This window comes from Equus quagga, chromosome 14, assembly GCF_021613505.1.
Source record: "Equus quagga isolate Etosha38 chromosome 14, UCLA_HA_Equagga_1.0, whole genome shotgun sequence".
Classification (NCBI taxonomy): domain Eukaryota; kingdom Metazoa; phylum Chordata; class Mammalia; order Perissodactyla; family Equidae; genus Equus; species Equus quagga.
In genome coordinates this window covers 24,036,345-24,148,710 of record NC_060280.1, presented here as the reverse complement: position 1 = coordinate 24,148,710, position 112,366 = coordinate 24,036,345, and the positions used below count along the sequence as shown (strand labels likewise).

Here is a 112,366-nt window from a genome sequence, read left to right as displayed (position 1 = left end):
TCTAGAGGAAACAATGAGTAACTCTCAAGGAGCAAATACTGAGAGTCCTAAAGTTAAGCTGGCTCTCTTTAAGGAGAAATTGGTTGCTTGTGTATACTCCCTGGACTTGAAATGAACTTAGAAATTCAATGAAGGATTTCCCAGACCCTTTGCAAATCCTTTAGGGTTTGCTGGAGCATTTGATTTAATTGTTAGGACATGTGCACCAGGGTATTCAGATTTATATCAGCTTGTGCATTTGTTGGTGTGTACAAACAAAGCAAAGGAAAGGATAAAAGAGGCAGATTGGAAAAATACCGTGGAGGATTTTCATGAATTTGAGCCTGATGACCACAAGAATTGTAGAGATATGGCTCAGGACTTACATAGAGCCATTCTTGTGATTTTTCCCTGGAGAATACACTGGACTAAAGTCCATCAGTGTAGCAGAGACTGGAAAAATCTATCTTTGATAATTTTGAAAGGCTTGAGAAAACCTTCACACAATACTCTGAGATGGCTTCTAAAAGTTTTCAGGATCATCAAAACGATCCAACTTTAAATTCAATCTGCTTAGAAGAATTAGATGAAGAATTGACAAAGTTAATTAAAAGACATGAATTGGATTCTTGGATTGAACTTTTCTACACAATAGTGCTCTTGTCACTATTGCAGATAAGCTGTCTAAAACCTTACAAAAGAAATAAAACGTCACTAAGGTTATGAGTTTACAAATACAACAGCTTAATGATCCAATGAAAACCATCCTTTAAAAAAATAACCAGAAATAGAATGACTGCACTTGTTGCTGTTGCAAAAAGCCTGGTCATTGCAAATGAGACTGCTGTAAGCTCAAACGGGATTTGGAGTGCAGCAGCAATAAACAGAAATAGGAGTGCTCCCAGGGTTATGAGAGGCATTTCCCCTCTTCCTCACAAATAACTTAGAGGAAATTGAAATAACTATCAGAGAGGAAACTTAAAAGGCCCTTGTAGATACCAGGGCTGAATGATCTGTTCTTAACTCTATTCTTATTCATTGCCCTCTCCCTTGGAGTAAATAGACAATTCAAATGGTAAAAATTTCAGATTTACCAATTCAAGTTTTTAAATTGGACCCAATAAGTTTTCAACTAGGAACCATCACAGGAAAACATGTATTTCTCCTGGTAAAATGTGTTCTAATTCATTTGATAGGAGGAGATCTTGTAGAAGCACAGAATGCCCATATTTCCTTTTCATGAAAGGGCCAAATGCTTCTAGACTTAGAAAATCAGGATGCTGACCAGAATGTAGTTACTAGGTAGTTGATGCTTGTAAAATCAATGACTCAAATAGAAGAGGAAACTGATGACCTATTATTACAAGTACCTGGAGAATTACAGTCATCATCTTCTTCAAGATATTGAAAAAAGTACATCAGCCCCTACTATTAAGATGACTGTTGTCAACTCTAAGCCTCTACCTGATATTTGGCAATATCAACTTAAACTAGAGGCATTAAATGGAATAAGGTCTATCATTCAGGAATTTCTTGAAAAAAGGTTTATAATTCCTTATACTAGTCCTTGTAATACGTCTATCTCACCTGTAAAAATGCTGAATGGTAAAGGCTATAGATTTGTTCAAGAGCTGAGAGCTATAAATAATGTTGTGATTCCCAGATATCCTGTGGTTCCAAATCCACACCCTTGGTTCTCAGCCATTCCCACGGACAGCTGCTATTTCTCAGTAGTTGAATTATGAAGTCCCTTCTTTATTATTCCTGTGGAAAAGAATAGTCAATATTTTTGTGCCTTCACGTGGGAAGAATGACAATATACCCACACAGTTATACCACAGGGCTATATTGAAAGCCCTACTTGCTTTTCCAAGCTACTCAAGGCTGATAGAGCTAATGTAGATTTGTGTAACAACTCTACTTTAATTTAATATGTGGATGATTTGCTTTCGTGTTCAAAGACTAAGCTGGACTCTCAGAATGATGTGATTTATTTGTTACAACAATTCGCATCTAAGGGGCATTAAGAGTCCAAGGATAAACTTCAATTTTGTCTGCCTATTGTAAATTATCTAGGACGCAATATCTAAGTTGGACTATTGATTGATTATGAAAGGATTAAAGAAATCTTTGCTTTTTCTCTCCCTAAGACAAAAAAACAAATAATAAAAATAAGGGGATTCCTAGGACTAACCAGATATCGCAGGAACTGGGTACCTAAATTTTCACTTATTTCCCAACCTTTGTATACATTACAAAATCTCACCACCCTGATTTAATTGAATGGACATCAGAAGGAGAGAAAACAGTAACTACTTTAAAGTCTATTTTCACTCAGGTACCTGCCTTAGGACACCTTAATTACTGCTTGCTGTTTTTCCTCTTCATGCACGAAGATAAAGGAAATGCTTTAGATACATTAACTCGAAAACACTGAGATCAACACTGACCTATAAGGTGTTATAGGCAGCAATTAGATTCATAGCAAAAGAGCTTCCACCTTGTCTGAGAGCCATTTCAACAGCAGCCCTTTTATGCAAGGCCACTGAAGAAATAGTGATGGGGTCTCCATTAACCATCTATGCTGCTCACTCAGTGGAGTCTCTCCTAAATTCTCATCACATTCAACATTCCTCTGTAAGCTGACTCGCCCCCTATGAAGTTCTGTTGCTCTGTTCCTAAAATGACCTTAGCCCGATGAAATAATCTTAACACTGCAACTTTACTTCCAGGACCACAGGAGGAAGATATCCATGGCTGCATTTTATTAATTATTACCTTCTAGCTCCTAGGAATGACTTGCAAGAATCTCTCATTGATAATGCTGATCTAATTTGCCTTATAGGTGGGTCTGATTTAAAGGATGAGTAAGGACATTACCGGGCTAGATATGTAGTAATGTCCTCATTGGACATAACTGAGAGTTCTTATTTACCAGAGATAAAATCAGCACAGCAAGCCAAATTAATGGCTTTAGCTTGAACTTGTCACTTGGCTAGAGACCAGCTAGCAATATCTATACTGACAGTGGTTACACTTTTGGAGTAACACTTGACTTTAGAATGCTGTGGAAGTAATGAGGATTTTTAACCTCTTCAGGCCAATTTATAAATGATGGGAAACAGGTTGCAGAATTATTAAATGCTATACAGTTAACAAGGCTATTAGGAATTATTAAAATACTAGGGAATTCCAAATATGATGCTTTGGAAGCTAAAGGAAACTGACTTGCTGATGCACTTGCTAAGCAAAAAGCCTTGAAGACTTGTCCCGTCCAGTCTCAAGAATGCCAGCTACTTCGTATTAACTTTGCTAAGCTAGTAAAAGATTTCCTTCTACAGGCTCAAGAAATCACCACAGAAGAAGAGAAACAAATGTGGCAACTAACAGGGGGAATTTTTGACACCGTCTCACAGATGTGGTTCAGGCCAGAGGAAAAGCCCATAGTGCCTATTGTAGGACAGTTGCCACTGCTCCAGCACATACATCAGTTAACCCATTGGGCACCTGAAAAGATGACTGTGGGGAAAACAATACTTCTGGAAACTTTCTCCCACAGTGACTCATCAAGCCGATACTCATTGTATTATATGCCCAAAATGTAATCCAGGGAAACCACTTCCTGGGTCACAAGGCCACTTCTCCTTCCTAATGGACCCTTTGAGGTATGACAATTAGATTTTGTTCAAATGCCACCATCTCAAGGATCTAACTGTATCTTGGTAATGGTCTGTATGTTCTCACATTGTGTTGAGGCCTGTCCTTGGAGAAGAGCAGCGGCTTTAGCAGTAGGTTAATTAGTACTGGAAATGATAATTCCCTTTTGGGGAATTCCTACCAAGTTACACAGTGACTGAGGAGCTCATTTAATTGGACAAACAATTAAATCTATTTGTGGAATTTGGCCAACAACACAGCATTTCCACTGCACTTACCATCCCCAATCATTGGTGGAAAGAACTAACAGCACAACCAAAACTCAAATAGCAAAACTTTCAGAAGCATTTAATCTCTCACAGCCAAAAGCTCTTCCATTAGTGCTCCTCCACCTTAGTTCTACACTCTTTGGTAAACATTGGCTGCCTACTTTTAAAATGATAACTGGACGGCCTATGCAATTAGATGAAGAAATGTGTGAACCAATTTTCCTTAAAAGAGATATGTTACATTATTGTCAAGATCTCATTGAGACACTTAAAGGAAATGAAAGGTTGATAACTGATTCCTTTCACAGCAAGCTCCCTGATGAAGACCTTAAAGATTATGGACTATAATCTGGAGATTTTGTTTATTGAATAAACACCACACAGAAGACTCTTTGCAGCCCCATAGGAAAGGACCATATCAGATGCTTTTAACCAACCCATGTGCTGCAAAATAAACATGCATAGAACCAGTGAACCCCAGGCCGCAGAAGCGAAATGTGCAAACTTAATGGCTGCTCCAGCGGGCCAGCCCCCATCCCTTTCTTCTTACATCTTTTGAGTTATTATTGTCACAAATTATTCCTTTTTGTATTATGAGTTTGTGACTAAATTGAAGTTTAAATTTATTTTTGATGTTTTCCTTCTCTTTATCTTTTATGTTACAGTTGTGTTTCCTAACCTATTCTGATAGAGAGGTGCAATTTTCTGATTCTGTCTGTTATTTATGTCCTTGCTCAAGGTTTTGTAAACCTTTGCTTTTTAGTTTCAAATGTGAGGGCTCCTTTCAACATTTTTTGTAAGGCAGGCCTAATGGCAATAAACTCTCTCAACTTTTGTTTATCTGGGAAAGCTTTTATTTCTCCATTATATCTGAAGGACAGTTTTCCTGGATAGAGTGTTCCTGGCTAAAATATTTTGTCTTTCAGTATTTTGAATGTTTCATTCCATTCTCTCCTAGCCTGTGAGAAATCCACTGAAATGCTGATAAGGGGTATTTTGTAGGTTATTTTCTTCTGCCCTGCTGCCCTTAATATTTCTTCTTTGTCATTGGACTTACCAGTTTTACTGTTACATGCCTTGGAGAAGGGATTTTTTCATTGATGCAATTAGGAGTTCTGTTGGCTTCACATCCTTGTAAGTCCAGTTCTTTCCTGAGGTTTGGCAAGTTCTCAGCTATCATTTCTTTGAACAAGCTCTCTCCTCCTTTTGTCCTCTCTTCTCACTCTGGAATATCTATAATACTCATATTTCTTTTATTAGTTGAATTTTATATTCCTCAAAGGATTTTCTTCATTTTTTAAAATATGTTATTTCTCTCTCCTCCTCCACCTGGAGCATTTCTGTATTTATGTCCTCTAATTCACTAATTCTATCCTCCATATGTTCGGATCTATTTTTTTTTATGGTTTCTGGATTGTTTTATTATTATTATTATTATTATTATTATTATTTGAGGAAGATTAGCCCTGAACTAACTGCTGCCAATCCTCCTCTTTTTGCTCAGGAAGACTGGCCCTGAGTTAACATATATGCCCAGTTTTCTCTACTTTATATGTGGGATGCCTACCACAGCATGGCATGCCAAGCAGTGCCATGTCTTCACCCAGGATCCAAATGAGTGAACCCCGGGCCATGAAAGCGGAATGTGCTCACTTAACCGCTGTGCCACTGGGCTGGCCTCTAGATTATTTTTATCTCATTACTTGTGTTCTTCATATACAAAGTTTCTGTTTGGTGCTTTTCTTTTTGAGCTTCAATCTCTTCTGTGAATTATTCCTTCTGCTCATTAACTTTATTTGTGAGCTCATTGAATTGCCTTTCTGAGATTTTTGGAACTCATTGATTTTCTTTAAAACAACTATTTTGAATTCTCTGGTGTTTAGATTGTAAATTTCTGTGAGTTCAGCATTAATTTCTGGACTTGTCATTTCCCTTCTGCTCTGAAGTGCTACTGTAGTTCTTCAAGGTGTTTGATGAATTGATCTTTGCTGGCACATTCGTGGTGGTATCAGTTTACAGAGTCCAGCTGTCACTGCAGGGAGGGGTGGGAGCCTTGTTTTCTGATCGCACCCCATCTGCTGGACTTTGTGCCAGTAAGGCTGCTCTGCACTTGCATGGGCTGGCTGCAGACACTTGGTGGTCATGCACACAAACACAGGCAGGGCCTCTTTGCACAGCCAGTGGGCAAGTCTTGTGCAGGCGATACAGCTGTGCTCAGCAAGGGAAGGGCATTTTCTTTCTCACAAGCTGGCTCTGCACTCATGGGTGGGTCAGAGAAGCTGCTACACTTTGTGGGTGGGGCTCCTTTGTGGGGGCTGAGCTGCTGCTGTGCAGTAGGGAATATTCCCATGGGTGGAGCCACAGTGTAATAGTGAGCATTCCCGTGGGCTGAGGTACAACTCTAAGAGTGTTTGCATGCAGGCCAGGCTGCCCCTGCCTCCTCCTAGAGTTGTGCCAGCTTCTGTGTGAGGACCTGTGACCTGGACCACTGCCAGCAGCGAGGAGGAGGAATCCACTCACCTAGTTTCATGGCTTCCTGGGGATCCAGTCCACTCATCTAAAGACTCATGGCTGTGTCGATCTCTCAAGTGACCTGTAGTGCTGTGTCGGGAATCCTCTATTGGAAAAGGAATGTCATTTTAGTTGTGACTTAGCAGGGAGAGACAGAGGGAACAAATCACTCTGCCATGATTGAGACATCACTCCAGCTTGATTATTTTTTGCCATTGTTTTAAGTGATAAGTTTGTAGCAAGTATAGAATAACCTGCTTAATTAATTAAAGACATATTAGAGAATTTTATCTAATTGTAAAATAAATATTTTAGCATTGTAAAATATTTTTCTTATCATCTTCCTGGCTGTCTCATCTCATTTTATAATAATAGCCTATTTCATTTAATATATTAATTAAATTTGATTTAATATTATTTTGTATTTTTGCAGTAATTATTTCATTGGAAATCTTTTCTCCATTTGTCTAGCTTCAAAAAATTATTATTTATGGCAATACAGGAAGAGTCAAGAGTACTTTGTGGGATTTCTCCACAATTATTTAGGCCAAACATTTGTTTCTCTTGGTCTGCCTCATTCTTTCCCACGAGCTGACACACTATGACACTGCTCAGGAACGAAGAAATGCCATCTCACTTCTCACAGTGAGAAGGGACAAGAATTGTTTCTGTAGCATTTGCTTATGCAGAGCTTGTTGGGATCCCCATATGTAGCCCTCTAGAAATAGAAACAGATCATTAATCTTGAGTAAGTAAAATAAGGTGATTTATTGGGTTTTAGGGTCAATGTATATTTAATGTCATTGTAAACAGCCAGATTTCTTTCAAAGTGGCTGTCCGAATTTTTATTCTCAGAGTTCAGAAAGGAGAAGAGGATAGTATGGAGTCTGGTGGTTAAGGCAGAGAAATACAGTAGATGTGACATTTGGTATAATCTATTTTTGATCTGTAAATCTTGTTGACAACTGAAGGGGAGTGGAGTCATCATGTGTGTGAATGTGTTTGTGTGACATGCATAGGGTGGGGAAGGGGAATTTATTGTGAGGAACAAAGGAGATGAGTTGCCTTATCCAGGGATCTCTTTGTTCTCCTATGCTTCTTCCTTTCTCATGCCTCCCACAAATCTCATATCCATCCTTTTACAGGCATAACTCAGAGATATTCAGGTTCAATTCCAGACCACCACAGTAAAGCAAATATCACAACAAAACTTACATGATGCAGGGTTGTCACAAATCTTCAAGCTGTAAAATAACAAACTGTGTTATTTTTTGTGAAGCACAATAAAGTGAGGTGTGCCTATAGTCTTTATTCACTTTGAATTGCTCATCTGTCCTCAGACCCTGGGCCCCAGAGAACTAATCAGTTCCCTCCACATTCTGTGAGATGTTTGTATGAGGTCCAAGTGCTTCTGGAATGTGAAGAAAGAGATTTGTTTGGTAGTAGGGGATATAAATGCTGGCTGATATGTATCCATTCTCTTTAGCACCCAAGAACTCTTTCTTCTAAAACTCAAGCCCCAGTACACAGTATCTATTTATGAGTAGGTTGAAATAGGGCAGCTTTGGCCTATAAAGCCTTGGATCAAGCTATAATTTGAAAATTGCAGGTACAAAGAGAACCTGATGTTTTTGAGCTTGTCTTAGAAGAGATTATAAAAAAATTCATCTGGAAAACGTAGTTGAGAATCAGATGCACAAGAGAGTATGGGAGGGCAGGGAGAGTGCCACTGATGTTCTGGGAACCTCTTCTGAGACATTAGATTTAAGGTGGAGAGAAACCAGGGAAGAAATCAGAAGTTGTCAGGGTACAAGAAAATGTGGGCCAAAAGGAAACCTGAAGAAACCATGTTCCTTCTCCCACTAACCAAAGTCTATCCCAGAGCTAACCACATTTCTATGTTCCACATTATGTTCAGTGGGATTAGGAAATAATAAATCCTCCTTAGGGTTCTGTGTTTCCCTCCAGTCCCTATATATCCTATTGGAGAGGAGTCTAGTGAAAGATCTCCCACTTCAGGCCCACAATCTCTTACTCTTTACAGTCTAAAAAGCACAAAGAATGCAGGAAGCATCTTGTTTAGAGTGTGTTGATATAGATAGATGAAACAATAGGCATTGTGGTAAGTATCTGAATCAATCTTAGGAACAAAACAGAGAAGATATGAAAATGTGTTGGTAAAAATTTGTCAAGGGAGTTCATATAAATGCTAAAACTGATACCAGAATTCCATTATGTATTGCAGCAATTATGTTGACTGCAACAACAATAATAGAACATAACTGTGATTATCATCAGTGTGTTCAACGAAATTAAAATATCTATAGCTATATAACTGCATGTCTTTCTATTTCAATATCACTCCCTATATACAATACTTTATTGTGGACCTGAGACACGTAGGAACAACATAGAAATGCTACCTTTCTTTCTTCAGACAACTTACTGTTGTTAGGCTCAGGTATGGATGAGGAGGGTTACTCTATGACAGTATTATGTGATAACAAAGATGTTAAAGGAAAAGAAAGTGATTTGTACAAAATGTGAAGGATTACATTGCACTGGAGAAGCATATGTTTATTTGTTGTTACAACAAATTTTATTCATATTTAAAAAACTGAAGCTGTCAATATGGCTCAGCAATGATGTCTACGTTATTTTCGGTTCCTATCTCATAGATATAAGTGAGTCAAGAGGAGATTATGAGCCAAAATTAGCTTACTCTTCTGTGGGTTACAAACAGTACAAAAATTTCTGTGCTTTAATTGGAAAAACATCGACCTCTCAGTGTCCCACATGCCTCATATCAGTTAATGTGTGAAGATTGACATGCTTTGCTGTCCTGTCTGTCAGGGACCCATGTTATTGCACTTACACCATCTTGTAGCTGCAACATCTGGAACATGCAGTCAGCATGAGAATATAATACGTAATAGGACATGAAAGTATGTGTAGGAAATATGTAATGTTTCAGTTCTGCATTTGATTGGTGATTAAAAAGTGTTTCCCAAAGGAAGCAGGGGGAAGTGGATAAATTTTGGAGGTGTGAGTGTTACTCAGTGAAAGATTGTAGTGGAACAGCACTGTCCATTCACCTCCATGTTCTCACTTGCTTCCTAGTTGTTGGGTAACATGGCGCTCATACAGTTTTACTATGATTAGTCTCTAGAAGCCTTCTTTTCCTGGCCTGCCTGAAAAAGGAGCAGAAATTGGTAATTAATTAATGGACTTCTAAGGTTCGTTGACGTGTGGAAATACTTTCTCAATAAGCTTACATTGAAGACTCTTTTTTAAATTTTACTTTCACTATTCACAATGACAGTCACAAATAATCACTGTTCTAGCTAAAATGTACAACGCTTTATATCTGGCTATCTTCCTCATTACACTCTGTGTTACAAGAGGTCAGGTGCCAAGCCTTTCTGGATCATTATTTTATCCCTAGTGACTTTCTTAGGATTTGAATATAGGATAAGCTTTATTAATAATTGAAGGATTGAACTGAAATTCTGAGTATTCAGGCAAGCTGTGGAATGTATCATTGTAATTCACACTTTCTTATTCAAATATTCTTGCTGGGGTAAATTGAAAGAGGAATAAGAATGTAGTGACTGGGTGCCTAGCTGGTACAGGCCCTGGAATATACTGAAGCATGACCCTCCTCTGGTGTTTTGACTAGAGGCCTTGTATTGTTATTTTCTGCTCTGTTTCCTTTTTGTCACTTCAAATTTTAAGAATTTAACTTTGATTTCTCACCCAGTTACTGTAGGGGAACTTTTCTGTGGAGAGCAGGCCTCTGGTTTGGTGAGTGAATCTTGACCATGCATGCACCAGTTCTCTACCTAGTCAAGACTCCTTCACTTCACCTGAAGTTGTGTAGGATACTTTGTGAGGGCAAAAGGAGGCAGGCTTTGGGAGGAACAGATTGAATGTGTTGAGTGAGTTTAACTGTGATTCCGAAGCTGCTCTGAATTAACAAAAAGAGGCAGCTGATAGATTTTCTGCTAAAGTTTCAGAAGAGGAGAGCAGTGAGTCAGGGGGAGGAGTGACCTTTACAAAATGAGTTATAAGAAGGCAAAGAGACTTGTTTGTTTCTTGGAGGAACCATTATTTCTCCAGGCTGTTACCTTCACATTCTTCCTGTTCTGTAGTTTTGACTTTCCACTCTGCCAAGGTGAGCCAGAATAGTCTTTTATTTCAGAGGTAGAGAACACCTTCCTCCTTTCCTCCAGAGAAGGCTGTGAGATGGAGCCCTGTTTTCCTTCTTCATAAAAGCCCAAGCTCCTGGTGAGAGCCAGCAGAGGCGAGAAACCTTATGTGTACTCATGTTGGAGGGAAAGGGATCTTAGGGACTCTGGCAGGGATATGACTCTCTTGAAGCTCACCTTCTTCCTCTAATCCTTGTAACATCTAGGAAACTGTCCACAACCTTTCTGATAAATTACCAGCCCTTTGGCTGGCATGATGAGAGAGGCTGGATGATCAGATGCTGCCCATATCTGTAGATCCTCTGTGGTTTTTTGTGTCTCTCGAGCTCCAGGCACAGGGACTTTGTTCTCTGCTGAGTGCCAGGGATAACTCTTACTTCAGTAACGCCCCATGACTCTCTGGTGAGAGGTCTTGCTTTAGAACTTCTTCTTCTTCATCTTAGAGACACTTTTACATTTCTTATTACCTCAAGAACTTACTCAACTTTCCCTTGCACAGAGCTGAGACAAGGAGTTGTTCATTTCTCAGAAAGAATTCCATTTTAATCTCACCTCTAAACAATCTGTTCATTGACCTCTACGTTACGTTTATTTTGATGTGCACTTTATTTTCCTCTCACTTTCAGAGGTCATGAGTCTGTGCCTTATACCTGGACAAGGTCTATAGATGGCATACATTAATTGTCTGCTCAGTGGTTACTACAGGGTTCAATAAACATAGAGAAATGAATTTTTTTAATTTTTAATATTTTTGATTAAATTTAGAAAAATAAAGCATTCAGCTATGGTGAAAAAAATTGTTTTAACATCTACTGAACGTAAAATAAATATTAAATATCTAAAAAATATTATATTCTGGGTCAGGAGAGAGAAATAAACAAAGAATAAAATAATAATGTAGTATGCAAAAAGATGAAACTCACTATGGTACAAATGTACAACAAAGAAACAACAGCAAAAATAAACAAAAAGGGCTGCAATGGGGCAAAGGATCTATGTCCTCTGGGAAAATGCTTTGGATTTTAAATATATCTCAGGTTAAGTCTCAGTGTGGGAAAGCAACTTTGAGCAGAGTTTTCAAGGAAATCACTGGTTTAAGATGGATTTTTGTCCAGCATAAGGAACATAAAAGCAGTCAGTGTGGGTTGAGGAAAAGAAGGGGATGGGCTGATTGGGATGAGGCAATAGCTGTGGATGTGAAATTTGCATCTAAGGAGACCACAATAAAGACCAACTTACACTGAATGATGTTCATTAGAGCAGAGGAATGACAAGATTGATGTATACTTTTAAAAATCATTCTGGTTGTTGGTGTGAACAGTGATAAGAGCAGACTCTTTGAGAATAATGACAATATCAGGAAGACCAGTGGGAAACTTTTCCTGGAATCTGAGTAAAAGACTGTCATTTAAAGTGAGAGCTATATTATTTTCTGAGGAATTGACCATGAGAAAAAGGGATGAGACTAGGGTTAGCTTTGTGAAGATGGCCTCTGTTACCAAATGACTTCTTTGAAACTGATTGACCTGGGAGCTAGAGAGCTTGGAGAGAGGTTCCTTAACATGGGGCAGATTAAATGCTGGACTCTAATGGGTGATTGAAGAGGGAGTGCTGAACATAGAGGAATGGGGAGGAGTTGAAGTGTTTCTGAGTTTCCTCAGGTCTCTGCATTTCTACATGCCCATTGCATTGGATATGAATATAGTAACTTGCAAATTTTACCTCTATTTGTCTTTGTTAAAAAATGTGCAATTGTGGAAAGAACTCTAAAGGAGGATCTTTGGGATGGAATTGTTACCAAACAAGCTTCGTTTTTGACGAAGATGGTTCATTTTGACCATCTTCGTTTTGACTGAGATGATGAGATTGAAGCACAGACAGGGTTTTAATCACAAGACAGCAAGCACAGAAGTGGGAGAACGAGTCTCAAATGCACCTCCTTGAAAATGGGGACTCAAGAATATTTATTGGGTGGGGACAAGGTGGTCTGTAGTGTAGAGATAGATGATTGGAGGTGAGGTAATTGATGATCTGCTGAAGCATGGTCAAAATTCTTGCCTCTTCATTCTTGTGCATGTTCACAAAATGATGGTGTTAGTGGGGCTGGCCACGTGGCTGAGTGGTTGAGTTCGCGTGCTCCGCTGCAGGCGGCCCAGTGTTTCGTTGGTTCGAATCCTGGGCGCGGACATGGCACTGCTCATCAAACCACGCTGAGGCAGCGTCCCACATGCCACAACTAGAAGAACCCACAACGAAGAATATACAACTATGTACCGGGGGCTTTGGGGAGAAAAAGGAAAAAATAAAATCTTTAAAAAAAAAAAGAAATGATGGTGTTAGTATGATCTGACAGTGGAATTTTTAGCCTCTTGATGTCAAAGGTCACTTACTGGGCATCTGCATAGGCCCAGTTTACGTGTTGGTGGTCTCAACTGGCCTGACCTGGACAAGAGGGTCCTAATTCCTGAAAAACAGCTCAAACACTCATCACCAGGATGACCTAGGCACCAGGGAGATGTTGTCTATAGGAACCTAGTTGGAGTCAGATAGCATATTGCCTAAGCAGCACAGTTAACAAGGGGTGGTGAAAAACTAAAAGTTATAATCGGTAATTGCAAAAACGAAAAAAATCTTTAGTTACTAACTACCTAACAATCGGCTAACTGTTTACTGTTTTCAGTATGTTCACCCCAACTCTACATATTATAATAGACAGTTTTCTGTATATAGAATGATCTGTGTCACTTGATTCTATTTAAACATTTGAAGAAAGGGAGTACTCTTATTTGTCAAGGATTTTTATATGAGGAATAATTAGGTCAAAATGATTTCTAAATTGTAACCATTGTATACTTGTTAGTGATAAAATTACTTCCATATTATGTTCCTTGCAGTTTCTGCAGGTGCCTCTGGGGAATAAGTTTGAGCACAGGAGAAGGCTCTGTGTGGGACAGGTATGTTAGGAGACAAATACTTCTCAGACATTGAGAACTGCTAATTGATGGAAAGAAAAAATGAGAAGTGATGAGAAAGATCTAATCATCTATGGAGAGACGAAAAGATTATAGCTTTACATATTCATCAAACATTGTGTTCAAGTATGTGATGCACTGTTCTAGCTACTGAGATAGATAGTGAATAAAACCATGCCTGATCCATGTATGGATGACTTTTTAGGAGGAAGATGTAGATGTTTAAAGAAAGACATTAGATATTCCGTAGTAAAAATAAGATAAATATGGAAAATGTACACCAAGCGAGAGTATCGGCATTTATGCTACAGATGAGTTAGAGCAAGTCTTTCTGATAAGAGGACATGTAGAAGGAGACTGAATGAAATTTGAAGTGAGTCATGCTGACATCAGGGGAGAATCCTTTCATGCAGAGTGACAAGTAAGTGCAAACTCTCTGAGGCAACAGTAGGTTTTGTGCCTTTAACATTGAGGATGCATTTTGACATAGGGAAAGAAAGGCAGGATAGAGGCGCCTCAATAGCCCTATGCCAGGTGAAACAATTCAGACTCAAAAGACCATGTGTTGTGATTCTTTTTAGTGAATTTATGGGAAAAGCTAAATTTATATAAACACAAAAGAGATTACTGGTTGCCTGAAACTCAGCTTCAGAATGGGAGGGACTGCTAATGGCAATAGGTTTATTTCCAAGTGATAGAAATGCTGGAAAATGGAATTGTGATGATAGTTATACAGTTCCATAAATTGAATAGAAATTATTGTATTGTACCCTTGAAATAAATACATTTTATGTAAATATAGCTCAATAAAACTGTTTTTGAAAAGCGAGTCATGCAAATATAAGGGGTAGGATCACTCCATGTAGAGAGAAGAGCAAGTGCAAAGGCCCAGGGGCCTCAGTGGGTTTAATGTATCTAACGTGGAACATGTGTTTTTAGGATGAGGAAGAAAAGGTAAACAAATGATGTGTTGTACAAGGTTCTTGATAGGAACGGCCTAGGTTCGTCCTTCCCTCTAGTAGGAGAAGAAAAACTAAAATCATTCTTCTGATGAGGATAAATTTGCCAAGCAACATAACCTAAGACTAAAGTGTTTTATCCTGTTCTAAATCTCTGCACAACCAATATCCTTTCTACTCCTGCCTTTCTTATCCTTCCCCCTTCAACATTTTCATCCCTACAGGAGATTATGAACAGGAAAAGCCTCAGGAGTCAAGACAGGAAGAAGCAAAGGGAGCATTGCAAAGGATTTGTAAGCATGGCTAAATCTACAGAAGGAGGTGACCTGTTCCATCAGCCTGGAACTCCTGACAGAACTTCTGAGCCTGGACTGTGGCCGCAGCTTCTGCCAAACCTGCATCATTGTAAAGAACAAGGAGTCATTGATGCTCCCAGGAGGGAAGTGCAGCTGTCCTGTGTGTCAAAGCAGATACCAGCCTGGGAATCTCTGGCTTATCTGCACCTGGCCACCATAGTGGAGAGAGTCAGGGAGGGCAACACGAGCCCACACAAGTGGCAGAAGAGAGATCTCTGTGAGCACCATGGAGAAAAACTCCATAAGTTCTGCAAGGGTGATGAGAAGGCCCTTTTCAGGCTTTGTGTACTGTCTCTGGAGCAACATAGTCACCAAATATTATTCACGGAGGCGGTGGTCATGGAATCCAGGTAGGCCCCAAAGTGGAGGAAGATAGGGCACAATGGTATCTAAATTGAAAATTTTTTAATCCTACTTTATTACCCTTACCATCATAGAACTCAGTCCTGAAATCTTTCATACCCTTTGCTCAGCTTCTGCGGCTTGAAGGACATTCCTGTGCTTTCACCCATTTGCTTCAAGAACAAGCCTAGACTACGAAGTCTCAGCAAAGAGAATTTAGGTGAGTGGAGTGCTGGTTCCCAAGATAAGATCTGATTTACACTCTGAGCAGAAGGGATTTTGGAAACATGGTTGGATGTGAGAAAAGTGTCAATGAGAGGAAAGGATTTTCCTTGCTTCAGGATCTTCTAGGAAAAGAGAGATGCAGGCTAGTCTTGATGAAGGTTCATACTTGCATCTCCCAGGGTTAAAGAATACATTCACCCCCTCAGATTTTTGCCTACATCCTAGATTCTAACTGCCAGTCTCATTTTTGTGAACTTCAGCCTCTTCTGAGATGAACCTGACTTCTTCTCCATTTATCCAGGTGTTGAGAAAGCTCACAGCTTAACTCTGATGATTTCCTTTTCACTGGAGAAGCTCCAGGGAGCTCTGAAGAAGCTGAAGAGGAGCAGCAGGAAGCTGAGGAGTTGGAAGCTGACAGAGAAGAGAGAGTTACGTGGAAGGCAGGAAGAGATTTTTCCTGAGGGAGTTCTGAGATAGGAAACTGGGCGGCACCTTGGTCCAATCACAAGGAAGCTCCTTTCTCTTTGTTGCCTCAGAATTAATGAGTCTGGAAGACATTTGCTTAGTCCTCATTTCATTCCTCCGTTGTTGGGGTTTGGGGCTAGACAGTAGTCATATCAAAAGTGAATCTACGTATTTGGAGACAAACGCATAGAGGGAAGTGTAACCGAAAGTTCGGTCTCTGAACCCAATGCCAATCTGAATAACGAGAACAGAGTCTTGAGTGGAAGAGGAAAGGTTTTTACTATGCCAGGCACAGGGAGCAAAGCAAGGGTTCATGCCTCAAAAATTGCTAGCTCCCCATGAGGAATGGGTAGGGATTTTTATTTGGGGTTTTGGGTAGGGGAGGGGGGAACATGTAGCTTTTGCAGCTCGGTGCTCTCCCACCAGCCTGCGTTTGGCCTTGAGAGGCTGCTTGCAGCAAGGCATGGGGGATGGTGAGATAGGAGGATGGCAGGTGGGCGTCCTTCGCTGTTGTCTCGTCTTCTTGTTTGAGGCGGGTTCGAGCGCCTGGAGTCGAGGAATTGAGGTCTGGGAAGCCTCCACTCCTTGATACTCTTGAGACAGCGGCTTTCCTGGCAAACTCAAGGACACAGGATTAGCTAAACTTTAGTGTGCCTCCAACTCCAGGCCACCTGGGCTTTTAATAATTTGTAACTCCCATTTAGTTGTAAAGTTCAAAGAGTCCAAGTTTAAAGAAACAGGTATTTACATATGAGTGGAGCTAGAGAAGCAGGAAAGCGGGTGGTGGGTTTTAGTTTTAACCCCATATACGCTGGGTTCAATGTGGGGAACTGATATCAGGGCTGATGTTAAGAACCTGTAACAGAAGCAATATAAAAATAACTCCTGACTCCTATGTCCCATTTCCATCATCAACTTTGAGGCTGGGATACTCCCAGAACACATTGAGAAGGGCCCAGCTTTCCCTGTTTAGGAAGTGTGGGTGCAGCGCTTAAATACATGGTGCAGCGTGATTATCCAGGACAGTTGTCTGCAATCCAAGCCCCCTCCAGATGTCACACTGTGTCTCACATTGGGCCTTGACAAAATGGACTTGAATATATTGCTTCAGGAGGAGTTCAAGGGAAAACAGCAGGAAAAATGGCTTTCCCAGAAATTGCTCACTGCCTTTCACCTCCTGGCTCTCTGAGAATCTCTTGTGAAAAACAGTTCTTATCTTGGCTCCTGGGCCCATACAAAGTAGGCTCTGAGCCATACTGATGGCCTCTTTATTTTTTCTTCCCCAAAGAATCATATGTAGGCTGAGAGACTGAGGATTCTGAAAGGGTTTAATGAAATGAGAGGCATCCTGGACAGTTTGGAACAAATGGAGCTGCAAAAGCTGGAGGAAGTTGAGGTGGATGTGATGCAGACTTGGTAGCAGTTAAAGACCAGCTGGGCCAGCAGAGTCAGTACATGAGAGAGTGCATCTCAGATCTGGAGCATCAGACGTAGGGATTATCAATAGATACAGTGCAGGTAAGACTTGGGATGGAGCTAATACATAGGAGATTCAGGGGAAAACACTAACTTTTCCTCCTTTCTGTGTTCCTGTGCTTTCTACTTTAAACTACTGTGGTAAAACATATAACATAAAATTTGTCATTTTAACCATTTTAAAGTGTATGTTTCATGGGCATTAATTAAATTTACAGCATTGTGCAAAGATCACTCCTACTTATATCTAAAATTTTTTCATCAACCCAAACAGAAACTTTATAATCATTATTCAATAACTCCCTATTCCCCATTGCCTCTATCCAAGTTCCTAATAACCACTAATCTACTTTCTGCCTATATGAATTTGCCTATTCTAGGTACTTCTATAAGTGGAATCACACAATACTGGTCCTTTTATGCCTGACCTTCTTCATTTAGCATAATATTTTTAAGGTTCACCCATGTTGTAGCATGTATCAGAACTTCATTTCTTTTTAAGGCTGAATAATATTCCATTGTGTGTATGCACCATATTTTGTTTATCCATCTCTTGATGAACACAAGTTGTTTCCTCTTTTTGGCTATTATGCATAATGATACAATGAACATTGGCATAAAAGTATCTGTTTGAATCACTGCTTTCAATTCCTTTGGGTATATACTTCAAAGTGGAATTGCTGAATCATAATGGTAACTGTTTATCTTTTTGAGGAACCACCAGACTGTTTTCCATAGTGTTTACATAATCCTATACTCATACCAGCTATGTACAAAGGTTCCAGTTTCTGCATATTGTCACCAATTTTTATTATTTCTTGTGACTTTGGTTGTCATCCTAAAGAGTGTGAAGCATTATCTCATTGTGCTTTTGATTTACTTATTTATTTGATTTGATTTGATATTTGATTTACTTATCCCTGTGACCAATAAGGATGAGTATTGTTCATGTGTTTATTGGCCATTTGTATATCTTTTTGGAGAAATATCTACTCAAACCCTTTCCTCATTTTTTGAATTAGGTTATTTGTTTTTAGTTGTTGAGTTGTACTAGTTGTTTGTACATTCTCTATCTTAATGCCTTATCAAATACAAATATTTTCTCCCTTTTTGTGTAGTGTATTTTCAGTCTCTTCAGAGTGCCCGTTGATGAACAAAATTTTTTCAGTTGGTGAGGTCCAATTTATCTGTTTTTCTTTTATTGCCTGTACTTTTTGTGTCAATCTGAGAAATTATTACCAGACCCAATATCATGAAGAGTTTTCTCCATGTTTTCTTCTCACAATTTTATAGTTTAAGATCTTAAGTTTATATCTTTAATTGATTTTAAGTTGTAAATTATATATGATGCAAGTCATCCATTTTTAATGTTATTTTAACCATTGTAATATAATTAGCCATTTTTAAAAAATAATTTGGTAAAATGAGTAAAGAGGTGACAATCAGCTAAGTGATGGACTGCATGGGACATTTGCCTGTCCCACCTTAATTCAAATACCTTTTTTTTGTAACAACCTCTTGAATTACCCTTTGTGGAGCCATCTCTACCCTCAGTCCATGCACTTGGTTAAGGTTGATAAAATCAGAATCATCCAGGATGTACGTGTCTCTCAATTCTAGGTAAATCAGCATAACTAATTCCTATATATTTACCACTGATGCAGTAATTATTTCAATTATTTAATCATTGACCCAATTCAGGTCAATGATTTCTATGCCTTAGAATTTTACTGTCATGAATAAAAAGAGAAATTCTCTTTTCTGTGAGGTGATATATCAGAGATTTTCATTTCAACCAAAACATTCACATTGATGCCATATAGAGTCTGAAAAGAAAGTCAACATCGCAGATAGAAAACAGAATTTTGAAAACAAAGGACAGATTCAGATGATAAAATTTTTGTAAAAAAATGCAGCTATGATTAAAGTTCTACCTGCTTCCTGAATTTCTTCTTCTTTCTTTTAAATTTAAATCAGTTTTAGTCATATACAATAACAACAGAAAAAGCCTAATATAGAGAGGAAACTTTTTTTGAGGATATAGAGTCCACTGGTGACTAAGTCTTTGCTATTAAAGAGGTTAGGCTGGAGAGGGGGAAACCAAATATATTGGCACATTTCTGTCCAAAACAGTAAAGGAAATGATGATTATGATGGGGAAAAGAAAATGGCTAAAAGAAGTTAAGAATATGGACTGGGCTGCTTAATACAATTTGGAATTCAGGGTTTGTTACAATAGTTTCTAAGACAATGACCGAGAGGGTATAAGTAACATTCTGGACAATTGCATGCAAATAGGTGGGAAATAGCGTGTTACATTTTAAACTTTCTCAGGTACTGGTTCCTATGGCTTATTTCATACTTAAAATTGATGATATCACCTATAGGTAGTATAAAGGAGGTGTATAGAATGAGTAGAGGGGAACCAGAGAAACATTTACCTGAAGTGCTATTTCCTTTACTTGAAGCAGAAGAACACACACTTCTTGAGGACTGTTATGAATTATTCATCTTTGATTCCCCAGAGCCTAGAACAATGTCTGATAAATAGTCGATTTCACCTTTATTTCTCTCTAGAATAAATAAAAGCATAATGAATTAAGGAAGTCTCTCATGAATATATTTAAAACAATGTAGGCCTCTTCTCTTCCTTTTAAATATATCCCCTCTCCACATACTTGAAGCATCTTTCTAACATCCTCCCATGAGTCCTCAAGGATTGTTGGTCTGGGCCTTATGTCTACATTTTCACCCCCATATTCTGACCATCTATATATTCACACCATATCAAAGAGTTCTAGGGGTGTGAGGAGGAAGGTGGGTATAATTTTGTAAGGTAGGAGGGCCTATCACTCCTTCGAGGGATGCCACAAAAAATAGGACATGAGTACTTAAATTAGAATTTCAGATAAATGACGTACCATTTTTTAGTAGAAGGGTATCTTAAATATTGCAGGGTTCATGCTTAGACTGAAAAAAATGCTATTTATCCAAAATTAAAATTTTACTAGCCATTTTTTTTGTAAATCTAGCAATTCTATACTTGATACGTTTTCTCTCTTCTCCCCAGGATGTTATTAACGTCATAAGAGACCAGGTATGGTCCATTTTTGTGAAGACAGAATTGTAGGCATGAGTGTTATGAGATCAATCAGAGTTTTTAAAAAAATCACAGAGCTTGGAAATTTGACCATTACGTTGTTTCAAATTGCTGAGCAGAGACGAGAGCTGTCAGTAATAGGGAATTTGGGTGGTGGGAGGTCACAATCACAGAATTAGGGCCAAGAGAAGCATAAGAAATGAGATGCTGCTGTATCAGAACTCCATAACTTCACTCATCTTAGCCAAACTTCAGTCTCTGCCTCAGCTCTTGTTTCCATATTTCTTAGATACATGTCTTATCACAGGGAGCAGCCTGTCTTCTTTCTCTCCCAGGCCCCCAAATTATTCACAAGGACAGCTCCTTTATATTCACTTTTCTTCCTGAGAATAGAAAAAATAAGGTGGTTTTCTTTGGATTTCCAAAAATTAGTCTCAAGTCTTTGAGATTTTTGACTTTTGTCCTGGTGCCAATAATTAATCTCTTCTTGCTCACACACTTTAGCATCTTGTAGGGAAAATGGTTTTCTTATGTCAAAAGTTGACTACCCACCTGGCAGCATCAGAGTCTTCCCAAACACATGAAATTCAGACCACTATTAATTTGGTCATCACAACTTCCTCTTTTCCAAATGTTTGTAAAGTGTCCCCTGAGAATGTGCCCTTAAATGTTAATCTCTGGGCGTCTGCACTGGGATAATAGGCTCAGGAGACCCTTCAGACTTTCAACACGGGAGTCCCATACATGACAACCTTAACCCCCCAGTTTCCAGGTTCTGGAGCCTCTCTACTGACCATCTTCCTGGGACCTCACATCTCTGGCCTCACCCTAGCAGAGCCACTGAGATGGCAGTGACTTTGACATGTATCAAATACTTTAGTTAGAAACATCAGATACCTTTTAAAGCCACCATTATTTCATCTAATATTCTATCATTTTTAAAAGTAGAGTATGGGGATAACTTTTCCATTTTAGAAGGAAAAGCATGGAGTTTCTTTGAGGTGAAGAGCTTCCCAAGATCACACAGAAGGTAAATGGAAAGACAGATAAGAGGATATTTCTTCTTGTTGCAGTGCCAGGGCTCTCCCTCTTCCCTCTTCAAGCTCCTCAGTGAAGAGGATTTAAGTGAATGAATGAAGTGATAGGTGAGGGAGAGAGTGGTCTAGGAGAGATGGAGGTTCAGAAATCTGAAATGATCAATTTTTGTCCCCTCTAGGAGTGAGACCTGAACCTTGAAAGAGACAAAAATGGTTTCCAAGAAACTGAAGCATGGATTCCCTGTTCCAGAACTGAGTGGGACACTGCAAGAGTTTCAAGTTGATATGAGCCAGGGGAAGGATGTGGGTGTGGGATTCTTGTAGTGTCAGAGAAAAATGGGGAGGGGTGGATGTTGTTTCTAGATGAGGGTAAAGAAAAGAAGTCGGCCCGACAAGAAGAGAGCCATCTTATGCTAAAGATGTGATCAGATGTAGAGGAGAACATCCAGGTGTTTGCCTTGTCCTCTCATCACCTGTTGATAGCCTCATGGGACTCCCTTCCCTGTACCCCCTCTAGAGAGAGGATAGGTATCAGTGTTTACTCTTTTGCTTCTGACAAAATCATTGCAACTTTTGTATTTTCAGAGCTGACAGAGGTCCAATGCTATTGGGGTAAGAATAAATTGAGGTCTTCAAATCTCCATGTTCTGATCCTTTTTCAGAAGTTGTGGTTACCAATAGGTCCCATGATATTAGCTTCATGTATTCTTCCCCGAACATACATAATACAACACTTCTTAAGTGTCCTACTCATCTCCGACCCATCAACACCAGTTCCTCCTACTCAGCTCCCAGAATTCCTCTTCATAACGTCAAAAGACACACCCGTTCTCTATCCCTCACCTGATCCTGTCATTTTTCCTAGAGTCAGTGTAACAGTAAATCCGGTCAACGCTATTGGAAGTATTGTCGTGTCTGTGGATCAGACAAGAGAGACTTGTGCACTCTTTTACGTTAAGGAATATATATCCATGTGATTTTTCTGCTTTTGATGTCTTGAGTTTCCAATGTTTCTCATCAGGGAAATATCACTGGGAAGTAGATGTTTCTGGGAAGACTGCCTGGAACCTGAGGTTATATAGTATAGCAAGAAACCTAAATAGAAATAAGATCTCTGTGTCTGTTTTTGACCCAAATGTAAATCATCCAAATGTTTAATCCAGATACAGACCTCAATGTGGCTACTGAGTTATAGGGTTATAGAGTTAAGCTGAGTAAAATGCCTTTGCAGACTCTTCCACTTCAGACCCCAAGGTCTTGACTCTTTCCATAGCTGTTCTTCCCCATTGTGTTGGGGTTTTCCTAGACTATGAAGCAGAAATTGTTTCCTTTCTTTTCTTGAGGAAGATTAACTCTGAGCTAACATCCACCACCAATCCTCCTCTTTGATGAGGAAGATTGGTCCTGAACCAACATCTGTTTCTGTCTTCTTCTACTTTATATGTGGGACGCATGCCACGGCATGACCTGACAAGCAGTGTACAGGTCTACACCCCAGATCCGAACCAGTGAACCTTGTGCCACAGAAGCAGAGCACGCCAATTCAATTGCTATGCCACCAGGCCAGGCCCATAGACATTGTCTCATTTTTCAATGTCACGAACCATGGGTAACGTATCTACTAGTCCTCTAAATGTCACTTTTCTCAGATCTTATCCATATTGCAATCCTTGGAAGTTTCCAGCTCCTGTAACTTGGTTCCTACAGAGCTGCTGAACCTTCTTCTTCCCTCACCTGCTTCTTGTAGTGCCCCTTACCCTGGGTTTCATCTCTACACCTGAACTCAGCTCCACCATTTCCACCATCTCTTCCTTGTTGTCTATCTTCTTTACTTTAGAACATTTACACATCCTTGTGATAAAAGGGTATCTGTTTTGAGATAGGAGAGATGCTTATTTATCATTTATCCTCTTCTGTAGTCTCAAAGAAAGACATCTAATCCCTTAAGAGAGTGCAGTATTGATATAACATGTTTGCCCCCCCCAATTTCTCCATATTTCCTTTTATCATTGATCTGAAGAGACGTGGCAAAGCCTGTCTGCCTCCATCCTTGTTATCTACAACAGTCCATAATCACCCTCCACCCACTACCACCAACTAAGAAGTCTTTGAGTCTCTGTCCATATGTTGCCCAGGATACATGGAATTCATCAGGGTGTCAAGAAAAGGAAAATATAAGCAATACATGTACCCGGAGTGAAGCTTTTATGTACAGAGTATTTGAGTTCAAATCCTGTCTCTTGTTTTACAAGATGTGTAATAATGAATAAATTCAGGGTTCCTTTTTCCTAAAATACAAATTGGGATTTATAATTATATCTAACACTTAGATCCTTGTGCAAAACGGTCACTCAGTGTAAAGCAGCTATTTAAGTGACCTGCACAATATAATACTTTCTCTGATGATTACTGAAAAGTACAAGCTCTGTCAATATCCTCTGCCTCAGATTTGTGCCCTTCAGAGGAACAATAGTTGATTCTACTGAAGTCTCATTTCTCAAGTTTCTAGACTCCACTGTCAAGACCACTCCAGTTCCAGTCTTCTTCTGTAGAACTTTTTACACCAAGGCGGGGATGGTTTTTAAGACATTTTATTGGAAATGGGTCTGAAAACTGCCAGAGCAGGGGTTTCCCAAAATCTGTCCTGCAGACAGAGCCATATCTAGGGACAGCTGCTTTTTGTAAGGGACAGGCTTCTGGTGTTCAGGCTGTTTCTTTATGGTAAAACACTTGAGTATTAACCATGTATAAAATCTTATGAACTTTTATTTTCTTTTTTTAATAAGTTTCTAAATAGGATGATGGGTAGACTTATCCAGGATAGCAAAGCTACAAATTTTCTTACAGAATAAGCATTACAAACTAGGGAAGCCTGCTGCCTAGCACCCACATCAAGATATGGAACAGCGATAGCTTAACCTAGTGGAATGAAAAAAAAAGTACTTGGTCTGGGAATGGTATACACATATGCACTCATGCACACACACATACACAGGTATATATATTTTTATGTATGTAAATATATATACATAGCATATCATTATCACAGTTAGCCTCAAAAATGTCACATGAAGAAGGAATTCCTATCAGGAAGTTGAAAGAATATATAAATTTATGAGATATTCCCCAAGGTACCATGGTTAAAGAGTGGAGGAGGCAGAATAAGAACTAGATCTGGGTTTCTCAAGTACAGGTGCCCTTGCTGTGGTGTACGCCCCAAAGAAAAGTAGGAGCCAGATTCCCTATGATGTGGGAGGGAGAATGCAGGGGATGCTGATCTGCAGAAGTTGCCTGGAGCTTTATGGGAAAATCTCAGATGCCAGGAAATAGAATGTTTGTGGTAGCCTCCTCATTTCTGGCACATAAGCACTGATCCAGATTGGTGTTGATTAATTTTTTTCTGTGATTTGAAATAATTAATGTTAAGAAGAATTATTAAACCTCTTTAAATATTAGCACATTTGCTTAGCATTGAAACAGACTAACTTGACTAAAGCATCAGAGATCATTTCTTAATTTCATATTTTTTCATAATAAATATTTCTTTTTTTAAATCTTCAAATATCTCTATTTAAACTTACAGATAATTATCTGAGTACAGAATTCTAATTTTTTTCTCTAAACATTCTTTTTCACTTTGCTATTTAATAGTCTGCTATCAATCAAACTTTTTTTAACTGTGGTAAGGACATTTCACACGAGATCCTACCACATAAATTTTTATCAGTTTGCTGTTCAATAGATTTAAAGTTTCAGTTAGCAAGATAAATAAGTCTTAGAGATCTACTCTACAACATTCTGCCTATACGGTTGTCCATAGCTTCAGGCCAGGGATAATTTCTAAAAATACATCATTAGGTGCTTTTGTCATTGTGTGAACATACAGTGCACTTACACAAACCTAGATAGTAACCTACTACACACCTAGGCTCTATGGTACTAATCTTATGGGACCACCGTCATATGTTTGGTTAATCATTGACTGAAACGTTGTTATGTGGTACATGACTTTAGTTAGCAACACTGTTTTATGCACATAAAAAACATCTCTTCATTAGAAAAGAAGGTTTTATCTTTTTCGAAGTTACTTACCCTGTTTTCTTATTTTAATTACGGGAGCAGCCTCTTTAATCTAAATGAATATACTAGGTACAATTTGATTTGACATTCGTTTCTACTTCCACAGGAATTCTCTCTCAATGGATAACCTTTTCTCTTTTTTCCCAGATCAATCTCCATTCTCAGGTTGCTGGTTTCCATTATGACTTTACAGTGATAGAGGAAGGGCCAGGACTTCGGTCATGGGCTCCCTCAGCAATGCTGTAGGTCAGTGCTTCCTTTTCTCATCAGCCTCACTCTTTCCAGTGAGCTGAAAGGCTACAGCAGTTCTCAGGAATGAAGTAAAGCCTGTTCTCCTCCTTCAGTGAGACAGCAGGGCAGATACTGCAGCACTGAGGGTTCCTGCAGCACTTGGTGGTGTCCTAGTGTCATTTGGCATTTTCTTTTCCAACTCTTCTCAACCTACTTGTGGGCTCAGAGAAATAATGGGCTACCTGGCCAGTAAGTGTCTGCTCTGTAGTGAAGGAGGTAATTTATTCCCCTCTCATGACAGCTCATTGTAAGCAAACAAGAGCAGGTAGGTGTGTGTAAAATTCTATTGCCTAGGTAAGCCTAGTGTCCAAAGGTCAAATTACCTTGAAGAGCTTCCAGGACTAAAACGGAGATAGGAATAAGAAAGCATTCATGGACTCAGTTGGCCCGGGCACAAACCTTATCATTTCCCAAGGGCACTTTATGGAGGCCGCTCATTGGTCCATAGTTTCTCTTCTTCTCCTCAATCTGCTAAGAATTCAACTTTCATTTTCACTTGGCTCCTTGGGCTCTCTTCCTGAAGATCAGGACCCTGGTTTGCCAAGTGAATCCCGACCGTGTCTGCCGGCGGCCTGCCTTCACTCATCTCCAAGGAATCACAACTTCTCCATTGGTGTCTGAAGGTTTGTTGAGTAGTTCGTAGAGGGCAGAGTTTGGGAGAGTTCAGAGGAAAGATCTGAATTTGCTTGGGTGAATTTAATTTGTGTTCAGGGAGCTGTTCCGAAGCAGGAGAAAGGTTCAGCTCACAGGATTCCTGCAGAAAGTGCTGACTGAAGTACAGTTGGGATAATGTGGTCTTAAAAGAAGGGAAATTTGGGGCCAGCCCAGTTGGTTAGTGATTAAGTCACCCTCTCCACTTTGGCAGGGTGCAGGCCTGCATGGCTCCTCGAGCCACACTGTGGGGGCATCGCACATAAAGTAGAGGGATATTGGCACAGATGTTAGCTTAGGGCTAATCTACCTCACAAAAAGTAAAAATAAAAAAGGAAGAAAGGAAAAGTGAAAAACTTTCTTTGTTTCATGGAGAGACTGTTATATCTCCAAGCTGAATTTATATGTCTCCTCCCCATTCTATAGTTTTGAATTGTCCCTTGCGAAGGAGAACCAGACTCCTGGCTTTACCAGAGTTAGAAAGTCCCTTCCCCCAACAACAGGAGCACAGGCAGAGGGATATTTGAATCCTAGTAGTTTAATGGCTATCAGTATAACAATCTAGTGTTTCTGTATGACTCTGTAGATAAATTCTCCTCACCTAGGCCTTTCTGTGCGTAGGAACCATGACAGAATGACACCTGGCATGGATTCACTTGTCCAGAAACAGGAAATTGGTGCAGTTCCTTAAAAAATCACTAACCTTGCTCATTCTTCTCCATGAGCCACACCTGTCACAAAGAAACAAATCTCAGATTAGAGAGAGATCAGGAGTGAGAGGAAAATGAAGGTAGAATGTCCAGAAGTGGTATCTTTTCCAACTTTAATAAACAAAATGAGTTACTTGATTAATGTTAATGATATAAGAAGATGTCAGAAGAAGTAGTATGACAACAAGATCCTGAGACCCATGAGGGAAGGAAGTTAGAGTGTGGAAGTCTCTGTGTTCACTTTCACCTCCTAAAGAAGGTACGGCTACACCCATCTTACTCAGGCATATGGAGGACACCAGTCAAATTTGTTTTCTCCCTCTGAATTCCCCTCATGTGACCCAACGTTAGTTTATCAAAGTTGGCTTTGGAGATTGTCACCTCTGCTGCACAATCTTGTCCCCCTCTCAGCCATAAGTCAGCTCCAGGCACCTGTCATCTGATCTGGTACAGTATGCCTCTGTCATGTGAGTTCTCCCGGGGATTTATGATTGATTTGTTACTTTTCTGCTCCAATATTTCATTCGCTGGGATTATAAGGAGTTTATGTTAAACAGTGTTAGATGACTACCTGGCAAATTTGTCTTTGCATTTCATTTAGGAAAAGTGACTCCTTCCGTTTAACACCAGTAATTTGTGATTTCATCATGGTTACAGAAAGTTTTTAGTTTCAATGACAAAACAAGGAAATTCTGTCCATATCCTTGTTGTTTGGAGTTTTACATATTTAATGCAATTTTTCACTTGTTCTTAGCTGGCTTCTGTGGAACATTTTGAGTTTGTATTCTAATAAGCTCAGATGTCAGAAGATCCATGTGTAAGGTGCAATCGCCTGACACCTATGTCAGCCAACCGACCTGTGAATTCTATCAGGCAGACACCACTCATGTTCCCATTTCTATCTCCCTGATTGCTGTGGAGCCCTTGGGACACTGCTTAGGCAGAGGTGGGGTCATCTTCCAAAGGAGAGGACTCCAGCTCCTCTGCACATTGCCCTTCTGTGTCCATCGTAGCAGCTTCTTTGTCATTAGCTCCTTGTAGCCCAATAGGAAAAGTATTTTCTAATCCCACAGAAGAAAGCATGCTCTGCTCCTTCCTGCACTATAGGCTCTTGATGCATTGGTTAGATCTTCAGTGGGAAGAGAAATAATTTAGACCTGACCCCCATGTTTGCAACACAGCTTGAGTCATAAACAGATGTAGGCATTATCACGTAATATCTACCCCTGGTATAATGACTATCTCTGATCTTGCTATTCATCAGATTCTGATCTGAGCCATAGTCCCTGCAGCCAGGGTCTAACTGCATATGACCTTTGGATTATTTTTAGTATCTGTACTATTAGCTGGATTACATTTCTGGTTCACCTTCAACCTCATTCTTTATCAGGTTTCCTTCATTTATGATGTATGTGGCACAGGTAGACACTTTCAGAAGGTCTAAATTTATCTCTATGCAACCTTCATAGCTTTTCCTTCCTTTGTGCGGAGCAAAGCGAAAATTTACTGGTTGCCTCATGCTGGAGATCTTTCTTTTACCATCAAACTTTGGAAACTATCAAGACATTAATATCTACTGAGATCTTCTGTTTAATTGTTTATTGCCTCATAGCTCCTTTTGCCTGGAGCTCCTGACAGAACTCTTAATCCTAGCCAGTGGCCACAGGGCCATATTGAGTGCAGGGCAGAGAATAAGCATAATGGTGCTACATTCTGTGATCCTGCCTCTGACTGAGCACCAGCAGCAGTTTTCAATCTGGATAACCATTTAGATCTATGTGACCTAATAAGACATAAGCTTCCAAGTTCACACAGCTTACCTGGGGGATACAGGATAGGAGTCACAGCATGCCTACATTGCTTCCTCAGGTGGGTCTCAGTGATGGATATTAGAGTGGTACAGGAAATGCTTTATCCCTCTCATCTCAGCTTTATGAAAAGCCAAACTAGGTGAACACATGTAAAGCTAGGTTAGATAAGCCTAGGACTACAAAGGACTGATTACCTTGTGAAAGCCCGTGAGCATAGTTTCCATGCACCTAAAACAGACATATTTGATTATAACAGTCACATTCCATTTGTGAAAAAATGAGGTCTATGCTTACCACTGGCTTTTAAGGTCTATACAAAGTCTCCCCAGTACAAATCATTTTTTAGATCAGGCCACTTTTACGATCAAGGCAGCTGAACTTCCACTTTATTGTAACCCAGTAGATTTCCTAGTAAGAAATAAATAAAAAAACTTACTAGGAGAAAAGTAAGCCAATATCATCTTTATAAGAAGAAAGAACTCAGGCCTGATGGAAACCCTTTGTTCCCACATATCCAATTAAGTCGCAGTCCTATCCTTCTACCTTATCTTGTCTCTCACTCATTTGGTACTCTTCATTCCCTTCATCACCTTGTCCCTCAATGTGCATGCATCCTAACTGATCTCCTCAATTCCACTTTGGATCAATCTAACATTTCATACCCTAAGTGCAGAGCTAAATATGCTAACATAATTCATCATCAATGGTAATTTGTAGAATCATCTTGACAAAAATTTTGAGCCTTCTTTCTGAAGAATCAAATTCATTTCACCTGTATTTTTATTGTTCCGCATACAACATGTGTGACCCTTTGAGGATATCCATACCATCTCCCTGTCTACCATCCACATCCACACACACAATTAGGCTCCTATCAATGTCCTTGGCATATTTCCAGGTCAAGTTGAAATCTCACCATTTGTAAACACAAAGCTCCTCAGAAACAACCAGCTAGTGTGGATTTCTTCACTTCCACAGGCCCGATTCCTCGGGATATTAATTCAGTCCATGAAGTTTCCTCTGTTCGAGTTTGAAAAACTCGGTGAGGTAGGAGATGACAGACCTCTGAAGTAGGACCCCAAAGATTAGGTTCATTCCAACTCCGTGAATTGAAGATAAATAACCTTTGTGAGTCACTCATTATCTCTATTTACACATCTGATAAAGGGTTTGATCTTATCATGTACACACATACATTGTCATATGATGATACGAAAAATCACAAATGTATAGCAAGTGATGGCAATGGTTACATTATAAATAAGTTAGAGCAAGTTTTTCAGATATGAGAACAGGTCTAGAGAGAGTTCACTTAAGGATAAGTGAGAGTCATACTGATATCAGGGGCAGCATTCCATGCTTAGAGCAGAGAGCAAGTGTGAAACCCCAGAGGCATAAGTGGTTTGGGGCTCTTACCGTTGAGGATGTGCTTTTGGCCTGGGAAAGAACAAGCAGGATAGATGGTGTGTCACACAAGGATCTTGGTAGAAAAGTCTTCAGATCATCCTTTCATTCAGTGAAATTAAAGGAAAATACCAATCATTGCACGGATAAGGATGCAATTTCTCCTATGGTTTGAATAGGAGTAAAGTGTTTGAAATTACTGTAAAAAGTCCTTTTTACCAGGTCAACAAGCTTCTTTGTTTCTCTACCTTTTCTTTTTGTCCTTCAATATTTTGGCCTTGGCTTGTCCTTGGTTTCTACACAGCTGGTATCATTTTATTCTTAACTTTGTATTTTTGTCCCTTTCCACATTCCCAATCATGCAGAGATCTGTGAGTAGAGGAGCCTCAGAAGTCAGTCAAATAGGACAGGGGAGCAGCTGCGATGGCTTCAGGAATCCTGGTGAACATAAAGGAGGAGGTGACCTGCCCCATCTGCCTGGAGCTCCTAACAGAACCCCTGAGCCTAGACTGTGGCCACAGCTTCTGCCAAGCCTGCATCACTGCAAAGAACAAAGAGTCCAAGATCGACCAAGGAGGAGAGGGCAGCTGCCCCGTGTGCAGAATCACTTACCAACCTGTTAACATGCGGCCTAATCGGCATGTGGCCAACATAGTGGAGAGGCTCAAGGAGGTCAAATTGAGCCCAGAAGAGGAGCAGAAGAGAGATCTCTGTGTGCACCGTGAAGAGAAACTCCGGCTCTTCTGTAAGGAGGATGGGAAGGTCATTTGCTGGCTTTGTGAGCGGTCTCAGGAGCACCGTGGTCACCATGTGCTCCTCAGGGAGGAGGTTGACCAGGAATATCAGGTAAGAGACCAGGATGGAGAAAAGAGAGGGCAGAGAATGATACTTCATGGAAAATATCCACTTTGCAGTCTACTTTAATGACCTTGTCACTATAGCCCTGAGGCCTGTGATTTCTTTTCTTCCTATGTTCACCTTCCGAGGCCTGAAAGCCATTTCTGTGCATTCCTTCCAATTACAAAAGGATAACCCTACAATACAGACTCTTAACCAGAAGTAGATATTTTTGTACCTTGTGCTAGTAGGTTGAGATTTGGTGCCCAAGAAGAGCTCTTATCATCTCTTTGAACAGGAGGGTTAACTGAGCAACTGGGTGTATAAGGATATATGTTCTTTCCTTCCCTTGGGATCACGTTTCTTCTTCTAGGACAAAGAGAATCAGTATTCTCTTGGGAAGGGAATGCTGACTTCCACCACCTAAGTCTTAAAGAACACATTCACCACCTCAGGTTTTCTTCCAAGTCATAGATTCTAATCGCTATTCTCACAGTTCCTGTAAACTCTAGTTTCTCTGGAGAATAGCCTGATTTCATCCTCATTTATCCTATAATTTTATGTTGAGAAGCCCAGTGCTTGACTCTGGTTTGATTCCTCTCTTACAGAACAAGCTCCAGGCAACTCTGCAGGGGCTGAGGGCGAGGCAGTGGGAAGCTGAGGAGTTGGAAGCTGACATCAGAGAAAAGAGAACTGCCTGGAAGGTAGGAGGAAACACTTCCTGAGTGAGTTAGACTGAAATCTGGGCAGGACCTTCGGTGTTACTCAGAAGATGCTCCCTTCCTCTTTGTTCCTGACAGATGATATGTCCAAAATTCATTTGATTAGTCCTCTTCCTTATCCTTTCTGTGACAGGGTTGGGGGTTGAAAAGTGAACATGTTCCAAATGGACATGGATACCAGGAGGGAGGTATTTACTTAGATGCACTCTCCGATGAGGATGGCTAGTGAATTCTGTTTCTTTCCTCATGGTTTTGAGCCTTTGACTCTTCTGGGGGATGACTTTTGGCAATGGCTCTTGGTTCTGTCCTCAGTGTTCAATTTTGGGCAGAGGCTAAGGGTAGGAGTCAGAACTAATGCAAGGAGGCTTGACTGTCCTGGAAAGCTGTGTGAAAACTCAGCCACACCCAGGTATCCACTTTGGCTCAGAGTTGACCTCAATAACACAGATTTTTGAGCATTATTTTGGAATATGCTGAAGAGAAAATATTAGGAAAAGTTGGCTTCTTCAAGCATTGCTCCCCTGCTTCTAAGTCACTTCCTTGTGAAAATTTCTCGAAGAAAATATTTCTCTTTTAGGCTCCCAGTCTCTGCCTGAGAACCTGAGTATATTTCTCTCTTTCTCATTCCTGAAGAATCAAATACAAAATGAGAGACAGAGTGTCCAGGCCGAGTTTAACCAAATGAGAGGCATCCTGGACTCTGAGGAGCAGAAGGAGCTGCACAAGCTGGCGAGTGAGGAGGGAACTATTCTACAGAACCTGGCTGAGTCTGAGAAGGAGCTGGTGGAGCAGAGGCAGTTGATGACAACTCTCATCTCAGATGTGGAGCATCGGTTGCAGGGGTCAACACTGGAGATGCTGCAGGTAAACTTGGGAAGAAACCTTGGTGTCTGAGATCTGAGAAGACTGAAGCTTTGTTTGCTTCTCCTCTGTGTTGCTGTGTTCTTTCTGGTGGTGACATAAAGTTTCCTTGGGTCCTTCAGTACCCCATCCATGCATGTATTTAAGAAGTTATAGGAGTAATTGAAAGCTTGAATAACAAGGGAAAACATCAATTTTATTAATGTATCAGGTGCAGTGCGAAAATTTGACATTTGAAAGAAGATCATTTTTCTACAGTGATATTCCATAGGCCACTGTTATATGTGGTGTATGTGAGGCATTTATTAGGTACCTCTTTATGATCCAGCTTAGTCACAGATGAACAAATGCACTTTGAATTCCAAGAATTTTGTTGTTGTTATTTTTCCCCCATAGAATGAAGGTGAGTTTTTCCCACACTTTCTTTATTTTTTGAAAAAGATTTGTGAAGAATAGATCTTATTTATCTTTAAATATTCAATAGAATTCACAAGGTAAGCTATCTCCCTCTGGGCTTGTCTTGTTGGAAAGCTGTAAAATATGTTCTTTCTTTATATTAAGTTTATTTAGACTTTTTACAGTTCTTGAGTCAGGTTTTGGTAAGGCATGTCTCTGTAAGACTTTGTCCATTCTGTCTAAGTTGTCTGGTTTGTATTCATATAGTTAATCATAATAGTCCTTTATAAACTTTTTTATTTCAACAGCACTCACCGTAATATTCCCTCTTTTATTCCTGATTTTGGTGATTTGCTTTTTCACTTTTTTTCGTGGTGAGTTTAGTAAAGTTCGGTCAATTTTGTTGATTTTTTTCAATAACATACTTTATTATTTCATTGATTTATTATCTGTTTTTTCACCTTTCCATATCATTTACTTCTGCTCTCATCTTTTAATCTCTTCGTTGTGTCCTCATGTGTATATATGAAGGTGTGCATGTGTTTGTGTGCTGGGTTTCGTTTACTGCTCTTTTTCGAGTTTTTTTTTTTTTAAAGTGGATCCTAGGTAACTGATTTGAGACTGTGTTTTTTGATATAGTGTTTAATTATAAATGCATTGCTTTAGTTGTATTTTATACATTTTGATTGTTTAGTTTTTATTTTCACTCAGTTCAACTTATTTTAAAATTTCCTTTGTTGTTTTTTCTGTTAACCCTTGGGATACTAGAAAGTATTTTGTCTAGAAAATTTTAGTGATTTCTTAATTTTTCTTCTGCTGTGGATTTCAAATTTAATTCCTCTGAAATCAGAGAACATATATTTTATTAATTCAATCTTTTAAATATATTGAACTTTTTTGTTCTTGTTGTTCATGAAGAAAATTTGCCCTGAGGTATCATCTGTGCCAATTTTCCTCTATTTGTCATATGTACAATGCCACCACAGCATGGCTTGATGAGCAGTGTGTAGATTTGCTCCTGGAATATGTACTCATAAACCCCAGGGCTGCTAAAGCAGAGCACATGAACTTAACCACTATGCCACTGGGCTGGCCCATATAGAGCTTTTTTATGAACTAAAATATTTTACATAGAATTTTTTCTGTGCAAATTTGATAGAATGTATATTCTGCATTCATTGGATGAGATGGTTTGAAAGACGTCAATTCCGGCAAGTTGGTTGATAGTATAGTCCATGTCTTCTAATTCTTCATGGTTTTTATACAAGCAATTCTCTCAGTTATGGAAGAGCAGTATTGATATCTCCACCTATTATTATTTAGTTGTCTGTTTTTCTTTTCAATTCTACTCTTTGTATTTTGAAGCTCTGTTGTTAGGTGTATGTATATTTGTTATTGTTATGTCTTCTTGACGCACTGATCTTTTATCATTATGAAATTCCCTTTCCATTGTCTCATAATATTTATTTTCTTAAAGTCTGTGTCATCTAATTTAATATACACATGAGCAATTTTATGATTACTACTTTATGGTATATATTTTTCTATATTTTTACCTTTTCCCTTATTCCTGCCTTTGAATCCAAAATATGTCTCTTGCAGATAGTAATAATTGAATCTTGCTTTTTATCCAATCCAGCAACATCTGCCTTTTAATTGGGGTATTCAGACAAAGATATTTAATGCAATTATTGATATTGTTGTATTTAAACTCTCCAGTTTGCTATTTGCTTTCTATATGTCTCCAGATTTTATTCTTCTCTTTCTTCTTAACTAGTTTCCTTCGTGTTACGAAAATGTTCTTAGTACAAAATCTAGCTTTTTCTTTTCTAATTGTACATTTTGATGTTTTCCTCGTGTTTGCTTTAGTGCTTAGAATATGCATCCTATCCTATCACGATCTACTTCAGAGTAAAACAAACTTAGTTGCAGTAAAATATAGAAATTTGCCTCCCACACAGCTTCATTGACTTCCAGCAACAATGCAGTGATGCTGTTAATATGGGTACTTGATCCAGCGCAGAAAATGCCATGCAGATCTCAGAGTTTTTTGTAATAACTGAGAAGAGAAGGTCTCTTTTCTTCTGATGTTTATATCAGAGATGCATATATCCTTCATGAACTGAAAATAAAGTCAATATAGAGAGAATAAATAGAGTTTGGAGAAAGACATAGACCAGATCTTGATGGTGAGGTTTGAGCATCAAAATTAACCTTGACCTAAGCTATAACTGCCCCCCAAAATCCATTTCTCTAGTTCATCTAGTTTTATTTGGTTTTTGTCATATTAAAACCAAAAAAACCCTGAAACGGAGAGCAAACCCATTTTCATGTCATGTGTAGACCCAGCCCTTGGCCTAGTTTTTGATGACATAGAGGAAGTAAGTCTGAGGTAAAAGAGACCAAATATATTGGTACATATCTGTTCAAACAAATAAAGCAATATCTGTGTGGCTGGCCCTATAGCCTAGTAGTTAAGTTTGGTGCACTCTGCATCAGCAGCCCAAGTTTGTGGGTTTGGATACTGGGCGTGGACTTACACCACTCATGAGCATCATGTCACAGCAACCTACTTACAAAATAGAGGAATATTGGCACAGATATTAGCTCCGGGCTAATCATCCTCAGCAAAAAACAAACAAACAAACAAAATAAAACAAACAGACAGACAAAAATATCTGTCATAATAAACAAGATCAGATGGCTACAGCTGCTAAGGATATGGATTAAACCAGCTTGGGAGAGGCTGATGTGTAGGGTAAAGATTGTAGTTTTTAAGACAGTGACCGAGTGGATATTGGTAACATCGTGGACAATGAGGTATAAGAGAGGAGACAATTTGGCTGAGGAATAGAAAGTTACCTATTGGATATCCTAACTCACTGGTTCCTGTGGCTTTTTTACTACTGAATGTATTAACTTGCATTTCAGAGGCAAAATTGAGTAAAAATAAACAGTTGGAATCATCTGCAAATGTGTGTGTTGAAGTGAAGGGAGTAGATGAGGTCACTTTTAGATAGTGTATAAAATGAGAAAAGAGAGATCTGAGAAATGCCTGTCTTAATACATTTATTTTCTTCCTCCCTCAGCAAAAACCATGCAAACCTCTTGAGGAATATTAAGATTATTTATCATAATATTTACCATCTTTGGACCTCCAAAGCCCTGCATAATGCTTAGCAATTAGTAATATATCACTTTAAATTTCCATTGAATAAATGAAAATCCTATGAATTATTCAAGTAATCTCATGAGGAGCCTTATGCATTTAGGAAGAAAATTTTGGATCTCTTGTTTTCCTCCTAAATGTGTCTTAGCTCCAGAATCTGGAAACCTCGTGCTGCACTTCCATCAGGGTAAATCTGTTTCTACCTTTCAGGAAATCTGACAACCTCTCAAGAGCCTTCAGGAATGATTGCTCTGGGTTTTTCTTTACTTTTTGGCTCTCACATTGGGACCATCTCTACTCCCATCACATCAGGGATTGGTGGGGAAGTGATGAAGCTTTGTAAGTGGGGAGGGTATATCACTTCTTGATTCATATTTCCTCTTTTCTCTCTAGGATGTGAATGGCATCATGAAAAGGTATGTGAGAGAAACCAGACATGGTCCTTTCCTTCTGTGTAGAGAGATTTAAAGCCATTAGAATTATCTGGTGGTCAATTAGGATTAAATATTGCTCAGGGTAAGAAAATTTCGGTGGAGTTTTATTGTAAATTTTTCTTCATAAATCATGGCTTGAGTGTTCTCTAACTACTGAGAATGGAACAGATTCTGTGGAATTTAGGTGGTGGGAAGTGCAGAGTTTGGGTCAATAGCAGTGTTATGGACAAGGTATTGCAGTATCAAACCCCTGAAACTTCATAAATTTTTTCACCTTGCATCCCTATATCTAACTCAGGTTCCCTTATTTCATAGGCACTTGACATCTCCTGAGAAGGTCCTATCTTCTTTATCTTCCAAGCATCTAGAATAGGAGACACTTCTTTTATATTTAAATTTCTGTCCTGGCAATTGAATAAACCAGGTCTTTCTATATGGTTTTGTTTAGATTTCCAAAAACAGACTTGAATCTCAAAGAATCTTTTGGCCCAGGTGCGAACAATTGATCTGTCTTTGTCATATACTTTGGAAGCCAGAATGGAAAGACAACAACCTTGTGTGTAATTTGCACACCTATGTGACAGCATCGAGCTCTTTCCAAACACATGAAATTCAGCTGACTATCAGTTTGGTGTTCATAATGTTGAGTGTCCAAGTGTTTGTAATTGTTCCCTGAGAACATGAAATCTCAGATGCTATGCCGAGGGCCTCCCTACTGGGGAGCAGACCGTGAAGATCTTGGTCTCTAGACAGTATTCCCACACTTGATATGTTTCAAACACCCAGTAACCAGGTTCTGCAACGTCATTTTCTGGTCACGTCCTTGAGAAGCCACATCTGTGCAGTTGTCTTTCCATACATTAATCTTTTTTAAATAACAATATCTTGTTTTACCTGTTAAATCTATTCTTTCATATAATTTCACATCATTTCTAGGAAGTAGGGAGGGAGAGGCTAATGATATTATTTTGAAAGTAAGAATCTGTTCCTGAGAGGTCAAGATCTTCCCAAGGTCACACAGAAGGTAAATGAGAAGGTGGACATGAGCACAGTTCTTCTGGCTCCCAGGTCGGCACTCTACTATCTCCTTTCTCAGAGCTTTCAGGGAAGAAGGTTCAAATGAATCAGTGGGTGAAAAGATAGAAAGTTAATGGTTTTGGAGGGACAAAATGTCAGAGTTGTGTGGGTCAATTTTTGTCATCCCTAGGAGTGAGACCTTGACTCTGAGGCAGCCAAATCCTCTTCCTATGAAACAAAGGAGAGTGTTCCGAGCTCCTGATCTGAGTGGGATGCTGCGGCTGTTTAAAGGTGAGGAATGCTAGAGCAAGTGGGTGGCTGTTGGAATCTTGTGATAGCAGGGATAAATGGGGAAGACGGTACAATTTCTAGGTGTGGATAAAATAGACAAACAAGGATGGATATCACATGCTGATTATACGGTCAAATTTAATGGAGAGTGGACAAGTGTCTGGTTCATCCTCTCATTCACCAGTTCACTATCTTGACATAGTCTCCAACCCTTCCTTAATCTGGAGAGGAAATAGATTTCAGTGCAGACTCCTTACCTTATATTTAATATTATGGATTTTTGTCATTTCAGAGTTCACAGACAAGCAACGCTACTGGGGTAAGTAGAATTCACAGTATCATCACGCTACCCTGTTCTCTTCATCTTTCAGAGCTGTGCATTTTCTAGTAGATCTCATGTTTAAGACCCATGTTTCCCCTCTAACACAGACATACACATTATGTTTCTGCAGTGTTATTTATCTCCCCAAGGAGAGAATAAAGTTCTTCCCAATTCCCACTCAAGTTATTTTCAACATCCCTCTCACAGCGTCATACATTTATGATGTGTGATAAAGCTACATCATATCTCTCAGTCAACTCTGTAATTTTTCTACAGTTCACATGAGACTGGATCCTGTCAACTCTAGGTTGTCAAATGTTTCCTTTTCTGAGGATCGGAGACAACTGAGACCAAACACAAATGTATATCAGCATGGAGATTATTATGATTATGGTGTTCTGGGTTCCCCAGATATCAGATCAGGGAAACATTACTGGGAGGTAGATGTGTCAGGGAAATCTGCCTGGATGCTGGGGGTATATAGTAGAATACTGCCTGAATTCAACTTGAGGGTTTCATTTAGACCAGGTGAAAATTATCAAAATGTTTACTCTAGATATCAACCTAAACATGGTTACTGGGTTATAGGGTTACGGAATCACTCTGAATATAATGCTTTTGAGAACTCTGCCTCCTCAGATCCCTTGATCTTAACCCTTTCCCTGACTGTTCCTCCCCTTCGTGTTGGAATTTTCCTAGACTATGAGGCTGGCACTGTCTCATTTTTCAATGTCACAAACCACGGGTTTCTCATCTATAAATTCTCTTCGTGTCACTTTTCTCAGGGAATTTTTCCATATTTCAATCCTATGACATGTCCTGCCCCCATGACACTGTGCTTGCCAAGCTCTTGAAGCTCCTTACACACTTACTCACTTTGTAGTGCCTCTTACCCTGGGTGCATTTAACACACAGCTAATTTGCAACATTCTCATCATCTTTTCCTCGTTGCCTCCATTTTTTCCATTTGAACATCCCTCATTCACCCATAGGATGTACAGTTTGCCTTTTGTCATATTTTTCCCAATATCACATTGGCATTAGGAGATAGTTTTAATTTATCATTGCCCTACTCTCAAGGCAAAAAGACTGAAGCCTCATAAAGAAAAATAAGTATTGAGGTAACACCTCTGCCAAATTTTTTCTGCCTCATTTCCTCTACCATTGACTGAGAAGATGAAGGAAGGCTTTTCAGTAATTTTTCTGTATTATGGAAGACCTTGTATAGAAGTTATCCACGAAAGAATGAGTCCTTAGTGGTATGTATGTTTACCCACAGTGCCCTTTATTCATGAAGGACATAAAGAGAAAATATCATAAATAATATGTACTAAGAGTGGAAGTTTTATGTCCAGAGTGTCTGTGTTCAAGTCTGTCTCTCCACATACTAGCAGTGTAACCTTGAATGATATACTTAAGTGCTGTGCTTATTTTCTTAGAATAATCTTTGTATAAGAACTGCACCATACTTAGGTCATTGTGAGCAGATAAATGTCATTAAGTATAAAGCACCTAAGTGTCTCAACTTAATAATTCATACTCGCTATACTAATTGCTGAAAAACGTGAGCTCTGTCAGTGTCTTATGAAACAGGTTTGTGTTTACAGGGACAGCAGGATTCTTTTCACTGAAGTTTCATTTTTCAGGTCCCAGATACCGCTGTATTGCTGTCAAGACTTCTCCAACTCTGCCTGTGATACATAAGTGCAGTGTGTTCATGTGTGTGTGTTTGTGTGTATCACAATTAGAATTTTATTATAATTCTGGTACTACTACATAATTGCCATTACCAAATGAACTAAAATTTATAGGATTTGGTTTTTTAATTATAAAAAATATGAAATTTACTGAATGTAGTATTGTGAAAATTAAAAAACAATGTTTTCAGTAATTTCCATCATTTCTAGCACATAAGCAGTAATCTGATGTGGTGTCTATTATTTTTTGCCTCCTTCTCACTGTGACTGAAATGAAAGATTTTAAGAATTCATATTAGTTTACTTTAAACATTATTATCCTTGCCTTTTTAAAAGAAATACAATAACTTAAAGGATTACAATTTTTTAAATTTTAGCTTATTGTAAATAAATGTTTCTGTTTAGCCTCCCAGTCTTTCTTTCTTTTTTTTTTTTTTTTCTGAAGTACTTCTATGTCACCGAATTGAATTTCAATTTGGGCTCTCTTTACCCAACTTGAAAAAGTTATTAGTCACAATGATACAGTAAGAGTCAGAAGTATAATTGTGGAATTTCTTAAGAGTGGTGTAGGTGTTTTGTGGGCTATGGTCAGCCTTACTTTTGCGGTGAAATGAAAGTTCTCAGACATGAAGAAGAAAGCCTGTTCTCCACCTTCTGTGAGATAGGAGAGGAATTATTTCTTCAGTGGATGTTCATTCAGCAAGTGGTTGGGACCCCCATGTCTTCTGGTATTTTTTATTCAAAACTCTTCCCTCAACCAAGTTCACAGTTAAAAAAAATAATAAGTGCACTGATTGGTCAAGTGGTATCTGCTCTCAGCCCTGCTTGTCCCCAGGAATTCCCAACTTCCTCATCTTTGGATGACCTTTTGAAATGAAGAATTCCAAGGTGAATACGTCCAGTATATGTTTGTGTGTGTGTGTTTGTCTGTATGTACACATCCATATCTCCATGCTCATCAACGGAATATTGAGGAAATTGATCTTCTAAATTTTCCCTCTGACCTCGGCAATCCTGTCACCCCATTGTTACAATGACTGAGGCTGTCACTAACTAGCTAAAATCTGTGCTCTTGAATTATGGAGAAATGAATCTACAGGGACATTCACATCTTCTCATTTAGTGGAATGTCCAGTCCTCCAGTTCAGGATGAAGTACCTAATTACAAGGAAATAAAGACCTGAATTTTCATATACAACCAAACAGATCTGCATACTGAGTGACTCTGCTTTTTAACAGAGGCTCATGGTCCTAAAATGAAGCCCTTTGGTAAAGAGAATATAGAAATTTTAAGTTGCTCCCAGTTACACTCTGTCTTCTCAGCAAACAACCAGAGAAGTTATCCTGGACTCAAAAATGTGGGTGGATACCAGGTGTGGACTTGCAATGTGCAGATCCATTCTAGGGCTATTCTCTCCCCATCACCTCTGAACCACTGAGCATCACTCCTTCTGGTAATTCTGGGGCCTCAGGGCTGTGCTGGGCCATCAATGAAGCAGATGTCCATCCACAGTGAAAAGTTTGAGTGTACTGAGGAGAATCTCAGGGAATAAGGAAGATCCAACCTGCAGGATCATCCATAGACAATATGCATGCAGTAGCGTTAAGTAGCACGCAACTGTGACCAGTAGCCTCATCTGGGGACTTCACATCTTCAATGGAATAAACATGTAACCTGCACTCATTAACATGGGATTCCAGTGGCCTTATATATATATTTTTTTTATAATTACAAGTCAGCAATTTTTTTTTTTTTTTTAAGATTTTATTATTTCCTTTTTCTCCCCAAAGCCCCCCGGTACATAGTTGTATATTCTTCGTTGTGGGTTCTTCTAGTTGTGGCATGTGGGACGCTGCCTCAGTGTGGTCTGATGAGCAGTGCCATGTCCGCGCCCAGGATTCGAACCAACGAAACACTGGGCTGCCTGCAGCGGAGCGTGCGAACTTAACCACTCGGCCACGGGGCCAGCCCCAGTGGCCTTATATTTTGCTCGATGATGATGCTATGCAATCTCTTCATCCTGTGCTGCTCTCTGCACGGTGTCCAAATCTGGTTTGTTCTCACTCTCATCACCTACAATATGTACTCCCCTCTGCTGTGCTTTGTTCCCTCCCAGCTCAGGTAACTCTCATTTATTCCCAGGGGTGGGAAGTGAGGCAATTGTTTTTCTGCTCAGAAGCACTTTGAAACTAACCTGTACAAGTACATTCCTAGATACTGTAATAGTCATGGTTCTCCAGAGAAACAGAATCAATATTATGTACGTGTAGACACATCATTCAATAGATAGATCTTAAGGAATTAATTTATACATTTATGGTGGGTGAGAATCCAAAATCTGTAGGGAAGTATGGTAGGCTGGTGACCGAGGAAGGGTAGATATTGCAGCCCAAGTCATAAGGCAATCTAGAGACAGAATTCCTTTTTGAGGAGGTGGGGATTCTTGTGTCTTTTTTCTTTTAAGACCTCAATTGATTGGATGAGTCCCCCTTACCTTATGGTGGGCAATCTGCTTTATTCTATCTACTGGCTTAAATATGAATAGCATCTAGAAAATACCTTTACAGCAGCATATAGACTAGTGTTTGGCCAAATCTAGGTACTGTGGACTAGCCAATTTGACACATAAATTTATGTTCGCAGACACTAAGTGTTTTCAGTTAATACTGAGAATATCGGAGACTTGACAACATGAATATTATTATTTTCATGTTATGGGGTAAAAACTTCCTCCTAGTAGAGGAATAAATGGAAAGTATATTGCTCCTAAACTTTCTATTATGCCAAGTGGTCCTCTTTAACAAAATCATCAGTTTTATGGTATTTATATTTAATGTTGGTCATGAGTTAATTTTTGAGGTTTAATATATTGTAGGAGAGCTAAAATAAACTAATGTGTCAAAAGTGGCATCTGTGCCTTCAGAGGTGCTCTCAAAGGCCACAGGCGTTCCTGTTCATTAAGTAACTCATGCCACTTTGCCCCAACAAGATATCTTATGGGTGATGCTGTAGCTATGGGGCCTGAAATCTGAAAATGTCAAGGCTGTGTTGTGTTTGTTGCAGTTGAAGTGTTGTGTATTTGCCGTTTCCTCCCTGCGCTGAGCCTCCTGCTTCCCTTCTGAGTCATTAACTCTCAATTACCACTAGCTGGTGTCACAGGTGGAGGCAACTGCAGCAGCACGTGGTCTTCTGTGAAACCCAGCCAAGGGTTTCCGGTTTGTGGAGCTATCCAGCCCCTTCCTGTCTCTGAATTGCTGTCTCCTTTCAAACAGAGGAAATTTACTCTTTGAAATAATTGAAGTGCAAATAAAAATAGTAAAAAAAAATTACAGTAGAAAGAGAACATGATCATTTTACACACAAAATGGCAAAAGGCATCTATACCAACTAATGAAATTGTGAAGGAAAATTGATCAATTACTGACAACTAGACAATTTAATAATTGTTATACAATTCTAGCTAGTGATCTTTAGAATCTATGTTAAATGAATAATTTGAGTGACAAAAAAATGACTCCCTCTAAGGAGAAGTAGAAAACTCCACAGATCCAAAATAATGAGAAGATGGATATGCAAAAATATGAAATTATAAGTCTTCAATGTTCCTTTGACAGCCCAGCCTCTGGGTCATATCTGTAATCAGGGACAGCAGAGGACATCACTGCCTTCCCTCCTTCAGGAGAGAGAAGGAAATGAGGAGATTTGATGACCTTAAAGCCAAAGGGATCTGGGAAATCTGCCACATTTGCTTCTTGTACGTGGAAGTACTTAATGGTGTTTGTGAGTCTCCAGAGAAATTTCTAGTTCCCTCTTTGCCTATATAAAAGGGTCTTGATGATAAAACTCCTGCCCAGTTCTGCAATCTCTCCTCTCTTTACTCACCCCCCTTGAGCCCCATTCCCGGCCCTCCAGAAACACCAACAGATCCCTGAACACAGCAAACTCCCTCATGCTGCTCCTGGGCCATGTCTGCCACCTAGAAGCAGAGCTTAACGGAGGATGTACCATCAAAGGAACATTGGTACTCTAGAAAAGACTTTCTAAAATTGGCAACATTTTAAAAAAACTTGAGATAATTGTAGATTCACAAACAGATGTAAGCAATAATAAAAAGAAGGCTTGAACAATTTCCCGCATTTTTCAGGTCCTTGATACCCCTGCTAAGATTACTCCAGTTCTGCTTTTGATACACATAAACACACATATATCTCACAGCCGTATTTTTGTTTGTAATGTTTTTAACAGCTTTAAGATAACAGAGGAGGACTAGCAACAGAAGTTAGCTCAGGGCTAATCTTCCTCAAAAAAAATAAATAAATAGAAAATAAATAAATAAAAAGAGAGGTTTATAAAAGCAAAGATCTCTGGTTGTTTCTTGTAGGAATCATTATTTCTCCATGCTGTTACTCTCATGTTCTTCCTATTTTGTAGTTTTGGCGTTCTACCCTGCCAAGCTAAACCAGAATAGCCTTTTATTTCAGATGCAGAAAACTGCTTCCTCCTTTCCTTCAGAGAAGCCTGAGACAGGAAACACGACTCTACCTCTTCATAATCACCCAAGCTACCAGTGAGAGCAAGGAGAGATGAGACCTCTTATCTGGACTCATGATGGAGGGAAGAGATCTTAGGGGCTCTGCCAGGATAAGACCTTCTTGAAGATAATCTTTTCTACTACTAGTCCTGGTAAGTTCTAGGAAAGTGTTCACAATTTTCCTGATAAATTACCAGCCCTTTGGTCAGCCTGATGAGACAGTCTGGATGATCAGATGCTTTCCATCTCCGCAACTCTTCTCTGGTCACTTGTCTCTCTGGAGTTCCAGGCATAGGGAATTTGTTCTCCAATGAGGGCCACAGTTTACTCTTACTTCAGTAGTGTCCCATGACTTTCTGGTGAGAGGTCTTGCTTTAGAACTTGTTCTTCATAATCTCAGAAAGACCTGGACAAGATGGTATATGTTAATTGTCTACTCAGTGACTAGTACAGGGCCCAGTAAAGAGGAGGCAATGAATTCAAATAAATTTTAATATGTTTGGTTAAATTCACAAGAGGAAAACCATACAGCTGTGGAAAAATTTATCTTAACATTTACTGAACTTACATTAAATAATAAATACCTACAAAAGATTTCAGGGCTCAGGAGAGAAAGTAAACAAAGAGTAAAAGAGTAATGTAATATGCAAAAAGATGAAACTCACTATGGCACAAAAACACAACAAAGAGACAATAATAATAATAATGAACCAAATGGGTGATAATGGAGCAAAACATCTATGCACCCTAGGAAAGGGCTTTACAATTTTAAACAGATTTCAGGATAGGTCTCAGTGTGGGAAGGTGAGTTAGAGAATATTCTTCAACAAAATGTTGTGTAAAAGGGTATTTTTATCCAGACTGATTAAGGAACATAAAGGCAGCCAGTGTGGGGTGAGGAGGAGTAGGAGGTGGGGTGAGAAGAATGAGGCCATAGCAGGGATGTGTAATGTGCACCTCAGTAGGCCATGATAAAGATGGACTCACACTGAATAGCACGCCTTTGAGCAGAGATGTGACAAGATTGATGTATACGTTTAAAAATCATTCTGGCTGTTGCTGTGAACAGTGATGAGACATTACTGTATGACCCCAATGGTAGTATTGGGGATATCAGTGTGGAAACTGTTCCTAGAATATGCTTAAAAGACTTCATTGCATGAGACCTAATTTGAAGAGAATGCTATAGGATTTTGTGATGAACTAATTGTGAGAAAAAGGGACTAGACTGAGGTTAGCTATATGAAGATGGCCTCTGTTACCAAATGATTTCTTTGGAACTAATTTCCCTGGGAGCTAGAGTGCTTAGGGACACTGTCACTACTGTGGGGCAGATTAAAGCCTGTACGTTAAGGGATGGTTGAAGAGGGCTCTCTCAGCACAGAGGAATGGGGGATGAGTTGCAATGTTTCTGACTTTCCTCAGGTCTTGGATGCCAGGAACAGGTCCATCTTCCCATTGACAGTTCTTGACAGAGTAACAGGAGAAGTTACAAGGATGTTGGATAAACACCTAACAGGAGTTTTTATCTGCATTGTGAAGACCCTTTCATTTTTGTTGTCCTAACTAAACAGATAGAGAAAGCCTTTGTCTTCACAAAGGATGGAGTGAGATAAGGAACCTCAGGACCTGGTTGGTCCTTACCTTACTATAAAAATTCCTACATTGTACTATTTCCAAAGGGGAACATACATTTTGTCTCTGTGTCTGTCTGTGTGTCTTATATGAGAAGAATTTCAATCGTGTAATGTTTCTTCAATGATAGAATAAAAGTTAATGAATAAAGGAAAAGCAAGGACTCGTGTTATTTTCAGGGGAACCATAAAAATGTACCACAAATGGGTGGCTTAAATAAAATTTATTTTCTCGTGATTCTGGAGGATAGAAATACGAGATGAAAGGTGTTGGCCTAGTTGGTTCCTTCTGAGAGATGAGTGGGTAGGATCTGTTCCATGTCTCTCTGCTAGCTCATGGTGGTTTAGTAGAAATCTTTGGTATTTCTCAATTTGTAGATGCAACACCCTGATCTCCGCTTGTGTCTTCACATGGATTCACATGTGTGCATGTCTATCTGTGTCCAAATTTGCCGTCTTTATAAAGATACACTCATGTTGAATTTAGGCCCACCCTAAGGACTTCATTTTAACTTAATCATCTTCAAAGACATGATTTTAAAATAAAGTTAGATAATCACACTCGGGATTAGGACATCAACAATTTTTTGCAGAGCACAATTCAACCTGGAGTAGCATTCTGTGTGTTTGAAATGCGATAGACTTTATCTCTCTACTTTACGATATCCCTTATTTATTGAGATTTCTCTCCCATGACTGATGGATGCCTCATTTGAATTTATGTTCCTCAGATCTCTGTCTTGTGTGTGATCCTATGAGTATACTAACCTTCTTTTCCCTCAAGAAACATACACATTTAGGTGCCTATCAACATTCTTGTCTTGTGTCCAGGCCAAGAAAAAAATCTCAAATCTCTGAATACAAGACTCTCACAACCACTCAGTGAGTCTGGATCTCTGCACTTCTACATCCCCGTAGCACTGGGTCTCAATCGAGTACTTGCTAACTTTACCTTTGTTTGTCTTTGTGAAAATCTGTGCAGTAGTGGAGAGAAATCTAAAGGAGGATCCGGAGGATGGTACATTCATCCCAACTCTATTGTAATAAAATGATCTCTATAAGTAGAATAATCTGTAAGCCATTCTACTTACTTACAATCAATCAATTCAAATAGAATCAATCTAGTCATTGATTCTATTTACACATCTGAAGAACGGGAGTACTCTTATTTGTCAAGGATGTTTGTGTGAGGAATATATGGATGAAACTGATTTTTAAATTATAACTGTGATAAAACTATTACTGATAAACTACCTGCCTATTATTGTCCTTGCAATTTTTGTGGTTGTCTTTGGGGAATGAGTTTGAGGAGGAGAAGGCTCTGTGTGTGCAGGTAAACATTTCTTGGCCTTTTGAAAATGGCTAATTGATGAAAGAAAAAAATCAGAAGCTAAGGAGAAAGGTATAATTATCTATGGAGAGATGAGAAGGTTCTAGCTTTGCACAGTCGTCAAACATTGTGTTCCTGCGTATGATGCGTTGTTCCAGGTCCTGAGGATATATATTGAACAAAACCATTCCTGATCCGTGCACGGATTACATTTTAGGAAGAAGAGGCAGACATTTAATGAAAGATATTATATATTCTGTAGTAAAACAAAAGAGAGAGACAAATGGCAAATATACAGCAAGCAATAGTATAAGCAGTTTTGCTATAGGTGAGTTAACGTAGGTCTTTCTGATAAGAAGACTTGTAAGAAGAGACTGAAAGAGATGTGAGAGTGAGTTATGCTGACAACTGGGGAGAATCCTTCCATGCAGAGCAACAAGCAAGTGCAAATGCTCTGAGAGAGCAGTCAGTATTGTTCTTTGAACATTGAGGATGTGTTTTCGTGATGGGAAAGAAAGGAAGGATAAATGCACATTAATAGGAGTATGCCAACTGAAGGTATAAAGACTCAAAAGACCATGTATTATGGTTCCTTTTTATGAACTGATAGGAAAATGCCAATATGGAAGATTAGTGGTTACCTGAAGCTCAGGTTCAGAATGGGAGTGACTCCTAACAAAATTAGGTTTGTTTTCAAGTGATGGAAATGTTCTAAAATGGCATTGTGATGATAGTTACACAGCTTCATAAATTGACTAGAAATTTTTGTATTGTATTCTTGAAACTAATGTATTTGATGTAAATATAACTCAATAAAACTGTTTTTAAAAGTGAGTCATATCAGGGGTTGGATCGTTCCATTTAGAGAGAAGAACAAGTGCGAAGGCCCAGGGGTCACAGTGAGTTTAGTGTATCTAACATGGAACATATGGTTTGGGGTGGGGAAGAAAAGGCAGACATAGGAGTGTTGTACAAGGTTCTTCAGAGAAAGGCCTCAATTTGTCCTTCTCTCCAGTAGGAGAAGAGAATCTAGCAATCACTGCCCTGGTTGGGTGATATTTGTCATACAACATAAACTGAGAGAAAAGTGTTTGATATGATGATAAAAAGCCCTTTTCATTGTCACTGACCTACTCCTCCTGTCTCTCTCTTCTCCTTTCTTTACTGAATAGTAATGTTTTGTCCTGTTCTAAATCTCTTCTCGATCAATGTCCTTCTATTCCTCTCTTTCTCATCCTGACCTCTTCAACATTCTCAGCCCTGCAGGGGACTGTGACCAAGAAGACCCTCAGGAGTCAGAACAGGAAGAAGTTAGGGGAGCATTGCAATGGATTTCTCAGCACAGGTAATTCTACAGAAGGAGGTGAGCTGCCCATCTGCCTGGAGCTCCTGACAGAACCCCTGAGCCTGGGCTGTGGCCACAGCTTCTGCCAAGCCTGTATCACTGCAAAGAAGGAGTCAGTGATCTGCCCAGGAGAGGTATGCAGTTGTCCTGTGTGCCAGAGCAGAAACCAGCCTTGGAACCTCTGACCTAATCTGCACCTGGCCACCACAGTGGAGAGAATCAGGGAGGTGAGCATGAACCCACACAAGTGGCAGAATAGAGCTCTCTGTGAGCATGATGGAGAAAAACTCCATTTGTTCTGTAAGGACCATGAGAATGCCATTTGTGTGCTTTGTGTGATGCCTCTGGAGCACAACAGTCAGAAAGTTTTCTGCATGGAGGAGGTGGTCATGGAAATCCAAGTAGGCCCCAGGGTGGGAAAAATGGTATATAAAGTGATATGTTCATTTTTTTTGGTCCTAATTTATTACCCTTGTCATCATAGGACTGAGCCCTGCCAACATTCCATACCCTTTGCTCAACTCTATGGCTTGAAGGACATTTCTTTGCTTTCATTCATTTGCTTCATGAATAAGCCTAGACTACAAACTCTTAGCAAAGAGAATTTGGATGAGTGGAGAATTGCTTCCCAATGTAAGTTCTGATTTTCCCTCTGGGCAGAAATAGTTTTTGGATCATGGTTGTTTAGATGTGAGAAAACTGTCAATGAGCAGAAGGGACTTTCATGGCTTCAAGATCAGTTCTTCTAGGGAAAGAGAGATGCAGGCTATACTTGATGAAGGTATGGTAACTTGTATCTCCTAGGGTTAAGGAAGACATTCACCTCCTCAGATTTTTCTCTACATCCTAGATTCTACCTGCCAGTTTTATTTCTGTGAACTTCAGACTCTTCTGAGATGAGCCTGATTTCCTCCCTGTTCATCAGGTGGTGAGAAAGCTCATAACTTGACTCTGATGATTCCTTTCTCATAGAAGAAGCTGTGAAGAAGCTGAGGAAGGAGCAGCAGGAAGCTGAGAAGTTGGCAGCTCGCATTATAGAAAAGATAGCTACCTGGAAAGCAGGAAGAGCTTTTTCCTGAAGGGAGTCTTGAGACAGGAAACTGGGCAGCGCCTTTGTCCAATCACAAAGAGGCCTCTTTTCCCTTGTTACCTGAGAATTAATGAGTTTAGAAGACATTTGATTAGTCCTCATTTCATTCCTTATTTGTTGGAGGTTGAGGGCTAAAGAATACTCATATCACAAGTGAATTGAAATATTTGAAGACCTAGATGATAGCAAGGTAAAAATGACTCCTGAATCCCGTGTCCCAATTCCGTCGTCAACTTTGAGCCTTGAATACTTCCAGAACACATATTGAGAAAGACCAAGTGTTCCCTTTTTAGGAAGTCTGGGTGGAGAGATTTAATACACAGGGTAGTGTGATCATCCAGGACATGTGTCTGCAACCCAAGCCTCCTGCAGGTATCACTTTGTGACTCAGGATTCGCCGTGATGAAGTAGACTTGAATATATCGCTTTGGGAGGAGCTCAAAGGAAAACAGCTGGAAAAAATGCTTTGCCAGGAAGTGCTCATGTATTTCACACCCTATTTTCTTTGAGAACCCACTGAGGGAAATACTTCTTGTCTTGACTCCCAGGCCCATACAAAGCAGGCCCTCAGCCAGACAGACTGAAGGCCTCTTTCTCTTTTCCTCTCCAAAGAATCATATGTAGACTGAGAGACAGAGGATTCTGAAAGGTTTTATTGAAATGAGAGGCATCCTGGACAGTTTGGAACTGAGGTAGCTGCAAACAGCTGGAGGAAGATGGGGAGAGGGTGCTGGATAACTTGGTAGCAATTAAAGACCAGCTTGTTTAACAGAGTCTGTACATTAACGAGCTCATCTCAGAGCTGGAGTGTCAGATGTGGTGATCATCAACACACACACTGCTGGTGAGACTTGGGATGGAGCTCCTACCTACAAGATTTGGAGGAAAAGAGAGACAAAGTTTTCTTCCGTTTGAGCTCCTGCACTTTCTTGCTCCTGGTGGCATTCAAAGGTTCCTTTAGGCCTTCAGTTCCTCTTCTCTGTCATTCATTTCAAGGATCATAGGGATAATTCAATGTAAAAATGTAAGAAAACTTTCCATTATTATTCATGTATAAAAGGCAGTGCAAAAATTTGGAGCAAAGATTCTTCGTTTCCATTAGCTAGAATTTGTAATGCCTTTCCTCACTAAGCCTAGCTAAAAGCAAACAACAGGAATCTTTGTTTATGTTTGATTTTTGCTGTTGTTGTTGAGGAGTGACAAATGTAAGGCTAGACTGTGTAATACCTGAGTGAGGGATGTGCATGCAGGAACATGTGTGTTTCTGTGTTTATGTGTGTATATGTATATTTGTGTGTTTGTGATGGCTGGGTTGGGATGTGGGGGCAAATCTGTAGTCTTGATGGACGAATTGTACCTAGCATGAATGTTAAAGTGTTTTTTCTGTGGCATTGTTAGTTTAACTATGACCTTAAGCTATGAAATGTGTTGGGAAATTCAGGAACGTTCAAACTTTCTCTACTTAATTCTCATGATTATCCTTTGCTAGGTGAACAAGAATTTCTTTATTTACTTTTGTCCGAATAATGGGATAATCAAGGTCATCTGCTGGATCTTTAGCTTTGCCTTAATATATATATTCCTAGAGTTATAATTAACATGTTATGAAATCCACCCATGTTGAGTGCACAGTGGAAGGAATTTTAGTAAATATATTGAGTTGCTAAACCATGAACAAATTCAATTCAACATTTGTTGAAAAGAATCTCCCTTCCTCCACTGAATTATTTTAGCAACTTTGTCAAAAGTCAATTTGCTCTGCATGTAAGGTTTTTTTTTTCTGGATTGTGAATCTGTTACTTGGATCTATATGTCTATTCTGGCACTAATACTCTAAGCTTTCGATTACTGTGGTTTCATAGAATATTTTGAAATTGGGCAGGTTAAATGTTGAAAGTTTTTGAAAAAAAATTAAAACATTTCTCTCCTACTATTTCAGAGCAGTTCAATTCTAACTGGGTTATTCTCTATGGGGAGAATTTTAGCCATCCTTGAACCTGGGAACATATGGAGAATGCTAGCAGGTAGAGGCCAGAGATACTGCTAATTTTCCTACAATGCAAGGGCAGAACACATGACAAAGAATTATCTGGGCCAGAATGCCAGTAGTGCCAAAGTTGAGAAACTTTGACCTGGGTCCTTTGAATTTCCCATGAAAATTTTGATGTAACTTGTTAAGTTTTATTAAAATGACTGCTGGAATTTTGATAGGTATTGGATGGAATTTAAAGGGAAATTTGAGAATTATTGTCATCATAACAATGTAAGATCTCCCCTTTTATTTAGATTTTCTTTAAACGCCATCAGCAAGATTTTGTAGTTCCAGCCCAAAAGTCTTTTACTTATTTTCTTCAATTTTTGAGTAGATTCTTTTTGACTCAATTATTTAAAAAGTCTCAATTTCTTATTGTATTTTTCATTATTAGTAATCAAAAATACTATAAATTTTTATATTGATCTTTTATCTCACAACATTCCTACACTCTTTTGCTAGTTTTAGTAGTTTCTGTGTGTGTATGTGTGTGTGTGTGTCTATTCATTGAGATTTTCTACATACTGGATCATGTCACCTGTAAATAAGTCCATTTTCACTTACTTTCCAAACTGGACAATTTAATTTCTTTAATTGCTCCCATTTCTTCTTTTCTTTTTTAGTTTTTTTCTTATCTGATCTACTAAATTCTTCCTATTTTCTGCTCTTCATCTTTCTCTATTTCATGTTTATGAGTGTGACATGTTTCCCATTCAAAACTGAATAGCCAGAAGTAATACTCAGTTGTCCAGTGATAACCAAGTAAAACCTGGGAATGACACTAACTCAGAAGATATATAAGCCCAGAAATAGCACAGAAATTTGACAATTTGAGTTCAGCAGACCACTTATTCCTGGAGCCAGATCGATTACTGGATGTTTCATTTATGCTTTGGTACAATCTACTTCCATCTCTCTCTGATAAAACCTGTTTAATTTTGTATTTGATCATTTGAAATAAACACAATGCTGAGTAATTTGTAAATGATTCCCTGTATTTGTTGACCTGCAAATGGATGATGGAAGTGAGGCAGCTCTCACACAATCACTTATTGTATAGTGGGACTGTTGATTTTGCATGTGGCTATTTAGTTTAGCCTTTAGTAATGACCCATAGGACTAAGAAATTCCAGTTAAAGTTGATAATAGAGGCTCATTCTTATTGCAACATAATCCAGCTTTTCAATTCCAAGCTAAAGTTAGTGCCAGAAAAGTCAAGAGGATGAAAGCACAGCATGAGTTATGACTGGGACTAATGAAGAGCCAGAGACTGAGACAGCAGTCATACAAAGGTCTAATGGTAAACTTCTTACCTGATATAGGGCACAAGAATATCAATAATAATGTGTATTTGTTGGAATGCAAATTAGGGGAAAGGGGCAATAACCTGTTTTGAATTAACTGTAGGATAATGTTCACATGCTAACAAATAAGCTAAACAGTTGGATACAAATCTGTAGGACTGGAAGGGATCTCTAGCTTTTGTAAATAGCTCATATATTTGGCCATAAACAAAGCCAAATCATGCAACATTTTAAGGAAGTAGTTGGGAAACAGAAATCACAATCATGGGAAATGAAGCCTGTGATTTTTCCATTCCTGAAGCAATTACAGACTTTAACATGCAACCTGCAAGTCGGCATCTATTGGAAAGCTGTAGTCACATAATTGACATTCTCTATGATTTTCCTATGAGGGTGGGGGGCTGTGTACCCTTATTGACAAGAATAGATCTGGGGCAGCCATGTGGGCCAATCAAGAAACATTTTTCGTTTTGGCTCTTCTTCTTCAAATTGATATAATGTGTGATGGGCTTGTGGACTTTACCGTCCACGATCTTGAAAACTAGAAGTTCAGATGACAGTTTCTCTCTTGTCTGGACTATTTTTTGAGAATATTTGGAACGGATCATTTTATCATGTATATATTGGTTTCTAGACCATGAGGAGCTACCTTTATACTGATAAGGATGAAAATGAGAGAAATGCTGGTGCTGAAAGTAGATTTGAATAGTAGATGAGAGTTTAGATCTTCTACCCTAAAAAAGTGTTCTTGTTCAGTTCTTTTAGGAACTTTATTCATGTATATTATACTTAATTCATTTAAAATGTTTAATCCAATGATGTTTGGTATTTTCCATTATTAAAATATTAAAACAATTGTGATAAAACATGTAACATAAAATTTAGTACTTTATCCTTTTTAAAGTGTATACTTTGACATCAATTATATTTACAGTGTTGTACACATATCTCCACTGTTTATTTCTATTTTTTTCATCAGCCCAAGTGGAAACTCTAACCGTTAGGCAATAACTCCCCTTTTCCCATTCTGCCTGACCCCACTTTCTGATAGCTGCTAATCTAGTTTCTGCCTATATGAATTTCCTCCTCTCGGTACTTCTGTAAGCAGAATGACACAATATTGGTCCTTTTGTGTCTGGCTGATTTCATTTAGCATAATGTTTTTAAGCTTCATCCATGTTGTAGCATGTATCAGAGTTTCATTCCTTTTTTGTGCCTAAATAATATTCCATTGTGTGTATACACTCCATTTTATCTATTCATCTGTTGATGGACATGGGTTGTTTCCACTTTTTGGCTATTGTGAGTAACACTGCAATGAACATTGGCATAAAAGTATCTGTTTGGGTTCCTGCTTTCAATTACCTTGAGTATATACCTGTGAGTGAAACTGCTGGATCATAATTTTAACTGTTCAGATTTTGCGGAACCCTCAAATTATTTTCTATATGACTACATCATTTTACACTCATACCAACAGTATACAAAGGTTCCAGGTTCTGCATATATTTGCCCATACTTATTAATTTCTGTGATATTTTTTGCCAGTTTAAAGAGTGTGAAGTGGTATCTCTTTGTGTTTTTGATTTGCATCTCCATTATGACCCATAACGTTGAGCATATTTTCATGAGTTTATTGGACATTTGTATATCTTTTTGGAGAAATATCTATTCAAATCCTTCCCCATTTCTTGAATTGGATGTTTTTGTTGTTGTTGTTGAGTTGTAGGAATGCTTTGTATATTCTGTATATTAATACCTTACCAGATATATGATTTGAAAATATGTTCTCCCTTTCTATGCATTATCTTTCTCACTTCACGGTGTCCTTTGATGCACAACAGTTTCTACATTTGGTGAGGTACAATTTGTTTTTCTTTTACTGCATGTGCTTTTTGTGTCATAGCCAGAAATTATTACCAAATTCAATATCATTAAGAGATTTCTCTATGTTCTCTTCTAACACCTTTAGATTTTAGCTTTACCTCTTTACTGGATTTTAAATATTAATTTATGTGTGATGTAAGTCATCCATTAGTAATATTATTGTAACCATTGTAATATTGTTAGCACCTTTTTGGAAATAATTTGCTAAAAAATAGTAAAGAGGTGGCAATCAGCTAAGGGGTGGACTGCATGGGACGTTTGTGTTTGTGTCCAATGTCAATTCAAATGCCTTTTTTTAATATAACAATCTCTTGAATTACACTTGGTAGAACCATCTCTACCCTCAGTCCATGTACTTGGTTCGGGTTGATAAAATCAGTAGCATCCAGGATGTGTATGTCTCTCAATTCTATGTAAATCAGCATATTTGATTCCTATATGTTTACCAATGATGCAGTAATTATTTTACTTGTTTAATCGTTGACCCAGTTCAGGTCAGTGATATGTGCATCTTAGAATTTTACTATCATGACTATAAAGAGAACTTCTCTTTTCTACGAGGTAGTATATAGAGATCGTCATTGAAACTAAGACATTCAAGTTGATGCTATATAGAGTTTGCAAAAAAAGACAACAGAGCAGGTAGAAAATAAAATTTTGAGAAGGAAGAGTAGATTCTGATGACAAGATTTTTGCTTAAACACATAGCTATGACTAAAGTTCTTCCTGCCCCCTGAATTTCTTCTTCTTTCTTTTAAATTTGTCATTTTTAGTTTAGTTTTTGACATACATAACCTCAAAAGAGCCTTGTGTAGAAAGTAAAATTTTTTCTGAAGATATAAAGCCAACTAGTAGCCAAGTCTTTGGTATAAAAGGGTTAGGCTGGAGAGGGGAAACCAACTATATTGGCATATTTCTGTTCAAAAAAATTAACCAAATAATGGTTATGATGGGGAAAAGAAGATGACTAAAATACGTTGTGGCTATAGACTGGACTGCTTACTACAATATAGGGATTCCGGATAAGATACTATAATTTCTAAGATGGTGACTGAGGGGGTAATAGTAACATTCCAGACAATTGCATGTGAATAGTTTGGAAATATGATGTTACATTTTAGATTTTCTTAGGTGGTGGTCCATGTGGCTTATTTCATACTTAAAAATTGATGAGATCACCTATAGGTAGTATGTAAGAGATATAAAGAGTGAGGAGAGGGAGGCAAAGGGAAGATTTATTTGAAGTGCTTGTTTCCTTGTATCTGCAGCAAAACAATGTATACCTCTTGAGGACTATATGAATTATTCATCTTTCATTCCCCTTAACCTGGAATGATGTCTGGCAAATAGTAGATTTCACCTGTATTTGTCTCTAGAATAAATAAATACATAATGAGTTAAGGAGGTCTTCTCCTTCATGTATTTAATATGTTAGTAGGCCTCTTCTCTTCCTTTTAAACATATCCCATCTCCAGATATTTGAAGCATCTTTCTAACACCCTCAACACGAGTCCTCAAGGGTGGTTGGTCTGAATCTTATCTCTACATTTTGTATCTCATATCCTGACCAGGTAGGGTCCATTTTTGTGTGAAGACAGAATTGTAGCCATGAGTGTTATGAGATCAATCAGAATTTTTTCAAACAAACCACAGGGCAGGGAAATTTGAGTATTACATTGTTTCTAATTGTTGATCACAGACCAAAGTTGTCAATGGAAGGAAACTTGGGTGGTGGGAGGTCACAGAATTGAGGCCAATAAAAGCATTAGAAATGAGGGGTTACTCTATCAGAAGCCCCACGAATTCACTCATTTTAGCCAAATTTCTGTCTCTGCCTCACCTCTTGTTTCCTATTTCTTAGGTACATGTATTATCACATCGAAGAACCTTTCCTTTTATATGTTAGGCCCCCAAATTTTTCACAAAAACAGCTCCTTTATACTTACTTTTCTTCCTGAAGATGGAAAAAATGAGATTTTTGAAGTTGACTTTCTTCAGATCTCTAAAAATTAGACTCAAGTCTCTGGTAATAGTGGCTTTGTTCCTGGTGCCAATAGTTAATCTCTTCATGCTTACACACTTTAGCATCTTGTAGGGAAAATGTTTTCTTATGGAAAAAGTTAACTATTCACCTGGCAGTATCAAGGTCTTCCCAAACTCATGAAATTCAGACCACTATTAATTTGGTCATCATGTCTTCTTCTTTTCCAAATATGTGTAACATTTCCCCATGGAATGTGACCTGAAATGCTAATCTCTGGGCATCTGGACTGGGATAACAGGCTTTGGAGACCCTTCAGACTTTCAACACAGGAGCCCCACAGATGAAAACCTAAATTCCTCAGGAACCAGGTTCTGGAGCCTCCCTACTACCATCTGCCTGGGACCTGGTTGAATCACTGAGATGGCAGTGACTTCTCCATGCATCAAATACTTATTTTAGAGGCATGAAATACCTTTGAAAGGTAGAATTATTTCCTCTGATTTTATATTATTTTTAAGAGGTAGACAGTATGGCGTAAATTTTTCCAGTTTATAAGGAAAGACGTCAGTTTCTTTGAGGTGAAGACCTTGCCAAGGTCATACAGAGGGTAAATGGAAAGGTAGACATGATCTTATTTCTTCTGGTTGCAGCATCAGTACTCTCACCTCAACGCTCCTCCAGGTCTTCAGTGAAGAGGATTTAAGTGCATCAGTGAAGTGACAGAGGAGGGAGACAGTGGTCTGTGAGAAACACAAGGTCAGAAGAGTGGTATGATCAATTTTTGTCTTCCTTGGGAGTGAGACCTGAACTTGAAAAAGACAAAAATAGTGTCCAAAAAACTGAAGCTTGCATTCTGTATTCAAGATCTGAGATGGATGCTGAAAGTGTTTAAAGGTGAGGAGAGCCAGAGGAAAGTTGTGGGCATAGGATTCTTGTAGTATCAGGGCAAAATGGGTGAGTGGATGTTGTTTCTAGATGAGGGTAAAAGAGAAGAGGTAGACCCGACAAGAAGAGAGAGATCCTGTGCTACAGATGTGATCAGATCTAAGGGGAAATGGCCAGGTTTCTTGTTTGTGCTCTCAATCACCAGTTCATAGCCCTCCCCTGTTCCCACTCTAGAGAGAGGATTGGTTTCAGGGTTTACTCCTTTGCTTCTAACAACATCATTGCAACTTTTGTCATTTCAGAGCTGAGAGAAGTCCAGTGCTACTAGAGTAAGAAGAAATTAGAGTCTTTGCATCTCCATGTTCTGATTCCTTGTCTGAAGTTGCCATTACTAATAGGTCCCGTGATCTTAGCTTCAGGTGTTCTCTGTTGGCCGTTCCTCCCCATCATGTTGAGGTTTTGCTAGACTATGAAACAGGCCCTGTCTCATTTTTCAATGTCACAAACCATGTTTTACTCATCTACAAGTCTTCTAAATGTTATTTTTCTCAGACTGCTTATCCATATTTCAAACATTGGAAATGGGCAGCTCCCATGACTCTGTGGCTGCTAAGTTCCTGAACCTTCTGCTTCTCTCATCCACTTCTTGTATTGCTCCTTGTTCTGGCTTTCATCTGTATACCTTTGTTCAAATGCACCAGTCACACCGTCTCTTCCTTGTTGTCTCCCTTCTTTACTTTAGAACATTTACTCATACTTGGGATAGACAGTGTGCCTGATTGGAGTTAGGAGAGGTGTTTATTTGCCATTTACCCTTTTTGTATTGTCGAGAAAGATGTCTAATCCCTGCTAATGATGGAATAGTATTGATATAACATGCCCCCCCAATTTCTCCATATTTCCCTTTATCGCTGATCTGAAGAGACATGGAAAAGTCTGTCTGCCACCATGCACATTATCTAGGACAGTCCATAATCAATGTCCCCCACATCAACAAATAAAAAGTCTTTGATTGTCCATTTGTTGCACAAGATACACTGGGTTCAGCAGAGAGTCAAAGAAAGGAACACATAAGCAGTATATGTACCCAGAGTAAAGATTTTATGTGCAGAGTGTTTCAATTCAGACCCTGTCTCTTCTTTTACAAGATGTGTAATGATGAATAAATTCAGGGTTTCTTTTTCATAAAATCAAATTGGGATTTAAAACTATGCCTAACTCTTAGATCCACATGTAAAACTAAGTGTCAGCGAAAAGCAGCTATTTAAGTGTCTTGCACAATATAATAAATATTTTGTCTCATGATTACTGAAAAGTAAAAGCATGTCAATGGCCTTTCTAACTGATATACATCCTTCAGAGGAACAATAATTAATACTACTAAGGTCTCATTACTCAAGTTCACAGAATCTGCTGTCAAGACCACTCCAGTTCCAATCTTGTTCTATAGGACATTTTATACTGAGGTTAGGACTGTTATTAAGGCCTTTTATTGGAAATGATTCCGAAGGCTGAAAAAGTAGGGGTTTCCAAAAATCTATTCATCAGAGGGAACCATATGTAGGGACAGCTACCTTTAAAAGGGACAGGTTTTTGCTGTTCAGGGCTTTTCCTTGTGGTAAAACTCCACGTATATAATCTTATGAACTTTTCTTTTTTAAACAGTTGCAAATTCAGGATGAAGAATAGACTTACCCAGGATAACAAAAGTACACATTTTCTTAAACATATGCATTATAAACTTGGGCAGCCTGTCACACAGAGCCAACATCAAGATAGAGAAGAGTCATAACTTGCCCTAGTGGAATGAAAAAGAAATTACTTGGTCTGGGAATGGTGTATACATACACATACACACACTCAGGTATATATATGATTATGTATAAAAATATACAGACATAGGATATGATTACCACAATTAATCTTCAAAAATGTGATATGAGGAAGGAATTCCTATGATGAAGTTGAAAGAATATAAAAACTTATGAGATATTCCCCAAGGTCCCATGGCTAAAGAGTAGAGGAGGCGGGATTAGAACCAGGTCTGAGTTTCTCCAGCTCATGTGCCTCCTCTGCAGTATACCCCACAAAGAAAAGTAGGAGCCAGATTCCCTAAGTTGTAGGGTAGGAGGGAGAACCTATAGGATGCTGCTCTGCAGATGGATCTGGGAGCATCATGGGAAAATCTTGGGTGCCAGGAAACAGAGATTGATATGCTCAATCCATGTGGCTGTTAATGAAGGAGGAGCAGGTCGTGGTAATGGCTAAAAACAAGCTGGCTTCTTTCTGACCAGGGCACTCTTGCAGGTGACATGATGTAGAGGATAAACACTGGACAGTTAATAGCCTGGAATTGAGCTCATTATCTAGTAATAATAGTTAAGAGCTGGACTTTGAATTTCATTCTCCAGTGATGTTGCTACTCAATGGTTCCTATTAAATTGAGCTTTACAGGATTCAGCTCATCATCAGAAATAAATATGCAAAGACTTATTTGATGGGGATATTGTGGGAATTAAATATTATAATGTTTGTAACAGCTCCCTCATTTCCTAGCACATAAACACTGGTCAAGATTAGTGTTGATTAGTTCTCTGTTATTTGAAATAATTAATTTTAAGAATGAATATTAATCTGCCTTAAATATTAGTACTCTTGCTTAGCTTCGAAACACACTAACTTGATTAAAGAATCACAGATGATTTCTTAGTTTCATATTTTTGAGTGATAAATATTTTTTTAAATCTCCAAATGTCTCTATTTCAACTTACAGATAGTTATCTGAGTACACAGTTTTACTTTTTTCTCTAAATATTCTTTTTGACTTTGCTATTTAATAGTAAGTTGTCAATCAAACCGTCTTCTTTAAATTGTGGTAAAGACACTTAACATGAAATCTAGCCTTTTAACAAATTTTTAAGGAGTTGCTGTTCAAAAGATATCAAGTTTGAGTTAAGCGAGATAAAAAGTTCTAGAGATCTGCTGTACAACATTCTGCGTATATAGTCATCCATCACTTAGGCACAGGGATATGTTCTAAAAATGCATCATCAGGTGGTTACATCATTTTGTGAACATCATGCAGTGTACTTATACAAAACTAGATGGTACTACTCACCTAAGACTTTATGGAACTAATCTTATGGGACCACCATCATGTATTTGGTTCATTATTGACTGAAGCGTTGTTATGCAGCACATGACTGTAGTAACAAATTGTGTTGTGCATATAATAAATATTTCTTCATTAGAAAAGGAAGTTTTATCTTCTTCAAAGGTACTTCTACTGCTTTTTATATTAATTACTAGAGCCACTTCTTTAATCTAAATGAATATACTAGACATAAGTTGATCTGACATATTTTTTTCTATTTCCACAGTAATTCTCTCTCAGTGGAAAACTTTTTCTCTGTTTGCCCATTCTTCAGGTTGCTGGTTCCCATTATGACTGTGGTGATAGAAGAAGGGTTAGGAGTTTGGTCATGGGCTCCCTCAGCAATGCTGTGGGTCCAGGTTTCTTTTTTCTGACCAGCCTCCCTCTTTCCAGTGAACTGAAAGGCTCCAGCAGTCCTCAGGAATGAATTAAAGCCTGTTCTCCTCCTGCAGTGAGAAAGTCAGGCAAACGCTGCAGCACTGTGTGTTCCTGCAGTGCATGGTGGTGTCCTCCTGTCTTTTAGCATTTTTGTTTCCAACTCTTTACCAACCAACTTATGAGCTGAGAGGGGTAAAAATAATGTGCTCCTTGGCCAAAACGTGTCTGCTCTGGTCCCTGTTTCACAGGAAATTCTTCAGTTATCCATTCCAGGTTAGATATATGCTGTCTCTCTACACACACACACACACACACAGTCCTCAGACTCTCATCCATGGGCATTGGAGACAATTGATTCTTATCCATAATCCTTCTAGCTTCTGCTTTCCTGTCATCCTGTTGCTACAGTGACTGAGGACATAACTCATTGAGGAAACCAGTTCAAGTTGTGAAACAACTTAAGGAGAAAAGTACCTGCATTAGCAAACACAAAGGACAACTTCAAGACACCCTTTTTATAACAGCATCTCCTGCCCCTAAATGAAGCCTTTTCCTCACGAAAGTATGAAGCCTATAAGTAGCTTCTTCTCAGCAACTGTCCTGAGAAAGTATTCTGGACTCAAAATAAAAAGTTTATAGGGAATCAATCATGGATTCTCTAATGAACAGGTCCTCTAAGTGGCAATTACTCTATATTGTATTCCTGGGAACTTAGGATTGTGTTACACCATGAATTTGGGAAATGGGTGTTTAAAATAAGAGTTTTCGGGGAGTTCATGGGAATCTCAGGCGATAAGCAGGCTTCATCCTGCATGTTCATCCGTGGACAATGAGCAGGCAATGGTATCTACAACAGTCACTAGTTGGTGAGCAGACATTTATAAACCCTGAGGACCTGTGATCCTTTTTGGATTAGAGAATATGATTTGGACTCGATGATAGGAGATCCCAAAATTCATCTAATTTTCTGAAGGATGATGATGGAGGATCGATGGATTCGGATTCCTAATCTCTCTATATTGTTCATTCTTAGGTCTGCTTTTGATTTCATACCCTTTGCAACTCCACCATGTCTCCCAGTGCCAGGAACCTTGCCAGACCAGGTGACTTATCTAATCACCCAGGGGTAGAAAGTGAAGCATTCTTTATCTCCTCAGGGTAGTTTAGTTGGGGACATTGTTGAAGAGGGATATTAAAATTTAATTATCCAATTATTCACTGCCAGATTACAGAATATAATTGATTTTAAATTTTCTCCTTGTGTCCTATGACCCTGCTTAAATTACTTACTAATTCTAAAAGTTTCCTCTAAATCTATTTTGATACTCTACATAAACTGTTATGTCTTCTGCAAGTAGAGACCGTTTTATTTATTCTTTTCTGCTATTTATACCTTTATTTGTTTTTCTAGACCAAATTTATCGGCTAGGACATAAGTTGAATGATGAACATGAATGGTAAGTGGTGAATGTTTAACCTTGCCTCTCCTTCCCTGTGGGCCATATCTCCTGCCAAGGAACAGAGCTCAGCTGAGAGATCAGGGGTGATAGGAACATGTAGGAAGAATTTCCCTAAGGGATATCTTTGCAATGTTTAATGAAACAAAATGAGATACTTGATTGGTGTTAATAATATGAAAAGACATCAGAAGAAGTGGCATGATAACAAGATCCTGAGACCAATGAGAAAAGGTTAAAGTAAGAGTGTCTCTTGATTTGACCCTCTCTCTTCCTCTGAAAAGCACAGTTCACTCCAGACTGACTCACTCAGATGATGGATCCCTGCCAAAGCTCTCTCATTTTTATCCTGACTTCCCCTTATCTGACTACATCTTACTGGATTAAGGTTGACTTTGGGTATTCTAATCTCTACAACATCCTCCTAGTACACTTCAAAATTCCAAGGCATTTTTAGGCACAGAGCTTTGGAAATAGCACAGTTCATCTGTGTCAGTATCATTATCATTATCACAGTTCACCTGTGCCACTTAAGACAGAATTTTAGAATTTTACACTACTAAATACAGTAATACATAGTCTGGGTTTTCCAGAGAAACAGAACCAATATTATATATATATATATATATACATATATATGTATATATTGGCTCACATTATTATGGAGGCTGAGAACTTCCTGAATCTGCTGTCATCAAGCTGGAGAACCAGGAAAACTGGTGGTATAATCAGTTTCTCTTTGAAGGCTTGATAAGCAGAGCAACCAGTTGTGCAAGTCCTAATCCAAGGGAGAGGAGGACCTAAGCCCCAGCTCAGACAGGCAGGCAGAAAAGGAAAAGGGGCAGATTCTTTTTTGCTCCGCCATTTTTTTCTATTCTGGCCTGCAACAAATTTGATGATGCCCACGCAAAATGTGGAGGAAAATGTAGTTTACTGAGTCAACAGGTTTGAATGTCTATCTCCTCTGGAAATATCCGAATGGACACACCCAGAAATAATGTTTAATCTGGGGACCTCATGGCTAGTCCATTTGACTTGGAAAATTAGCCATCACGATTATGCTCTGCCTTTATTTTTCATATGCTATAATAAAGAGGTTATATGTTAAATAGTATTGGATACCAATGCCAAAAAATGACACTTCATAGCGTTTCATCTTCCCAGTCTAGGAAAAGTGTCATTCCAGCCATTTTGAATCCACATTCTGAAAGTCAGCATCACTGTGCTTTGACTGTGATAAGCCCTCTCAGTTACCACCTGAGGCAATTTCAGATTTGGATAGCCATTCCCTCTCACATGACCTCATGGGATATAAACTGGCCAGATTCACTTAGCTTAGCTACTGGATGCAGGACAGGTAGAGAGCATGTCTATATGGCTCCCTCAGGTGAGCTTTCATTTTGGTACTCACCATGGTAAAGGAGGTTCTTCATTCCCACCTCATGACAGCTCACTTGTAAAGAAACAAGACAAGGTGGTTTTGTGAAATTCCATTGCCTAGGGAAGCCTAGTGCTCCAAAGGATGAATTATCTTGAAGAGCCAGAAAGAGCTTCCAGGACTAGAACTGAGACAGGAATAAGAATATAGCCACTCACCCATTTGGCCCAGGTGCAAACCTTGTCACTGCCCAGGGGCTTCATATGGAGGCCTCTAATTGTTCCATAGTTTCTGTTATCCTTTTCTGCCCTCCTTCAAGAATTTAACTTTCATTTTCACTTGCCTCCCCTGGATCACTTTGTGAAGATCAGGCCCTTGGTTTTTTGGGTGAATCCTGACCACATCTGCTACCGGCCTGCCTTCAAATCTCCAAGGAGACAGGGCTGCTCCATTGGTGTATGAAGGTGAGTTGACTAGTTTGTAGAGGATGGAGATTGTGAGACTTCAGAGGAAAGAACTGAATTTGCTTGAGTGAGTTTAACTTGTGTTCAGGAAGCTGTTGTGAAGGTGGAAAAAGGCCCAGCTCACAGGTTTCCTGCTGAGAGTGCTGACTGAAGTGCAATCTGGGGGAGGGGTATTCTTAAAAGAAGGGAGGTTTGGAGAAGGGAAATTCTTTGTTTCTTTCATGGAGAGACTGTTATTTCTCCAAGCTCAGTTTATCTCTGTCTCCTCCTCGTTCTAGACTTTGGAAGTGTCCCTTGCTAAGCACAGCCAGACTCCTGGCTTTACCAGAGGTAGAAAGTCCCTTCCCCCAATAACAGGAGCACAGGCAAAGGGATCTTTGCATACTAGTGGTTTAATGCCTATCAGTGGAACAATCTAGTATTTCTGCATGACTCTGTAGATAAATTCTCATCACTTAGGTCTGTCTGTGCATAGGAACCATGACGAGTTACACCTGGCACCTCTTCACTTGTCCAGACACAGGAAATTGGTGAAGTTCCTTAAAATATTACTAAACTTTCTCATCCTTCTCTATCGGCCATATGTGCCACTAAGACACCAAATTCAGATGAGAGATCAGGAGCAAGAGGAGCGTGTAGGAAGAATGTCCAGTAGAGGTAACTTTTCTAACTTTAATAACAAAATGAGTAGCGTGATTGACGTTAATGATATAAACAGGGTTCAGAAGAAGAAGTATGCTAACAAGATCTTGAGACCCATGAGGGAAGGAAGTTAGAGTAAGGAATCCTCTGTATGTACTCTCCCTTGCTATAGAGTGTACAGCTGTACCCACCTTACTCAGGCATATGCAGGACACCAGTCAAATCTCTTTTCTCACTCTGACTTCCTCTCATGTGACCCAATCTTACGTTATCAAAGTTGACTTTGGAGATTATCTACTCTGCTACATATTCTTGCCCTCCGCTCAGCCATAAGTTAGTGTCGGGCACCTGACTTCTGAGCTCTTACAGTATGCCTCTGTCATGCCAGTTATCTCAGGAATTTAGAATTGAGTTTTTACTTTTCTCCTTCAGTGTTTTCTATGATTATAAGGAGTTTCTATTAAATAGTATTAGATGACTACCTGGCAAATAAAACATAGCATAATTGTGCTTCCCATTTTATTTAGGAAAAGTGACTCCTTCCATTTAACATCAGTAATTTGTGGCTTCATCATGCTTAAAGAAACCATTTTTCTTTTCAGTGACAAACTAAGAAAGTTCTGTCCATATCCTTATTGTTTAGACTTTTGCATGGTTAATGTCTTTAATGTCTCTTTTTACTTGTTCTTAGCTGGCATCTGTGGAACATTTTAAGCTCATATGTCAGAAAACCAGTGTGTGAGGTGCAATCACCTGACACCTATGTCAGCCAACTGACCTGGGAGTTCTATGAGGCAGACACCACTCATGTTCCCATATCTATCTCCCTGATTGCTGTGGAGCCCTTGGGACACTGCTTAGGTAGAGGTGGGGTCATTCTCCCTGTGAGAGGACTCTGTCTCTTCTGCCCCTGCCCTTCTGTGTCCATTCTGGCAGCAGCTATTTTGACATAAGCTCCTTAGACCCCAAGTATCAAAATACTTTTCTAATCCTATGGCAGAAAGTATACCCTGCTCTTACCTGGATCAGAAAGTCTTGATGCATTGGTTAGATCTTGAACAGGATGAGAAATAATTTTAGTCCCCACCCCCTGGTTTGTGTCACAGCTTGACTCATAAAGAGAAGTAGGTATTATCATGTAATGTCTACCTCTGGTATAAAATCTACCTCTGATCTTGCTATTCATCAGAACCTGTTCTGGGCCATGGTCTCTGCAGCCAGGGGCTAACTGCATATGACCTTGGGACTATTTTCAGTATCTGTACGATTAGCTGGATTATAGTTCTACTGCACCTTCAGCCTCATTTTTACCAGGTTCCCTCATATATGATGAACATGGCACAAAACATCTTTAGAAGGTCTAAATTCATCTCCATGTAGCCTTTATAGTTTTTCACTCCCTGTCAGAGCAAAGGTAAAATTTATTTGTTATCTCATGCTGGAGATCTTTCTTTTACCCTCAAACTTTGGAAAATACCAAGACATTAACATGTATTGAAATCCTCCCTTTCATTTTTATTGCCTCATAGCCCCACTTGCCTGGAGCTCCAGAAAGAACTCTTCATACTAGACTGTGACCACAAAGCCATATTGAGTCCAGGGCAGAGAATAAGCATCACACTGCTACCATTCTTTGATCCCCCCTCTGACTGACCACGAGCAGCAGTTTGCAATCTGGATGGTCATTTCCAAATATAAGACGTAATAAGACATAAACTGCCAGGTTCATGTAGCTTAGCAGGGGGATACTGGAAAGGAGACACAGCATGCCAGCATGGCTGACTCTGGTGAGTTCTCAGTGATAGATCTACAGTGGTACAGGAAACACTTATCCCTGTCATTTCAGCTTTATAAGAAGCCAAACTAGGTGAATGCATGTAAAATTACCATGCATTAGATAAACCTATTGCTACAAAGAACTGATTACCTTGTGAAAATCCATGAACACTCCTTCCATTGGCCTCAGTTAAACACATCCTCTCAGCAGTACTCAAGGATTGTTGATCTGGGTCTTATGTCTATATTTTCATGCCCATATTCTGACCATCTATTTATTCACATCAAATCAAAGGGTCCTGGGGGTGTTAGGAGGAAGGTGGGTAAAACTTTGTTGGGTAGGAGGGCTTATCACTCCTTAGAGAGTTGCCACAAAATATATGACATGAGTACTTAAATTTGAATTTCAGATAAACAACACACCATTTCTTAGTAGAAGTCTATCTTAAGTATTGCAGGGTGCATGCTTATACTGAAAAAAAAATGTTATATATACAAAATTAAAATTTATCAATTTTTATTTTGTAAATATAGCAATTCTATACTTGATACCTTTTCCTTCTTCTCCCCAGCATGTGATTAACATCATAAGAAGGTATGTGTGTGAGACCGGGTACTGTCAGTTTTGTGTGAAGACACAGTTGTAGCCAGGAGTGTTATGAGATCAATCAGAATTTTTTAAAAAATCACAGAGCTGGGAAATTTGAGTATTACATTGCTTCAAATTCCTGAGCACAGACCAGAGTTGTCAATGGTAGGGAATTCGGGTGGTGGGAGCTCAGAGTCACAGAATTAGGGTCAATAGAAGCATAAGAAATGAAATGCTGCTGTATCAGAACTCCGTAACTTCACTCATCTTAGCCAAACCTCAGTCTCTGCCTCAGCTCTTGTTTCCATATTTCTTAGGTACATGTCTTATCACAGGGAACAACCTGTCCTCTTTCTATCCCAGGGCCCCAAATTATTCACAAGGATAGCTCCTTTATATTCACTTTTCTTCCTGAGAATAGAAAAAATAAGATTTTTGGAGGGTTTTTTTTGGATTTCCAAAAATTAGACTCAAGTGTCTGGGATTAGCGGATTTTGACTGGGTGCCAATATTAATCTCTTCTTGCTCACGTACTTTAGCATCTTGTAGGAAAAATAGTTTTCTTATGTAAAAGTTGACTACCTATCTGGCAGTATCAAAGACTTCCCAAAAACGTGAAATTCAGACCACTATTAATTGAGTCATCATAACTTCCTCTTTTCCAAATGAATGTAACGTGTCCTTTGAGAATGTGCCCTCAGATGGGAATCTCTGGGCATTCATACTGGGATAACAGTCTTTGGAGACCCTTCAGAGTTTCAACAGTGGAGTCCCACACATGATAACATTAACTCCCCAATAGCCAGGTTCTGAAGCTGCTCTTCTGACCATCTTCCTGGGACCTCACATGTCTGGCCTCACCCTAGTCAAGCCATTGAGAGGGCAGTGATTTCTCCATGTATCAAATACTTTAGTTAGAGGCATCAGATACCTTTTAAAGGTACCATTATTTCATCTAATTTTATACTATTTTTAAAAGGTAGAGAGTATGGGGTTAACTTTTCCATTTTAGAAGGAATAGCCTGGAGTTTCTTTGAGGTGAAGATGTTCCCAAGATCACACAGAGGGTGAATGGAAAGGTAGACAAGAGTAGATTTCTACTCGGTACAGTGCCAGGGCTCTCCCTTCTTCCCCCTTAAAGATCCTCCATGAAGAGGATTTAAGTGCATCAATGAAGTGATAGGTGAGGGAGACAGTGGTCTTGGAGACATAGAAGTTTGGAAGTGTGCAATGATCGATGTTTTTGTCCTCTCCAGGAGTGAGACCTGAACCTTGAAAGAGCCAAAAATGGTTTCCAAGACACTGAAGCATGCATTCTGAGTTCCAGATCTGACTGGGATGTTGCAAGTTCTTAAAGGTGATAAGAGCCAGAGGAATGGTGTGGGTGTGGGATTCTTGTAGTGTAAGAGTGAAATATGGAGGGGTGGATGTTGTTTCTAGAAGTGGGTGAAAGAGAAGTCGGACCGAGAAGAAAGAGAGCCATCCTGTGCTGAAGATGTGATCAGATGTAGTAGAGAATGTCCAGGTTTCTGCTTCGTCTTCTCATTTTCAAGTTCATAGCCTCACAGGGCTCCACTTCCCTGGACCCCCTCTAGAAAGAGGATAGGTATCAGTGTTTACTCCTTTGGTTCTGACAACATCATTGCAAGTTTTGTCTTTTCAGAGCTGACAGAGGGCCAATGCTACTGAGATAAGAATAAATTTAGGTCTTCAAATCTCCATGTTCCGATCCCTTTTCAGAAGTTGTGGTTACTAATAGGCCTCATGATCTTAGCTTCATGCATTCTTCTCCAAACATACATAATACAACAATCCTTAAGTGTCCTACTCATCTCTGACCCCTGAACACTAGTTCCTCCTACTCAGCTCCTAGCGTTCATCCTCCCAATGTCAAAAGACATACCCATTTTCCATCCCTCACCTGACCCTGTAATTTTTCCTACAGCCAATGTGATGCTAAATCCAGTCAATGCTCTTTGAAGTATTGTCCTATCTGTGGATCAGACAAGTCAGAGTTGTGCACACTTTTACATTGAGGAATATATATCCATGTGATATTTCTGCATTTGACATCTTGGACTGCTAGTGTTTCTCCTCGGGGAAATATTGCTGGAAAGCAGATGTGTCTAGGAAGATTGCCTGCGTCGTGAGGGTATACCATAAAGCAAGAAACCTCAGTAGATATTAGATCTCTCGGTTTGGTTTTGACCCAAATGTAAATTAGACAAATGTTTAATCCAGATACAGACTCTATATGGCTACTGGGTTATAGGGTTACAGATTTAATTTGGGTACAATGCCTTTGTGGACTCTTCCACCTCAGACCTCAAGGTCTTGACTAGTTCCATAGCTGTTCTTCCCCATCAGGTTAGGGTTTTCCCAGACGATGAAGCAGAAATTGTCTCATGATTTTTTTTTTTGTTTTAAGGAAGATTTGCCCTGAGCTAACATCTGCCAGCAATCTTCCTCTTTAATGAGGAAGATTGGCCCTGAGCCAACATCTGTTTTCATCTTCTTCCACCTTACATGTAAGATGCATGCCACAGCATGGCCTAACAAGGAATGCACAGATCTGCACCCCAGATCCGAGTCAGTGAACCTCGCACCACAGAAGTGGAGAATGCCAACACAAGCACTATGCCACCAGGCCGGTTCCCTAGACATTGTTTAATTTTTCCATGTCACAAACCATGGGTCACTCATCTAGTCCTCTAAATGTCACTTTTATCAGATTGCTTATCCATTATTTCAATACTTGGAACTTTCCAGCTCCTGTCACTTGGTTCAAACACAGCTTCTGAAACTTCATCTTCTCTCATTTGCTTCTTGTAGTGCCCCTTGCCCCGGGTTTCATCTCTACACCTGAACTCAGCTCCACCATTTCCACCATATCTTCTTTCGTGTCTCCGTTCTTTACTAGAGAACTTTTACACATCCTTGGGATGTAAGAGTGTCTGTTTTGAGTTAGGAGAGATGCTTATTTACCATTTATCCTTTTGTATAGTCTCAAAGAAAGATGTCTACTCCCTTAAGATGGTACAGTATTGATATAATATGTTGGCTCTGCCATTTCTCCATATTTCCCTTTATCACTGATCTGAAGAGACATGGCAAAGCCTGTCTGCCTCCATCCTTGTTATCTACAACAGTCCATAAACACCCTCCACCCATCATCACCAACTAAGGAGTCTTTGACTGTATGTCCATAAGGTGCCCAGGATACATGGGATTCATCAGGGAGTCAAGGAAAGGAAAATGTAAACAATATAAGTATGCAGAGTGAAGATTATCCTGTCTCTTGTTTTACAAGATGTATAATGATGAATAAATTCAGGGTTCCTTTTTCCTAAAATACAAATTGGGATTCATAACTATATTTAACTCTTAGATCCTTGTGTAAAACTCAGTGCCACTCAATGTAAGGAAGCTATTTAAGTGTCCTGCACGGTATAATAAATACTTTCTCTGATGACTACTGAAAAGTACATGCTGTGTCAATATCCCCTGTCACAGACTTGTGTCCTTCAGAGGAACCATAGTTGATACTACTGAAGTCTCATTTCTCAAGTTTCTGTACTCCACGGTCAAGACCACTCCAGTTCCAGTCTTCTTCTATAGAACTTTTTACACCAAGGCTGGGATGGTTTTTAAGGCATTTCATTGGAAACAGGTCTGAAAACTGCTAGATCAGGGGCTTCCCAAAATCTGTCCAGCAGAAGGAGCCATATCTAGGGACAGCTACTTTTATAAGGGACAGGCTTCTGATGTTTAGTCTGTTTCCCTGTGGTAAAACACATGAGTATACACCATGTAGAAAATCTTATGCACTTTTCTTCTCTTTTTTAACCAGCTTCAAATGAGCATGAGGGATAGACTTACCCAGGATAGCAAAGCTACACATTTTCTTAGAGGATATGCGTTATAAACTAGGGAAGCCTGCTGCCCAGCACCCACATCAAGATATAGAAGTGTAATAACCTGACCCAGTGGAATAAAATAGAAAATACTTGGTCTGGGAATGGTATACACACTCATGCACACACACATACATAAGTATATATATATGATTGTCTATATAAATATATATATATATATATATATATATATACACATAGGATATCATTATCACAGTTAACCTCATAATTGTCAAGTGAAGAAGGGATTCCTATCAGGTAGTTGAAAGAATAGATAAACTTATGAGATATTTCCCATGGTCCCACAGTTAAAGAGTGGACAAGGCAGGATTAGAACTAGATCTGGGTTCCTCAAGTACACGTGCCCTTGCTGTAGTATACTCCCCAAAGAAATGTAGAAACCAGATTCCCTATGATGTAGGGTAGGAGGAAGAACGCAGGGGATCCAGATCTGCAGAAGTTGCTGGGGGCATCATAGGAAAATCTCAGATGACAGGAAATAGAATGTTTGTAGTAGCCTCCTCATTCCTAGCACATAAGCACTGATCCAGATTAATGTTGATTAAACTTTTTCTGTGAATTGCAATAATTAATTTAAGAAGAAATTAATCCTCTTTATATATTACTACCTTCGCTGATCTTTGAAACAGACTAGCCTGATTAAAGAATCACAGATTATTTCTTAATTTCATATTTTTGCATAATAAATATTTTTTTAAATCTTCAAATATCTCTATTTGAACTTACAGATAATTATCTGAGTACAGAATTCTAATTTTTTTCTCTAAACATTCTTTTTCACTTTGCTATATAATAGTCTGCTATCAGTCAAACTGTATTTTTTTAATTGTGGTAAGGACATTTAACACGAGATTAACATAAATTTTTATCAGTTTGCTGTTCAATAGATTTAAAGTTTCAGTTAGCAAGATAAATAAGTCTTAGGGATCTACTCTACAACATTCTGCCTGTACGGTTGTCCATAGCTTCAGGCCAGGCATAATTTCTAAAAATACATCATTAGGTGCTTTTGTCATTGTGTGAACATACAGTGCACTTACACAAACCTAGATAGTAACCTACTACACACCTAGGCTCTATGGTACTAATCTTACGGGACCACCGTCATATGTTTGGTTAATCATTGACTGAAACGTTGTTATATGGTACATGACTTTAGTTAACAATACTGTTTTGTGCACATAATAAACTTTTCTTCACTAGAAAAGTAGGTTTTATCATTTTCAAAGTTACTTAGCCTGTTTTTTACCTTAATTACTCGAACAGCCTCTTTAATCTAAATGACTATACTAGGTACAAGTTGATTTGATGTTCTTTTCTACTTCCACAGTAATTTTCTATCAATGGAAAACCTTTTCTGTATTTACCAAGATCAATCTTCATTCTCAGGTTGCTGATTCCCATTATTACTACAGTGATAGAGGAAGGGTCAGAACTTTGGTCATGGGCTCTGTCAGCAATGGTCAAGGTCAGTGTTTCCCTTTCCTGGTCAGCCAGACTCTTTCCAGTGAGCTGAAAGGCTACAGCAGTCCTCAGGAATGAAGGAAAGCCTGTTCTCCCGCAGTGGGACAGCAGGGCAGATGCTGCAGCACCGAGTGTTCCTGAAGTACAGGCTGGTGTCCCTGTGTCTTTTGGCATTTTTATTTCCGACTCTTTCCCAACTTACTTAAAGGTAAGAGAAATAGAAATAATGGGCTACTTGGCCAATAATTGTCTGCTCTGTAGCAAAGGAGGTAGAGTATTCCCCTCTCATAACAGCTCATTTGTAAGAGCAGGGGTGTGTGTGTGAAATTCTATTGCCTAAGTAAGTCTAGTGCTCCAAAGATAGAATTACCTTGAAGAGCTTCGCGGACTAGAACTGAGAGAGGAATGAGAAAGCACTCATGGACTCATTTGGCTCAGGCATAAACCTTGTCATTTCCCAAGGGCCCTGTATGGAGGCCTCTCATTGGTCCATAGCTTCTCTTCTCCTTTTAAGTGCACTCTGCTAAGAATTCAACTTTCATTTTCACTTGGCTCCTTGGGCTCTCTTCCTGAAGATCAGGACCCTGGTTTGCCGAGTGAATCCTGACCGTGTCTGCCGGCGACCTGCCTTCACTCACCTCCGAGGAAACAGAACTTCTCCATTGGTGTCTGAAGGTTTGTTGAGTAGTTTGTAGAAGGCAGAGTTGGGGTGAGTTCAGAGTAAAAATCTAAATTTGCTTGGGTGAGTTTAATTTACCTACAGGGAGCTGTTCTGAAGCAGGATGAAGATCCAGGTCACAGGCTTCCTGCTGAAAGTGCTGACTGAAGTACAGTCTGGGATAAATGTGCCCTTAAAAGAAGGGAAATTTGGGGCCCGCCCAGTTACATAGTGGGTAAGTTCACCCACTCCACTTTATCAGCCTGGCGTTTGCAGTTTGGGATCCTGGGTGTGGACCTAGCACAGCTCCTCAAGCCACACTGTGGTGGCATCCCACATAAAGTAGAGGAAGATTGGCACAGATGTTAGCTCAGTGACACTCTTCCTCAAGCAAAAAGAGGAGGGTTGGCAACAGATGTTGGCTCAGGGCCTATCTTCCTCACCAAAAACAAAAAAAAGGTAGAAGAGGAATTTGTAAAAGTGAAAAACTTTCTTTGTTTCATGGAGAGACTGTTATTTCTCCAAGCTGAATTTATCTCTGTCTCCTCCCTGTTCTATAGTTTTGAATTGTACCTTGCTAAGGAGAGGCAGACTCCTGGCTTTACCAGAAGCAGAAAGTCCCTTCCCCCAACAACAGGAGCAGGCAGAGGGATCTTTGCATCCTAGCAGTTTAATGTCTATCAGTGGAGCAATCTAGTATTTCTGCATGACTCTATAGATAAATTCTCAGCTAGGCCTGTCTGTGCATAGGAACCATGACAGAGTGACACCTGGCATGGATTCACTTGTCCAGACACAGGAAATTGGTGCAGTTCCTTTAAAAATCACTAACCTTGCTCATCCTTCTCCATGAGCCACATCTGTCACAAAGAAACAAAACTCAGATGAGAGATCAGGAGCAAGAGGAAAATGTAGGTAGAATGTCCAGAAGTAGTATCTTTTCCAACTTTAATAAACAAAAGGAGTTACTTGATTGATGTTAATGATATAAGAAGATGTCAGAAGAAGTAGTATGACAACAAGATCCTGAGACCCATGAGGGAAGGAAGTTAGAGTGTGGAAGTCTCTGTGTTCACTTTCACCTCCTGAAGAAGATATATCTACACCCATCTTTCTCAGGCATACGGAGGACACCAGTCAAATCCCTTTTCTCCCTCTGACTTCCCATCATGTGACCCAATCTTAATTTATCCAAGTTGACTTTGGAGATTGTCACCTCTTCTGCACATTCTTGGCCCCGCGTCAGCCATAAGTCAGTGTCAGGCAACTGTCTTCTGATCTTGTACAGTATACCTTTGTCATGACAGTTATCATGGGAATTTAGGATTGATTTGTTACTTTTCTGCTCCAATGTTTAATTTGTTGGGATTACAAGAAGTTTATATTAACCAGTATTAGATGACTACTTGGCAAATAAAACATAGCAGATTTATCTTTACATTTCATTTAGGAAAAGTGACTCTTTCCATTTAACATCAGTAATTTGCAGTTTCATCATGGTTACAGAAACAGTTTTTAGTTTCAGTGACAAAACAAGGAAATTCTGTCCATATCCTTATTGTTTGGAATTTTACATAGTTAATGTCTTTTTTCACTTGTTCTTAGCTGGCATCTGTGGAACATTTTGAGTTTGTATTCTAATGAGCTCAGATGTCAGAAGACCGATGTGTAAGGTACAATCACCTGACACCTATATCAGCCAACCGACCTGGGAGTTCTATCAGTTAGACCCCGCTCACGTTCCCGTAGCTATCTCCCTGATTGCTGTTGAGCCCTTGGGACACTGCTTAGGTAGAGGTGGGGTCATCTTCCAAGGGAGAGGACTCTAGCTTCTCTGCACATTGCCCTTCTGTGTCCATTGTGGCAGCTGCCTTGACGTTAGCTCCTTGTAGGCCATTATGAAAATAATTTTCTAATCCCACTGTGGAGAGCATGCTCTGCTCCTTCCTGCACTATAGGCTCTTGATGCATTGGTTAGATCTTGAACAGGATGAGAAATAATTTTAGGCCTGCCCCCCATGTTTGCAACACAGCTTGAGTCATAAACAGGTGTAGGCATTATCATGTAATATCTACCCCTGGTGTGATAACTATCTCTGATCTTGCTATTCATCAAATTCTGATCTAAGCCATGGTCTCTGCAGCCAGGGTCTAACCGCATAAGACCTTTGAACTATTTTCAGTATCTGTACTATTAGCTGTATTATACTTCTACTTCACCTTCAGCCTCATTCTTTATCAGGTTCCCTTCATGTATGATGTGTGTTGCACAAGTAGATACGTTCAGAATGTCTAACTTTGTCTCCATGCAGCCTTTATAGCTTTTCCCTCCCTTGTGCATAGCGAAGGGAAAATTTATTGGTTGTCTCATGCTGGAGAGTTTTCTTTTACCATCAAACTTTGGAAACTATCAAGATGTTAATATCTACTGAGATCTCCTCTTCATTGTTTATTGCCTCACAGCTCCATTTGCCTGGAGCTCCTGACAGAATTCCTAATCCTAGACGGTGGCCACAGGGCCATATTGAGCGCAGGGCAGAGAATAAGCATAACAGTGCTGCCATTCTGTGATCCCCCCTCTGACTGATTAGCAGCAGCAGTTTGCAATCTGGATGACCATTTCCATCTATGTGACCTAATAATACATAAATTGCCAGGTTCACATAGATTACCTGGGGGATACCGGACAGCAGTCACAGCATGCCTACATGGCTGCCTCTGGTGAGTTCTCAGTGATGGATAATAGAGTGGTACAGGAAGTGCTTTATCTCTGTCATCTCAGCCTTATAAGAAGCCAAACTAGGTGAATGTCTGTAAAACTAGGTTAGATAAGCCTAGGACTACAAAGCACTGATTACCTTGTGACAGCCCATGAGCATAGCTTCCAGAGCCCTAAAAGAGACATATTTGATTATAAGAGTCACATTCACTTGTGAAAAATGAAGTCTGTGCTTACCACTGGCTTTTAAGGTCTATATAAAGTCTTCCTAGTAGAAATTATTTTATACATCGGGCCATATACTTAAGGTCTTCCCAGCACAAATCACTTTATACACTGAGCCATTTATACCATCAAGGCAGCTGAACTTCCACTTTATTGTAACCCAGTAGGTTTCCTAGAAAGAAAGAAATAAAAAAAACTTACTAGGAGAAGTGTAAGCCAATATCATATTTATAAGAAGAAAGAACTTGAACCTGATGGAAACCCTTTGTTCCCACATATCCAAATAAGTCGCAGTCCTATCCTTCTACCTTATCTTGTCTCTCACTCATTTGGTACTCTTCATTCCCTTCATCACCTTGTCCCTCAATGTGCATGCCTGCTAACTGATCTCCTCACTTCCACTTTGGATCGATCTAACATTTCACACCCCAAGTGCAGAGCTAAATATGCTAACATAATTCATCATCAATGATAATTTGTTGATTTATGTTGACAAAGATTTTGAGCCTTCTTTCTGAAGATTCAAATTCATTTCACCTGTGTTTTTATTGTTGCAGGTACAACATGTGTGACCCTTTGAGGATATCCATACCATCTCCCTCTCTACTATCCACATCCACACACACATTTAGGCTCTTATCAATGTCCTTGGCATATTTCCAGGTCAAGTTGAAAATCTCTCCATTTATAAACACAAGGCTCCCCAGAAACTCCAAACTAGTCTGCATTTCTTCACTTCCACAGGCCCCATTCTTCTGGGTTTTAATTGAATCCGTGAAGTTTCCTTTGTTCGAGTTTGAAAAACTCTGTGGAGTAGGAGGAGCCAGACCTCTGAAGTAGGACCCCAAAGATTAGGTTCATTCCAACTCCGTGAATTGAAGATAAATAACCTTTGTGAGTCACTCATTATCTCTATTTACACATCTGATAAAGGGTTTGATCTTATCATGTACACACATACATTGTCATATGATTATATGAAAAATCACAAATGTATAGCAAGTGATGGCAATGGTTACATTATAAATAAGTTAGAGCAAGTTTTTCAGATATGAGAACAGGTCTAGAGAGAGTTCACTTAAGGATAAGTGAGAGTCATACTGATATCAGGGGCAGCATTCCATGCTTAGAGCAGAGAGCAAGTGTGAAACCCCAGAGGCATAAGTGGTTTGGGGCTCTTACCGTTGAGGATGTGCTTTTGGCCTGGGAAAGAACAAGCAGGATAGATGGTGTGTCACACAAGGATCTTGGTAGAAAAGTCTTCAGATCATCCTTTCATTCAGCGAAATTAAAGGAAAATACCAATCATTGCACGGATAAGGATGGAATTTCTCCTATGGTTTGAATTGGAATAAAGTGTTTGAAATTACTATAAAAAGTCCTTTTTACCAGGTCAACAAGCTTCTTTGTTTCTCTACCTTTTCTTTTTGTCCTTCAATATTTTGGTCTTGGCTTGTCCTTGGTTTCTACACAGCTGGTATCATTTTATTCTTAACTTTGTATTTTTGTCCCTTTCCACATTCCCAATCATGCAGAGATCTGTGAGTAGAGGAGCCTCAGAAGTCAGTCAAATAGGACAGGGGAGCATCTGTGATGGCTTCAGGAATCCTGGTGAACATAAAGGAGGAGGTGACCTGCCCCATCTGCCTGGAGCTCCTGACAGAACCCCTGAGCCTAGACTGTGGCCACAGCTTCTGCCAAGCCTGCATCACCACAAAAAACAAAGAGTCCAAGATCGACCAAGGAGGAGAGGGCAGCTGCCCCGTGTGCAGAATCACTTACCAACCTGTTAACATGCGGCCTAATCGGCATGTGGCCAACATAGTGGAGAGGCTCAAGGAGGTCAAGTTGAGCCCAGAAGAGGGGCAGAAGAGAGATCTCTGTGTGCACCATGAAGAGAAACTCCGGCTCTTCTGTAAGGAGGATGGGAAGGTCATTTGCTGGCTTTGTGAGCGGTCTCAGGAGCACCGTCGTCACCACACATTCCTCATGGACGAAGTTGCCCAGGAATATCAGGTAAGAGACCAGGATGGAGAAAAGAGAGGGCAGAGAGTGATACTTCATGAGAAATCTCCACACTTTGTATTCCACTTTAATGACCTTGTCACTATAGCCCTGAGGCCTGTGATGTCTTTTCTTCCTAAACTCACCTTCCAAGGCCTGAAAGCCATTTCTGTGCATTCCTTCCAATTACAAAAGGATAAGCCTACAATACAGACTCTTAACCAGAAGTAGATATTTTTGTACCTTGTGCTAGTAGGTGGAGATTCGGTGCCCAAGAATAGCTCTCATTATCCCTTTGATAGGACGGTTAACAGAGGAACTGGGTGGATTGAGATATAAGTTCTTTCCTTCCCTTAGGGTCAAGTTTCTTCTTCTAGGACAAAGAGAATCAATCTTCTCTTGGAAAGGGAATGCTGACTTCCACCACCTGAGTCTTAAAGAACACATTCACCACCTCAGGTTCTCTTCCAAGTCATAGATTCTAAACAGCTGTTCTCACAGTTCCTGTAAACTCTAGTCTCTCTGGGGAACAGCCTGATTTCTTCCCCATTTATCCTATGATTTTATGCTGAGAAAGCCCAGTGCTTGACTCTGCTTTGGTTCCTCTCTTACAGAAGAAGCTTCAGGAAACTCTGCAGAGGCTAAGGGCGGGGCAGCGGGAAGCTGAGGAGTTGGAAGCTGACATCAGAGAAAAGAGAACTTCCTGGAAGGTAAGAGGAGACACTTCCTGAGGGAGTTAGAGTGAAATCTGGGCAGGACCTTGGGTGTCACTCCCAAGACTCTCCCTCCTCTTTGTTTCCTGACAGATGATATGTCCAAAATTCATTTGATTAGTCCTCTTTATCCTTTCTGTGACAGGGTTGGGGGTTGAAAAGTGAACATGTCCCTAATGGACATGGATACCAGGAGGGAGGTATTTACTTAGATGGACTCTCCAATCAGGATGGCGAGTGAATTCTGTTTCTTTCCTGTCATGGTTTTGAGCCTTTGACTCTTCTGGGGGATGACTTTTGGCAATGGCTCTTGGTTCTGTCCTCAGTGTTCAACTTTGGGCAGAGTCTAGGGGTGGGTGTCAGGAGTAATGCAAGGAGGTTTGACTTTCCTGGACAGCTGTGTGAAAACTCAGCCACACCCAGGTATCCACTTTGGCTCAGAGTTGACCTCAATAACGCAGATTTGTGAGCATTATTATGGAATATGCTGAAGAAAAAATATTAGGAAAATCAGCTTCTTCGAGCATTGCTCCCCTGCTTCTAAGTCACTTCCTTGTGAAAATTTCCCAAAGAAAATATTTCTTTTTTTTGGCTCCCAATCTTTACCTAAGAGCCTGAGTATATTTCTCTCTTTCTCATTTCTGAAGAATCAAATACAAAACGAGAGACAAAGTGTCCAGGCTGAGTTTAACCAAATGAGAGGCATCCTGGACTCTGAGGAGCAGAAGGAGCTGCACAAGCTGGCGAGTGAAGAGGGAACTATTCTACAGAACCTGGCTGAGTCTGAGAAGGAGCTGGTGGAGCAGAGGCAGTTGATGACAACTCTCATCTCAGATGTGGAACGTCGGTTGCAGGGGTCAACACTGGAGATGCTGCAGGTAAGAATTGGGAAGAAGCCCTGGCCTCTGAGATCTGGGAAGAATGAAGCCTAGTTTCCTTCTCCTCTCTATTGTTGGGTTCTTTCTGGTGATGTCATGAAGGTTCCTTGGGCCCTTCAGTATCCCTTCCCTGTTTGTATTTTAGAAGTTATAGGAGTAATTGAATGCTTGAATAACAGGGAAAAACATAATTTTTATTAATTTATCAGGTGCAGTGCAAACATTTTTCATTTGAAAGAAGATACTTCTTTTCCAGTGATATTCCATAGGCCCCTATTATCTGTGGTCTATATGAGGCATTTTTTAGGTGCCTCTTTATGAGCCAGCTTAGTTGCAGATGAACAAATGCACTTCGGATTCCAGGAGTTTTGTTTTTTCTCTCATAGAATGAGTTGAGTTTCTCCCACTTTTTCTTTATTTTTTGAAAAAAATTGTGAAGAACGGACCTTATTTATCTTTAAATATTCAATAGAAGTCACCAGGTAAGCTATCTCCCTTGGGCTTGTCTTTTTGGAAAGCTGTAAAATATGATTTTTCTATACATTAAGTTTATTTAGATTTTTTACAGTTCTTGAGTCAGGTTTTGGTAACTCATATCTCTGTAAGACTTTTTCCATTCTGTCTAAGTTGTCTGCTTTGTATTCATATAGTTAATCATAATAATCCTTTATAAACCTTCTGATTTCAACAGCACTCACCATAATGTTCCCTCTTTTATTCCTGATTTTGGTGATTTGTTTTTCACTTTTATTTTTGTGGTGAGTTTAGTAATGTTTGCTCAATTTTGTTGATGTTTTTCAAGAACAAACTTTATTATTTCATGATTTTTTATCTATTTTTTTAAACTTTAGATAGCATTTATTTCTTCTCCCATCTTTAATCTCTTCATTGTGTGTTTGTGTGTATATATGAAGGTATGCCTCTGTGTGTGTGTTGGGTTTAGTTTGCTGTTCCTTTTCTGTTTTTTTTTAAAAGTGGATCTTAGATCAGTGATTTGAAACTGTCTTTTTTGATATAGTGTTTAACTACAAACGCAGTGCTCTAGTTGTATTTTATACATTTTGATTATTTAGTTTTTATTTTCACTCAGTTCAACTTTGTTGTTTTTCTGTTAACCCTTGGGACACTTGAAAGTGTTTTGTTTAGAAAATATTTAGTGATTTCTTAATTTTTCTTCTACTGTGGATTTCAAATTTAATTCCTCAGAAATCAGAGAACATATATTTTATTACTTCAATCTTTTAAATATATTGAACTATTTTATTGTTGTTGTTAGTGAGGAAGATTGGCTTTGAGCTAGCATCTGTGCCAATATTCCTCTGTTGTTTGTATGTGGAACGCCACTACAGCATGGCTTGATGAGTTGTCTGTAGGTTCATGCCCGGAATCCAAACTTGTGAACCCCAGGACTGCTGAAGCAGAGCACGTGAACTTAACCACTATGCCACTGGGCCAGCCCATGTAGAGCTTTTTTATGACTTAAAATATTGTATGTAGAATTTTTTCTATGTGAATTTAAGAGAATGTATATTCTGCCTTCATTGCGTGAAATAGTTTGAAAGATGTCAATTCCAGTAAGTTGGTTGAGACTATAGTCTGTGTCTTCTAATTCTTTATAGTTTTTATACAAGCAATTCTCTTAGGTATTGAGAAGGAGAAGTATTGAAATCTCTATCTGTTATTATTTAATTGTCTGTTTTTCTTTTCGATTTCATTTTGTGTATTTTGAAGCTCTGTTGTTCGGTGTATGCACATTTATTATTGTTATGTCTTCTTGATGCACTTGACCTTTTATCATTATGAAATTCCCTTCTCATTGTCTCATAATATTTACTTTCTTAAAGTCTATTTAGTCTAATTTAATATACACACAAGCAATTTTATGGTTACTACTTTATGGTATATATTTTACTATATTTTTACATTTTCCCTTATTCCTGTCTTTGAATCCAAAATATGTCTCTTGCAGAGAGCAATAATTGAATCTTGCTTTTGATCCAGTCCTACAACCTCTGCCTTTTCATTGGAGTATTCAGACCAGGATATTTAATGCAATTATTGATACTGTTGTGTTTAAACTCTGGAGTTTGCTATTTGCTTTCTATGTGTCTCCAGATTTTATTCTTCCCTCTCTCCTTAACTTGTTTCCTTTGTGCATTTTTTTGGTATTTTCCTAGTGTTTGCTTTGGTGCTTATAATATGCATCCTATCCTATCATGACATACTTCAGAGTAAAACAAACTTAGTTGCAGTAAAATATAGGAATTTGCCTCCCACACAGCTTAATTGCTTTCTAGCAACAATGCAGTGATGCTGTTAATATGGGTACCTGATCCAGCTCAGAAAATGCCATGCAGATCTCAGAGTTTTTTGCGATAACTGGGAAGAGAAGGTATCTTTTCTTCTGACGTTTATATCAGAGATGAATATTTCCTTCATGAACTGAAAATAAAGTCAATATAAAGAGAATAAATAGAGCTTAGAGAAAGACATAGACTAGATCCTGATGACGACGTTTGAGCTTCAAAATTAACTTTGTCTAAATCTATAACTGCCCCCCAAAATCCCTTTCTCTAGTTCATCTAGTTTTATTTGGCTTTTGTCATATTACAACAAAAAAACCCTAACACAGAGACCAAAACCATTTTCATGGCATGTGTAGACCCAGACCTTGGCCTAGTTTTTGATGACATAGAGGAAGTAAGCCTTAGGTAAAAGAGACCAAATACATTGGTACATATCTGTTCAAATAAATAAAGCAATATCTGTGTGGCTGGCCCTGTAGCCGAGTAGTTAAGTTTGGTGCACACTGCATCGGCAGCCCAGATTTGTGGGATTGGACCCTGGGCATGGACCTATACCACTCATCAGCATGCTGTGGCAGCAACCCACATAGAAAATAGAGGAAATTGGCACAGATGTTAATTCAGAGTTAATCTTCCTCAGCAAACAAACAACAAAAACAGACAAAAATGTCTGTGATAATAAGGAAGATTAGATGGCTAGAACTCCTAAGGATGTGTATTAAACCAGCTTGGTGGAGACTGATGTGCAGGGTAAATATTGTAGTTTTTACCACAGTGACCAAGTGTATATTAGTAACATTATGGACAATGACGTATAAGAGAGGAGACAATTTGGCTGATGAATAGAAAGTTACCTATTAGATATCCTAAGTCACTGTCTCCTGTGGCTTTTTTCTACTGACTATATTAACCCGCATTTCAGAGGCAAAATTGAGTAAGAATAAACAGTTGGGAATCAACTGCACATGTGTGTGTTGAATTGAAGGGAGTAGATGAGGTCACTTTTAGATCATGTATAAAATGAGAAAAGAGTCATTTGAGAAATGCCTGCAGTAATACATTTGTTTTCTTGTCCCCTCAGCAAAATCCATGCAAACTTCTTGAGGAATATTATGATTATTTATCATAATATATATCATCGTTGATCCTCAAAACCCTGCATAACACTTGACAATTATATCACTTTACATTTCCATTGAATAAATGAAAAAACGATGGATTGTTCAAATCATCTCATGAGGAGCCTTATGCATTTAGGAAGAAAATTATGGATCTCTTGCTTTCCTCATAAATATGTCTCATCTCCAGAATCTGGAAACCTCATGCTGCACTTCCACCAGGGTAAAACCAGATTCTAACTTTAAGGAAATGTGGCAGCCTCTCAAGAGCCTTCAGGAATGATTGCTCTGGGTGTTTTCTTCACTTTTTGGCCCTCACATTGGGACCATCTCTATTCCCACCACACCAAGTGTTGGTGGAGATGTGATGAAGATTTGTAAGTGGGGAGAGTGTATCACTTCTTGACTCATGTTTCCTCTTTTCTCCCTAGGATGTGAGTGGCATCATGAAAAGGTATGTGAGGGAGACCAGAGATGGTCCTTTCTTGCTGTGAAGAGAGGTTTAAAACCATTAGAATTATCTGATGTTCAAATAGGATTACATAATGCTCAGGGAAAGAAAATTTGGGTGGAGTTTTATTGTAAATTTCTGTTCGTAAATCATGGCTTGACTGTTCTCTAACTACTGAGAATGTACCAGATCCTGTGGTAGGGAATTTAGGTGGTGAGAAGTTGCAGAGTTTGGGTCAGTAGTAGTGTTACGGAGAAGGTATTGCAGTATGAGACCCCTGTGACTTTCTAAATTTTTCACCTTGCATGTATGTATCTCACTCAGGTTCCCATATTTCCTAGACACTTGACCTCTCCTGAGAAACTCCTGTATTCCCTATTTTCCAAGCACCTAGAATAGGAGACACCTCTTTTATATTTAAAATTCTGCCCTTGGAATTAAAGAGACCAAATCCTTCTATATGGTTCTGTTTAGATTTCCAAAAACAGATTTGAATCTCAAAGAATCTTTTGGCCCGGGTGCAAACAATTGATCTGTCTTGGTCCCATACTTTGGAAGCCAGAATGGAAAGGCATCATCCTCGTGTGTAAATTTGCACACCTACATGGCAGCATCAGGCTCTTTCCAGACATATGAAATTTAGACCACTATTAGTTTGATGTTCATTTAGTTTGGTTTCCAAGTGTTTGTAATTGTTCCCTGAGAACCTGAAATCTCAGATGCCATTCCAAGGGCCTCCATACTAGGGAGCAGACCATGAAGATCTTTGTCTCTAGACAGCATTCCCCCACTTGATACGTTTCAAGCACCCAGTAACCATGTTCTGCAACCTCATTTTCTGGGCATGTCCTTGGGAAGCCACATCCATGCAGTTGCTTTTCCACACATTAATCTTTTTTAAGTAACAATATTTTGTTTTGTCTGTTAGATCTATTCATTCATATCATTTCATATCATTTCTAGGAAGTAGGGAGAGAGAGGTTAATGATATTATTTGAAAGGAAGAATCTGTTCCTGAGAGGTCAAGATCTTCCCAAGGTCACACAGAGAGTAAATGAGAAGGTGCACATAACACATTTTTTCTGCTTCCCAGGTCGGCACTCTACTATCTCCTTTCTCAGACCCTCAGGAAAGAAGGTTCAAGTGAATCAGTGGGTAAAAAGATAGGAAGTCAATGGTTTTAGAGGGACAAAATGTCAGAGATGTGTGTGTCAACTTTTGTCATCCCTAGGAGTGAGACCTTGACTCTGAGGCAGCCAAAACCTCTTCCTATGAAACAAAGGAGAGTGTTCCGAGCTCCTGATCCAAGAGGAATCTTGAGAGTGTTTAATGGTGAGGAATGCTAGAGCAAGTGGGTGGCTGTGGGAATCTTGTGACAGCAGGGATAAATGGGGAAGACGGTACAATTTCTAGGTGTGGATAGAAGAGACAAACAAGGATGGATATCATGTGCTGATTATATGGTCAAATTTAATGGAGAGTGGCCAAGTGTTTGGTTCATCCTCTCATTCATCAGTTCACTATCTTAACATAGTCCTCAATCCTTCCCTTAACGTGGAGAGGAGATAGTTTTCAGTGCTGAATCCTTTCCTTATATTTAATATTACTGATTTTTGTAATTTCAGAGCTCACAGACATGCGGCGCTACTGGGGTAAGTAGAATTCACAGTATCATCATGCTACCCTGTTCTCTTCATTTTCAGACTGTGCATTTTCTAGTAGATCTCATGTTTAACAGCCACATTTCCCCTCTAACACAGACATATATATTATGTTTCTGCAGTGTTATATATCTCCCCAAGGAGAAAACAAAGTTCTTCCCAATTCCCACTCAAGTTATTTTCAAGATCCCTCTCACAGTGTCATACATTTATGACGTATGATAAAGCTACATCATATGTCTAACTCAACTTTGTAATTTTTCTACAGTTCACATGACACTGGATCCTGTCAAGTCTAAATCAACTGTTTCCATTTCTGCGTACCGGGGACAAGTGAAACCAAACATACAAGCGCATCGGGGTTACAATTATGATCTTTATGGTTTTCAAGTGACACCAACGGAAAATACATATGAGAACGGAAATGATGATGATTGTGGTTTTCTGGGCTCCCTGGTTATCAATTCAGGGAAACATTACTGGGAGGTAGATGTGTCAGGGAAAACTGCCTGGATCCTGGGGGTATACAGTAGAATATATTCTGGATTCAACTTGAAGGTTTCATCTAAACAAGGTAAAAATTATCAAAATAGTTACACTAGATACCAACCTAAACATGGTTACTGGGTTATAGGATTACGGAATCACTCTGAATATAATGCTTTTGAGAACTCTTCCTCCTCAGATCCCTTGATCTTAACCCTTTCCCTGACTATTCCTCCCCTTCGTGTTGGAATTTTCCTAGACTATAAGGCTGGCACTGTCTCATTTTTCAATGTCACAAACTACGGGTTTCTCATCTATAAATTCTCTTCATGTCATTTTTCTCAGGAAGTTTTCCCATATTTCAATTGTATGACATGTGGTACCCCCATGACTGTGTGCTTGCCAAGCTCTTGAACCTTCTTACAATGTCACTCAGGTTGTAGTGCCTCTTGGTTTGGGTGCATCTAAGACATTCATCTTATTTGCTCTGTTCTCATCATCTTTTCCTCACTGCCTTCCTTTTGTCCATTTGAACGTGCCTCATTCACCAATAGGATGTACAGTTTGCATTGTATCTTATTTTTCCCAATATCATGTTGGCACTAGGAGATAGTTTTAACTCATTTTAATACTCTCAAGGAAAAATGACTGATGCCTCCTAAAGAAAAATAAGTATTGAGGTAATACCTCTGACAAATTTGACTGCTTAACTTCCTCTACCACTGACTGAGAAGATGTGGGAAAGCTTTTCAACAATTTTGACATTATCAAAGACCTTGCATATGAGTTATCTGCAAAAGAATGAGTCCGTAGTGATGTGTTGGTTTACCCACGGTGCCCCTTGTTCATCAAGGACATAAGGAGAAAATATAATAAATACTATGTACTAAGAGTGGAAGTTTTGTGTCCAGAGTGTCTGAGTTCAAGTCCTGACTCTCCATATACTAGCAGTGTAAACTTAAATGATATACTTAAGTCCTGTGTTTATTTTCTTAGAATAATCTTGATATAAGAACTGCACCATACTTAGGTCATTGTGAGTAGATAAATGTCATTAAGTATAAAGCACTTGTGTGTCTATCTTAATAATTAATACTTGCTATATTAATTGCTGAAAATTATGGGCTCTGTCAGTGTCTCATGAAACAGGTTTGTGTTTTCAGGGACACCAGGATTCTTTTCACCGAAGTCTCGTTTTTCAGGTCCCAGATACCAGTGTATTGCTGTCAAGACTACTCCAGCTCTGCCTGTGATACATAAGCGTATGTGTGGGTGTGTTTGTATCACAGTTAGAATTTTATTATAATTCTGGTGTTACTACATAATGCCGTTAGCAAGTAAACTAAAATCTATAGGATTCTGTTTCTTAGTTGTAAGAAAATATGAACTTTACTGAATGCAATATTATAAAAATTAAAGAAACGAATGTTTTCAGTAACTTCCAGCATTTCCAGTACATAATCAATAATCCAACATGGTGTCTATCATTTTTGCCACCTTCTCACTGTAACTGTAATGAATGATTTTAAGAACTCATATTAGTTTACTTTCAACATTATTATCCTTGACATTTTTAACGAAATACAGTAACTTAAAGGATTATAATTGTTTTAAATTTTAGCTTATTTTAAATAAGTGTTTCTACTTAGCCTCATGGTCTTTCTTTCATTTCTTTTTTTCTGCATTAATTCTGTGTTACAGAATCGAATTTCAATTTGGGCTCTCTTTACCCAACTTTAAAAAGTTATTATTCACAATGATACAGTAAGAGTCAGATGTACAATTGTGGAATTTCTTAAGATAGGTGTAGATATTTTCTGTACCCTGGTCAGCCTTAATTTTGCAGTGAAGTGAAAGTTCACAGGATTATGGGGAAAGCCTGTTCTCCACCTTCAGTGAGATAGGAGGGGAATTATTTCTGCAATGGAAGTTCATTCAGGACGTGTTGGGAACCCCCATGTGTTTTGATATTTTTATTCAAAACTCTTCCCCCAACAAAGTTCAGAGTTTAAAAAAAAAACAAGGAGTGCACTGATTGGTCAAGTGGTATCTGCTCTCATCCCTGCTTGTCCCCAGGAATTCCCAACTTCCTCATCTTTGGATGACCTTTTGAGGTAAGCAATTCCAAGGTGAATACGTCCAGTATATGTTTGTGTATGTGTTTCTCTATATGTACACATCCATATCTCCGTGCTCATCACCAGAATATTGAGGATGTTGATCTTCTAAATTTTCCCTTTGACCTTTGCTATCCTGTCACCCCATTGTTACAATGACTGAGGCTGTCACTAGCTAGCTAATATCTGTGCTCTGCAATTATTGCAAAAGGAATCTACAGGGACATTCACATCTTCTCATTTACTGGAATGCCCAGTCCTCCAGTTCTGGATGAAGTACCTACTTACAAGGAAATAAAGACCTGAATTGTCATATACAACCAAAAAGATCTGCATATTAAGTGGCTCTACTTTTTTTTTTTTTTAAGATTTTATTTTTCCTTTTTCTCCCCAAAGCCCCCTGGTACAAAATTGTGTATTTTTAGTTGTGGGTCCTTCTAGTTGTGGCATGTGGGACACCACCTCAGCATGGCTTGATGAGCAGTGCCATGTCCTCGCCCAGGATTCCAACCAGTGAAACCCTTGTCTGCCACGGTGGAGCACACTAACTTAACCACTCAGCCACAGGGCCGGCCCCTGAATGGCTCTACTTTTTTTTTTTTTTTTTTTTTTTAAGATTTTATTTTTTTCCTTTTTCTCCCCAAAGCCCCCCAGTACATAGTTGTATATTCTTTGTTGTGGGTCCATCTAATTGTGGCATATGGGACGCTGCCTCAGCGTGGTTTGATGAGCAGTGCCATGTCCGCGCCCAGGATTCGAACCAACGAAACACTGGGCCGCCTGCAGCGGAGCGCGCGAACTTAACCACTCGGCCACGGGGCCAGCCCCTGAATGGCTCTACTTTTTAACAGAGGCTCATGGTCCTAAAATGAAGCCCTTTGGTGAAGAGAATATGGAAATTTTAAATTGCTCCCCGTTGCACTCTGTCTTCTCAGTAAACAACCAGAGAAGGTATCCTGGACTCAAAAAGTTGGGTGGGAATTAAGTGTGGACTTGCAATGTGCAGATCCATTCTAGGGCTATTCTCTCCCAATAACCTCTGAACCACTGAGCAACAATCACTCCATCTGGTAATTCTGTGCTGGGCCATCAATGAAGTAGATGTGCACCATAGTGAAAAGTTTGAGTGCACTGAGGAGAATCTCAGGAAATAAGGAAGCTTCAACCTGCAGGATCATCCATAGACAATATGCATGCAGGAGTATCAAGTAGCATGCAACTGTGGTCAGTAGCCTCTCAATCTGGGGACTTAACATCTTCATTGCAATAAACACATAACCTGTGTTCATTAACATGGGGTTCCAATGACCTTCTATTTCGCTCGATGATGATGCTATACAATCTCTTCATCCTGTGCTAATCTCTCCATGGTGTCCAAATCTGGGTTTGTTCTCACTCTCATCACCTACAGCTGGTACTCCCCTCTGCTGTGCTTTGTACCCTCCCAACTCAGGTAACTCTCATTTATTTCCTGGGGGTGGGAAGTGAGGCAATTGTTTTACTCCTCAGAAGCACTTTGAAACTAACCTGTACAAGTACATTCCTAGATACTGTAATAGTCAGGGTTCTTCAGAGAAACAGAATCAACAGTATGTACGTGTAGACAGACAGTTTAATAGATAGATCTTAAGGAATTGATTTATGCAGTTATGGTGGGTGAGAATCCAAAATCTGTAGGGCAGTGTGGCAGGCTGGTGACCCAGGAAGGGTTGATATTGCAGCCCAAGTCCGAGGCAATCTAGAAACAGAATTCCTTTTTGGGGGGGTGGGGAGTCTTGTGTCTTTTATTCTTTTTTTTTTTTTTTTTTTGAGGATGATTATCTCTGAGTGAACATCTGCCAATCCTCCTCATTTTGCTGAGGAAGACAAGCCCTGAGCTAACATCCGTGCACTCCTTCCTCTATTTTTTATATGTGGGACATCTACCACAGCATGGCTTGTCAAGCGGTGCCATGTCCGCACCCAGGATCCAAACCGGCGAACCCTGGGCTGCCAAAGCAGAATGTACGCACTTAACTGCTGCGCCACCAGGCCACCGCCTTTGTCTGTTGTTCTTTTAAGGCCGCCACTTGATTGGGTGAGGCCCACCCACACTATAGTGGGTAATATGCTTTATTCTGTCTACTGGTTTAAATATTAATAGCATCTAGAAAATGCCGTTACAGCAACATTTAGCCAAATCTAGGTACTGTCGACTAGCCAATTTGACACGAAAATTTATCTTCACAGACACGAAGTTCTTTCAGTTACTACTGAGAATATCAGACACTTGATAACATTGCTCTTATTATTTTCATGTTATGGGTTAAAAACTTCCTTCTAGCAGATGAATAAATGGAAAGTATATTGCTCCTCAACATTCTATTATGCCAAGTGGTCCTCTTTAACAAAATCACCAATTTTATGGTATATATATTTAATGTTGGTCATGAGTTAATTTTTGAGGTTTAATATATTGTAGGAGACCTAAAGTAAACTAACGTGTCAAAAGTGGCATCTGTGCCTTCAGAGGTGCTCTCAAAGGCCACAGGCCTTCCGGTTCATTTAGCAACTCATGCTACTTTGCCCCAACAAGATATCTTATGGGTGGTGCCACAGCTATGGGGCCTGAAATCTGAAAATGTCAAGGCTGTGTTGTGTTTGTTGCAGTTGCAGTGTTGTATTTTTGCCATTTCCTCACTGCCCTGAGCCTCCTGCTTCCCTCTGAGTCATTAACTCTCAACTACCACTAGCCTGTGTCACAGGTGGAGGCAACTGCAGCAGCATGTGTTCTTCTGTGAAGCCCAGCCAAGGTTTTCTGGTTTGGGGAGCTACCAGCCCCTTCCAGTCTCCAAATTGCTGTCTCCTTTCACACATAGGAAATTTACTCTTTGAAATAATTGAAGAGCAAATAAAAATACTAAAGAAAAATTACAGTAGAAGGAGAACATGATCATTTTACACACAAAAAAGTCAAAGGGCATCTATACCAACTAATGAAATTGTGAAGGAAAAATGATTACTGACAACTAGAAAATTTAATAATTGTTATACAATTCTAGCTTGTGATCTTTAGAATCTATGTTAAATGAATAATTTGAGTGATAAAAAAATGACTCCCTCTAAGGAGAAGTAGAAAACTCCATATGACCTAAATAATGAGAGGATATGCAAAATTATGAAATTATAAGTGTTCAATGTTCCTTTTGACAGCCCAGCGTCTGGGTCACATCTGTAATCAGGGACAGCAGAGGGCATCACTGCCTCCCTCCTTTGGGTGAGAGAAGGAAATGAGGAGACCTGATGATCTTAAAGCCAGAGGGATCTGGGAAAGCTGACACATTTGCTTCTTATACATGTAAATACTTAATGGTGTTTGTGATTCTCCAGAGAAATTTCTAGGGCCCTCCTTACCTATATAAAAGGGTCTTGATGAAGAAACTCCTGCCCAGTTCTACAATCTTTCCTCTCTTTACTCATTGCCTTTGAGCCCCATTCCCAGTCCTCCAGAAACACCAACAGATCCCTGAAAACACCAGACTCACTCATGCTTCTCCTGGGCCATGTCTGCCACCTCAAAGAAAAGCTCAACGGAGGATGCACAATCAAAGGGACACTTGTATCCCAGAGAAGACTTTCTAAAGTTGGCAACATTTTAAAAAAACTTGAGATAACTGTAGAGTCACAAACAGATGTAAGAAATAATTAAAGACAAGCCTTGAACAATTTCTTGCATTTTTCAGGTCCTTGATAGCCCTGCCAAGAGTACTCCAGGTCTGCTTTTGATACACATAGACACACATATATCTCACAGCCATATTTTGTTTTAGTGTTTTTAATAGCTTTGAGAGAATTGACATATAAAAATTGTAAATATTTAAAGTGTACAACTTGATGTTTAAATATATGTATAAATTGTAAAATGATACCCACAATCAAGCTAATTAACAAATCCGTTCTCTCTACATAGTTACAATTTTGTGAGACTGTGTGTGAATGTGTGTGTACATATGTATGTGTTTGTGTGTGGTGAGTTAATTGAAGATATATATTCTCTTAGCAAATTTTTGTTGTTCAAACAGTATTGTTATCTGTAGTCACCGTGTGTTTTTATCTGTTTGGGCTGCTATAACAACCTACCTCAGAATGAGTGGATTATAAACAATGATAATTTATTTCTCACAGTTCTAGAGGCTGAGGAAATCCAAGATCCTCTTGCCACGTTCTGCTTCTGTGGCCCAAGGTTCACCAGTTTGCATCTTGGGTGTGGACCTACTCACAGTTTGCAGGCCATGCTGTGGAAGGCGTCCACATATAAAACAGAGGGAGATGGGCATGGATGTTTGCCCAAGACCAGTCTCCCTCAGCAAAAGAAAAGGATGATTGGCACGGATGTTAGCTAAGGTCTAATCTTCCTCAAAGAAAGGATCATCATGCCGGTCTGGTGAAGGCCATCTTCCACGTTGTAGACTCCCAACTTCTCATAGTGACTTCACATGGTGGAAGGAGCCAGAGATGTCTCTGGGGTCTCTTTTATTAAGGCACTAATCCCATTCAGGACTTAATCACCTCTCAAAGGCCCTGCCTCCTAAAACCATCACAATGGGCATTAGGATTTCGACATATGAATTTGGAACAGGGTTGGGGGGAGGGGGAGGACAAAAACATTCATATGATCACACCATGCTGTACATTAGAACTCCAGAATTTATTCATCTTGAATGACTGAAATTTTATACCCTTTGAGAAAGATCTCTTCAGACCACTATCCTACTTTCTACTTCTTTGAATTTGGCTATTTAGATTCTATAGATAAGTGAGAGCATGCAGTATTTCTTTCTGTTTCACAGGGAGACTTTTGTTACAGGTCCAGCGTTGCCACATACAGGCCCTTATCATGGAAATTAAGTTCTATGATATACACTTCCTCATGTGCAAAAAGCACATAATGAAAATTACCTGATGAGCTGTTGTGAAAGTGAGCAATAAAATATTTTTAATTACTGCTGCTGTTTCCTAACACGTAATGAGTGATCTAGAATGGTGTCTATTAGTTGTTTTTCCGGGTCCCTTTACCCATGACTTGAAATAAATTATTTAAAAATACGTATATAAACATAAATTTTAATTTATTTAAATTTAAATTTAAATATTTAAAATAAATTATTTTAAAAATATTTAAAACTTAGTTTACTTTCAAACTAGTTTTGGTTTGCCTTAAGTCATAGAATACCTTGCTTAAGTAATGAAATATATTTTAAAAAATTTTATCTAATTGTAAAATAAATGATTCAGCATTGTAAAATATTTTCTATCATCTTCAGAGCTGCCTCATCTTATAATTATAATAGTTTATTTCACTGAATATACTAATTAAAAGTAGATTTAATATTCGTATCTATTTTGTCAGTAATTCTATTTCATTGGAAATCCTTTTCTCTGTCTTCCTAGCTTCAAAAAATTATTATTCATGGCAATATAGGAAGAGTCAAGAGTACTTTGTGGGATTTCTCAACAATGTTGTAGCCAAACTTTTGTCTCTCCTGGTCAGCCTCCCTCGTGCCAGTGAGCTGACAGACTACAGCAGTCGTCAGGAATGAAGAAAAGCCCTTTGTCCTCACTCAATGAGAAGGGAGGAATTGTTTCTGCAGTGCTTGTTCACGAAGGGCTTGGTGGGATCCCCAAACCCAACTCTTTAAAAATACAAACAGCTCATTCCTCTTGAGTAAATACTACAAGGTGATTTACTGGGTTTTAAGGTCAATGTGTATTTTGTGTCATAACAAGCTACCAGATTTCCTTCAAAGTAGTCGTTCCATTTTTCATTCTCAGATTTCAGAAAGAAGAGGATAGTATGAAGCATGGTGGTTAATACAGAGACATACAGTAGACCTGACATTTGGTACGTTCTATTTTTGATCTGTTAATCATGTTGACAACTGGAGGGCTCACTGTGTGTGTTTTTATGTGAAGTGCATGGAACAGAATAGGGGACTTGATTGGGAGGGCCAAAGGAGATGAGCTCCATTGTACAAAGCCCTCCCTTCTCTTTAATACTTTTTCCTTCTCATGCCTCCCACAAATCCCATACCTATCCTTTGTCAGGCATATTCCAGCGATATTTCAGGTTTCATCCAAGACTACCACAATAAAGCGAATATCACAATCAAGCGAATCACACAAATTTTTTGCAATGTCTACGTCCAAAAAACCAATGTACATAGCTTAATAAAATAACTTTATTTCTAAAAAATCCTTACCATCATCTAACCCCTCTGGAGGTTATAATATTTTTGCTGTTGGAGGGTCTTTTCTCAGTATTGATGTCTGCTGACAGGTCAGGGTGCTGTTTACTGAAGGTTGTGCAGGCTGTGGTAATTTCTTAAAATGAGACAACAATGAAATTTGCCACATCAATTGACTCTTTCATGTGTGATATCTCTGTAGCATGTGATGCTATAAGATAGCATTTTATTCACTAGAAGAACTTCTTTCAAAATTAGTGTAATCCTCTAAAAGCCTGCTGCTGCTTTATCAACTCAGTGTACGTAATATTTGAAATGTTTTGTTGTCATTTCAACAATTTTCACAGCATCTTCACCTGGAGTATACTCCATCTCAAGAAAACAGTTTCTTTATTCCTCTGTAAGAAACACTTCCTCATCCCTTAAAGTTTTATCATGAGATGGCAAAAATTCTGTCACATCCACAGCTCCTGTTATAATTCGAGTTCTTTTGCTATTTCCACCACATCTGCAGTTACTTCCTCCACTGAAATCTTGAACCCCTCAAAGTCCTCCATGAGAGTTGGGATCAGCTTCCCTCAAACTCCTTTAATGTTGATGTTTTTAGCTCTTCCTGTGAATCGTCAATCTTCTTAATGGAATCTAGAATGGTGAATCCTTTACACGACTTTTTCCATTTAATTTGCAAAGATCCATAGTGGAGTCTTATCTACGGCAGCTATAGCCTTACAAAATGTATTTCTTAAATAATAAGGCTTGAAAGTTGAAATTGCTTCTTGATCCATAGGGTACAGAATGAACTTTGTGTTGCCAGACACAAAAACATTAATCTTGCTGTGCATGTCTCAGAGCTCTTGGGTAACCAGGTGCATTGTAATGAGCAGTAACATTTTGAAAGCAATCCTTTTTCTGAGGAGTAGTTCTCAATAGTGAGCTTACAATACTCAGGAAACCATGTTGTAAACACATGGGCCATCATCTAGGCTTTGTAGTTCCATTTAAAGAGCATTGGCAGACTATATTTAGTGTAACTCTTAAGAGCCCTAGGGTTACCAGAATGGTAACTGAGCATTGGCTTCAGCTTAATGTCACTAGCTGCACTAACCTCTAACAAAGAGACAGCCTATCCTTTGAATCTGTGAAGCCAGGCATTGAATTCTCCTCTCTAGCTATGAAAGTCTCAGATGGCATCTTCTTCCAATATATGGCTGTTTTGCCTTAGGGAGATGACTTCTTTTCTTAAACCTCATGAATCAACTCTATTGTCTTCAAATTTTTCTTCTGCAGCTTCCTCACCTCCTTCAGCTTTCATATAACAGAAGAGAGTTAGGCTATTGCTCTGCATTAGGCTTTGGCTTACCATAATGTTGTGGCTGGTTTGAGCTTCTAACCAAACTAAAACTTTGTCTGTATCAGCAATAAGTCTGTTTTGCTTTCTTATAATTTTTGTGTTCACAGAGTAGCACTGTTAATTTCCTTCAAGAACTTTTCCTTTGCCTTCAACCTGGCTAACTGTTTAGTGAAATAGTCCTAGCTTTCATCCTATCTCAGCTTTTGACATGCCTTCCTCGGTAAGCTTAATCATTCCTTATATTTGATTTAAAGTGAGAGATGTGCAACACTTCCTTTCACTTGTACACTTAGAGGTAATTTGGGGGTTATTAATTGGCCTGCTTCCAATACTGTTGTGTCTCGTAGAATAGGAAGGACTGAGGAAAGGGAGATTGTTGAGAGAATGGCCAGTCAGCGGAGCAGTAAGAACACATGCAACATTTATAGATTAATTTCACTGTCTAATATGGGCTCAGATCATGGCACCCTAGAACAATTACAATAGTCATGTCACAGATCACTGATCACAGATCACCAGAACAAATATAATATCAGTGAAAAAGTTTGAAATATTATGAGAATTACCAAAATATGACACAGAGACACAAAGTGAGCAAATGCTGTTTGAAAAATCGTGCCAATAAACGTGCTCAATGCAGGATTACCACAAATATTCAATTTGTAAAAGAACACAATACCTGAAGCATAATAAAGAAAGGTATGCCTGTAGTCTTTTCTCCTTTTGAATCTCTGATATGGCCTCATGTCCTGGGCCCCAGAGAACTAATGTGTTCCCTACAGACTCTGTGAGATGTCTGCATGGCATTCAGGTGCTTCTAGAATGTGAAAAAGAGGTCTGTTTGGCAGGACAGAATGTAAAAGCTAGCTGATCTGGATCCCTCTCTTTAGACCTGAAGAACTCCTTCTTCCAGAAATCCAACTCCAGTACACATCATGCATTTCTTAGGAGGTTGAGATAGGTCAATAGGGGTTGTAAAGCCATGGATCTATATATAATTTGAAAATTGCAGCTACATAGAGGCCCTGAAGTTTTTGAGTTTGTCTATGAAGAGATTATAAAAAAAATCATCTGGAAAATGTAGGAAGGAATAAGAGGTCTAAGCAGGGATATGTGGGCAGGGAGAGTGCCACTGAAGTCCTAGGAACCTCCTCTGAAACATTAGGTTTAAGGTGTAGAGAAACCAGGAAAGAAATCAGAGCTGTCAGGGTAAAAGAAAACATGTGCTGAAAGAAACCAGAAGGACCTATGATCCTCCCATGACCAAAAGTCTGTTCCAGAGATAACCACATTGCTATGGTCCAGGTTCTGGTTTATTCTATTCTGAAAGCCCAAGGAATAACAAATCTACTTTAGGGCCCTGTGTTTCCCTCCAGTCCCTATGTCTGTTGGAGAAGAATCTATTGAAATGTCTCCCACATTGGGCTCACAACTTTTTACTGTTTACCGTCTTGAAAAAACACAGGGTATTGGAAGTAATGTGGTTAAAGAGCAGTTGTGCGGATAGATGAAAAAACAGGTACTGAGTAAGTATCTGAGTAAATCTTAGGAAAAGAACAGACAAGATATGAAAAATTGTTGCTTAAAATTTGTCAAGGGAGTTCATAAAATGTGTTAATACTAATAGGAGAATTTTATTATGTATGACAGCAACTACGTTGACTGAAACAACAATAGAATATAACTATGATAATCACCAGTATGTTCAATGTATTTCAAATATCCACGCTGTAATATTTTATGTCTTTGCATTTAAATATCACTCCCTATATACAACTCTTTGTAATAGATCTGAGCCCAGAAGGAACAACACATAAAAGGTCACTTTCTGCCTTCAGACAACTTATTGTTGTTGGGCACAAGGCTGGATGAGGAGGGAGACTCATTGACAGATAATTTATGAGTTCTTCTTTAATTTCTTCAATGATTCATTGGTTGTTCAGTAGAGTGTTTAATCTCCACATCTTTGTACCTTTCACAGATTATTTTCTTGTACTTGATTTCTTGTTTCATAGCATTACGGTTGGAAAAGATGTTTGATATGATTTCAGTCCTCAAATTTATTTGAGGCTTGCCTTGTTTCCCAACAATATGGTCCATCCTTGAGAATGTTCCTTGCGCACTTGAGAAGAATGTGTAACCTGCTGTTTTGGGATTGAATCTTCTATATACATTTATTAAATCCATCTGGTCTAGTTTTTCATTTAAATCTACAATTTCCTTGTTGATATTCTCTCTGGATGATCTATCCATTGGTGTAAGTGGGGTGTTGAGATCCCCTATTATTATTGTGTTGTTGTTAATATTTCCTTTTAGGTTTGTTAACAGTTGCTTTATGTACTTTGGTGCTGCTCTGTTGGGTGCATAAGTACTGGTTAGTGTAATGTCTTCTTGGTGGAGTGTCCCTTTTATCCTTGTATACTGCCACTCTTTGTCTCTCTTTACCTCTTTTATCTTGAAGCCTGCTTTGCTTATATAAATATGGTGACACCTGCTTCCTTTGTTTGCCATTAGCTTGGAGATTCATCTTCTATCCCTTCACTCTGAATCTGTGTTTGCTTTGGGGCTGAAATGTGTTTCCTGAAGACAGGATATTGTTGGGTCTTGTTTTTTAATCCATCCTGCCATTCTGTTTCTTTTGATGGAGAATTCAAATTTACATTTAGAGAGATTATTGATATATGAGGTCTTAACACTGCTGTTTTATCACTCATTTTCTGGTTCCTCTGCATTTCCTTTGTTTCCCATCCCTGGAATTTGAACTACAAATTTGGTCAGGTAGTGTTCTATGCTGAGTTTTCTCCTTATTTATCATTTGTGTATCTGTTCTAATTATTTGTTTAGTGGTTACCTTGTTGTTTGTATGAAAAGTGTCATAGATGAGATAGTTCATTTTCTGATAGCCTCTTATTTCCTTAGACTAAGTTGTTTCCATCCTTTTCCTCTCTTCCTGCTAAGTTGTTATTGTCACATCTTATTCCATCTTATGTTGTGAGTTTGTGGTTAAAATGACAAGATGATATTGATTTTTGATGTTTTCCCTCCCTTTATCTTTAATGTTATAATTATGCATTTGCTAACCTGTTCAGATAGAGAGTTGCGATTTTCTGATTTTATCTATCTACTGATCAACTTACTAAGGGCATGGAAAACCCTTTAGTTTTTTTATTTTGCAGGTATGAGGGCCTTCTTGAGGATTTCTGGTAGGGAGACCTTGTGGCAATGAACACCCTTAACTTTTGTTCATGTGGGAAGGTTTTTATTTCTCCATCATATTTGAAGGCTACTTTCCCTGGGTAGAGGATTCTTGGCTGAAAGTCTTTGACTTTCATATTTTTGAATATATCATCCCACTCTCTCCTAGCCTGTAAGATTTCTGCTTAGAGATCTGCTTACAGCCAGGTTGGGGTTCCTTGGTAGGTTACTTTTTTCTTTCTTGCTGCCTTTAATATTTTTTCCTTGTCCTTGACTTTTGCCTGCTTTACTACTTTATGCCTTGGAGTTGGTCTTTCTACATTGATATAGTTTGGAGATCTATTGGTCTCTGTCACATGGATTTCCAGCTCTTTCCCCACATTTTGTAAGTTCTGAGCTATTATTTCTTTGAACAAGCTTTCTGCTCCATTCTTCTTCTCTTCTCACTCTTGGATAACTATAATTCTTATGTTTCATTTCCCTAATTGAGTTGTGTATTTCTCAGAGAGTTTCTTCATTTCTTCCTAGTCTTAGATCTCTCTCCTCCTCTATCTGAAGCCTTTCTATATTTCTGGCCTCCATACTGCTAATTCTGTTCTGCATAACATCAGCTCTACTGTTCAGAGAGTCCAGATTTTTTAAAACTCATTCATTGTGTTTTTTATCTCCAACATTTCTGACTGATTCTTTATAGTTTCAAGCTGTTTTGTGAAGTAACTCCTGAACTCATTGAATTGTCTTTGTATATTCTCTTTTAACTTCTTGAGTTTTTTAAGGATAACTATTTTGACTTCTTTGCCATTTAGGTTATAGACTTCTGTGTCTTCAGGATTCATTTCTGGGTACTTGTCATTTTCCTTCTGTTCTGGAGATTTAATAAATTCTTCATGCTGCTTGATGAAGTGGATTTGTGCCTCCACATAGAGACAGAATTTGGTCAGAGCTTCCACTTGCTGTCATTTGGGAGAGGAGGCAGGAGCTATGTAACCTGCACCAACCAGGATCCCCATCAGCTGTGCATATCTGAGCCAGGGCTTCTCCTTGAGAAAGCAGCAGCCCTGTGGGGTCTCCCACCAACTGTAGGAACAATAACATGGGTGTCCTGAGCTATTGCTGCCTACTCTTACAGACCAATCTAAAAATGCCCACCCCCCCTTCTGGACCACAGTGCTGTTATGGGCTTTCGTGGCAGCAGGGAACTTGTGCTACAAGACTCACAGCTCTGCCACAATCTGTTCTTAGGTTATATGAGCTTATGTACTTGGTGTATGGGGCCTCGCAGCTGGGTTTAAGCCATTGCCACTCCCTGGGAACATGATGGAATTTCGGGCTCTCCCCCTAGTTAAGAGAGTGATCACATGGGGCCTCAGAGTTGTTTACACCTGCTTCCACAGGCCCAGAAGTCATACTCCTTCCTTCAGGGATGCTACGTTACTGTGGACATTAGAGGCTGCTGGGTGCACTTTCGCCTGGGCTCCAACTACACCCCCATCTGCTCCTAGGTTACACCAGCCTGCTCCCACAGTCCCATTGGGCTGTACTTTTCCCTTTGGGACCACAGCAGAACAATGGGCATTTAAGGCAGCTGGGGGTTTGTTCAACCTTACTTGTAGCTGGGCCATGGTCTGCTCTAAGGTTGCAGACTTTGTTCTTGGTAGGCAGGGTCTCCCCACTGGTCCAAGCCCGAGTCATGCCCTGGGGCTGTGGTGGGACTGTGGGCTTACCCACTGAACCAAAGAGCAATCACGGGGGGCTCAGGGCTCTGTTACCTGTTTCTATACTTGTGCCAAGATGCATGCCCACCCTTGGAGCTACAGCAGTGCTATGAACACTTCTGCCATGAGAGCAGTCACTCATGGGTACTTGACTGTCTGAGGGCTGGAGAGTTCTCACCTATCTCTGCCACTGCTCCTGGGGTAGTCCATCCACCTTCTTATGTATACAAGCATGGGTATCTCAACTGTCCTGAGGTGCTACATGGGTCTCCTTCATTGATCAATCAATGCCCATTTAATTGTAGTTCAAATGGAGAGAGACAAAGAGAACTGCTTGCTCCCTCATATTGCTCTCACATTTGCTTTTCACTGATGGTGTGGAAAGGACCAAATGTTTTCCAAAGGAAATGGGGAAAAGTGGACAAGTTTTGGAGATGAGAGTGTTACTCAGTGAAAGATTACACTGGAACAGCACCATCTATCAAGTTCCATATTCTCACCTTTCTCCTAGTTGCTTGGTAAATTGGAAATGACATGGTTTTACCACAATTAGTCCCTGTAAGTCTTCCTCTTCTGGCCTGCCTAGATAAGGAGCAAAACTGGTAATTAACTGATGCAATTCTAATATTCAATAACTTTGTGGAAATATTTTGTCAATAGGCTATTACTGAAGAAACTCTTTTTAATTTTATTTTTACCATTCACCATGACAGCCACTTTACTCACTGTGCCAGCTCAAGTTTACAGGGCTTTATAACTGATTATCTTTTACATCACACTCTGTATTACAAGACTTCAGGCGCCAGCCCTTGCTAGATCATTTGTTTATCCCAAGAGATTTCCTTAGTATCTGAATATAGGATATGCTTAACTAATAATTATAGGATTGAATTGAAATTCTGAATATTCAGGCAAGCCGTAGAATTCATCTTTGAATTTGACATCCTTCTTATTCTAATATTCTTGCTGGAGTAAACTGTGATAGGATAAGGATGGAGTGATTGGGTGTCTAGCTGGTAAAGGCCCCAGAATACACTGAAACTTGAGTCTCCAATGGATCCTACCTGGTGCCCCCCTAATGTTACTCTTCTTGAGTTGCTCTTCTGCTTCTAAGAACTTAACTTTGACTTCTCATGCAGCTCCTGTGGGAGAACTGCTCTGTGGAGAGCAGGCATCTGCCTTGATGAGAGAATCTTGACCACAGCTGCACCTGATCTTCACTTACTCAAGACTCCATCACTTCTCCTGAAGGTCTATAAGGAAGTTAGTGAGGGCAAAGGTCAAGAGGCTTTGGGAGGATCAGATTGAGTGTGTTTGGATGAGTTTAATTTGTGGTTGTGAAGTTGCTATGAAATAACAAAAAGAACCAGCTCGTAAGTTTTCTGCTCAGGTGGCAGAAGAAGTGACATTGAGTCCTGGGGAGGAGTGACCTTTAAAAATGAGAGTTTTAGGGCTGGCCCGATCAGACAGAAGTTAATTGTGCACGTTCCGCTTTGGCAGCCCTGGATTCACCAGTTCAGATCCAGCGTGCGGACATGCCATGGCTTGTCATTCCATTCTGTGGCAGGCTTCCCACATATAAAGTAGAGGAAGATGGGTACAGATGTTAGCTCAGGGCTAGTCTTCCTCAGCAAAAAGAGGAGGACTGGCGACAGAAGTTACCTCAGGGCTAATCTTCCTAAAACAAAAATAAAGAAATAGAAAATAAATAAAAAAGAGAGGTTTATAAAAACAAAAATCTCTGTTTGCTTCTTGTAGGAATCATTATTTGTCCATACTGTTACTCTCATGTTCTTCCTATTTTTTAGTTTTGGCGTTCTACCCTACCAAGGTAAGCCAGAATAGTATTTTATTTCAGATGCAGAAAACTGCTTCCTCCTTTCCTTCAGAGAAGCCTGTGACAGGGAACACGACTCTACCTCTTCATAATCACCCAAGCTACCAGTGAGAGCAAGGAGAGATGAGACCTCTTATCTGGACTCATCATGGAGGGAAGAGATCTTAGGGGCTCTGCCAGGATAAGACCTTCTTGAAGATAATCTTTTCTACTACTAGTCCTGGTAAGTTCTAGCAAGGTGTTCACAATCTTCCTGATAAATTACCAGCCCTTTGGTCAGCCTGATAAGACAGGCTGGATGATCAGATGCTTTCCATCTCCACAACTCCTCTCTGGTCACTTGTCTCTCTGGAGTTCCAGGCATAAGGAATTTGTTCTCCACTGAGGGCCATGGTTTATTCTTACTTCAGTAGTGTCCCATGACTTTCTGGTGAGGGGTCTTGCTTTAGAATTTGTTCTTCATCTTAGAAAGACCTGGACAAGATTATATATGTTAATTGTCTACTCAGTCACTAGTACAGGGCCAAATAAGGAGGAGGAAATGAGTTTAAATAAATGTTAATATGTTTGATTAAATTCACAAGAAAAACATACAACTGTGGAAAAATTTACATTAATATCTACTGATCTTACATTTAACAACAAGTACCTAGAAAAGATTACAGGGCTCAGGGGAGAGAAAGTAAACAAAAAGAGTAATGTAGTATGCAAAAAGATGAAACTCACTATGGCACAAAACAACACAACAAAGAGACAATAATAACAATAAACCAAATGGGTGATAATGGGACAAAAGGTCTATGTGCCCTGGGAAAGATCTTTACAATTTTAAATAGATTTCAGGATAGGTCTCACTGTGGGAAGGTGACTTAAAGAGTCTTCAACAAAATGATGTGTACAAAATATATTTCTATCCAGAGTGATTAAGGAACATAAAGGCAGCCAGTGTGGGTTGAGGAGGAGGAGGAGGAGATGGGGAGAGAAGAATGAGGCCATAGCAGGGATGTGTAATGTGCACCTCAGTAGTCCATGATAAAGATGGACTCACACTGAATGACATGCCTTTGAGCAGAGATGTGACAAGATTGATGTATATGTTTAAAAATCATTCTGGCTGTTGATGTGAACAGTGATGAGACATTACTGTGTGACCCCAATGGCAGAATTGGGGAGATTGGTGTGGAAACTGTTCCTGGAATATAGTTAAAAGACTTCATTGCATGAGACCTAATTTGAAGAGGATGGTATATGGACTATACTGAGGTTAGCTATATGAAGATAGCCTCTCTTACCAAATGACTTGTTTGAAACTAATTTCCCTGGGAGCTAGAGTGTTTAGGGACACAGTCATTAATGTGGGGCAGAATAAACCCTACATGTTAAGGGATGGTTGAAGAGGGATCTCTCAGCACAGAGGAATGGGGGAGGAGTTGCAATGTTTCTGACTTTCCTCAGGTCTCCTGATGTCAAGAACAGATCCACCTTCCCATTGACAGTTCTTGACAGAGTAACAGGAGAAGTTTCAAGGATGTTGGATAAACACCTCACAGGACATTTTATCTGCATTGTGGATACCCTTTCATTTTTGTTGCCCTAACTATACAGATTCAGAAAGCCTTGGTGCAGACTAACCGGATGGAGTGAGATAAGGAACCTCAGGACCTAGTTGGTCCTTACCTTACTATAAAAATTCCTAAATTGTACTATTTCCAAAGGGGAAGATATATTTTGTCTCTGTGTCTGTCTGTGTGTCTTTTATAAGAGAAGAATCTCAATGGTGTAATACTTCTTCAATGACAGAATAAAAGTGAATGAACAAAGGAAAAAAAGGACTTGTGTCATTTTCAAGGGAGCCATAAGAATTACCACAAATGTGTGGCTTAAATAAAATTTATGTTCTCATGATTCTGGAGGCTAGAAATACAGGACAAAAGGTGTGGGCCTGATTGCTTCGTTCTGAGAGTTGAGTGGGTAGGATCTGTTCCTTGTCTTTCTGCTAGCTTACGGTGCTTTGCTAAAAATCTTTAGTATTCCTCAATTTGTAGATGAATCACCCTGATCTCTGCTTGTGTCTTCACATGGGTTATCCATGTGTGCACGTCTATCTCTGTCCTAATTTTCCCTTTTTATAAAGACACAGTCATGTAGAATTTAGGCCCACCATAATGACTTCATTTTAACTTGATCATCTTCAAAGACATGATTTCAGAATAAAGCTCCATAATCACACTCTTGGGATTAGGACTTCAACATCTTTTTGGGGAGCACAATTCAACCTGGGCTAGCACACAGTGTGTTGAAACAGGATAGACTTTCTCTCCCCACTCTATGACCTCTCTTATTTATTGAGATTTCTCTCCCATGACTGACAGGTGCCTCATTTGAATTTATGTTCCTCAGATCTCTGCCATGTGTGTGATCCTATGTGTATACGAGCATTCTTTTCCTCCAAGAAACATACACATTTAGGGGCCTATCAACATACTTTCCTTGTGTGCAGGCCAAGAAAAAAAGTCCCTACATCTACAATGACAAGGCTCCCACAACCACCCAGTTCGTGTTGATCTCTGCATTTCTACATCCCCATAGCACTGGGTATCAATGGAGTACTTGCTAACTTTACCTCTGTCTGTCTTTGTGAAAATCTGTGCAGTAGTGGAGAGAAATCTAAAGGAGGATCCTGAGGATGGTAAGTTCACCCCAACTCTTAACTATTGTAATAAAATGATCTATATAAATACAATGACTTGTAAGTCATTCTCTTACAATCAATAGATTCATTTAGAATCAACTAGTCGTTGATTCTATTTATATATCTGAAAAAAGGGAGTACTCTTATTTGTCAAGGATGTTTGTGTGAGGAATACATGGGTAAAAGTGATTTCTAAATTATAACTATTATAAAAGTGTTACTGATAAATTTCCTGCCTATAATGGTCCATGCAGTTTCCTTGGGTGTCTCTGTGGAATGACTTTTAGGCAGGAGAAGGCTCTGTGTGTGTAGGTAAACATTTCTTGGATATTGGAAAACTGTTAATTGATGGAACCAAAAAAATGAGAAGCTAATGAGAAAGGTCTAATCATCTATGGAGAGATGAGAAGGTTCTAGCTTTCCGCATTCATCAGACATTGTGTTCCTCTGTATGATGTGCTGTGTCAGGTCCTGAGGATACATACTGAACAAAACCATGCCTGATCCTTGCATAGATTATTTTTTAGAAAGAACAGATAGATGTTTAAAGAAAGATGTTATATATTCTGTAGTAAAAAAAAAAAGAGAGAGAGAGACAGATGGCAAATATACAGCAAACAATAGTATCAGTAGTTTTGCTATAGGTGAGTTAGAGCAGTTTTTTCTGATAAGTGGACTTGTAAGAGGAGACTGAAAGAAACATGAGAGTGAATCATGCTGATATCGGGGGAGGATCCTTCCATGCAGAGCAACAACCAAGTGCAAACGCTCTGAGAGAGCAGTGGGTACTGTTCTTTTAACACTGAGGATGTGTTTTTGTGATGGGAAAGAAATGAAGGATAAATATACCTTAATAGGAGTATACCAACTGAAGGCATTAAGACTCAAAAGATCATGTATTATGATTCCTTTTTATGAGTAGATGTGAAAATGCCAATCTAGGAGATTAGTGTTTGCCTGAGACTCAGGTTCAGAATGGGAGTGATTGCTCATGAAATTGAGTCTGTTTTCAAGTGATGGAAATGTTCTAAAATGGCATTGTGATGATAGTTATACAGTTTCATAAATTGACTAGAAATTTCTGTATTGTATTCTTGAAATTAATGCATTTGATGTAAATATAACTCAATAAAACTGTTTTTAAAAAGTGAGTCATATCAGGGATAGGATCATTCCATGCAGAGAGAAGAGCAAGTGCAAAGGCCCAGGGGTTACAGTGAGTTTAGTGTATCTAACACTGACCATATGTTTTGGGGTGGGGAAGAAAAGGCAGACATAGGAGTGTACAAGGTTCTTGGAAGGAAAGGCCTCAATTTGTCCTTCTCTCCAGTAGGAGAAGAGAAACTAGCAGTCACTCCACTGATGGGGTGATATTTGTCAACAACATAAACTATGAGTAAAGTGTTTGAAATGATGACAAAGAAGCCTGTCAATTGTCACTGACCTACTCCTCTTGTCTCTCTCTTTTCCCTTCTTTACTGAATAGTAATGTTTTGTACTGTTCTAAATCTCTTCTCAATCAATGTCCTTTATATTCCTCTCCTTCTTATCCTGCCCTCTTCAACATTCTCAGCCCCACAGGAGACTGTGATCAAAAAGAACCTTAGGTGTCAGAACAGGAAGAAGTGAGGGGAGCATTGCAATGGATTTGTCAGTACAGGTAATTCTACAGAAGGAGGTGACCTTCCCATCTTCCTGGAGCTCCTGACAGAACCCCTGAGCCTGAACTGTGGCCAAAGCTTCTGCCAAGCCTGTATCACTGCAAAAAAGAAGGAGTCAGTGATCTGCCCAGGATTGGAATGCAGCTGTCCTGTGTGCCAGAGCAGACACCAGCCTGGGAACCTCCGACCTAATCTGCACCTGGCCACCACAGTGGAGAGAGTCAGGGAGGTGAGAACAAGCCCACACCAGTGGCAGAAGGGAGCTCTCTGTGAGAACCATGGAGAAAAACTCCATTTGTTCTGTAAGGAGTGTGAGAAGGCCATTTGCAAGCTTTGTGTGATGTCTCCGGAGCACAATAGTCACCAAATTTGCTTCATGGAGGAGGCGGTCATGGAAATTCAGGTAGGCCCCAGGGTGGGAAGAAAGGGAAACATTGTAATTAAAGTGATATGTTCATTTTTTTTGTCCTACTTCATTACCCTTGTCATCATAGGACTGAGCCCTGAAAACTTTCCATACCCTTTGCTCAACTCTAAGGCTTGAAGGACATTTCTTTTCTTTCATTCATTTGCTGCATGAATAAGCCTAGACTACAAACTCTTAGCAAAGAGAATTTGGATGAGTGAAGAATTTCTTCCCAAATTAAGTTCTGATTTTCCCTCTGAGCACAAATATTTTTTTGGAACATGGTTGTTTAGATGTGCGAAAAGTGTCAATGAGAGGAAAGGACTTCCATGGCTTCAAGATCAGTTCTTCTAGAGAAAGAGAGATGCAGGCTATACTTGATGAAGGGATGGTAACTTGCATCTCCCAGGGTTAAGGAACACACTTACCTCATCAGGTTTTTGTCTACATCCTAGATTCTTCCAGCCAGGTGTATTTTTGTGAACTTCCGACTCTTCTGAGATGAGACTGATTTATTCTGTGTTCATTAGGTGCTGAGAAAGCTCATAACTTGACTCTGATTCTGTCCCCAGGCCTGGCCTGATGTGTCACCACGTAGACGAGGTTGCTTAACTCCTGCTGCTTCCTCAGCGCTCGGTCACTGGACGTCTTCCCATCTTTTGGGCTCACTGCTGCAGGAAGTCTATTCCAGTCAAGGGTCCAAGCAGAGCAAGGGTAGGGAGAAAACATCACTTCAATGCCCTTTTCCATTAACTTGGTCTTAGTGGGTCTTGGGCCCACTAAACATAAACGAAGGGTCGCTGTGCTCCTCTGCTCCTGGGCCTTGTTGAATTTTGGATGCTGTTCGCTGGAGGTGGTCGGCAACTCTGGTAAGTGGAGAAACTAGATCCCACGGCGAGAAGCTGCTGTTCTCACTCCTGGCACCTCCTGAGCCCTCTGGTACCAGGCAGCCAGCAGCAGAAATTCTACCAGCCTTTCAGAAAGCTTCTCGAGGATAATTACCAAAAAGTGATGGCTGCAGGGCAGAAGTACGAGGTCTACCCAGGTGAAGCACAGGCCCTCTGCAAACAGGTGCTCCAGGAGCAGAAGCGCGCAGGTGCCTGCTCGTATGATGTGTGCAGGCTCCCTGTTGGGAGCAGCTGGGTGCTCCTGTACCGTGAGCTTTGAGAAGGCCACTTGCAGCTCCAGGCTGCGGGATGAACAGTCTTGGTCCTCAGATGTTTCCTGTCTACAGGCCTTCAATTTCTCCTAGGCAAGAGCAGGCACCACTGCAGCAGCCTTCTGCTGCTTCAGCTTTTGCTCACGGAGTTTGTCATCGTTGCGCACTCTAACAGGCTCGCTGAGCTTTTTCTCTAGCTGTAGTACTTCTGTGGGGATAGCTGCGTGCAGGTCACAAGACTCTTTGACAAAATTCTCAATAGCTAAAGGGATGGTAAGTTCACATAGCCTGGTCTACTGACTAACTTCAACACAGGGCTTCAAACAAGTCTTCTTAAAATCCAGCAGCTCCAAGATCCCCTTCTTTGAGGGCTCTGCGTCATATGCTTTCTGGACGATGTGTCTCAGCACAACAGCGAGCCCTGCTCTGTAGAAACTGTCTGGTCCTTCTACCACTGCAGGTAAACAGCAATTCTGGACTATCTGTGGAAGCTCTTGCCTCGAGATAATCTGGATTTGAACATGCTGGGACAATACATTTTTAAGTAGTGAAGTATCTGCACTTTTTCCAGTGAGGACTAAGGAAATCTCAAAGCTTTTTGCAGTCGCAGTATGATAACAAAAATAAAGTTACAGATGTGTGAAGAGGAAAGATACATCATTCTACTTGGTGAGAAAAATCCAGGTACAGGTATTCTTCTGTAAGATTTTTCTTAATGCCTTTCATTTTATTCTTGCATTGGGTCACCTGTAGTTGTCTGGGGATAACAGCCTGCGAAGATCTGACAACGCTGGTCTTCCCAAAGTGCTTCTGTGACTCCACAGTTTTGTGATTCCACAATATAATAACTGGGATGATATATTCATTCACTCATGAGTAATGCATTGTCCTGGTCCTGGCGGCCACGCCCGGCGCAGGCCTCCAGCTCCGCCTCCCAAGTCTCAGCCCACCGGCCACTCGCCACCAGCCAGACCGCCGGAGGGACGCCGGGACGCGGACCCGGAGCAGGCGCGCCGGCCGAAATTCATAATCCGGCGCGCCGGAAGGACAGCTTGTGTCACTTCCTGCCGTCACGCAGCCACAACGCTCTCCCGCGCCGGGCCGCGGGAACTTTTGTGCTTCCGCTGAGGGCCCGCGGTGGCCGGGCCGATTGTGATTGGCCGGCAGGAGCGGGCGGCGGCGGCGGCGGGGCGGTGAGTGCTGGGCCTGCGCGGCGGGCTGGCGGCGGAGCGTCTGTGGAGCATGGAGAGGTGGGCGGACCGAGCCGCCCTGGGCGGCCCGCGCGGGCCCCGGGAGCGACCGTTCGCAGTGTTCTTGCAGGCCCCTCGTTCATTTATTTTAGCAACTTTATTCATGTATATTACAATTCGTTCATTTAAAGTGTATAATTCAGTGATGTTTGGTATTTTCCATTCTTAAAATATTAAAACAATTGTGATAAAACATGTAACATAAAATTTAGTACGGTAACCATTTTGAAGTGTATAATTCAGGGACATCAGTTACATTAACAGTGTTGTACACAAATCACCACTGCTTATGTCTAATCTTTTTTCATCCACCCGAACAGAAACTCTAACCGTTAGGCAATAACTCCCCTTTCCCCCTTCTCCCTGACCCCACCTCCTGATAACTGCCAATCTAATTACTGCCTGTATGAATTTCCTCCTCTCCGTACTTCTGTAGGCAGAATCACACCATATTGGTCCTTTTGTGTCTGGCTGATTTCATTTAGCATAATGTGGTTAAACTTCATCCATGGTGTAGCATGTATCAGAATTTCATCCGGTTTTGATGGCTGAATAATATTGCATTGTGTGTATACACTTCATTTTATCTGCTCATCTGTTGATGGACATGGGTTGTTTCCACTTTTTGGCTATTGTGAGTAATGCTGCAATGAACATTGGCATAAAAGTACCTGTTTGTGTTCCTGCTTTCAATTACTTGGAGTATACACCTCTGAGTGAAATTGCTGGATCATAATTTTAACTGTTCAGCTTTTTGCAGAACCCCCAAATTGTTTTCCATATGACTGCATCGTTTTCCATTCATACCAGCAATATAGAGAGTTCCAGGTTTTGCATATCTTTGGCAATACTTGTTAATTTTTATGATACGTTTTGCCGTTTCAAAGAGTGTGAAGTGGTATCTCCTTGTCCTTTTGATTTGCATCTCCCTCATGACCCATAATGCTGAGCATATTTTTATGAATTTATTGGACATTTGTATATCTTTTTGGAGAAATATCTATTCAAACTCTTTCCCCATTTTTTTTTTTTTTTTGAGGAAGATTAGCCCTGAGATAACTGCCGCCAGTCCTCCTCTTTTTGCTGAGGAAGACTGGCCCTGAGCTAACATCCGTGCCCATCTTTGTCTACTTTATATGTGGGGTGCCTCCCACAGCATGGCATGCCAAGCAGTGCCATGTCCGCACCTGGGATCCAAACCGGTGAACGCTGGGCCACTGAAGTGGAAAGTACCTACTTAACCGCTCCACCATTGGGCTGGCCCCAATTTCCTCATTTTTTGAATGGGATGTTTTGGTTTTTGTTGTTGAGTTGTAGGAGTTTTTTGTATATTCTGTATATTAATACCTTAACAGATATATGATTTGAAAATATGTTCTCCCTTTCTATGCATTGTCTTTCACACTCTTCACAGTGTCCTTTGATGCACAACAGTTTTTACATTTGGTGAGGTACAATGTACTTTTCTTTTACTGCCTGTGCTTTTTGTGTCATATCCGGAAATTATTACCAAATTCAATATCATTAAGAACTTTCTCTATTTACTCTTCTAACAGGTTTATGGTTTTAGATTTTAAGTTTAAATCTTTACTTGATTTTAAGTAATAACTTATGTATGATGTAAGTCATCCATTAGTAATATTATTGTAACCATTGTAATATTGTTAGCATCTTTTTGGAAATAATTTGCTAAAAATTAGTAAAGAGGTGGCAGTCAGCTAAGGGGTAGACTGCATGGGACATTTGTGTTTATGTCCAACTTCAATTCAAATACCTTTTTTTTTGTGTAACACTCTTTTCAATTACACTTCGTGGAACCATCTCTACCCTCAGTCCATGTACTTGGTTCGGGTTGATAAAATCAGTAGCATCCAGGATGTGTATGTCCCTCAATTCTATGTTAATCAGCATACCTGATTCCTATATGTTTATCAATGATGCAGCAATTATTTTAATCATTTAATCGTTGACCCAGTTCAGGTCAATGATTTGTGTGGCTTAGAATTTTATTATCATGATTATAAAGAGAAA

At 39.5% G+C, this 112,366-nt stretch overlaps 1 protein-coding gene and 2 pseudogenes across 1 annotated transcript; 2 read left to right on the top strand and 1 right to left on the bottom strand.

Annotated features, from left to right (window-relative positions):
• Nucleotides 1-1,415: 1,415 nt before the first annotated feature.
• On the top strand, nucleotides 1,416-23,169 carry LOC124225494 (E3 ubiquitin-protein ligase TRIM22-like; annotated as a pseudogene).
• A 3,355-nt stretch (nucleotides 23,170-26,524) lies between these two features.
• Nucleotides 26,525-87,620, top strand: LOC124252586 (tripartite motif-containing protein 5-like). The gene is made up of 17 exons (XM_046686255.1): nucleotides 26,525-26,550; nucleotides 30,869-31,349; nucleotides 31,949-32,044; nucleotides 32,696-32,926; nucleotides 36,882-36,904; nucleotides 38,130-38,230; nucleotides 38,523-38,549; nucleotides 49,004-49,039; nucleotides 60,296-60,314; nucleotides 60,515-60,523; nucleotides 78,692-79,127; nucleotides 79,730-79,825; nucleotides 80,476-80,706; nucleotides 84,562-84,584; nucleotides 85,813-85,913; nucleotides 86,207-86,233; nucleotides 86,511-87,620. Exons 2-17 carry the CDS (start codon nucleotides 30,927-30,929, stop codon nucleotides 87,140-87,142), a joined length of 2,511 nt encoding a protein of 836 aa, XP_046542211.1. The 5' UTR covers nucleotides 26,525-26,550; nucleotides 30,869-30,926; the 3' UTR covers nucleotides 87,143-87,620.
• Nucleotides 87,621-108,464: 20,844 nt separating this feature from the next.
• LOC124251791 (glutathione S-transferase C-terminal domain-containing protein-like) lies at nucleotides 108,465-109,884 on the bottom strand (annotated as a pseudogene).
• Between the last annotated feature and the right edge of the window lie 2,482 nt (nucleotides 109,885-112,366).

Bases quoted from the DNA above. Each gene is read 5' to 3' on its own strand.
- LOC124252586 (XM_046686255.1), top strand. From the start codon at position 30,927: ATGGCTTCAGGAATCCTGGTGAACATAAAGGAGGAGGTGACCTGCCCC. The intron at 38,231-38,522 runs GTGAGGAATGCT...TTGTCATTTCAG, and splicing joins GATGCTGCGGCTGTTTAAAG to AGTTCACAGACAAGCAACGC. The intron at 80,707-84,561 runs GTAAGAATTGGG...TTTTCTCCCTAG, and splicing joins CAACACTGGAGATGCTGCAG to GATGTGAGTGGCATCATGAA.